This window comes from Enhydra lutris, unplaced genomic scaffold (genome assembly GCF_002288905.1).
Source record: "Enhydra lutris kenyoni isolate GAN:26980312 unplaced genomic scaffold, ASM228890v2 scaffoldscaffold61, whole genome shotgun sequence".
In the NCBI taxonomy this organism is placed as follows: Eukaryota; Metazoa; Chordata; class Mammalia; order Carnivora; family Mustelidae; genus Enhydra; species Enhydra lutris.
Window position 1 is genome coordinate 727,645 of NW_019154145.1, and position 144,179 is coordinate 871,823.

At 49.3% G+C, this 144,179-nt stretch overlaps 1 protein-coding gene across 1 annotated transcript; it reads right to left on the reverse strand.

Moving 5' to 3' along the window:
* Positions 1–53,235: 53,235 nt before the first annotated feature.
* On the reverse strand, positions 53,236–117,137 carry LOC111158602 (La ribonucleoprotein domain family member 4B). The gene is made up of 17 exons (XM_022520738.1): positions 117,005–117,137; positions 116,343–116,402; positions 99,570–99,720; positions 99,057–99,197; positions 86,208–86,286; positions 84,628–84,764; positions 78,560–78,663; positions 75,227–75,337; positions 73,774–73,827; positions 73,481–73,690; positions 70,951–71,057; positions 70,186–70,437; positions 69,163–69,208; positions 60,564–60,728; positions 58,112–58,236; positions 57,909–58,017; positions 53,236–56,758 (listed from the first exon to the last, which is right to left on the reverse strand). The coding sequence occupies exons 1-17, from the start codon at positions 117,083–117,085 to the stop codon at positions 56,486–56,488; spliced, it is 2,205 nt and encodes a 734-aa protein (XP_022376446.1). The 5' UTR covers positions 117,086–117,137; the 3' UTR covers positions 53,236–56,485.
* Between the last annotated feature and the right edge of the window lie 27,042 nt (positions 117,138–144,179).

The following is a 144,179-nucleotide window of genomic DNA, read 5'->3' on the forward strand; positions in this document are numbered from 1 at the left end:
CCACCCAAGACTCCTTTGCTGGCTTGTCATCAATATTTTGGGTTAGTGTGAGATGAAATTCACTTTGACTCATTTCTGGAGCCGACACTTCAAGCATGGTACCTGCCTGTTAAAAGACTTTAAAGGGTTTGCTTTTTCTTTTGTTTTAGTTTTCAAAGAAGAGGAAGGAGGAGGAAGAGGAGGGGAATGAGGGAGAGGAGGTGGAGGGTGGATGAAGGGAAGAAAAAGGAGGGAGAAGAGAAAGAAAAGAAGGAGAAAGGGAAGGGGTAGGCGGGGAAGAGGAAGGAGGATGAGAGGGAAGAGGGGGAGGAGGACCACTGATTCTTTATAAGAATTTCACCACCCTCCTATGGCGATGTAAGCCTCATATTGATTTATTCTCCATCATCTAGGTGACATGCTTTTGACCCTGGCATTGCCCCTTCCCCAATTCCTAGACCTTTGCCCTTCCCTTCTGCACCTGGCTATGCCTAGGGGAAAGGCATGAGGCTAAACATGTATTTCAAGATGGCGAGTCAGAAGAGTCACTGGATGGTGAGGTGGGAGGTGGGATGTGAGATTGGTAGCGCTCTGCATGACTTCTGGGAGGAGATGCCCTTGTGTTTAAGGAATGCTTTGACGCAAGTCCAAATTGCAAAACTGGAAAGCCACCATCGCCATACTGACCTTTGGATGGGACAGGAAAATGCACATATTTCCAAAACATTAAAAGGTGCTTTGTGCAAAATGCAAACTCTACCATCATCTCCTTCTTCTACAGACCGCGACAGTCACAGGTTTCAAGATGCTTTGAAGATTGGCACAAGATATGAAAGAGCTCATTGTTCTTTTAAGACGTATCGTCTTTATTCACTTGGGGAAATTTTCAAAAGTTTACCATGAATGAGAGTTTTCCCTGGGGCAATTTCTCCCCCAAATAATCATGTTTACTCCTTAAGGGAACAAGCCATTCTTTTGATATTCTAAAGAATAACAGCTACGTGACCCTTAGCGTTTATTAAGGCAAATTTCACACCAAAAAAACATAACATCGACCACTTGAAAGCATTCAGTTCACGGGGCTGTGCAACCCACACTTTTAATTCCAAAACCATTCCCCCCACGACGGATTGTCCTCAGGGGTCCCACATTCTCCTACAACTTTGTCACGTCGTGTAATTGCATTCCACAAAAACCGAACAACGGAAAGCGTGCCTTAAATCTCCTCCAGGAAGACGAGGAGGAGACGCGTTGACATTCCCTGCAGTTTTCTCCTCGCCTCCTGTCTCTGCGGCAGACTCTTTTGTGTCAACCAGAAGGCTTGTTGTACAAATGTCAGTCAGACCGCAGGGAGCAGGGAGCCCTTCCAGGCTGAAGTACACTCTATTATTTAAGACGGCTCTGAGATAATCTTTTCAACTGCCATTTTCTGGTGAGCATCCTCAAAGCCCAACCTGAAAAGAACAGACGCTAGTCTTTATTCACCAAGGAGCGTCCCTGGTTAGTGACTTTTACCTTCATCCAATGGGACCCCCATCGGAAGCCTCTGATATCACAATAACACAAATGTTGTTTCGCTGAGAATTTTCAAAGAATGCCTCTCCCCATCCAAATGGCGACTAAGAATCCAACCAGGAAAAGAAAACAACAGCAACAAAACGATCTTTGCATCAAAATCACTTATGAAATGATGCCTTCGTGTTGGGTTGCTAATACCGAAAAATGGTTTGGGGGGACCCAAAACGAGGATGGATGTGATCGTGTCTGTTCATGATTCCATTCCAAGTTGATCGAAAATTTTTTTTTAATTATTATTATTTTGAGCAAATGGCATATTCCAACAGCCCACACACAGGGCATCATTACCAAGAGGGTCCAAGTGTTTGGTAAAAATGTGTCCTTTCAGGATGGGTAGGAAATTAATCCAAAGGGAAGCCATCATGGAGGGAAAGAGGGTTACCTCTTTTGCTAAGGGGACAAGGGTACTTTAATAGGGACATCTCGTGGCAGTGTGAAGGATTAGAGGAACTTCGCCCAGAAGAAATGGTATCTGTACCCAAATCAAAAGGAATGTCCAGACAACAGCCAGATGAAAGCTCTGAGAGAACTTTCTAGAAGAAGGGATTTTTTTTTTTTCCAAGAAGAAAGAGCCCCCCAGAGGCAAGCATATTTGCAGAGTTTAGTGTGGTTGTAGCAAGTAAAAATAGCAAGACATGCAACCAGACAGACAGATACTCAAGATCCACCCCACAGAAATTATCAGGGGATCCTTGATAAAGATTTTGAGTTATTCTGATGGCCATATAGAGCTGTCAGACAAACACAGGCTTGCAGCAGAGAGCCCATAGTCAGACTGGAGCATTTTAGGAAGATCACCAGGCTCCAGTTTGCAGAATTAAGTAGATGATGTGGAGAAGGGGAACAGAACATTTAGGCTGCCTTTTCCTGCATATACTCTTTTTCTCCACATCATTCTCTCTTTCTCTTTTGATTGGAAAAAAGCCAAACCCAACTATTTAACGATAATGTTAAATAATAAATCAAGTAGGGCCCTGCCAAGGAAAATGCAAATTATGGTTTGTTTGTTTTTTTTTTTATAGCAGGCAATGCAGTAGTGGCATCTCAAAATACATGCTTTTCAAAGTCAACAACATATCTCTCTTTGCAAGATTTTGATATAGAAAAACCTGCACAGAGCCTCATGTCATGTGATGCTAGCAGCCGTCTGAAGTTCTAAAAACAGGTAGATTAGGCAAGGTGTAGAATCCAACAGAAGCAAACTCAGCATTCTGATTTTTTAAATGTCAGGTTTTAAAGAAATAGAGGGGGGAAAAAATTAACCAAATTTCTTCCATAGATTTCCAACCCCTGACTCCCTTTATAGGAATCATGGTAATGCGTGTGAGAAAAGGCATGTTGACATGTATCCTATTTCTTGAGAGTTTAAATCCTGCTCCAGAGAACACAACCCAGCAAACACGGAATTAGGGTTTCCACTCCACCCTGCCAAACACCAATGAGACCTGGTCCTCTGTCCAAATTACTGTGTGGTTTATGGAAACAACTCAACTGTCCATCAATGGGTGGATGGAGAAACACAATGTGGTACGTCCACACGAGGGAATATGATTCACCAAATAAAGAGGAGTGAAGCTGGAGAAGATGTGGAGAAAGGGGAACCCTCTTACACTGTTGGTGGGAATGCAAGTTGGGGCAGCCTCTTTGGAAAACAGTGTGGAGATTCCTCAAGAAATTAAAAATAGAGCTTCCCTATGACCCTGCAATTGCACTACTGGGTATTTACCCCAAAGATACAGATGTAGCGAAAAGAAGGGCCATCTGTACCCCAATGTTTATAGCAGCAATGGCCACGGTCGCCAAACTGTGGAAAGAGCCAAGATGCCCTTCAACGGACAAATGGATAAGGAAGATGTGGTCCATATACACGATGGAGTATGATGCCTCCATCAGAAAGGATGAATCCCCAACTTTTGTAGCAACATGGACGGGACTGGAAGAGATTATGCTGAGTGAACTAAGTCAAGCAGAGAGAGTCCATTATCATATGGTTTCATTTACTTGTGGAGCATAAGGAATGACACAGAGGACATGGGGAGATGGAGAGGAGAAGGGAGTTGGGGGAAATCGGAGGGGGAGACGAAGCATGAAAGACTGTGGACTCTGAGAAACAAACGGAGGGTTTTGGAGGGGAGAGGGGTGGGGGATGGGTGAGCCTCGTGGTGGGTATTAAGGAGAGCACGGATTGCATGGAGCACTGGGTGTGGTGCCTAAACAGTGAATCTTGGAACATGGAAAAAATAAAATTAAATTTAAAAAGACAATTTCTAGAACTGATAATGCCTAATGTCTGAAATAAAAACTTCAGTAGACAGACTTCATAGCCAAATGGAGGCGACAGAAGAAAGACTAAGTCACCCGGAAGATCAATAAACAGAAACGGCATAGAAAACGGAGCATAAGAACGGATTAAGAAAATAAAAGATTGAAGCCCAAAGGACCTAGTAGGTGGCGTCAAACAATCTTATTCATGCATAACTGCACAGTGGCCAAAACAAGTATCTGAAGAAATAACGGCTGCAATTTGCCACCTTAAAAAAGACAAAAGTTTAGATTCAAGGTGCTACGTAAACACCAAGACAGACACAGCCAGAGACTGTGCTGAGACGCAGTCAATGGCCGCAGCTAGAGAGGAAGACCAAATCTCGAAATAACGAGAGAAATGTAACATGTTAAATATGGGGAACCACAATTCAATTAGTGCTGACGTTTCATGGATATGAATGGGGCCAGGAAGATTGCCAAAAGGAAAAAGCTGTCAACCCAGAGTTCTCTCTACTGAAAATATCTTTCAAGGCAAAACTGGGTCTATTTTTGCAAAGAGGCAGCTGGGAAATTCCAGTTTCCAGTTCCACTTCCAATTCACCACTCTGTCCTAATAGCAAGTAAAAAGCTGAGCAGACTGAAAAATCAACAACTCTTCTTGGATCCATCAGGGGAGGGGAGAAGGACAAAGCACTGCCCCCGAGATCGGACAGACGCACGTACGACACAGAAAATAACCCCTTATCAGAGCAGAGACTCACACGCAGAAACTACCTCGGGAACCCACACCAGGCTAGGAAACCTGAACCTTGATTAAGCTCAGTGTGGACAACTCTGAGAGCTGAAAACTCCAGAGGGACCCAGTCATGGGTGGGGAGCAGCAGGGGGAGACACAATATTGTGTCTCAAGTCCAGGAGCTTGACCAGGTTCTTACAGTAAATATCCGAGAAAAATCCCCTCATGCTTCCAGCAGGAACCCGAGTACTCTCTTCTGAGAAAGGTTTTCCTCAGGAAACTAGCTGACAAGAGCCTAACCTGCCAGGGTTTTATCAGAGCCTAAATGGCCGGAGGAAGGGAACTAGCCAAGTGCAGCCACTCTAGCCATCCTGAGAAGAAATCTGAGAAGCACTTGTGTGGGCCACTGTCCAGGGACGTGAGATCACTGAAAGACTGAGCTCTGATCATAGGATGGGAACGCTTTTGACCCCACACTGCACCACAGCACCACGGGTTGATTTAGAGCACTTCCCTTTTACCCAGGACACATGTCCAGCTCTCAGTAAAAAATTACAAGGCATATCAAAAGACAAAAAAACAGGGCGCCTGGGTGGCTCAGCGGGTTAAGCAGCTGCCTTCGGCTCAGGTCATGATTCCAGGGTCCTGGGATCGAGTCCCGTATCGGGCTCTCTGCTCATCAGGGAGCCTGCTTCCCTCTCACTCTCTCTCCCTGCCTCTTTGCCTACTTGTGATCTCTGTCTGTCAAATAAATAAATAAATAAAATCTTAAAAAAAAAAGAAAAAAAAACACAGAGATAGGGCAAACATCAGAACCAGACATGGCAGGGATGTTGGAACTATCAGGAAGAGAATTTAAAACAACTCTGATTAATGTACTAAGCATTCTAATGGATAAAGGAGACAGCAGGCCTGAACAGATGGGCGATGTAAACAGAGAGATGGAAATCCTCAGAACCAAAAAAGAAATGTTAGAGATTTTTTAAAAAACTGTAATAGACATGAAAACTATATTTGATGGGCTTATTAATATATATTATGATACATATATCATGTAAACATTCTCAACAAAATGTCAGAAAATTGAATTTTAAAAATACACAAAAAGAAATATATATCATGACCATGTGGGGTTTTACCCCAGGTATGCGAGGCCAGCTTGACATCCAAAAATCAAATGATATAATCCATCACATAAACAGGCTAAAAAAGAAAACTCACATGAGCATATCACTAGGTGCAGAAAAAGAATTTGCAAAATCCAATACCTATTCATGATAAAAATTCTCAGTAAACTAAGAACAAAAGGGAACTTTCTCAACTTGATAAAGACTATCTATAAAAAAAAATCTGGAACAAACATCATACAGTATGGTGATAAAAATCAAAGCTTTGGGGTGCCTGGGTGGCTCAGTGGGTTAAAGCCTCTGCCTTCGGCTCAGGTCATGATCCCAGGGTCCTAGGATCGAGTCCCGCATCAGGCTCTCTGCTCAGCGGGGAGCCTGCTTCCCCCTCTCTCTCTGCCTTCCTCTCTGCCTACTTGTGATGTCTGTCTGTCAAATAAATAAATAAAATCTTAAAAAAAAAAAATCAAAGCTTTTCCACTAAGACCAGAAACAAGGCAAGGAGGTTCCCTCACCCTTCTTTTTCAACATCCTGCTGGATATCCTAGCTGATGCAATAATGCAGGAAAATGAAATAAAACATATACAGTTATAAAGTTGTCTTTGTTTACAGGTGACATGATCATCTATGTAGAAAATCTGAAAGAATCAACAACAACAACAAAAAAACCCTGAAACTAATAAGGGATGATAGCAAGGTTGCAGGATACATGATTAATAAACAAAAGTCAATTGCCTTCCTGTAAGAACAAGTGGAAATTGAAATTAAAACCCCAACACTGTTTACCTTAGCACTCCCCAAAATGAAATACTTAGATACAAGTCAAAATACATACAAGATCTATATGAGGAAAACTACACAAACTCTGATGAATGAAATTAAAGAAGAACTAATTAAATGGAGACATAGTCCATGTTCATGAACAGGAAACTGCAATATTGCCAAGTTGTCAGTTTTTCTCTACTTGATCTATAGATTCAATGCAGTACCAATGAAAACACCAGCAAGCTATCTGTGGGTATCTACACACTAATTCTAAAGTTTGTATGGAGAGACAAAAGATCCAGAATAGGGGCTGCCTGGGTGGCTCAGTGGGTTAAGCCTCTGCCTTCAGCTCAGGTCATGATCTCAGGGTCCTGGGATCGAGTCCCGCATCGGGCTCTCTGCTGGGCAGGGAGCCTGCTTCCTCCTCCCTCTCTCTCCCTCTCTGCCAACTTGTGATCTCTCTCTGTCAAATAAGTAAAATCTTAAAAAAAAAAAAGATCCAGAATAGACAACACAATATTGAATGAAAAGAACAAAAGTTCTTCTAATGCAATCTGGCTTTGAGACTTACTATAAAGCTACAGGAACCACGATAGTGGGTGTTGATGAAAGACTAGACAAATAGATCAGTGGAACAAAACAGAGAACCAGGAACAGACCACATAAATGTATGTAAACATAGTCTATTTATATAGACACTATGTAGAAGTATAGTCAACCGATCTTTGACAATGGAGCAAAGGCGGCCTTTTCAATGAGTGATACTGGAAAAACTGGACATACACAAGCCAAAAACAATGTATACAAAGATCTTACATTCTTCACCACAAATAACAACATGGATCCTAGACCTAAATGTGAAACACAAACTATAAAATTCCTAGAAGCTAACATAGAAGAAAACCTATATGACCCAGGTGTGGTCTTGCCATTTTAGACACGACATCAAAAACATGATCTAACCAAGGAATATAACTGATAAACTGAACTTCACTAAAATTTAAAACTTCTGCTCTGCAAAAGACAAGAGCAAGAGAATTAGAAGACAATCCTAACTGGGAGAAAATATCTGCAAAAGATACATTTGATAGAGTTTTATTATCAAAAATATACACCAAAAGAACTCTTAAAACCCAACAGCAAGAAAACAAATGACCAAATTAAAAATCAAAGACCTGAAGAAAAACCTCAGCACAGAAGATATACAGACGACAAATAAGGGTATGAAAATATGCTCCCCACCTTACATCATCAAGGAAATGGAAATTAAAACAGCAATGAGATATGATGACGCACCTGTTAGGGTAACCAAATTCTGTACTACTTGACAACACGAAATGCTGGCCAGGATGCGGAGTAATAGAAACTCTCCTTTACTGGTGATGGTAATACAGCGGGGCCCAGCCACATTGTCGTTCGGCAGTTTCTTCTAAAACTAAACCTATACCCTTACCATGCAACACCGCAGTCATGCTCCTTTATAGTTAGCCAAAGGACACAAAAATATAGTCCGCACAGACACCTGTACCCAGATGTTAACTGCAGCTCTATTCATGGTTGCCAAAACCTGGAACCAAGCAAGACGTCCTTTAATAGGGGAACGCGTAGATAAACTGTGCAGCATCCAGACACTGAATATTTTTCGGGACTAGAAAACATGAACTATTAAGCTACAAAAGACACGGGGGAATCTTAAATGCATATTACTGAGTGAAAGAAGCGCATCTGAGAAGGTTACATACCGTACGATTGAATTGTATGACCTTCTGAGGGGGCGCCTGGGGGCTCAGTGGGTTAAGCCTCTGCCTTCGGCTCAGGTCGTGATCTCAGGGTCCTGGGATCGAGCCCTGCGTGGGGCTCTCTGCTTAGGGGGGAACCTGCTTCCCCCTCTCTCTGCCTGCCTCTCTGCCTGCTTGTGAGCTCTCTCTGTCAAACAAATAAAACACTTTTTTTTAAAAACCTAATACTTTTTAAAAAAATTCTATGGCCTTCTGGAAAAGGCCAACCTATGAGGCCAAGGAAAAGATCACTGGGTGCCAGGAGTGGAAGCGGGGAGGGTGACTGTTGCAAGTGCGGAGGCTGTACAAGGCGGCGGCACCACTGCTCCTGGAAGCGGGGAGGGTGACTGTCGCAAGTGCGGAGGCTGCACAAGGCGCCACTGTGGGATACGATGACAACCTGTCACACGTCTGCCCGAACCCGCTGGATCGGCAGCACCGAGAACGGGCCCCTCAGCTAACTGTGGCATCTGGATGACTACGGGGAGTCCTGCTACCGGGTGCCCCGGGAACGAGCACACCACGCGGCAGCCGTGTTGGTCGTGATGGCGTTTGTGCATGTGGGGACACGGAGCGCACGGAAACCCCTCTACCTCCCTCTCGGTGTTACTGTAAACCTAAAACTACTCTACAAAAAATAAAGTCTAAAAAAAAGGCTCAAGGCAAAATGCCTTCTCGTATAACCGAACTGAATTTGCCGCCGGAAGACTAACACTGCAAGGATGGGGAAGCCGGTTCTGCGCAGTAGAAGGAGGCGCTATCGAAGTTGGACTGTCAGAAGCGGACAAAGAGCGTAAGAAAGGGTAACTGTCTGGCTGAATACAAGACCTTTTTTTTTCTGTATTTGCCTCTAATTTCTACATCCACAAGTGACTATTTCAAGCTGATACTGTAATAGCACCTTTGCAGTCCGTCACGCATGTGGCTAAAACAGACCCCAGAGCCATGACATTCAGGCTGGGCATGGAAGCGGTGCGGGCTCACGGCAAGGTTTCTACGTTTTATGTGATACATTAAAATAGTGCGAGGGGGGCCTGGGTGGCTCAGTGGGTTAAGCTGCCTCCTTCAGCTCAGGTCATGATCCCAGGGTCCTGGGATCGAGCCCCGCATCAGGCTCCTTCCTCGGCGGGGAGCCTGCTTCTCCCTCCGCCTCTGCCTGCCACTCTGCCCACTTGTGCTCGCTCACTCTCTCTCTCTGACAAATAAATAAATAAAGTCTTTAAAAAACAATAGTGCGGGTAGTTGGGACGTGAAAACATGGGTTCCGGCTCTGCTGGAACGCGCTGCACCTTGTCTGGCCCGCGGAAGGCAGCTGCTTCGCACGACAGCGGCGTCACGGGCGCAGCAGCGCACCGACAGCAGCAGCAGGTGGAGCAGAAGGGCGGGATTCGAACGACCCCAAACCAGCAGTGACTTCACCCCTGTTCACTTCCAGTGTCACCCAGCCCGGACTCTGTGAGGCCTACAGTCCAGAGGAGAGGGCAGACAGAGACGTCTCCAGAAACTGTCCAACTCTGGCTTGAGTAATGGAACAGGAGGGTCCAAGTGCTCAGAAATCTGTTTTCCATTTTCTCTACTTCCTCGCATCTCAGTCTTGGAACAGTTCTGAGTGGTAGCAGGGGAGACAGCAACAGTAAGGGCCGCACCCAGAAGCTTAACCGATCAAGCAGAAACTTCCTCTGCCTTCTCCGTCTGGAGATGGTGTGACAGACAGAAGCAAACGTTGCTTTTCCTTATCCCTCTCTGGGTGATCAGCCCCAGACACGTGGTTAGGTGCATGAATGTACAGCAGAGGAAGGCAATTAAAGCCCTTTTCTCTGGTTGGAAGATTGAAATGGGGAGTTCTGGGAAGTTTACAAAGTGCCAGGGAAATTGTGGAGAAGGAGGATCTCAGGAAAGCGGACCCACGCAGCTGTGCGAGGACATCCAGACTCACCTCCGAAGTGTGTGTGCGATGACCTTACACACATGCAATTTCCACAGGGTTAAACGAGCCCTAGAGCCCCACAACAGAATGTTCAAACTCCCCAGGATGCAATCAAAATCGCTTGACGTAAGAAGAACCAGCCAAACCTCAAATTGCATGGAAACGACAATCCACAGACCATAATGTCAAGAGGACACAGACGCTGGAACCCCCTGGGACCTTGGAGTCGGCTATTATAAAAATGCTCCAAGACGCGAAAGTGAAGAAATCTGAAAAACAGGCATTTGAATAAACACATGCACATGCGTGTTCATGGTAGAACTATGCACACAAGAGTCAGAAAAACCATCCAAATTTCTGTCAATGAGGAAACGAGTAAACCAAGATGACATCGTCACACAGGGGTGCGCTACTCAGCATCAAAAGGAATGCAGGCGTCTTCGTACCTGCCGCGACAAGGATGAACCTTGAGAACATTACGCCAGGTGAGAGCGGTCAGACGAGAGGCCACACGCTGTGTGATCTGCTTGTACGAAATGCCCAAAAGAAGCAAGTCCGCAGAGACAGGGCAGAAAGCAGATCAGCGGTTGGCAGGATGAAGTATGGGAAACGACTGCCAATGGTGTGGAAATACTTGGTGTCCAACTTCCTGAGGAACCTGCAAGGACTCTCCACGCCGGCCACCTCACCTTGTATGTTCAGCAGCAGCGCTGGAGGGCTCTAACCTCTCCGCAGCCTTGTTAACAACCGCCACTGTCTTTCCGACGCAGCTGCCTTCCTGGGCGTGAGGGCGTGTCTCATGGTTTTGGTTTTGGTCTGCATTTTCCTGAGGTGGAATGGTTCTGCATCTTTTCATGTGCTCTATGGTCCATTTGCATGTCTTCGGAAAGAAATGTCTATTCAAATCCTTTGGCCATATTAAAAAAAAAAAAGAGGCAGTGAAAGTGAATGCTCTTGAAATGAATGGAAAGATGGAGAGTCGCAGCAAAGAAATAGAAAATATAAATAAAAATGATCGGGGGCGCCTGGGTGGCTCAGTGGGTTAAAGCCTCTGTCTTCGGCTCAGGTCGTGATCCCGGGGTCCTAGAATCGAGCCCCGCATCGGGCTCTCTGCTTGGCAGGGAGCCTGCTTCCTCCTCTCTCTGCCTGCCTCTCTGCCTATTTGTGATCTCTGTCTGTCAAATAAATAAATAAATAAAATCTTTAAAAAAAATTAAAGGGAAAATTTATTAATGAAAAATACAACCATGGAAAAACTAAAAACTCAGTGGATGGGGTGCGTGGGTGGCTCAGTCGTTAATCATCTGCCATCAGCCTCAGGTCATGAGCCCAGGGTCCTGGGACCGAGCCCCTCATCAGGCTCCTTGCTCAGCAGGGAGCCTGCTTCTCCCTCTCCCCTGCCCCTCCCCCCATGTGTCTTCCCTCTCTCACTGTCTCTATGTCAAATAAATAAATAAAATCTCTAAAAAAAAAACCCAGTGGACATTCTCAATAGTAGAATGGAGATAGGAGAGGAAAGAGTGAACTTGAACAAGCATTAATAGAAATTTTCCAACTTGAACAATAGATTTAAAAAAAAGATTGGTTTCAGGGACTGTAGGATAACATCAGACTGTCTAACAGTCCTGCCACCGGAGTCCCAGAAGGACAGAAGGAAGAATATGGTGCCGAAAAAGCTATTTAAAGGATAATGGCTGGAAAATTCCCACCTATGACAAAAGACATTAACCTCAGTGTCTTCAGTTTCAAGAAACTCAGTAAAACACAAGTATGATAAACCTAAAGAAATGCACACACAAACACACCATAATTACATAGATGGAAACTAATGACGAAGAAAAAACTTAGAAAGCAATGATAGGCTCTTTGTGGGGCACGAGGAGCCGCATGACTGCAGATTTCACATCGGAAACCACAGGGGCCGGAAGGAAGTGACACACTTTTTAAGTGCTGGGAAGAAAGGGCTGATATATGGTTTGACTCAGAACCATGTATCCAGTGAAAGTAAAGACATTCTCAGATGAAGCAAAACAAAGAGAATCCCATGCCAGCAGGCCGGCTACAGAAGAAGCGCTGAAGGGGACTCTTCCGACACAGGGAAGGGTACCAGAAAGAGCCTTAAAACACCTGCGTAAGGATCGACCACTTTTCCAGTTCTTGAAAATGTTTGGCAGTGGAAAGCAAAAACCACAACACTGATTGGCTTTCCAGCGTCAGCAGACGCACTGTGTGTGACAAGGGCGACATGAAGAGGGGACGGTGAGGCCGCTGTGGCGAAGAGGCTTTGTGTCCGGCTTGAAGACGTAGAGTGGACTATGGAAACCCACGTACGCTCTGGTCCCTACAACACCCTGTTGGAAAAATCATACAGAGAGATAGAATAAAAACCAGAATAGATAAGTTAAATGTTTAAAATATTCAAATAGCCAAAAATGAAGCAGAAAAGGGGAAACAGAGGAATAAAAACCAGAGGGAATAAGAAAATAAGTAATAAAATCATGGATCTCAGGGCATCTGGGTGGCTCAGTGGGTTAAGCCTCTGCCTTCAGCTCAGGTCATGATCTCAGGGCCCTGGAATCGAGTCCCGCATCAGGGTCTCTGCTCAGCGGAGAGTCTGCTCCCCCTCTCTCTCCCTCTGCCTGCCTCTGCCTAAAGTAAATAAATAAAATCTTCAATAAATAAAATAAAATCCTGGATCTCAAAGCATATCAATAATTACATTCAGTATAAGTCATCTAAACTCACCAATTAAAAGACAGAGGGATTCAGAACATAGGGAGGAAAGGAATTAAATATATGCTGTCAACAAGAAATCAACTTCAACTATGGTGATACAGACGGTTCAAGGTCAAAGGACGGCAAAATGTGCCATGAGAATTCTAATCACAGTGAACCTTGACAGCAACGTCAGAGGACGGTGCAGCACGGAGCTCCGAGCTCTCAGCCCCCTAACGAGACCTGAGAAACCAGCAAAAGTTGTAAGAATCAATGTTCTGAGAATGCCGGAGAACAGCAGGAGTTTACACTGTATCAAGAAAGAGGGACTTGGGGGGCGCCTGGGTGGCTCAGTGGGTTAAGCCGCTGCCTTCGGCTCAGGTCATGATCTCAGGGTCCTGGGATCGAGTCCCGCATCGGGCTCTCTGCTCAGCAGGGAGACTGCTTCCCTCTCTCTCTCTCTCTCTGCCTGCCTCTCTGTCTACTTGTGATCTCTCTCTGTCAAATAAATAAATAAAATCTTTAAAAAAAAAAAAAAAAAAGAAAGAGGGACTTGGGATGGGAGGAAAGCTTTGTGGCGATTTCCCTGTCCTGGGGCCACCCAGCGCGGCCGCGTCTTACACACGCATCTCAGCAGGCAGCAGGTGCACAGCAGGCCACGCTCCCGCTGTGGAATCACTTCCCTGGTCCCGGAGGGCGCAGAGCGGACCTTACGAGCAAACTCGCGCGGAGGCACCCGTATGCGGTCGAGCTGAAGCGCCCACACAAGGCACTCAGGTCAGTTTCGCCCAGCTGGAAACAGGCTAGAAAGTGAGGAGAACTGCGTGAAAATACCACAAGCCAAACCAACAGCCCTCGGATTTCTGGAGCAAAACCTTGCTGTAGAAAATACATAATTACCGGCCTACGGCATAGGCTGGGAGGGTTTTGAGGGAAACTAGGACACGTGAAATAAACTGTATATACTGGGACATTCAGAAAGCCAGACACAGGCCCAAGCACAGTGCATGCCTGGAAAAAGCCCGAGAAGACCCTGAGCTTCCAGCGGGGGTCACTCAGCACGAGCCCGGCTAACAGCTGAAGGAGGGTCCCGCAGGGCACCAGTTTGCAAAGGCTGGGAGAGGCCGTGCTCGCTCTCGCTCTCGCTGCGCCTCTGCATCTCGGCTCCCTCTGCCTCCCTCCCAGTCGCTCTGCCTCGTAGTCTCTGTTACTCTTTTCTTTTTCTCCGTGTTTGTCTGTTTCTTGTCTTAATTCCCAGCATCCTAAAAGTCTCATCGAGACACTAGCTGAACAGGGCGCGGACGATCAAAGCCCTCAGGGAGCACGTCAGCCGGGAGCACAACGCTCCGGGTTCAGGGAAGGTTCACGTTAGCCACTAGGATCGTCAGCAGCGCAGCCACAGCCAGAGAGTCCGCTTTCCGGAGGAGCCACCTCGCGCTGCTCAGACGTCACCTGCGGCAGCAGCGAAAGGCATGCAAAGAAGCAGGACAGCATGGCCCGTCCGAAGGAACGAAACGACAGACAGAAATCGCCTTGGGCAAGTCCAGACTTCGGACTTAGGAGACAAAAACATTAAAATGACCGTTTTAAACATTCTCAGGGACCTGAAGGGAAACAGACAAAGTGCTAAAGCAAATCAGGAAAATGATGCACAAACAGGAAAGACTATCACCAAAGACGTAGAAACAATGAAAACGGAATCAAAAAGACATTCCAGAGCAGAATACAACAAACAAATAAAAACTCACTAGAGAGTTTCAATGGCAGGTTTGAGCAGGTAGAAGAATCAGCAAACCTAAAACAGGACAATGAAAAAGTTACTGAGTCTGAAGAAGCAGAAAGAAAAAAGACGGAAAAAAAAAAAAAAAAAGGAACAGTTCCCAAGGGACTTGGCGGAACAACGAACATACGGATATGTGTGCGTTCTGTGCGTATCAACCAACACGTACACGCAGAAGCCCCAGAAAGAGAGCTACAGAGCAGGGCAGGAAGAATATTGGAAGAAATAATGATTAAAAATATCCCAAATTCAGGGGCACCTGGGTGGCTCAATGAGTTAAGCGTCTGCCTTCAGTACAGGTCATGGTCCCAGGGTCCTGGGATCGAGCCCCACGTCAGGCTCCCTGGTCAGTGGGGAGCCTGCTTCTCCCTCTCCTGCTCCCCCTGCTTGTGTCCCTTTTCTTGCTGTGTCTCTCTGTCAAATAAATAAATAAAATCTCTTCTTAAAATGTCCCAAATTTGATTTAAACAAAAAACCTATAACCCTACAAATCCAGGACATTCAGTAAGCTCTGTATAGTTTGAACTCAGAGACCTACATGGGAGTCATTATAATTACACTGTGGAAAGACAAAGACAAAGAGAGAGCATTCATTGCCAGAGAGGAGTGACTCATCGTGTGTAAGGAATCCTCAAGAGATTAACGGCCAGTTTCTCACCAGAAACCTTGGCAGCCAAAAGACAGTGGGTTGACATATTTAAAGAGCTGAAAGAAACTGTCAACAGAGAATCCTATATCTGGCAAAAGTGTCTATTAAAAAAAGAAGAAATAAAACAGTCCCAGAAAAACAAAATCCGAGGGAGTCTACCACCACCGGAATTGCCCTAGAAATGGGAGGACAGAAGACAGCAACGCAGGGCTCTAAAAGGACGTGAAGACTTTCAGTGAAGGTAAACACATGTACAAATGCAAAAGTAAGCATATTGGATTCTGGTTTGTATTTCTACTTTTTACTTCCTATCGAAGTTTTTAAAAATGGGTGCATCTGTACGATTGGGCACATCTGTAGGAAGGTATTTCTTTTGACAACAGCATGGCCAGGAGAGGGCAGAACTGTACAGGGCAGTTTTGTGTGCTTTTGAATATGAACTGGTAACAACTCAAAAAATGTTTGAAGGTTAGGATGTTAGACACAGTCTCTACGGTGACCAAAAGAAAATATCTTTAAAAATACATACACAAAAGGAAACGAAATGACAATCAAATGGTTCACTATTTTTTTTTTAAAAGATCAACTAAACACAAAAGAAAGCAGTAATGGAGGAAATACGGAACAGAAAAGGATGTAAAATACAAAGAAAAGAGCAAAAGGGTAGAAGATGTTTCTTATCAGCACTTTATACTCTCTCAGCAAATGGCAGAGATTGGTAGAATGGATTAAAATTAAGAGGAAAAAAAAACATGATCCAACTATATGATGTTTACAGGAGACTCACCTGAGATCCAAAGACACAAATAGATTGAAAGTGAAAGGATTGAAAAGATATTCCGTAGAACCAGTAGCCAAAAGGGACCTGGGCGGGTATACTAACATCAGACAAAACAGACTTTACATAAAAACCACTGGGGCAGCTGGTGGGCTCAGTTGGTGGAGCACGTGACTCTTGGTCTTGGGGTCGTGAGTTTAAGCCCCGTGTTGGGTGTAGAGATGACTTGATGAAGAAAAGTTAAAAAAAAGAAAAATGTTTCCATGTCAAAAATTGTTTTAAATAAATTTTGAAATTGTTAAAAGAAATAAAGACATTATATATTAATATATGCACCCAACAGAGATCCAACACGTACAGAGCAAGCCCTGACAGAAGCGGAGAGAAACAGCGACACAGTGAAATGCAGTACTGGACAGACAGCGCAGACAGGCCACTAAGGAGAGAGGGTCCTTGAACGACACGCTAACTGCACGCGACAGATGCCCGCAGGGCACGCCGCCCAGCCCCGGCGGAGAACACAAGTTTCTCGAGTGTGCACAGAACGCGCTCCAGGATAAGCCATACATTAGGCCACAAAACAATTCTCCGTAAATAAAACAATCGAAACCATGCAAAGTATCTTTTCTGATGACAATAAAATGAAGCTAGAAAAGATAATGAAAGGAAAACTGGGAAATTCACAAATATGTGGTAAACAACAGTCTCCACCAATCAATGGGCCAAAGAAGTCAAAGAGAAAATGAAGGAGTACTTAGAGATAAAAACAACACAACATACAAAACTTGCAGGTGTAAGTTGTAAATGCCTAAATTCTAAAAGAAGACCTCAGAGAAATAACAAATCAAAACCACGGATAAAGGGTTAGTATCCAAAGTATATAAAGAACTTATACAACTCAACACCCCAAAAAACAAATAATCCAATTTTAAAAATGGGCCAAAGATATAAATAGACACTTTTCCAAAGAAGACCCATGGGTGCCCAACAGACACATGAGAAGATGTCCAGCATCACTCGTCATCGGGGAGATGCAAACCACAGCCACAGTGAGATGCCACCCCCACCTGTCAGGACGGCTAACATCAACAACACAGGAAAGAACAGGTGTTGGAGAGGATGTGGAGAAAGGGGAACCCTTTGCACCACTGGTGAGAATGCAAACTGGGGCAGCCACTCCGGAAAATAGTAGGGGGGGTTCCTCAAGAAGTTAAAAATAGAGCTGTCCTACGATCCAGCAATCACACTACTGGGCACTTACCCAAAGAATCTAAAAATACTAATTCAAAGGGATACATGCACCCTGATGTTTACAGCAGTGTTATAAACAATATGGAAACATCCCAAGTGTCCATTGGCTGATGAATGGATAAAAAAGATGTGGTGTAGGGGTGCCTGGGTGGCTCAGTGGGTTAAAGACTCTGCCTTCAGCTCAGGTCATGATCTCAGGGTCCTGGGATCGAGTCCCGCATTGGGCTCTCTGCTCAGTAGGGAGCCTGCTTCCCCCTCTCTCTCTGCCTGCTTCTCTGCCTACTTGTGATCTCTGTCCAATAAATAAATAAAATCTTAAAAAATTTTTTTTAAAAAGATGTGGTGTAAAAACACAATGGAATATTATTCAGCCATAAAAAAGAGAAAATCTCGCCATTTGTGCTAACATGGATGGATCTAGAGGGTATCAAGCTAAGTGAAATAAGTTGGACTGAGACAGACAAATACCGTATGATCTCACTTGTATGTGCGGTCTAAAAACTAAAACAAAACAGACTCATAAATACAGAGAACAAACTAGTGGCTTCCAGAGGGGAGAGCGGTGTTGGGAGGGACAACATTGGCGAAGGGGACTAAAAGTTACAATCTTCCAGTTGCAAAATAAATGAGGCATAGGGATGAACAGCACAGCATGGGAAGTAGTAACGTGATGATAAACTTGTATGGTCACAGATGGGAACTACACTTGTTACACTGAGCATTTTGTAATGTACATAAATATCAAATCACTGGGTACACCTGAAACTAATATATGTCCATTATCCTTCAACTTAAAAATTAACCAATTAATAAATTAAGAAGAAGAATGATCTCACATCAATAACCTAACTTCACACTGTGAGGAACCAGAAAAGGAAAAGTAAACCCAAAGCTAGCAGAAGAAAGGAAATAATACAAATTAGGGAGGAGATAAGTAAACTGGAGAATAGAAAAACGATGAAATCAACCTAACAAAACAAGAAAGCTTCTTTTGGAGATCAACAAAATCGACAAACTTCAATTGAAAAAGACTAAAGAGAGAAGGTGCAAAGCACTGACCTTAGAGAAGTGAAAAGGATCACAGGGAAATGATACACACACAGTCCTTTGCTAACAGACGCATTACCTAAGTGAAATGGACAGATTCCTAGAAACATATAAATCCCCTAAAGTGACTCAGTATGGGATGGAAAATCCTAACTGACCTGTAACAGGTAGAGACTGAATCAGTGATCATGTATCTTCCACCGAAGGGAAGTCCAGGACCAGACGGCTTCACTGGAAAATTCTATCCAACAGTTAATGAAAAATTGGCACCAATTCTTCTCAAACTCTTCCAGAAAAGAAAGAAGGAGGGAACATTGCTAACTTACTCAGTGACAGCAGAGCCGCATGAAGACAACAGAAGAGAGGAACTGGAGACCAATAACCCTTATGAATACTGATTCTAAAAATCCGCACTAAAATACTAGCAAACCAAATCCAAGGGCAAGTTAAAAGGATTACACATCTCCCCAAGCAGGATTTATTCTAAAATTGCAAGTGTGGTTCTCCGTAAGCAAATCAGTGCCTACAATCCACCGCGTCACTAGAGCAAAGGCAATAAGGCAAGTGATCATCTGAATTAAAGCAAAAGGCATTTGAAAAAACCGAGCACTCTTTTATGATAAAAAGTTTCAGAAAACTGGGGATAGAAGGAAAATTTCTCAGCGTGATAAACATCATTCATGAGAAACCTGTGCTAATATTATACCCAGCAGTGAAAGATCACAAACTTCACCCCTGAGATTAACAAGACAGAGACGCTCACTTCCAGTCCTGCTATCCAGCCTCATGCTGGAAGGTCTAGCAGAAGCAGCTGGAACGGGAGAGGAAACAAAGGCATCCCAACTCAAAAGGAAGAAATTAAACCCTGCCTATTTGCAGATGGCATAATGCTATAGACAGAAAATCCTAGAGAAGCCACAAGGGAGCTACTAAAATTAATAAAGGAAATCAGCAAAGCTGCAGGTTGTAAGACCAACATTCACGAACCAGCAGCAATTCCGCACACACGCAAGGAGCAAGCTGAAGGTGAAGTTAGGGAGGTCCCGGCACCGCAGTAGCGTCTGCAGAATGAAATGCCCAGCCATAAACCCTGCCGGGACCCAGCCTGGGCACTGGAAACTGCCACGCACCGCTGAAATGAAGTGACTCTAAACAGAGAAAGACGTTCCTTGTTCCTAAGAAGGAAGACACAATGTTGCTGTTACGCCAGCATTACTCGAAGCCGTCTACAGCGTCAGTGCACTCCCGGCTGAAATTCCAACAGTCTTTTTTGTAGAAACGAGGAAGGTGATCGTCACACTCATCTGGTTTTTCAACAGACCCTAAAAGGCCAAAACGACCTCGAAAAAGAACAAAGTTAGAGGACTCTTGATTTCAGAAGTCCTCACAAAGCATCAGCCATCGTACGAGTGCGGCATTGCATAAGACGAGCGGAGTGCAGGGCCGACGGGAGCAGGACTGAGTCCAGGTGGAGACCTACATACGCATCTACCGCTGACTGACCTCTGGCAAGGGACCCACGTCTGCCCAGTGCGGAAGGAGAAGTGTCCTCAACGGACGGTGCTGGGACAACCAGATTTCCACACTGAATGGGAGGAATTTGGTCCCTACCTCACACCAGATATAAATACTTACTCAAATGGATCCTGAATATAGGAGCTAAAACTAATAGAAACACAGTGCGGTAGATCATCATGGCCTTGAATTGACGATGGATCCTCAGATACGGCCACAAAAGAATGATTAGCAAGAGAGCACAGAGACACAAGGTACTGCATCAAAATTAAAACTTTTCATATATTAGAGGACACTGAGAAATAAAAAGACAACGTATAGAATGGGAGAAAATGTTTGCAAATCATGTATCTGAGGAAGGTGTAACATCTAAAATATATAAATAACTCCTACAACTCAACACCAAAAAGACCAAGAACTCAACTGAAATATGGGCCACGGACATGCATGAACTTGTCTCCAAAAAATAGGTACAAAAGGCTAACAAGCACGTGAGAAGCAGCTCAGCCTCCTGAGCCATCAGGTAAGTGCAGGCCGACAGCAGGGAGTCGCACAGCGTCCCACCGAGCAGGACAACCGGAACGCAGGAGGCGAACGAGTGCCGGTGAGCAAGCATGTGGGAAAAGCAGGACCCTCGCACGCTGCTGGGGCCAGGCCGGATGGCGCAGTCACCGCGGAAAACAGTCCTGAAGAAGGGAAATCATTTCAAAAGGGCTCTCTGACAGTAATGGAATTAAGTCTCAAAGGAAACTGGAAGTATTTTGATCTAAAGGGAAATGAAAATACAACATATCGGAATTTGTAGTATCCAGCAGAAGCGGTGCTTTCGGGGGAAAATGAAAGCACTCGATGGTTCTATTAGAGAGAAAAAAGGTTCTCAGATGAATAATCAAGGCTTACACCTTAAGAAATGAGACAAGAGAAGAGCAAAAGAAACCCAAGGGAAGTGGAGGGAAGAAAATATAGACATAAGAGCAGAAATCAAAGAAATTGAGAATAGAAAGTCAACATAAAATGTCAATAAAGCCAAGAGCTGGTTCTTTGAAAAGAGCCATAAAATTCACAAACCCGGAGCCTGCGGACAAAGACAGCAGAGAGGAAGCGCGCGCTGTGTCCTAACAACTTATCTGCCTTTTGGGAAAAAACACACATATACACATACACAGAAAGAAAAAGTAATTTCTCAACCACAACTGCTCCATATTGGGAAGCAGGTGCCCCCTGGATCCTGCTCAGCTTCTCAGACGTGGAATTCGATGGAGCCCGGACCCCCATGGCCCAAAACCAGCTCCACGAAGACACATCATCGACAGGAGCCTCGTGTGACCCGATGGGGAAACCAGCAACTACCCCGAGTCACAAGTGTGTGCAGTGTCCAACAGGTGTCACGTGACAAGAGCTTTCCCTGTAAAATGAAAAAATCTGCCCCCTGTGACTTCGGGCGGCACGCTGGGAAGCCTTGTGCTCAGCCCGAGAAGCACGGACTTAATCAGTCGGTGACTAGAACCACGGGTTAAGAAAGCCTTCCTACAAAGTAAGCATCAGAGCCAGGACGCGGCACAGTCAAGTTCTACTGAACCTGCAGGCGACAGGTAATTCCAACATTACAGAAACTCTTCCAGGAAACAGAAAGAAGGGGGCTAGGGAATATTCCCAAATGATTTTATGAACTGATTTAATTTTAATACAAAGACCAAACAAAAGCAGCATTTTGGCGGCGTATCGATGCGGAACAAACCCCCAAACCTGGTGGCTGCAGAGCAAACATTCATTCTCTCCACGGGCAGGACGCCTGCAGAGGCCCTCGTGCGCACAGAAGGCTTGGGGGGGGGGGCGCTGTCAGGCTCAGCTGCGGGGCCGTCCGAGGCGGCTTCACCATTCCTGTGCCGCCTGGCTGGGGACCCCTGGAACACTAGGCTCAGCCAGCACCCGGGGACGGCGGGCCGGCCCTCTCCCCGGGGACGCGGTCTCAGCACGTGAACTCGAGCACGCGGCCCCTCTGCGGATTCTCCTGCCCGTCAGCGAGGCCTGCTGCAAGGCACGTGGCAGTTCTCGACAGTGACATTGCCAGACCTACACAGCTCTTCTGACGCTTGTGCCCAGGAGGAGCTCGGCGTTAATTCCGCTGCACCCGAGTGTTTAAACTGGGCGGCACCCAGGCTCGAAGGGCCGGGACTGCCCACGCGCTGCACGAACTCCGGGAGACGCGGGGTCGTCTGAGAAGACGAACTACCTCATCACTTACCGACCCAGGGCCGAATCCTAAACAAAACTTTAGCAACAGAACCGAGCACCACGCGAGGAAAGTAATGTCTGACGAACAACTTGGACGTATCCCGACTGCATGATGTGGTTCCACACAGAAAATCAATGAATGCAACTTACCACCTTTGTAAGCTACGTGAGAGAAATCTCACAGGACTCTCTCGGTAAATATCGAAAACAGTGCTCGATAGAACTCAACACCCATTTATGATAAAGTCTTCCAGCAACCTTGGAAAGGGTGGGAGCTTCCTTTACGTGACAAGGAGTAGAAATAGAAATTTGTCACGTGTGCTTCTAAGAATTGAATCTGAGTTGCCGACGTGCGGCAGTCAAGCTTGAAGCGAGACATGCACACGAAGGTCTTGAAGCTTTCTCGTAACTGAAAGTCGACGAAGCTCCTTTCAGACAAGTGAGGAGACAGAAAATGCCGTTTCCCCAGACCAGCAAGCGTGTGCGTAGCTTCAGGACTGCTGTACTCCACAAGAGATTATTCGAAAGTGAGTGTCTGAATTCTAGAGGACACAGAAAGGAGCTCCTGAGGTATAACCTCTCCCAGGAACTAGCGCAAGATCTAGAGCAACTATAAATGTCAACATGAGGGCTTGGGTGCTCAGTCGGTGAGGAGTCTGCCTTCGGCTCAGGTCATGATCTCAGGGTCCTGGGATCCAACCCCGCATCGGGCTCCCTGCTCAGCGGGGAGCCTGCTTCTCCCTCTCTCTCTGTCCCTCCGCCCACTTATGCTCTCTCTCTCTTTCAAGTAAATAAATAAAATCTTTAAAAAAGAAAAGGACCTTGACCTGACTTGGATCAAGTTTTACATTCTCTTACAGGTTCAGTGCAATCTATCAAAACCCCAATGACAGTTTTTGCAGAAATAGAAAAACCCATCCTAAAATTTATATGGAACTTCAAGGGACCCCAAGCAGCCAAAACAATCCAGAAGAACAAAGCCGAAGGGCTCAAACGTGCTGATCTCAAAACGTACTACAAACTGAAGTTAGTAAAACAGTGTGCCACTGACCGACTGACAGGCAGAATAAAACAGCAGAATGGAGAGCCCGGAACAAATCCTCACACCCATAGTCAAGTGATTGTCAACAGGGGCACCAAGACCACTAAACCAGGAAAAACAGTCTTTTCAACAAATGGGGTTGGGGAAAGGGGCTGTCCACAAACAAAAGAAGTAACATAACCGTAACATATGCCACATGCAACACTTAACCCAAAATGGATCAAAGACCTAAATGCAAGAGTTAAAACTGTAAAACTCGGGGCGCCTGGGTGGCTCAGTGGGTTAAGCCGCTGCCTTCGGCTCAGGTCATGATCTCAGAGTCCTGGGATCGAGCCCCGCATCGGGCTCTCTGCTCTCTAGGGGAGCCTGCTTCCTCCTCTCTCTCTGCCTGCTTGTGATCTCTCTGTCAAATAAATAAATAAAATCTTTTTAAAAAAAAACTGTAAAACTCTTAGAAGAAAATACAGGGGAAATGTTCATGAATTTGGCTTTGGCAGTCATTTCTGGAATATGACACCAAAAGCACAAGCAGCAAAATTAAAAGTAGATGAACAGGGTTGCATCAACATTTAAGACTTCTGGGGCGCCTGGGTGGTTCAGTGGGTTAAGCCTCTGCCTTCAGCTCAGGTCATGATCTCAGAGTTCTGGGATCGAGTCCCACATCGGGCTCTCTGCTTGGCAGGGAGCCTGCTTCCTCCTCTCTCTCTCTCTCTGTGCCTACTCGTGATCTCTCTCTGTCAAATAAATAAAATCTTAAAAAAAAATTTAAGACTTCTGTGCATCAAAATACACAATCAGCAGAGTGAAAAGGCAACCTATGGAATGGAAGAAAATAATTGGAAATTATACATCTGATAAGGAGTTACCACCCAGAATATATAAAGAGCTACTACAACCAAAAAACAACCCACTAAAAGATAGGCAAAGACTTAAAGTGACGTTTCTCCAAAGAAAATACACGAATGACCACTAAACCCATGAAAATATTGTGTCCCTAGTTATTGGGTGGATGCAAATCAAAGCCACAATGAGATACCCCCTCACACTCACTAGGACGGCGACTGCCATAAAGCCAGAGAACAGCACGTATTGGCAAAACTCCCGGTATGTGGTTGATGGGAATGTAAAATAGTGCAGGTGCTTTGGAAAACAGTATGATGATTCCTCACAAAAATAAAAAATTTAGAATTAGCTCATGATCCAGTAATTCCATTTCTTGGTATGCATCCAGAGGAAATGAAAGTGGGGACTCGCCCCGATATCTGTGCCCCCCCTGTGTTGATAGCACGATTTACAGCTGCTGAACAGTGGAGCGACCCCGGTGTCCATGAGTGGATGAGTGGGTAAGGACAATGTGGGGTTGCATATAAAATGAAATCTCATCCAGCCTGAAGAAGCAAGGAAATTCGGACCCACGTTGCAACGTGGATGGACCCTGAGGACAGCACACTGAATGAAATCAGTCGCTCAGAAAAGGACAGATACCTCATGGTTTCACTCAGTGAGGTTGCTAGAGTCGTCAAATTCACAGAGACAGAACGCAGACGCCAGGCGCCAGGGCCCGAGGGCAGAGGAGAGTGGAAAGTCATTGCTCAACAGGGACAGTTCCAGCTTTGCAAAATGACCAGAGTTCTGGAGGCAGACGGTGGCGACAGACAACGTGAATGTATTTAATGTCAGTAAGTTGTAGTTAAAGATAGTTAAGGCAGTAAATTTCTACATGATGTGTATTTCACTGCAATTTTTTTAAAAGAAAGCAGAGAGGCACCTGGGTGGCTCAGTGGGTTAAGCATTTGACTCTTGGTCTCAGCTTGGGTCACGATCTCAAGGTTGTGGGATCGAGCCCCGCATCAGGCTCCCACTCAGGGGGTCTGCCTGAGATTCCCTCACCCCTCTCCCCTGCTTGTGTGCTCTCCTTCTCTCTCTGAAATGGATAAATCTTTAACACAAAATAGAAAACAGAGATTTACATTCTTGGTATCTCCAAATGTCTTAGGAACATCCACAGCCTTTGTCCTTGGTTTCTTCATGAGTCGATAGCCCTCACCTTCCCAAGGTTCTTGCTAACAAACGTTTATAACGAGTCCCCCGTCGCTGCCATATGTTTGAATCCTTTGAGCCATGCTTAATCTAAGTACGTGGGACTCACTGAATATGTGACTTGTTCAATCAAAGAATATGGCGTTTGCAATTTTGTTTCCATGGTATCCCTGAAAACTCGGCAAGCTTCAGAACTTCTTTATCCATTCTTCTGTTGATGGACATCTAGGTTCTTTCCACAGTCTGGCTATTGTGGACATTGCTGCTAAACATTCGGGTGCACGTGCCCCTTCAGATCACTACATTTGTATCTTTAGGGTAAATACCCAGTAGTGCGACTGCTGGGTCATAAGGTAGCTCTATTTTCAACTTTTTGAGGAACCTCCATGCTGTTTTCCAGAGTGGTTGCACCAGCTTGCATTCCCACCAACAGTGTAGGAGGGTTCCCCTTTCTCCGCATCCTCACCGACACCTGTCATTCCTGACTTGTTAATTTTGGCCATTCTGACTGGCGTGAGGTGGGATCTCATTGTGGTTTTGATTTGTATTTCCCTGATGTCAAGTGATGTTGAGCACTTTTTCATGTGTCTGTTGGCCATCGGATGTCTTCTTTGCAGAAATGTCTGTTCATGTCCTCTGCCCATTTCTTGATTGGATTATTTGTTCTGTGGGTGTTGAGTTTCATAAGTTCTTTATAGATTTTGGACACTAGCCCTTTATCTGGTATGTCATTTGTGAATATCTTCTCCCATTCTGTCAGTTGTTGTTTGGTTTTGTTAACTGTTTCCTTTGCTGTGCAAAAGCTTTTGATCTTGAGGAAGTCCCAATAGTTCATTTTTGCCCTTGCTTCCCTTGCTTTTGGCGATGTTCCTAGGAAGAAGTTGCTGCGGCTGAGGTCGAAGAGGTTGCTGCCTGTGTTCTCCTCAAGGATTTTGATGGACTCCTGTCTCACATTGAGGTATTTCATCCTTTTTGAGTCTATTTCTGTGGGGTAAGGAAATGGTCCAGTTTTATTCTTCTGCGTGTGGCTGTCCAATTTTCCCAGCACCATTTGTTGAAGAGACTGTCTTTTTTCCATTGGACATTCTTTCCCACTTTGTTGAAGATTAGTTGACCATAGAGTTGAGAGTCTATTTCTTGGCTCTCTATTCTGTTCCATTGATCTATGTGTCTGTTTTTGTTCCAGTGCCATGCTGTCTTGATGATCACAGCTTTGTAATAGAGCTTGAAGTCCAGATTGTGATTCCACCAGCTTTGGTTTTCTTTTTCAACATTTTTCTGGCTATTTTGGGTCTTTTCTGGTTCCATACACATTGTAGGATTATTTTTTCCATTTCTTTGAAAGCAAGTTGATGGTATTTTGATAGGGATTGCTCCAAATGTGTAGATTGTTCTAAGTAGCATAGACATTTTCACAATATTTGTTCTTCCAATCCATGAGCGTTGAATGTTTTTCCATTTCTTTGTGTCTCCCTCAATTTCTTTCTGGAGTATTCTACAGTTTTCTGAGTACAGATTCTTTTCCTCTTTGGTTAGATTCATTCCTAGGTATCTTACATTAAAATGGGATCAATTCCTTAATTTCTCTTTCTTCTATCTCAGTGTTAGTGTATAGAAATCCAACTGATTTCTGTGCATTGATTTTATATCCTACCACATTACTGAATTCCTATATGAGTTCTAGCCATTTGGGGATAGAATCTTTTGGGTTTTCCACATAAAATATCATATCGTATGTAAAGAGTGAGAGTTTGACTTCTTCCTTGCCAAATTTGAATGCCTTTTATTTCTTTTTGTTTTGCTATTTCTGAGGCCAGAACTTCTAGTACTATGTTGAATAACAGTGGTGATAGTGGACAACCCTGCCACGTTCCTGACCTTAGGGGAAAAGCTCTCAGTTTCTCCCCATTAAGAATTATATTTGCTGTGGGTTTTTCATAAACAGCTCTTGTGATACTGAGGTATGTACCTCTATCCCTACACTGTGATGAGTTTTGATCAAGAAAGGATGCTGTACTTTGTCAAATGCTTTTTCAGCATCTACTGAGAGTATCATATGGTTCTTGTTCTTTCTTTTATTAATGTATTGTAGCACATTGATTGATTTGTGGATGTTGAACCAACCTTGCAGCCCTGGGATAAATACCACTTGGTCGTGGTGAATAATCCTTTTAATGTACTGTTGGATCCTATTGGTTAGTGTTTTGGTGAGAATTTTCACCTCCATGTTCATCAGGGATATTAGTCTATAATTCTTCTTTTTGATGGGGTCTTTGTCTGGTTTTGCAATCAAGGTAATGCTGGCATCATAAAATGAGTTTGGAAGTTTTCCTTCCATTTCTATTTCTTGGAACAGTTTCAGAATAGGTATTAATTCTTCTTTAAATGTTTAGTAAATTCCCCTGGGAAGCCATCAGGCTCTGGACTCTTGTTTATTGGGAGATTTTTTATAACCGCTTCAATCTCCTTACTGGTTATGGGTCTGCTCAGGTATTCTATTTCTTCCTGGTTCAGTTTTGGTAGTTTATACCTCTCTAGGAATGCATCCCTTTCTTCCAGATTGTCTAATTTGCTGGTGTATAGTTGCTCATAATATGTTCTTTTAATTGTTTGTATTTCTTTGGTGTTGGTTGTGATCTCTTCTCTTTCATTCATGATTTTATTTGTTTGGGTCCTTTCTTTTATTTTTTATAAGTTTGGCTAGGGATTTATCAACCTTATTAATTCTTTCAAAGAACCAGCTCCTAGTTTCGTTGATTTGTTCTACTGTTTTGGGGGGTTTTTTTGTTTGTTTCTATTTCATTGATTTCTGGTTTGATATTATTACTCTTCTCCCGCAGGGTTTAGGCTTTCTTTGCTGTTCTTTCTCCAGCTTCTTTAGGTGTTGGGTTAGGTTGTGTACTTTCTTGTTTCTTGAGAAAGTCTTGTATCGCTATATACTTTCCTCTCAGGGCCATCTTTTTTTTTTTTTAATTTTTAAAATTTATTTTCAGAGTAACAGTATTCATTGTTTTTGCACCACACCCAGTGCTCCATGCAATCCGTGCCCTGCCCTCTCCAATACCCACCACCTGGTTCCCCCAACCTCCCACCCCCGCCCCTTCAAAACCCTCAGATTGTTTTTCAGAGTCCATAGTCTCTCATGGTTCACCTCCCCTTCCAATTTCCCTCAACTCCCTTCTCCTCTCTAACTCCCCTTGTCCTCCATGCTATTTGTTATGCTCCACAAATAAGTGAAACCATATCATAATTGACTCTCTCTGCTTGACTCATTTCATTCAGCATAATCTCTTCCAGTCCCGTCCATGTTGCTACGAAAGTTGGGGATTCATCCTTTCTGATGGAGGCATCATACTCCATATTGTGTATGGACCACATCTTCCTTATCCATTCGTCCGTTGAAGGGCATCTTGGTTCTTTCCACAGTTTCACAACCATGGCCATTGCTGCTATGAACATTGGGGTACAGATGGCCCTTCTTTTCACTCCATCTGTATCTTTGGGGTAAATACCCAGTAGTGCAATTGCAGGGTCATAGGGAAGCTCTATTTTTAATTTCTTGAGGAATCTCCACACTGTTCTCCAAAGTGGCTGCACCAACATGCATTCCCACCAACAGTGTAAGAGGGCTCCCCTTTCTCCACATCCCCTCCAACACACGTTGTTTCCTGTCTTGCTAATTTTGGCCATTCTAACTGGTGTCAGGTGGGATCTCGATGTGGTTTTGATTTGAATCTCCCTGATGGCTAGTGATGATGAACACTTTTTCATGTGTCTCAGGACCATCTTTGCTGTGTCCCAAAGATTTTGAACAGTTGTGTTTTCATTTTCCTTTGTTCCCATGAATTTTTAAAATTCTTCTTTAATTTCCTGGTTGATCCATTCATTCTAAGTAGGATGCTCTTTAGTCTCCATGTATTTGGGTTCTTTCCAAATTTCCTCTTGTGATTGAGTTCTAGCTTCAGAGCACTGTGGTCTGAAAATATGCAGGGAATGATCTTTTGGTACCAGTTGAGATCTGACTTGTGACCCAGGATGTGATTTATTCTGGAGAATGTTCCACGTGCACTAGAGAAGAATGTGTATTCTGTTGCTTTGGGATGGAATGTTCTGAATAGGTCTGTGATGTCCATCTGGTCCAGTGTGTCATTTAAGGCCTTTATTTCCTTGTTGATCTTTTGCTTGGATGATTGTCCATTTCAGTGAGGGGAGTGTGAAAGTCCCCTACTATTATTGTATTATTGTCAATATGTTTCTTTGATTTTGTTACTAATTGGCTTCTATTGTTGGCTGCTCCCATGTTAGGGGTATAGATATTTAAAGTTGTTAGCTCTTCTTGTCGGACAGACCTTTTAAGTATGATATAGTGTCCTCCCTTATCTATTATAGTCTTTGGTTTAAAATCTAATTTGTCTGATATAAGGATTGCCACCCTTGCTTTCTTTTGATGTCCATTAGCATGATAAATGGTTTTCCACCCTCTCACTTTAAGTCTGGAGGTGTATTTGGGTCTAAAATGAGTCTCTTGCAGACAGCATATCAATCAATCTTTTTTTTTTTAATCCATTCTGATACCCTGTATTTTTTTATTGGGGCATATAGCCCATTTACATTCAGGGTAACTATTGAAAGACAAGAATTTAGTGCCATTGTATTGCCTGTAAGGTGACTATTACTGTATATTGTCTCTCTTCCTTTCTGGTCTATGTTACTTTTAGACTCTCTCTTTACTTAGAAGACCCCTTTCAATATTTTCTGTAGAGCTGATCTGGTGTTTGCAAATTCTTTAAGCTTTTGTTTGTCCTGGAAGCTTTTTATCTCTCTTTCTATTTTCAGTGACAGCCTAGCTGGATATAGTATTCTTGGCTGCATATTTTTCTTGTTTAGTGCTCTGAATGTATCATGCTGGTCCTTTCTGGCCTATCAGATCTTTGTGGATAGGTCTGCGGCCAATCTAATATTTCTACCATAGTAGGTTACCAACCTCTTGTCCTGAGCTGCTTTCAGAACTTTCTCTTTGTCTCTGAGAATTTTAAGTTTCACCTTTAAATGACAAGCTGTGGACCTATTCTTACTCATTTTGAGGGGGGTTCTCTGTGTCTGCTGGATTTTGATGCCTGTTTCCTTCCCCCAGTTAGGGAACTTCTCCACTATAATTTGCTCCAATATACCTTCTGCCCCCTCTCTCTCCTTCTTCTGGGATCCCAATTATTCTAATATTGTTTCATCTTATGGTATCACTTATCTCTCAAATTCTCCCCTCGTGGTCCAGTAGTTGTTTGTCTCTTTTTTGCTCAGCTTCTTTATTCTCCATCATTTGGTCTTCTGTATCACTAATTCTCTCTTCTACCTCATTTATCCTAGCAGTAAGAGCCTCCATTTTTGACGGGACCTCATTAATAGCCTTTTTTATTTCAAGTTTGTTAGATTTTATTTCTCCAGAAAGGGATTCTCTAGTATCGTCTGTTTTTTTCAAGCCCAGCTAGTGTCTATATAATCGTCATTCTGATCTCTAGTTCTGACATCTTACTAACGTCTGTATTGATTAGGTTCCTGGCAGTAAGTACTGCCTCTCGTTTTTGTTTTTGGGGTGTTTTTTTTTGTTTTTTTTTGTTTTGTTTTTGAGGTGAGTTTTTCTGTTTTGTCATTTTGTCCACAGAAGAATAGATGAACAAGAGAACAAAATGCTAAAAGGGCAACAATAACACCAGAAAATTATATGCTAAAAAAATAAGAGGAGACCCAAAACCCAGGGAGAAAGAAAGGGAAAAAAAGAATATGATCAGGCTGGTGCACAGAACAGAGCCACACACTAGATTTTGGGTTATTTTGGTCTGTTAGAAGAAACTGCCTCCCGAAATTTTAAAGAAAGAAAAACTTATATAAATAAACTTATTTAAATACAAAAATAAGGGTAAATACAATGAAGGGATGGAATATGACTGTAAAGATTAAAAATTTTTTAAGATTATTTATTTATTTATTTGACAGACAGAGATCACAAGTAGGCAGAGAGGCAGGCAGAGAGAGAGGGGGAAGCAGACTCCCTGCTGAGCAGAGAGCCCGATGCGGGGCTCGATCCCAGGACCCTGAGATCATGACCTAAGCCAAAGGCAGAGGCTTCAACCCACTGAGCCACCCAGGCGCCCCTGTAAAGATTAAAATTTAAAAAGATTTTTAAAAAGGAATTGGTAAGGGCATCGCTGCTGGGGCTCCCCGCCAACCCCTCCCTCCGCCCCGGCCGTCCACCTGCGACTGCCTCGGGGCCGCTACTCCGTACATCCCGCCTGCCAGTGAGTGGTTGGTTCTGTCTAGACCCGCGGCTCGCCCGTCGCCCGCCCGCAGAGCTCAGGGGTGCTCGGAGCGGCTCAGTCGCTCTAGTGGACTCCCGAGGCCGGAGGAGACCCTCTCCCGCCCCTCCGCCGCCTTGCTCCGCCCGTCTCCAGGGCCCAGGTTATAACCCCTGAGCAAGTCCACTCTCCAACCCACTTGCACTTAAGGATCTCGGGAATAACGGCTGACAGGGCTGTCGGACAGATTATCCAGGTGGCTAGGAAGGGTGTGGTCAGGGCCTGCTGTTTCTAGATGTTTCTGCAATCCCAGGTCCCCTCTGCAGAGCTGGTCCCCACCATGCTCTGCCCATCGGACTGTGGGCATTCCTGATTTCTGGCTTGTCCTCCTCAAAACTCACTTCATTGGTATTGCAATGGCCCCAGGGGCCTGGGTGCCGCCCCAGACTCCGCCGGGGAGGCCTGCGGGTGGAGGTCCGTGCAGGAAACCAGAGTCGGGTCCCTGGGAGCCCTTCGAGCTGGGCAGAGCTCGTCTGTAGGACTGCCCCTGGCAGGAGACGCCTGTTTTCCTTGCTGCCCAAGAACAGTCGCCACACCTCAGCCTCATGTCCTCCTGCACTTACTCCTTCCCTCAGCCTGTGTCTCCAGCGCCTTCCACGTGGCAGACATGGCCTCTGTTCTCAGCTGGGCTTTCAGTCGTGTGGTGCCCAGTTTTCAGGGCCGCCCCCTGGAGACGCCATCAGCTGCATCAGCCCCTGAGGTCCACCGTGGGGAGAGCGGCGGCCGTGCCGGTGTCTGGGGCTCCGCCCCCGAGGGAGGACACCGCCGGCACCTTCCTGCCCTTGCAGAGGCCACATGCGCAAGGTGAAGGCACCTGGCCCACTGGAGGCTGGCCACGGAGCCCCCGCCACGCAGCCCAGACAGCTCTGCTGAACCCGAACTCTGGCCCCCAAATCAGTAAAACAGCTGTGAGTTGATGCTGCTGGGTTTTGGAGGAGGGTGTTACGTGCCCCACAGAGCCTCCCAGCCCACCTGGTGAGACAACCCCCCACCATGAGCAGGGCCTGAGGCACAGGGGGCCTCTTCCAGCTCTGACCAGGAGCCCTAACCTCCAAATGTGAAGCTCATTTTGATTTTTGCATTTCAGGGAGTCTCCAGGGCCTTCTAACCTAGCGCTGGCGAGGACCCTGGGCCTGGCATTAGCCTTTTGCCTTCACCTTCCTTCCAAGGCAGCAGCTGAGCCTCCAGGGCCAGGAGGCCCTCTGGGTGCCCTCTGAGCCAGAAAGATCTGCCCTCTTTTCAGAGAAGTCCAGGCCCACCGGCTGGGCTGGGCTCCGCAGGGTGAGGCCGGCTCCCTCCCCTGGATTATTTATAAGGTAGGTCCCTCTGCGCTGTCCGCAGCTGCTCTCAGCCCTGGCGGGCAGCCAAAGACGCACTCAGAGCCCGCTCCGTCCGCCCATCCACGGCTGCCGGGGAGCCTGGAAGTGGAAAACCCTTTCTCGCTGGGGAAGGAGGCCGTCAGGCCGCACATGCCGCGCCCTTCAGAACTGGGCCCGCGGGGCCTCTGCAGGCCGGCTGGGCGCGCAGCCTTCCCTCCCGCGCTCGTCCTCCCGCTCACGCACCTCCAGCATTCCCGGCTTCCCTGTACGCTCAGGCCGTGGCCGCTGGCGTCACCAAAGCCATGGCACCTCGTGGGCCGTGGACTCGCAGTCAGCACGCGGCTGCTTGCTCCCCGCGGGAAAGAAGGATTGTCTGACCTGAGGGCTGTGGGGGTCCCCCAAGGACAGAGGCTGGACGCCTTGTGGCCACTGAGGCCACCCGCCACCCGCCATGTCCCCTGACCACCCAGACCTGGGCTGGGCTTTCCTCCCGTGTGGGGCCGTGAGTGACACCCTGGATCTGCCTGGACTGTCGGCACTGGACAAGGCTCTGGCATCTGCTGTCCCCTCCCGGGCTCTCCGAACGGCTCTTGCAGGCCCTGTGCCCACAAATGCCAACTTCGGCACTACTTATGGGGAGGCCTCCCATGAGCTCCTGGTGGAGGCAAGGTATTTCTGCTCCCTCCTGGCTCCCCAGCACCCAGGGGCTGGCTGGCAAGTGGGGCCAGCAGCAGAGGACGTGCCGTTGACCAGCATGTGGGCTGAAGCCTGGGGGCACCAGACTTTCCCGGGGAGACGCAGGGACCTTGTCTGGAGAGCGAGGCAAAGTAAAGGAGAGTGGGACCAGCACCAGAGACGGACCAAGTGTGTTTTATGCCGCACCCTGGTCTTGGCCCTGAACCTCTGGTCAAAGGTGGTGCCCTCTCTGTGACACAGAGCAAGAGGCCTCCGTGCAGGGAGGGGCAGGAGCTGAGGGCAGGTGTGCTGGCTCCCGGAGGCCAGCTCCGAGCTCACGGGACAGTGCGATCCCACCTCGTAGCTGGGGCAGGTACAGAGAGTCCATCCCTCCTGGGAGGCGGGGAGGCTGGGCCAACACGTTCTCTCCCCGGGCTGCCCAGCTCAGCAGTAGCCTGGACCTGGACTCCGACTCCTGAGTTAGGTCAAGGACCTCTCCAGCTCCGCGTGGGCGGGTGACTCATTCCTTCCGCTGCTGCAGGGACGAGCCTTCCAGATGCCTCTGAACCACTGAGTCAGTGCTCACAAAAGCCATTTTTAGAGCCTCACTGAGGGCTCAGTGCCAGTGAATCAGAAATCCCACTATCAAAATAGAATTTGCGAGCACTACTTCCCAGCGGGCAGAACCGGAAGAGAAAGTGCCCCCCCCCCCAAGAGATGCGGCTGCTCACAGGGACCTTGCCAGCCTCGGGCCCCTCTGACTGAGGATCAGGTCCTGCTGCACACGTGGAGCCCAGCAGACAGAAGAGCATCTCACAGGGAGCTGACCTGGGTCTTCAGTGTGGGTTCTGCCAAGACCTGTGGAGGAGCATCTCTTGTGGACAGGACCCTGGTCGGTAACAGGGGATAAGCACAGGGCAGGACCTGGCTCTGTGGTGGCGGGGAGCTGCACGGGGACAGGACCCGGGTCTGTGATGGGGGTTCTGCACAGGGACAGGACCCGGGTCTCTGATCGGGGGGTCTGCACGGGGACAGGACCCAGATCTATAACAGGGGATCTGCCTGGGGATAGAAGTGAGGCCTACAATGGGGGATCAGGTCTAGACAGGACCCTGCTCTAAACTGGGAGCCCACAACTGGAAGCATGTTGTCCCCCAACAATGAAGCCAGTCAGACCTGGGGCCAGGTACCCCTGAGAACCAGGCCCCGCATCCCAGGCAGCCAGCCGGAGAGTGTTACTCACTCGGTGACGTCCTGCCTTAGAGGTGTGCCCTGCCTGGATTTCCCCCCAAAATGTAACTGAACAGTGGACAGGACAGGCGTGGGATGGGCCCTGCCGACTCCGGGACAGTCTTCGGAAAAAAGCTGGGGCTCCCTCAGTGGGTCCTAGAAGCATGTACAACTCCCTAAGGGACAGGCCCCATCACTGGGGGACTGCAGACGCCCCCCTCCATGTCTCCCCCTGCAGACGGTAGCCCAGATGGCGGTTTAGCCGGCGTGATTGCCGTGAACGCTGCAGGCACGTCTTGCGCTAGGTCTGTGCCCCACGAGTGTCTGACGCCCGGGGCTGCTCTGAGGACCAGAGGGGGGAGACCCCCTTGACCACCTTCAGACTCATCAGTCACCACCAGGACTAAGCACTGCCATGCCCCCATCATGTGCAGGCTGCCACAGCTGGGGGGTACCCCTGTCCTGGGGACCTTTCCTGAACATTCCACCTGTGATCATCTCATCCCGCTGCTTTGTGGGTCCCCCAAATAATGCCAAGGGCACAGTCCCATTGCAGGGGCTTCCACTATCCTTGGAGATCACACTGGACAAGGAAGAATGCCGTGGCTGCCAGCTGCTGGGTAGCAAACAGCCCGTCCGTCAGCAGCCCCAGCGCACAGCCCCGGCACACAGCCCCTGCTGTATGTCTGCCTGGGAATCCAGGCTTCGCAGCAGCTCTGAGGGCTCGGCTCCTGCCAGGATCCGGTGGTGGCCAGCCTCCCCTGCCCAGCGGAAGAGCCCCTTGTGACCCGACCCTGGAAATGAGAGCCCCGCTCATCTGCTGCACGGGTTTCTACGCAGAGCAGAAGAGTCGCCAGGTCCAGCCACACCGGCTGGAGGCCCCACGCACGCTCTGCAGGACACCAAGAGGCCTGCTTCCCCCAGTCGGCCGACGGGGAGGGCGGCTGGGCCAGCGTCCTGGTCGCCCAGTCATAGGGGAGCACCTGAATAGAGGCAGGCTTGCTGCGGCCTTCTGTTGCAGACAGACAAGTGTCCAGAGCCTGGGTGGGAGGACAGGCTGACCAGTCAGGGCCGCCGGGCTCTGGCTCCCCCCAGGCATGGCAGGTGGTCCCAGAGGGAGTCCCTGTGGGGCAGGCAAGGGCCCAGGATACTGGGTCAAGGCAGGAGGCCCAGCTCCATGTCCACCAGCAGCAAGACTGGGGGCCCCAGATGCACGGGATCTGGCCGCCCAGCACCACGGCCAGCACTGCACAGCAGCCCGGGAGGGCTGGGATCTCGAGAAGGCTCCCGTCCCTTCCGCGGTGGGACGGCTCCACGGGCTGCGGCCCCTCCTCCCCGTGCTCAGGCCGGCTCAGCTCACTCTGCGGGCGCCTAGAAACCGCTCGCCCTGGCCTAGCCTGTCAGGTAGCAGGAGCCTCACATCAAGGCGAGGGCAGGGGCACCATCCGGTCTCCCCAGGGGCTAGACCAAGGAAAACCAACCAGAACCCAGGCCAGACCCCTTGCCCAGTCTTTCCCAAGTCTCTTTGCCTCTCCTGTCTCTCCCTGACTCTCTGTCTCTCTCTATGCCTCAGGTGACACATAACCAGAGGTGGCCACTGGGGCACGGCCTAAGAGGTAGGAAGGACAGGCACTTCTCAGAGAAGAAGGGACAGTGGCCGGCTCTGGGGGCACAGCGGTGGACCTTCAGGATCGGTCCCTGCATGGGTCAGGGGGTTGACAGACTCTTGGGGACCACTGAGGCTGATGGGGCATGGGGCAGGGGGGCGGGGGGCTGGGCTTAAAGCTCGGTGGTCCTGGGAGAACAGGTCAGCCACTCATGGTACTGAGCTCCCCGAGCTGAGACAAAGGAGCCTCACTGTCACCCCACACGGGGTCCTCCTAGGTCCTGGTCTTAGCATTTTCACGCATGATTTCCTTCATTTCAAAGACCCAACAGGTGGGTTTTACTTCCCCCGTTTGTCATCTGCATTAATGTAGGCTCAGAGAGGTTAGGTGACATGCCCCAGGTCACACAGCTATTAAATGGCAAAGCAGAACTTGAACTTGCATCCCCTCAGCCCACAGGCCCCTTGGCCCTTGTGGGAGTTGGAACAAGACCGCTGTGCCCCCAGAGCCGGCCACTGTCCCAAGGCTTTTCCCTCGTGGGAGATGGGCTGGTGTTGCTCAGCTTGTGAGCTCTGCTGTCCCTGGTTGGTGGACGAGATGTAGCTCAGGAGGCCCACTCCGGTGCGGAAGGGGAGCCCCTCTGGCCAGAGCCGCCCCTCTCCAGAGCGCCTCGTTCTGGGTGTGCAGCACCACGGGGCTTTGATCATTTCTGGTATTATCTATTGAACCGGCAGTATTTTGGATGTGTTGAGTAAATTAAAAATACTTAAAATAATTTTGTATATATTTTTTTATCGTGGCTACTAGGAAATTTAAAATTACTTCCGTGCCTCGCGTTGTATCTCTACTTGCACCCGTGGTCCAGACCCTGGGGGGCCTCGAACTGCTCCCTCCGCCGAGTGCGGAGTCCCCGCGCGGGGTAGGCGGAGGACTGGCCTTCAGGCCAGCGTGGGGTCATCTGCGGGGAGCAGGAGGCGGGCAGGGGCGCCCCTGCAGAATCCCCCGGCGGCAGCTGGCATTCCCGCCCCTCACCGGGAGGCGAGCGGCTGGTCCGGTCCGGAACTCCCGGAACCCATCCTCGCTGCGGAAAGGCCCTTGGAGACGCCGGAGCCGGGCGGGACGCCCACCCGCGTTTGGGCAGCCGCAGAGACCGGGGAGGGGCCCCTGCCGGGAGGCAGACGCCCGCTCCCAGCCGCGCCCGCAGCCCGCAGAGCCCGCCTGCAGGGGTGCGGGTCCCCGAGGACGCCGCCCCCGGGCCCGCAGCAGGAGGAGGGCGCGGAGTCGCGGCCTGCAGCCCGCGCTGCGGGCAAAGAGCTCTCGGACCGCTGAGGATGCCGAGCCCCCCTCCCCGCCCAGCAGCCGGAGTCCCGGGGTTCGCTCCTGCGCCGCACGAACCCCAGCCTCCTCCCTGCGCGGCGCGCCTTCTCCAGACTGGAGCCTCGGCAACCAGGACCGGCTGCGCCCTGAGCTCGCAGACGCCGCACTCACCGCGGGGCGCGCGTCCCACCGCGGTGCCTGTGCTTGGAAATCGGTGCTGAACCGCCTCACGTCTGCGGCTGACGCCTGACTTGGGGAACTGGGCCGTCTGCGTCCCCAGAGCCGGCGTGCGCGCTCGCAGCACAGGGAAGGACAAGACCGTCGCCGCAGCTAAGCGGGTTCCTTCTTGTGTTCGCTGAGCACCCCTCCTCCCCTGGTTCTGTCGCCCTCGCTCGCAGTTAGCTTTCCTGAGCACCCAGACAGCAGGGGCCCAGCCGAGGGGGGTCTGCAGCCGGGAGCGGGGCCGAGGCTTCCCGGCGCTGGAAAGCCATGGCCGCGGGGGTTGGGGGCGGGGCCGAGGCTTCTGGAATTGCACCTGATGAGCCAGAGCACGCGGAGCCACCCCCGCGGCAGCCCTCGCCTGCACCGGAAACAGGTGCTCGTGCTCCCAGCCCCGCCCCTCCCCTTCCCTGCAGGAGCATCGACCGTGAGTAAGGAGGCAGGAGGGGGCCCGGCCTCAGAGACATGTCAGAGGGAAGAGCGTGTGTGTGCCACCAGGACGACCGGTTACCCCGTGCAACACAGCTGCCTTCCTGCCTGCTCACACGGGCTGCCTGCCAGCGGCCAGTGGCTCTCTGGCGCACCCACCTCCACCTGCCTCATTCCAGGCCTCCAGTGACAGAGAGGTCGCACATCCGGGTGGGAAGAAAGCACACAGAGAATCCAGAACCGGCTCTTAGATGCTCCCCGCGCATGACACCTGCCACTTCTGACAGGCCTGAGGGGCAGGGGTCCCGCGGGATGGGATACGGGGACAGGGAAGGCGGGGCATGGGGAACCCTTGGCGGGGGGAGCAGTGTCCACAATGCTGGGTCCCCGTTCCCCTGCTGTCTAAGGACCGAAGCACGGGTAAGGGAAGGGGCACTGAGATCAGCTCCGAGTGCTTAAGGAATTGTGGCAATGTTTCTGGCAAACATAACCCCACAGTGGGATCCTTAAGGAGGGAGAGAGCCCCTGGGCCTCAACCAGATTCAACCCAGCGGCTTCCCTCAGCCTGGAGACCCCAGCAGAGTCAGCGAAGGTGGGTGAGCAGGGAGGAGGGCTCGGGCTCGGGGGCCCGGTCACATCGGTGCACAAGGCTGGCTAGAGACAGGAGGATTGGGGTGAAGGCCTTCCGGGCACACAGGGCCAGGGAGGTGGTGAGGGCCAAAGGAAGAATTCAGTAACTCGTGCTATCTGAGAGCATCGCTCAGATCCTTCCTTTTTACAGTCCAAGCAGAATGCAAATAATTTTACTTTTTATAGGCAGAAAATGCACACAGCACCAAGGACCCTGAAGTGTGACAGTATTCTCAGTGAGATGCAGGTCAGGCCCCTCCCCCATGCTCCTGTCCTTCCCCAAACCCAACCCAGCATCAGTTTCTGCTGAGATCCCCTCCCTGTCCTGTGGTCGGTAAGAGGGTCCTGTGGGGACCTCTACCTGTGGAGAGCCAGGGAGGGACTTATCTTTTTTCCCACGGAGCTCAGTGACCCTTGTCCTTGCAGGATTTATCCACACCACACTTGTCTCTCCAGCTGCCAGCTGGGCTGGTCTTGGGTCAGCTTCAATCTCTGTGGAGACTGGTACAGGACCAGGAGGACAGGGGGTAGTTCCCCATGTCCCCCATTCTCCGCGAATAGACACAGGGCTCCCCTCCCTGGACACTAGCCCAGACCCGCTGGACACTGACCCCACGTGTGTCCCCTGAAGGCCCCCACCAGCCACCTGCCATCTGCAGCGGAGATGGGCACACGGACCCACACTGCTCTGTCCCGCTCTGTCAGAGCCCGTGTCCTCCGCTGGCCCCCGCACTCCCCACCCCCACCGCCAGCCCACGCCCCACTGCTCACAGCTCTGGTGGGCCCGGCTCCCTGGCCGGCCCCCCAGGCCCCTTCCTCTCCGTTCCCACCAAGATCCAACCTTCCCTTGCACTGTCTTCATGACTCACACCGCTTCTCCCAGCCTCTTCCCTGCCCAGTCCCCCCCATTTGTAACTTGCCGTGAAATTCCCAAGTGTGACCTGATACCATTCCTGGTGCCCGGGATAGGGTCCCGGCCCTCCTCCTTCATCCTGCGCTGCTCCAGCCCGGCTTTCCGAGGTGCTCGGTCCTGCCGGACCCCTGCCCCTCACGCCCACAGCCTCCGCCCCTCGCGGCTCCATCGGCGTGGAATGCTGACCCCAGCCCAGCGTGGCCGCATGGCAGACGGGGGCTCTGCAGAGGGACACTGGGGTAAGTGAGGCCACGGGGGGGGGGGGGGGCCCTGACCCACCAGGACCGGCGTCCGCCTGAGAAGAGAGGGGGAAGGCGCACGGGGACAGCGAGCAGGTGCCACCCCAGGCCAGAGCGAATCCCTCCCGCAGGAACCAGCCCCCGACCGTGAGAAAGCCCGGCTGCGGCTCTCCTGGCACGCGCGAGATCCAGGCGCAGAGGGGCGGGGTGCGGCGGCAGAGCCCGGTTCGGGTACGTGGGGGCTGGGTGATGGCGGGGCAGGCACTTAGAGAAGCTTTTGGAAAACCATACATCTGTCGGCCAGAACGTGGATGTTCAAGGGGTTCGTTCGGGTGAGGGCAGGAGAGAAACCCCCGCGTTACGGAGCGCCTGGTGGGAACCAGGCCTCCGTGGCGCGGACGGTGGGAACCCAGCACTGGGGAACGCCCGTGCATGCCCGCGCACACTCGGGAACACCCACGCACACTCGGGAACACCCGCGCACACTCAGGAACACCGCGCACAACCGCGAACGCCAGAGCTGCTGCGGCGGAGGCTGGATCTGCGCGCCCGGGAGGCTTCTGAGCTGGGTCTGCACTGCGCTGGCTTCTCCTGACAGCTCACAGTAAAACGAGGGAAGGGACACAAATTGCAGGAATTGTTCAGGGAAGAGGAACCAGAGCCTGGAGATGGGGGACATTTGGGAAGAATCTGGAAGAAGCAGGAAAACGTGTTCAGGAGAGAAGGCGGAGGCGGCGGCTGGGCTGTCGTGCCAACGACACCGTGGGGCTCGGCAGCCGCCCACGCAGGGCCTGGAGCCGGCAGGGCCCGGAGCCGGCAGGGCCCAGCCGGCAGACACGGGGTTAACTCCGGGGACTCACAGGGTGACACAGGGGAGACCGCCATGTCCTCAGATCCTCTAGCACCAGACAAGGGGCTGTCCAGCCTAAACATGCCTCCCCCTCCAAGAAAACACAGACCCTGGCCTCGGGGTCTTCCAGCTCTTCTGGCAAAGGGGGGCATCCCCACGCGCGGCTCCATCTACCTCCCGGGCTGCAGGCCCACAGCAGCACCCACGGCTCCTTGGGCCCCACTGTGCCTGAAGGTCGGGAACCCCGGCCACGGAGCCTTGGGGCCTGGCTGGGAAGCCCCCAAGCAGCCTTGGACAGGGATGAATGACAGGGAGGCCCGCGGGGCTGTGGCTGATATGACCCTCATGGTTACGGGGACAGAGGACTGGAGACGTTTAGACAGCGCCCACCACCACATTCTGCGCAGGCCCTGGGTGTGAAAGCACCTCCTGGGCGTCCCAGGCCAGGCCTGCACTGCCCACAGCGGCTGCCCCGGGGGCCTCCCCAGACCCGGCCAGAACTCGCAGCCCTGAAATCGGCTTTGAAACAGGCGCAGAGCTGCCTGAGAGGACTGTGGCCACAGGCACTAACGCACCAAGGGCCCACGAGGCCCGGGGCCCACGGGCGTCAGGTGGAGCCTTGATCTTGCCCCCAGGAGGAGGAGGCACCGCGGCAAAGCCTACAGCCTTCACGGCCTTCCACCGCCCTCTGGTGACCGAGCACGGGAGCCCAAACCTGCGCTCGTGTGTCCTGCAGACCGCCAGGCAGTTGCTGACCCGGTGGCGGGGGCGGGGCGTGCAGGATGGACATCCAGGGCTCCAGGAGCCGTGGGGGGGCACAGGGGCAAATCCTGATGAGGGCCTGCGCTCCGGGATCTGAGCCTGGCTGGCCCTCCTTGATGCTCCCCTTCCCTTTGCTGATGCTCAGATGGGCCTGCCCGCCTGCCCGCCATCCCCAGCAGCGGGCTCCGTCCCTGGAGGAGACTCCAACCGCCTCCAAGCCTCCTTCCAACAGCAGCAGACCTAACAGCTGCAGGGACCTGGCCCAGAGGCCCATGGGGCAGTTCCAGCCCCAGGCTTCACAGACTCCAGGTAACTTTAGAAGCCTGTCCGAGTGCGTGCACCTAGAAGGTCACTTAGAAGACCGAGCCATGAAGCAATAGACAACCTGAATACCGATTACTGCTAAGAAGGTTGACTCAGTGATAGAAAACCTACAACAGACAAAAGTCCAGAACCAGACAGCTTCACTGGTGAATTCCACGGAACATTCAGAGAAAAAATTAACAGCTGTCTTTCTCAAACTCTTCCAAAACAAAGAAGAGGAGGAACAATTAAAAATTCATTTTATGAGGGCAGCATTACCCTGATACCAAAGCCACAAGGACACAAGAAAAGAGAGCTACAGGCCAGTATCTCTAACGAACATGGATCAAAAAAAATCCTCAGTGAATTATTAGCAAACCAAATCCAACAACACTGTGAAAGGATCCTACACCGTGATCCACTAGGATTACCCCTGGGATGCACAGAGCGTTCGACATCTGCAGACCGATGTGGCATGCAGCACAGTGACGTGATGAGGGATAGAAGTGCCATCAGCATCTCAGCACATGGTGCAGAAACATGGGTGCGGAAAAAGCACTGGATGAAAGAAACTCAACATCCGTTCACAATAAAAACTCCAACAAAGTGAGAAGAGAGGAAACACTCCTCCACAGGATAAAGGGCACGTATGACAAGCCCACAGCTGACATCACCCCAACAGTGGAAAGCTGAAGGCTCTTCCCCTAAGACCAGGGACAGGACCAGGAGGTCCACTCTTACAGTCCTGGTCGAGGCACTCCTGGACATCCTACCCATAGTGACCAGGCCAGACAAAAAATACAGGGCATCCAAATTGGAAAAGAAGAAGTAAAACTGTCATTTTTTGCAGATGGCATCATATTTACACAGTGAACCCTGAAGACTAAAACTACTAGATGTAATCGATGAATTCAGCACTGATTATTGATTGTGAGATATAAAATCAATGCCCAGAAATCTGTTGTGTTTCCATACATTAATAACAAATGATCAGAAGAGAAATTAATAATGCCATTTACAATTGGATCAAAAACAATAAAATACTTAGGGATAAAATTAGCCACAGAGGTGAGCTATCTATATGCACAAATCTATAATGCATTGATAAAGAAATTGAAGAAGACACAAATGGAAAGATCTACCACGTTCGTGGACTGGAAGAATTAACATGGTTAAAATGTCCACATTATCCAAAGCAATCTACAGATTTAATTCAGTCCGTACCAAAATTCCAATGGCATTTTTCCCAGAAATAAAACAAACTATCCTGAAATTTATACAGAACCACTAAAGGGCCCAAATAGCCAAAGTAACCTTGAGAAAGAAGAGGAAAGCTGAAGGCATCGCATTTGCCAGTCTCAGTCTATATCACAAGCCACAGCAATGAAAGCCGTTTGGTATTGGCCTAAAAACAGACCTATAGGTCGATGGAAGAGAGACCCCAGAAATAAACCCACACATGTATGGGCAATTAATTCACGACAAAGGAGGCAAGAATACGCAATGGGACAAGGACAGTCTCTTCAGTAACTGGTGCTGGGAAACTTGACAGCCAAGGGCAGAAGAATGAAACGGGACCACTCCTGTACTCCATACACAAAAATTCACCCAAAATGGATCAAAGACTTGAAAGTAAGACCTGAAACCATAAAACTCCTAAAAGAAAACTTAGGAGTAAACGCCCTGATGTTGTTTTCCTGGATTTTCTAGATTTGACACCAACAGCAAAGGCAACAAAACCACCAATAAATAAGTGGGGTTACATCAGACTAAAACATTCCGCACGGCAAAGGAATCCATCACCACAGCGAAATGGAGAAAGTACTTGCAGATCATGTGTCCAATAAGGGGCTGACATCCAAAATATGCAAAGAACTTATAAAACCTAAGAGTAGGAAAACAAAAAAATTCAATTAAAAAATGGGCAGAGGTACTAAATGGACATTTTCCAAAGAAAGCCGTCGACGGACTCATGAGAAGATGGTCACCAGCACGTGTCACCAGGGAAGTACGAATGATACAACGTGTCACCAGGGAAGTACAAATGATACAACGTGTCACCAGGGAAGTACGAATGATACAACGTGTCACCAGGGAAGTACGAATGATACAACGTGTCACCAGGGAAGTACAAATGATACAACGTGTCACCAGGGAAGTACGAATGATACAACGTGTCTCAGGGACGTACCATGACACACATCCAAACTACAGTGCGCTACGCTACAGCTCACTGGCGGGAACCGCAGAAGTCAAGGGCAGAACAAACAGCCCGTGTTGAGAGGCTGTGGAGAAGCCGGAAACTCCCGCAGCTGCAGGCAGGAACGCGAACTGGTGCGTTCGCTCTGGAGGACAGCATGGCAGTTCCTCGAGATGTTAAACACAGAGCGACCCTAGGACCCAGCAATTGCACTGCCAGGTATTTATCTGAAGAAAACAAAAACTGGAACTCAAACAGGCATTTCACCCCACGTTCCCCGCGGCATCATTTCCAGCAGGCAGATGCGGAAGCAGCGCGTGTGCGTCCACGGAAGGAGGGACAGGGAGGACCGTGTATAAATATTCCTCAGCCATAAAAAAGGGTAAGATCGGGCTATCTGCAAGCACGGGGAGGGATCCTGACGGCACTGTGTGGCGTGAATTAAGTCAGAGCAATGACGGAGGACCTCGCTTATCTGTGGAACCTAGAAAAATAGAATGAAATAAACTCCCAGAGCAAGAACAGACTGGTGGTTCCCAGCGGAGGGGGTGGGGCGCAGGCGACACGGGGAAGCGGGTCAACAGGGACCAGACTCGCAGCATAACAGAAGCAGGCCTGGGGGCGTCCTGACACGCTCCTACCCAGAGAGCTGGGCCGGCGCCCACCCGAAGTGCTCTTACCGCGGTGAGGGAGCGCGAGCTGTGCGCGGTGACGCATGCGCCCTGGACTCGGCACGGCACTGTCTCAGGGCGTGCGCGCTGCCGGTCCCTACCCGCACCCCTCAGCCTGTGCGTGGCTGCGGTCACTTGCATCTCCGTTTAAGAGCAGAGTCGTTGAGCTCCACCGCGTGCAATGCAAAGGCTCTGGGCTCAGCCCCGCATCAGCGACACGGGTCAGCAAAGCGCTCCGGGGCCGGAGTCCGGGCGCCTGTCCTTACCGTGGGCGCACCGGCTCTCTCTGACACGAAGCTCCTCCGCGACGTCCACGCGCCGTCCACGCGTGGTCTCCCATGCGGCGCCGGCTCCCTCCCTTGTCCTTGTGACCTTGCTCTTTTGCTGGCTGACTCCCTGGGGCGTCCCTGCTGGGGACATGTGACGCCGGGGCCCCGGCTGGCCTTCCTGCGGCTGCCCCGACGTGTGCGGGCTCCGGCGTGCGTGCACGTGTCTGCGTGCTCATTGTGCGGGCTCGGGCGTGCCTGCTCGGGCGCGCGTGCTCCGTGTGCGTGCGGGCTTGGCGGCTGCAGCTGTGCAGGATACGGCGCTGGACAGCAGCGCGCCTGGATCCCGCAGACCCAGAGCTGAGCGGCTCTGCGCTCCGGAGCCCCCAGCGAGCGGACGTTGCAGGGTCCGGGTTGGGAGCCCCCAGTTCCCATGCCCCGTGAGGCCACGCGTGGTCTTCGGACGGGGCCAGGGCTGCAAGGCCAGACGCCCGGGGGCACCGGTGGGGCACACGGGCTTCCATCCCACGCTCCGGGTGCCCCCGCGCTCCGTGCGCCCCCGAAAGGCACTGAGTCCTGGCAGAGCCGTGCCATCTGCGGCTTCCAGGCTGTTTTTGAGCATTTTTAATTTTCAAAGGAGAGGGCAGGCAGGCCGGGGCAGGGAGGCCAGCGGCGTCCGGGCGTCTGTAGGCCTTTTGATCCCTTGGTCTCCAGACAGCACTCTAATCTTTCACAGGGCTTATTTGACCCTATGAAATGTTTGATTTAAAGACACATTCCCAGGGCGCCTGGGTGGCTCAGTGGGTTAAAGCCTCTGCCTTCGGCTCAGGTCATGATCTCAGGGTCCTGGGATCGAGCCCCACATCCGGCTCTCTGCTCAGCAGGGAGCCTGCTTCCTCCTCTCTCTGCCTGCCTCTCTGCCTACTTGTGATCTCTGTCAAATAAATAAATAAAATCTTTAAAAATAAATAAATAAATAAATAAATAAAGACGCATTCCCAGGCCCCTGGGGCGCTCCATGCCTGAAGCCTCTGCCTTCCGATCGGGTGATGATCCTGGGGTCCTGGGATCAAGTCCCGCATGGGGCTCCCTGCTCACGGGGGTGTCTGTTCTCTCTCAGACCCTCCCCCCCATGCTCTCTCTCTCAAATAATAAAATCTTTAAAAATAAAATAATAGGGCGCCTGGGTGGCTCAGTGGGTTAAGCCGCTGCCTTCGGCTCAGGTCATGATCTCAGGGTCCTGGGATCGAGTCCCGCATCGGGTACTCTGCTCGGCAGAGATCCTGCTTCCCCCTCTCTCTCTCTGCCTGCCTCTCCATCTACTTGTGATCTCTCTCTGTCAAATAAATAAATAAAATCTTTAATAAATAAATAAATAAGTAAATAAATAAATAAAATAATAAATAAAGACACATTCTTGAGGGCTCAGCAGGACCAGACCCGTCCCACGGTCGCTGCCGGTGGCACAGCTGAGGTCTGAACCGGCAGGGACGAGCAGAAGGATGCAGAAGCCTATTCGCCATGTTCCCACGTGCCTGCAATGATGGCAAGAAAGTGGGGAGCACCAGTCACGACCGCGCCAGAACACGAACCGCGCAGAGATGAATTTAATGGAAGACACACAGAGCGGCATGGGAAGGTCCAAAACCCATCGGAGGGCTGCCAGGAGGGCCTCGGAAAGGGCGGGGGGCTCTGTACCCCACGACGGGTCTGCGGATCCGGGCCAATTCCCATCCGAATCCCAGAAGGACGTTCTGGTGAGAACCGACCAGCTGCAGAGGCCCCACGACCTCGCAGATGAAGGACTAAGTGGAGGGCGGGCGTCTCCTGGTCCTCAGCCATCGAGAAGCCACGGTCAGCAGAGGCCGACATGTTAGCGGGCGGACAGACGGGCAGGCTCAGCGCACAGCGGGGTCGGGAATCAGACCCCCACACACCGGATCAGCTGACGTTCGACAAAGGTGCAAAGTAAACCACCGGGGAAAAGTCACTCAACCCGCGGGCGGCAGCGGCACCGTGCTCGCCCCTCACCTCCCACGCGGAAGTTAGCACAATGGATCTCAGAGCTAAACGCAAGGACTGAAACCATGGAACCGCCAGAAAACACGGGCAGGTAATCGAGACCGCGGTTTGCAGAGTTTTCTGCCTCGGAGTGAAGAACTTCTGCTCCTGAAAGGATTGGGGAGGAAAGGCGACGGACAGACCTGTGTCGTGCAATGCCACGCGCACTGGAAGGCGGCGGCAGGAGCCAGGACTGCCGTTGGGGTGGCAAGACCTGCTTTGACCCTTGGATCCGGACACGTGGACGTCAGGTCCCCAGCAGGCGCACAGGCAGGCGGCAGAGAAGCCAGAACTGTCCGTCCACGCTGAGCCGTCCCGCGATCCCCTGCTGGGTATAGGTCCCCTGTGAGCACATCGCGGCTGCCCGGGTGACGGGCCAGCATCCCACTGCGCAGGGACCCAGCACGGGCCAGAGTGTGGACCTTAGGACGTCGACGGTCCAAGCAGGAGGGGCGGCGGAGTGTCAGACGGAGACCCTCAAGGTTGCACAACAGCCTCTCCAGACTCCTGGCTTAATTCCACAAAGCAAGCAAGGTCAGACACTCCCAGAAACACAAGTGGGACCAGTGGTGCTGGGACCCCCAAAGGCCGTGCACCCCCAAAGGCGTCTGGAGCTCCGAGGAAGCCTAGCGTCTTGCAGCGAAGCAGGCGTACACGGATGGAGGACATGAACTTAGCTCCAGTTAGTGGCCCCTGTTTCTTTTTATGCTCTTACTGACTAGGGTGCTCACGGTTCTGTGTGGACTCACGCTGCGTTTTGGCAGGACGGTGCTGGCCAAGAGCACTGGCCATGAGTGGGTTTACTGGGAAAGGGCCAAGGTGGGCAGGACCGAGGGCAGGGTGGGAAGCTCTGTTCCCGTCTTCGGACACGTGGGAGGCCTCCTCTGAGCCACTCCCACTACAGCAGACTGTGTGTCCCATCAGAACAGCAGGACAGACAGCCCTGTGACCACCAGGCTCCGCTCAGCCGGCCTCCAGCCCAGTCTGTCGGGCTTGTGGTCAGGGCGACTGGCCCTGAAGGTGTCCCTTCTGCAAACTGGGACAGAAAGCCAGGGAAACCAAGACTGCTGCCCACAGGTGGTCAAGGAGGGGCCCACGAGGGCAGAAGAGGGGATCCCTGCAGCTCCCCTGTCTGCGTGGGAAGCATGGCCCACCTCAGCCCACTAGCCCTTCTGCCCTCGAGATGCTTGGCACGCCCGTCAGCCTGGTGACCTCCTGGAGGAGGCGGGCACCCCTGCCCCAGCGTCCCCAGCCCACACTGCAGCTGGGCCCCTCCTGGAGCAGCGGTGGTCATGCAGGGAGCTCCGGGGGGCTTGCTTGCCCGCAGGGCGCTTGTCCCCATGTGCTGGCCCGTGTCGCCTCCTTCCTCTGTGCTCCAGCTCCGCTGGTGCCCGGACTCCCCGACCGCTGTGGCCTCATAAAATTCAAGTGTGCAAACGCAACTCCAGAGCTGCCCCATGCTCCACCCCTGCACCCCCAGGGCTCAGGCCGTGGTCCTCCAGCCTCTCCCGGCCACACTCCGTCTCAACCCCCACCCACCACTTCTTTCCCCCGAGGCAGCCTGGACGCCCTTCACACACGGCTCCACTCGGACCGCCCTACCCAACACTTCGAACACTTCCAGGCACCAGGCCAACGGCATTACACGAAACAGACCCCCCAAATCAGTGCATGCCCCAGTAGGGGCGTGCACTCCACTGGGGGCCAGCCACACATGGCCACGTCCTGTCAGATGGCCGCTGGGCCTCAAGGTCATTAGGCCCGGAGGTCACATGCACTCCCATGGGTGGCGGCAGGCGTGCGCGCTGGGGTGGATGGCCGGTCAGAGCAGCCGTTAGAGGCTTGCGAGGCCGTGGGCCGCCCGGGGCGCTACGTGGAGGTCAGCTGCCCGGCACAGGTGCACGGTGGCAGTGAGCCGGCAGGTTCAGGGAGGGCTCAGGGACCGTGGGGCCTGAGGGGTCGGGATGCACGGTGTCAGCAGCGGCGTTTCCCGAGGAGTGTCCCCGTGTGTCCGGGCCACCCCTCGCAGGCGCCCTCCCACCACCCCAGGGTGGACCCGCAGGTCTGACCAGTGCTGCTCAAGGATGGAGTTGGCTCCCGAGTCCACCCAGTGAGGTGAGAAATTCCTGGCGGCTCTGACAGGCAGCTGACTCGTGTGTTTCACCCCCAGGAGACCTGGGGTGTGAGGACTTGGCAGATGGCGCCCAGCACCATCCGGGAAGGGAGGACAGGACGAGACAGAGCAGCTCGTGGAAGACACACCGCGCGGTGCAGGGACGGTTCCTCGGTGCACACACACAAGGCCATGAGTGGAGACAGAGGGCCGGAGAGGGCTCAGGTGGGAAGGGGAGCAATGACGCCCAGTAAGGGGACACCTCAGAGCGAGGGGATGGGGAGGGAGACGGTACGGGCACAGGTTCCCACAGCCGAGCTCCCCAACACCCCGCAAATGCTCACTGGCCGGCGGAGTGCGCGCGCCACAGCGGGGACCGGGGGCCGCCCCACAGAGTGCAGGTCCAGAGCGCCACACAGCGCGCCACCAAGCCCAGCCTGACGCATCGGAGGGGACAGCGGTCATACGGCGACCTGCCTGAGCACGGCGGCACCAAACTAGGCACCGGTAACACGAAGACAAGAGGAAAACCTCCCAACAGCGTGAAGTGAAACACCACCTTCTACAAAATCCATGGGTCAAAGAAGAAACCTCAAAAAAATAAATAAATAAAAATAAAACAAAGAACTGGGATTCAAGGGAAATGTATAGCATGGAACACTGACCTCAGAAAGGATCATAAATCTGTCATCTTAAGCTCCTGAGAAACTAGGGAGAGAAGAGCAAAAGAAACCCAGAGCCAGCGGAAGGAAGGAGACTCTCAAGGACGACAGCCCCGGCTTGCCCCCAGGCTTGCCCCCAGGCCTGCACTAGCCCAGGGCTCCTGTGGGGCTGCCGCTTCTTCCCCAGGGCACTCGACCTGCCCACCACACGTACCTCTGACTGTCCTCCACAGTGGCTGGCGTGCAGGGCGACCCTCCCGTGTCCCTACCCCACCCCCCGCCCTGAATCCCAAGCTCACGGCAGGAGAGGCAGCAGGAAGAAACCTGTTTGCCTTTGCTCATTGGGCTCAGGTTAGTTCGGAAGCTGGTCCCAACAGGCAGAGTCTGCCGGTGTGGTTTTCAGGGGCATCGGGCCAGGCCCCAGCCACAAGCGAGCCCTGTCCCCAGGTCGGACAGCGACCCGCTGGCACACGGCCTCTGCGGGGAGGCTGCCCGGGGTCCGTGGGAGCCGGACGTGGCTGGGAGCCGAGCTGGCCCCCTGCAGCAAGGCCCGGGGCCGGCTCTCACCTCTGGCACTCCCGGCCCTGCTGTGGCAGCAGGGACCGCTCCCGGGTCACGACAACAAAAGGGCTGATTCTGAGGGCTGGGTGCAGACTGGGTGGGGTTTCGGCCCTGACAGGCGGCCACCTGCCTGTTCCCACCTCTCCCACCTATTCCCACATTCAGACACCGCCGGCCAACCTTTCTGTGCCGAACGCCTCGCAGGCCATGGGGGCCAGGCCAGGCACGGCCAGCTCTTCCTTCCTTCCATAGATCCCAGACTCGTGCGACCACAGTCGTCGGGGCCTCGCCACCGCAGCCGTTCAGAAGGGCCCTCTGGTACGGGCCCTGTGAGTGTCCTGAGCACGCGTCCCGTCTGCGGGACCACCGGCCGCCCCCGGAGCGCACCTGCTTTGCTTCTCCGTGTTCCAGAGGGCCCTTGCACACACGTGTGTTCTGACAGAGCCCATGGGTCCACAACCATTCCTGAACAGGTCATGAGTTTCAGCAACACAAGGGGCAACCTCGGCTCAAAGGACAGCCTGGGCTGGAGCGAACCCAGGCACTGGCTGTCCCACCGGGGTCACGCGTTGATGGCTGCAGCGCCACCTTGTGGCTTGCACACGCCATCACCAGTGCCTGCCACGGAGAGCCGTTCCTCCCCCAGTGGGCTCCTCCGGTAATGCCACCCTGGGCCCTGCCAGTGCAGCGGAGCCCCTTGCCTGGTGGCCCACTTGCCCGCTGCAGCTCAGAGCAGGCCACGCCGCCCATCCAGCCTCCCGGCACGGGAGCACAAGCCCGGGCTTCTGGTGGGCACCCGATGTGTTAGCAGCGCTCTGTGGTGTTTCTGGTTCCACGGACACGCAGACCCGAGTGGGGAGGTGCTGCTGCAAGTCCCGTCGTTCTGACTTCCCACCTTACCTCCCACCCGCCTCCGCAGGGTGGCCAGAACAGAGCGTCAAAGGGAATCCCAGACACGCCAGTCTGCGCCCTGAGCTCCAACGGGGCTCCCTGCCCGTCGCACCCTGCAGCGCGAGGCCGTCTGCCGGTGGTGCTTCAACCACCGCTTCGGTTCCAAGGTTCAGAAAAACCCAGGATTTCAATGTCGGTGACAGCTGTGGGTGGACCACGGAGCGGAATGCCACAGTTCCACCTTCTTGGGGGAGGGACGCCGACACGCCCGGTACGGCTCCTGCACCCTCCCGTGGCCATCAGAACACGGGCTTCGGCTGGCCTGCGGGCCCAGAGGAGGAGCGCACAGTAGTGAGGCGTGTGTCTCCCCACACGTCTGTCTCCCCACACGTCTGTGACAAGTGGGGCCGGGGTCAGCAGAGCCACCACACCGAGCCTTCATCAGCCAATCCTGACGTGTGACTGTCACGTCAAGCCACTGAGTTTTGGACGGTCGCCTGGAAACAGCAAAGCATCAGCCCAGTTTTCGGATTTTCTAGGCCCGTGCTGTGCTAAAAAGAACACGTACTCAGTATCTCGTCAGCTTGACAGACATTTACTGAGCCCAACCACGCGGCAGACAGTGTACTCCGAACAGGGGATACAGAGGCGACTGGGATGGGCTCAGTCCCTGCCTTCGTGGCGCACACTGAATGACAGCTGCGGGGAGCTCCGTGAAAGAAACTCCTAGTAACGCGGGACGAGAGCTGAGCGGAAGCCTACGGTGTCGGCAGAGACCGAGCTATGGACAGTAAAGAACGGGGCACCCAGACAACACGCACACGTCTGTGGGGACTCTGCAGGCACCAAGGGTGGCAACACACATCACGGAGAAGAACCGAGTGACACAGAGAAAAGCGAGTCTCCGTATGGCCCAAGCAGAATTCGGCCGTGACCCAGACCACACGCGCACGCACAGGCCGGCGGTCCCAGGTGGACTGAACGGACGCACACGCACGTGCACACGTTATCTTACGCCCACAGAGTAGGAAAATACTTCAGAAACAAGACCAAGACGCTAGGACCACAGGAGAAGAATGACACATTTTACTCCGTGATAATCAGAAACTGTAAGTGCGACAAGACAGCCGGCGGGGGCCGAGGGCAGTGTCCGTAACACACTAACCGTCAGCCGCGGAACAGAGCAGAACAGCGCGTCAGTGCGAGACACAACCCCGCCGGAGGAAACAGGGAAAGGAAGCCGCTCGGACGAGGGCGAGCAGTCCAGCGCCATGTAAGCAGCCACCCGTGCGCGCCCCAACTCCGCCACGTCCGGGCCGAGCACCCGCCCGCGGCCCTGGGCACGGGCGTCGCGAGTGTTCGGGGGAGAGTCGGCTACCTTGTATCCGAGGCTCCGTGTGACCCGAACACCACGAGAGCCCCTCTCCAAGGGCCTCTGTGGGAACACCGCACAAGAGATGGGCCGTTTCACGCAAGCGATGTAAGACCCCAACACGGGGTCTTTGTTTGACCACTCCGTGGCCAAACCCGGACCCCGCGCAGGGCTCCCCGGAACGCCTCAGCCCGCCACGCCGCCCGGGGCCCCTCACGCCGCGGCCGCTCCCGCTCGGGGTGTGCGAGAAGCGGCGGCAGTCCAACACCAGCTGGGAGGCAACCACATTCCATTCTCACATACACTGACGGGAAGAGACGAGAATTATTTGTTAAAAAGATGTATTCTTGAAGGAATTTTTAATTAAAAAAAAATCAAAAGAAAAACTGAACAGTGCCTAAATCTTTATTTTTCATAACCTACATTTTTTTCCAAATTAGACAGTTTTACACTGAATGACACAAAAGGAAACTTAAATTATCGATAGTTTACACGTAAGCTTGATTCCAGTCTTAATGAAAAGTAGAACAAAAACAAAGGCCCTCCAGAAAGCTTCCGGATTACGTCCCGCTCCATGGCCTGGCGGCTGCTGGCCCCACTTCCGGCTTGGATTGTCTGCCGCGCTGCAGGGGACAGGCCACCAAGCGCACGGGCCCAGGACTGCGGCCCGCTGGCGGCAGGCGCAGACACGCACCCTCCTCACCCGCGGCTCGTCACAAGCGGAACCGGCCTGTGAACGTCAACTGCGTGACCCTGGCGAACTCAGCCACCGGAAGCGTCTACTGCCGCCCGCTGGTGACAATCAGTGATGCGGGGACAGGCGGGCCAGACCAGAACATGGGGACACCAACTCTTAAAAAGCAACTACTCTACGGAAATTCATGTCTGGTGAAATGGGGCGAGATTCTCATCCCTCTACTTCCACATCGCAGGTGTCCTCACACGATTTCACAGGCCGCGCGTCATTTGTGACTGCTGCGTCTGACTCCCCGCCCTGAGGCGCTGCGGGAAAGACTTCCGCGTCTACAAACGGACAAAAGACTCCGCCTGCTGGCCGCTGCGCCAGAGCCACCGCCTACCAGCCGCGGCCCCAGCCTCCTGGCGCGGGCTCCCCTTCCGTGAGTGGAAGGTCTCACGGTGCTCTCCGAGAGCTGCTGTCCGCACAGGAGACGGAGCTACTTGGCGGGTCATCTTGGCTTCACTCGAAAGGGCGCTATAAAACCCCCGCAGGGCGAGCCGCAAGCCTGGATGCCACCGGCGGGCCGCGGGGCAGCAGCGCGGGGCCGGACCGCCAGGCCACGCCGCTCCCGCGCACCAGCTGCCCCCGGGCCTGCCCGGGCCCCGTTGCTGTCACTACTGGCCACCTTCACCCTGCCTACGGGGGACGGCTACAGCTGGCGCTAGCAGTCTCAGCTCCACTGGGTCTGCGGACGGGGGTGACGGAGGCAGACCGCGTCCGCTCCCTCTGCCGGCAAAGACCACCGCAGGCAGGACGTCCTGGGCCTCGCCTTTCCAGCTCTCCTTACAGCACCCGTAGGAGTTGGGGCGTCAGAGGTCAATTAATTCCTGATTTCTTAAGTCAGCAATCCCTCGCCTACAAAAAAAGAAACCCCCACGTTCCTCTTACGCTAGCATGGTGTGCTCCGGACACTTGAGTCCTGGCGGCTTCTCTGAGGAGACGGTCCTGCGCACCGGGGCGTGCGCCCCTCCGGCAGGGCGAACCGTGCTAGTTCTGATTTTAAGCAGATTATCTTTTATGGTCTCCTGAAGCTCCTGCCAGTTTCTGCTTCCTACATTCTGCTTTCACATTAGCTATGATTAGTACATATTTACAGACTTGTGAGAAGAGCATGAAAACGTCGGAAGGCTTTGCTAGGACTTTCCATTTCCCTTCTGCAGCAGCAAAGAGGCAGAATCAGACCAACACACCAGCATCAGGGAAAAAGAAAAACACCTCAACAAATTAAAATAATATTCAAACCACAACATTTAGTTTATCTACATCCAGCTCAATAGCAACATTTATAATATATCAATAATTTTTATCAGATTTTTCTCTGTAGGGTACCTTTTTAATATGTTCTGATTATTTACAACTGTACAAGCAAAGCACACACTCCCAGGTGCACATATGTAATACAGCATTGACCATCCGCATTTACAGGATTTCCCAACCATCTGAAAAAGGTCAACTGTTGAAGATCTTCGGGTCGACTACGGACGCCACTGCCAGGCCCTGTGCTACAGAGCGTGCGCTCAGCGACACCCGCGGCGGCAGCCCCACCAAACCGAGCGGCTCGTGACCCACTCGCGCCAACCCAGGGGCCAGTCTCCACCAACTCTAAGCTGTCTTATACAAAAGTTAAGGCAAAGTCATTTTCAAGTTTAAATAAAATTCAAGTCTTTAAATATTGGATGGAAATAATGTTTTAAAAAGAACCCTCAGTCTTGTTAAATAACTTTTTGTGGAATAAACTGTATGGTTACATTTAGCAGGAAATGTTTTAATGTCTGCTGCTTAGAATACTTCAAGAAAAAATTTAGGCATTTTAAAACAAAATAATTTATATTTAACTTTATTATGAACTGCTAGCGTGAGTGCATGCGTGGTGTTCAGAGCAGCCCTTCCAGAGGGGTCGCTGAGACCCTCGTCTCGGAGGAACGGCGAGCCTCGCCACCAAGGGCACTGCAGACACCACTCTCTCACGACTTAAGGAACATTCCACTGTGTGCCGCCGCGGAGGTCCGGGAAGGCGCCCACGGAGCCGGCTAACGTGGGGCAGACGCGGGAGCCACGGTGGCACCCACGCCCTCCCCGCAGCTCCCAGGAGCAAGACAACGTCAGGGTACATTTTCGCGGGGACACGTCAGTGGCAACCAGGTTTATGTTTTCATTTCAGTCCTATTCACAATGTGCTCTGACTCTGTCTGCCACAACAGCCGTGCGAGCCAGGAGTGAGCGGCTGGTTACTGGCTTGCAGCACATCAAAACTCAAGGTTTCAGGGCTCTCTTGGGTGCGTCCCGCCCAGTAGATCCAAAACGGGCTATACTTCTTTTAAAAAACAAAAACAAAAACAAAAACACTAGCGTCACTTGCTAAGGTTCTGAATGAAGCACAACTCCTGTGCCAGCGAGGGCGCGACCTGACCCCATCTCTTCTCCAGGCCACACGGACCATGTCACCTCCAACCTCCATCCCAGCTGTCCTCAGCCCGCGCACTGGTCTGGACATCGCAGAGGAATGCACTTGCTAACCAGTTATTTTAAAAAAAGAAGTAGCATAGTTCCGCTTAATTTAGAAAAACTCACTATATATAGCATGCATTCACAGCCACATGGAGGCTTAATAAAAATATCAATTTGTTGGGATAAATGCATTTTCTATCCTGAAAAAAATCAGACTTATGCATCACCTCCAGTTAAGCACCAACCTAAAATAAGGTTTATATTAATTAAATCCTGAAAAATAGATTTTTTTCAAGAGGGGGTCTGACTCATGGAAGAAAAACCACTCGCAGGCACCTCACCGGCCTCGTCTACGCTGCAAGCCCCTAACCAGCGGCTCATTCTCGGCCCCGAGGGGGGCAGTGCTTAGTTGTGGCGACCCTGGCTCCTCAAAGCCCTCCCAGACCTCGGCGCTCACTGAGGGGACTTGGGAGGGGTGCTCTGTTCTCTGTGTGGACGCTTCCCGGCGGCTGGGGGCGAGGGCCGGCGGCCTGGCGGCCTCCTCTGGTCTTTGGGTGGTCCCGGGTTGGACTTGGGAGTGGGGGGCTCTCTCTCGGCGAGCTTCTTTTCTTCCTTCCCGCAGCTGACGGCGTTGGGCTTCTGTTCTTTCGGCGGCTGCAACGGGGAAGACGGAGGCTCTCTACTCGTCCTCTGACAAATCTCCGCGTAGCTGGGTTTTCGCAGTTCCTGGGAACAGACACAACACTGGGGTTACGTACACGGAAGGACACCTCCACATGTGCGAGAGTAAGTTCACTTCTGCTTAGTGAACCAAGCTTTCAGCAGGTGCTCAATTCCACACCCGGAAGTGCTATCACTTGTAAAAGTTCATGAATTTCAACAGGTTTGGTTTCCCCTGCAGCACATGGTTCTCTCCGAGACACTCTAGGAACATCTTATAAAAATGGGTAAAACCAGAAACAGTCCTGAGATACACAGTGCCGACCTCTGTGCCCTCCCGAGTCACACGGAAGCCTAAAAGGTGTGAGAAAAGGTGCCCCTGGAAAGAGCCAGAAGCAGCATCTACTTTCCCTGCCCACAAGTCCTTGCAAACACCGTCACTCTGCACAGCATGGGCCTCCTGGAGGCCCCGAAAACCATGCTGCCCATCGCGGACCAAGGAGATTCAAATAATGTTTGTGCCCAATTCAAACCAGAGGCTGGTGGTGTGGATTCAGGAAAGGTGAAGACAGAGTTAAACACTTTTTAAAAAGTTAATTTTTCAGGTAAGTGGAAGCTTGAAAGCCAAGTAACAGAGAAGAAACTGAAGACGGTCTCACCTGCATAAGCCACGCACTCACTTAAAAGCAACTGTAATCTATAAACGTCTCCTTCCGAGATGCGACCTTATAGCTGGGGTTTCCCTCCCAAATCTAATGGCAAAAGTACCCCAAACCAGAACAGAAAGGCCGGGCGCACCAAGGGGGAGGAGGCAGTCAGAGGAGCTGGAGGGGAGGCCTGTGGCCAGCATGGAGCCGCCCGACGGGGAGAACAGGTGGGCGGGGGGGGGGGGGGGCGCGGCTCCTTCTCGACATCCCTTGGGAGGAGACTTGCCCGAGTGATGAGAATCGACGGAAAACATGGGGCTGTAGTCGTGACACTTCGAAAGACGACCTCACTCAACCAACAGTGAAAGCAGCAGCCCCCAGGGTGGCAGCAACGAGCAACAACCGCGCCCTCGGTGGGGGTCGGCAGCCGTACCCGTACCCAAGGTATTCCGTGCAGAAAGCACGGCACCGACACAGGTGAAAACCCAGCAGGCCGCAGGTCACTGAGAAGCAGCGGACACAGAAAAGGAACACCGAGCCCCTCCCCGCTGGGGCGGCTGGACACGTACCGTAGCAGCGCCGTTCACCTGCACCGATTTACTGGCCGTCGTAGTTAGGGCGGAAGGAAGTCTGTCCACACTCGAGGCTTCTCTCTGCTTCTCCGCCATCTTGGGATCCCTGTAAAACGCCACCACAGGCGTGACTCTCACGCTCACCCGCGACAGGTGAGAGCAGTCCGACGGCGCCGAGGGCAGCAGAAGGCAGTACTTACTCCGGCAGCCGGACGGGGGAGGGGGAGCGCCCATAGGCTGCAGATGCGGCGCAGGGAGCGGGCACCAAGGGCTCTCTGGGGGTCACCGCGGGAAGCGTGCTCGTGCCTGCATCCGCATTTAGGCTCTGAAAACCAGGAGGAGGACGGTTTACTTTGGGTAGAGACGCAGCCCTGAGACTTCTGTCCCCGTGAATCAGACACACGAACAAAGGACCCAGTCTGAATGACAAACCTTCCCACCTGCCGCCGGTGGAGGGCACCGGGGTCAAAGCATGGCCTAGAACAAGCGGGGCAGCTGGAAAACACTGTCAACTAGCAGCGTGAGGAAAGAGAGCCCTGCCTGTCCAGAGCGCCCCCCCACGGCCCACGGACCCCTCACCACTTCCGCAACTTGGGCTCCCCTCTGGGCTCCCCTCGCATCGCCCGTAAGCTGGTTTTCTGCACGGAGTAAGTATCAAAGGCATCTTATTCCTGACACCCCAGTGCCCAGCACGGCCTGGCACATGAGGAGTCTTCAAGTCTCTGTTACACGTGGAGCTCCCGACCGAATTCCGCACAGCTCCTTGTAACCAAAGCCCGAAAGATGGACCCTTCAATACAGACAAATCAATTTGGGTGCCTCAAGGTGGGCAGGCACGGACAGTTCCCACCCCGGAAGCAGGTGTATGAACCCCCAGTTCCACAGCTGTGGAAACAGAGGCTGGGAACATGGACATGAACCTGTCCTTGGCCGTGAGACACAGCCGTGAGCAGCACCCGCGGCACTTGCTCCAGGCAGTGCACCAGGGCGGTGCTCCTCGTGCCTCGTGCCGGTGTCACTGCAACTCCGCACAAGCACAGAGAACGCTGTCTTCCAATTCTACTTTCCAAGGAGACCAAAGGTTCAGAGGCGGACTGAGCGGAGAACACCTGGAGGGAGCAAGGCGGGCGGGATGGCACCGTCTGTGCCCTCTGCCCCCGGCACCGGGCCCTACCAAAGCACCAGACTCTTCACAAGTCCAGCTGCGGGAGCAGAAAACGCCTCCTTTCTGTAAAGGCTCATCGACTCCAGGGGCTTCGCTACGCTGCAGGGCAGACGGCAGCTGGTGCACAACCCGCTCCCCCTGGGGGCGAGCTGCCAAGCCCCTTCCAGCCGCCTCCCACACCAAGAGCCGAGGCAACGGAAAAAGCTGCTGGAGGGGCTTCGGGGAGAAGCTGGGACTCCCTGGCCGTGGGATCCAGCTCAGACCTGTTTAAAGTGGCCCTTCTTTCTTTTTAAAAAAAAAAAAAAAAAAAAAAAATTACACGGAGACTCGAAGTATAAACCACTGCAGTTCCTGCTTTTGAAGCAGGTGGAGGCCAGCCTGTTGTCTCCCCGTTCCCGCCACCAAGGGGAGTTAAGGCCAGGGGGAACGCTGCAAGTCAAGGTCCCTGCAGCGCTCGCACTCGGACATCGATGGAGAAGGCAGCTGTAACCTAGAGACTACGGTCTGAAGGTGCAAGACTTAAAATAACGCACAAGACATGCCAAGGGCAGCATGTGCTGGGTACTGTCAGCACAGACTCCTGGAGTCCACGCCCCCTCCAAGGTTAAGGACCAGAGCAGTAAGCACATGGCAGCATGACGGGGACTGGACACGGGGCTTGATGAACCCCTCCCCGAGCCCCTGGTACCCCGAGCCTCTGGTTACCAGAGCTGGTAGCGCAGGGTTTCTGTGTGGCCCCCTACGTCTACACGGGCCGGTGCAGCTGCGAGGCGGCGCCTGCCCCAATCCAGAGGCCTTCCATCAGGGCGCAGGAGGGGACTGTGACTGAGCCAGGCAGAGATCTCACACAAGGATGCATGTTACTGTGGCAACCTGCTAGGTGCCCCACACCTCTGCCCCGGCGAGAGCTCACCCAGGCGCCGCGCATCACTCCCAGCAGCTGCACAGACCCTCCGTCCCTTGGGACTGCTGAAGCCAGAAGGAGCACCGCAGACTCTCAGTCTCTGGCTCACATAGCTCACCAGGTGCTTACAGAAGAGGGAGAGCAACTAGTGTGGTCGCAGAACTGACCAAAGCCGCCAAGCAGAATTACAGAAGGACGTCTCCAGGCCCCTTGCTGTGGCGTGCGTCACTAAAAAGTCTACCACTTCTGTTGCAACTCAGATTTCTGTTTTATTTTGTGGACTTGTAAAATAAAGGCAGGTCCTGAATAACAACAGAAGCGCAATCTGAGCCTCGTGGGGACAGGGAGCATCTGTATGGCACGTGACACCGGTTTACACCTGACCCTGGTGGGCAGTAAGGGGATGAACAGAGGAGGTCTAGTCACAGGTTCCAGTCTGACCCGGCCACTGCACACCCACGTAGCCTCTGGCTCACCCCCTTCCCTGGAGCTCCCGCACACGCCAGCACTGCCTGTAGGAAGCGTGTGGCAGAGCACCCGGCGCCGACTCAGCACCAGGCAGACACCGCGGTCCGGAGCTTACCCTTTCTTTCGAGGACCCTAGTAACAAGCTAGACAGCCGGTTTTCAAACAGGTCCTCTGTCTTCAGGTGGCCTGCTGCCCCAGGCAACGGAGGGAAGTTGGACAGTCCTAATTCGAAGCTCGGGGACGGGGGCTTTGGTGGCGTTGGAGACTGAGTTTGACTCCTCTGAAAGAGAAAACACGGTCATGCTGCAGGAGTGCAGACTGTCCGGCACTGCGCCCCGGGGCCCAAGAGCGCGGCGAGCGATGCGTTCCGGCTTCCGCCCGTCTGGGAACAACAGAGGTCTCCCACCACGGCACTTAGTCATTTGAGGCTGCCGCCGGCTGTGCAGAGCTACCTCTCCGGGATGCCGAGACCATCCAGTTCCCGGCCCACAGCCGGCCACAGACACACGAGCATGCGGCAGAGCAGAGCACAGCACACGGACAGTGGAGGGACTAGTGAGGGAGGCAAATTCAACCCCACCGGCTGAACACCACAGCAGCCCGAGTATGGCCACTGACCGTGTGCATCTCCAGACAAGGACTGCTATTACCGGAGAGCCTGTCACCTGACTTACAGAGGAGACAGTGAAAGAAAGAAACAAAAAATGCCACTCTGCTCTGAAACTTATGTAAGAAACTTTACAAAGATTTCCATTAAAAAACAGTTTTAAAAGGGGGCCTGGGTGGCTCACTCACTCAAGCATCTGCCTTCACCTCAGGTCACGATCCCACGGTCCTGGGATCAATTCCCCCATCTGGCCCTCTGCTCAGTGGGGAGTCTGCTTCTCCCTCTCCCTCTGCCCCTCCTCCCCTCTCCTGCTGGCTTGCTCTCTCACTCTCTCAAATAAATAAATAAAATCTTTTAAAAAATAGTTTAAGGGGTGCCTGGGTGGCTCAGTGGGTTAAAGCCTCTGCCTTCGGCTCAGGTCATGATCCCAGGGTCCTGGGATGGAGGCCCGCATCAGGCTCTCTGCTAGGTGGGGATCCAGCTTCCCTCCACCCTCTCTGCCTGCCTCTCTGTGTACCTGTGATCTCTGTCAAATAAATAAATTCTTTTAAAAAAAATAGTTTAAGAATGGGGGAAGGGACTTCAGTCACCTGAAACCTTATTTATTTAAACACTTTATACTTTAAAATCACTATGTAAAAACATGGTATTTGATGACAGATTTTTATCAGATTTCTTGAGTTTTCTTCACAAACATATCCAAGAGTAATTTATAAACCCAAGATCCCGAAGCAAGGGATGTATTTTTATTGAAAAACTATCAGAGCAAGTTGCTTTAACAAGTTAAAGTCATACTGTGAGCATCTAGTTCCTTGGAGAAGATAAGGGACAGCGGGGAACAGTTATCTGGGTGAGGTGCAGGCTACTCTGACTGGAAACAAGGCTTTCATGGGGCTCAGGTAGCTTCAAAGGACCAACACTGCCCGGCAACTTACACCAACAGGAAGATGATTCCCTACAAGGGCAGAATCTGGAGAAAGTCTGTTAGAACTCAAGAGACCGCAGGTTAAAGAATGAAAAGGGATCCACGCTGACAAAAAATCCCACTGTGTCTTAGGGGAATTCATCCCAAACCACAGAATAAGGTAAGACCACAGCCAGAGATCTAAGCAAAAAAGATGTAAGTAATATGCTTGACAGAGAACTTAAAGTAATGATCGTAAGGATGCCCACTGAGCTTAGAGAAAAGAAGACATCAGGGAGACCCTTACCCCAGAGATAAAAGAGCAAAAACACACAAAAAAACAATAGATCAGAGGTGATGAGCACAATAAATAAGATAGGAACAGGCTTGATGCAATGAACCGCAGGCTGGAGGAAACAGGAACAAATTAGTGACCTAGAGGATGAAGTAATGGAAAGTAATGAAGTTGAACAGAAGAAAGCAAGCATTATGGAACATAAGGAACACAAGAACAGACTCAGGGAACTCAGTGACCCTATCAAACATAGTAACATTCTTATGAACAGGAGTCCCAGAAGAAGAAAGAGGGGCAGAAAGTTTATTTGAGGAAGTAACAACTGAAAACTTCCCTATGCTGGGATCCAGAAGAAAAAAAAAGAACTCCCATCAAAATCAATAAAAGCAGGCCAACACCAAGACATACTGTAAATTAAACTTGCAAAAAATAGTGATAAAGAAAACATCTTAAAAGCACCAACACAAATCATTAACTTAAAAAGGAAGACCCATAAAGTTAGCTGGAGATTCTGCAACAGAAACCTGGCAAAGCACAAGGGAGTGGCATCATATAGTCAATGTGCTGCTGAATGGGAAAAATCTGCATCCAAGAACAGTGGATCCAGCAAGGCTGTCATTCAGAATAGGAGAGACAAAGGGTTTCCCAGACCAACAAAACCTAAAGAAGTTCATGACCACTAAACCAGCCCTGCAAGAAATCTTTGAGGGGAAAAGAAAGACCAAAGACCTTTGATGATCAGAGAAAATGATCAGAGAAAATCTCCAGAAACAATGAAATCAGTAATAAAATGGCACTAAATATAGATCTATCAACAATCACTCTGTACGTAAATGGACTAAATGCTCCAATCAAAAGACACAAAGCCTCAAAACAGATTAAAAAAAAAAAAAAAAAGATCCATCTATGTGCTGCCTATGACTCATTTTCGACCCAAAGACACCTCCAGATTGAAAGTGAGGGGGTGGAGAACCATTTATCCAAGTACAAGGCTGTCAAAGAAAACCAGAGTAGCAAGACTTACAACAGACAGTCTAGATTATAAACCAAAGACTGTAACAAGAGGACAGGAAGGGCACTAGATCATAGAAAAGGGGACAATCCAACAAAAAAGACCTAAAAATTGTATTTATGCACCCAACACGGGAGCACCCAAATACATAAACCTATTCATAACAAACATAAACATATTGGTGATAACCCAAATAAGAGTAGGGGACTTCCACACCCCACTCACAGCAATGGACAGATCATATAAGCAGCAAAGCCACAAGGACACAATGGCTTGGAATGACACAATGGAGCAGATGGACTTAACAGATATATTTAGAACATTTCATTCTAACACAGCAGAATACACATTATTTTCAAGTGCACACGGGACATTCTCTAGAACAGACCACATATTAGGTCACAAAGCAGGCCTCAACAACTACAAAAAAGACTGAGATCATACCATGCATCTTTTCAGACTATAAGGCTATGAAACTTGAAGTCAACCACAAGAAAAAATCTGGAAAGACCACAAATATTTGAAGGTTAAACAACAGGCTACTAAACAATGAATGAACGGGTCAATCAGGAAATCAAATAAGAAATTAAAAAAAAAAAAAGGGAAACAAATGACAATGAAAACACAAAGCTCCAAAACCTTTGGAACGCAGCACAAGCTGTTCTAGGAGCAACGTATATAGCACAGGCCTATGTCAAGAAGCAAGAAAAATCTCAAATAAACAATCTTACAAATAAAAGAGGTAGAAAAAGAACAACAAAGCCTAAACCAACAGAAGGAAGGAAATAATAAAGATTAGAGCAGAAAAAAGTGATACAGAAACTAAAGAAAACAACAGAACAGATCAATGAAACCAGAAGCTGGTTCTTTGAAAAAACGAATAAAACTGATAAACCCCTGGCCAGACTTACCAAAAAGAAAAGAGAAAGGGCCCTAAATAAATAAAATCACAAATGAGAGAGGAGAAATAACAGCCAACACCACAGAAATACAAGCAATAATAAGAGGATATTATAAAAAAATTACATGCCAAAAAAATGGGCAACTTGGAAGACATAGATAAGTTCCTAGAAACATACAATCTACCAAAACTGAAACAAGAAAAAGCAGAAAATTTAAACAGACAAATAACCAGCAAAGAAATTGAATAAGTAATCCAAAAACTCCCAAAAAAACAAAAGTCCAGGGCCAAATGGCTTCCCGGGGGAATTCTACCAGCATTATCCTAATTCTAAAATCAGATAAAGACTCCACTAAAAAAAAGAGAAGTTCAGGCATATTTATCCCTGATGAACATCGATGCAAAAATTCTCAATAAAAAACTAGCAAACAAAATCCAACAACACATTAAAAAATCATTCACTACAATCAAGTGGAATTTATTCCTGTCTTCAAGCATGGTTCAATATTCACAAATCAATCAACATGATTTACCACATTAATGAAAGAAAGGATAAAAACCCTATGAGCGGGCGCCTGGGTGGCTCAGTGGTTAGGCCTCTGCTTTCGGCTCAGGTCATGATCCCAGGGTCCTGGGATCAAGCCCCGCATCAGGCTCCCTGCTCCACAGGAAGCCTGCTTCTCCCTTTCCCACTGACCCTGCTTGTGTTCCCTCTATCGCTGTCTCTTTGTCAAATAAATAAAATGCTTACAAATAAAAAACCACATGATCATTTCCGTAGAGGCAGACAAAGCACAACATCCAATCACGATAAAAACCCCCCAATAAAGTAGGTACGAGGGAAAATACCTCGGTAGATAATAAAGGCCATCTACGAAAAACCCACAGCGTCTTCAATGGGGAAGAAGCGAGAGCCTTTCCTGTACGGTCAGCAACACAAGAAGGATGTCTGCTCTCACCACTGTTACATATGACAGCACTGGAAGTCCTGGCCTCAGCAGTCAGACAACAGAGAGAACTGGATTGGGGACACCAATCCAGGGGTGCCTGAGTGGCTCAGTCGGTTAAGTGTCTGCCTTCGGCTCCGGTCATGATCCCAGGGTCCTGGGGTCGAGCCCCCCGTCAGGCTCCCTCTTTCTCCACGCCACCTGCACTCTCTCACTGTCTCTGTCTCTCTCATAATTAAATCAAATCTTAAGGAAGGATGGAATGAAGGTCATCCAAATCGGCAAGGAAGAAGTCAAAACGTCCATTATTTTCAGACAATGGCCCACACCTTAAACTGCAAAGAATCCACCAAAAAACTGTTAGAACTGATAAACAAATTCAGTAAAGTCACAGGTTACAAAATCCATGTATAGATGTTTACCTATACACCAAACCTGAAGCAGCACAAAGAGAAATGCAAGAATCAATCCCATTCAATACTGCACCAAAAACAGGTACTGGGAAGAAGCCTGACCAAACAGGAGAAAGACGTGCACACTCTGCAAACTGTGAAACACTGATGAGAGAAACCGAAGACGACATGAGGAAACGGAAAGGCGTTCCATGTTCATGGACTGAAAGAACAGATGTTGTGAAAATGTCTGTAAGACCTAAAGCAGTCTGCACGTTGAATACCAAAATACCAACAGCATTTTTCACAGAGCTAGAACAAATGATCCCAAAATTTGAACGGAATCACACAAGACCTCAAATAGGCAAAGCAATCTTGAAAAAGAAAAAAAAAAAAGGCTGGAAGCTTCACAATTCCGGACTTCAAGCTGTATTACCAAGCTGCGGTCATAAAGACAGTGTGGTTCTGGCGCAGAAACAGACGCATAGATCAGCAGAACAGAATAGAGAGCCCAGAAATGGACCCTCAACTCTACGGTCAACTAATCGTCGACAAAACAGGAAAGAATGTCCAATGGAAACAAGACAGTCTCTTCAACAGATGGTGCTGGGGAAATTGGACAGCCACATGCAGAAGACTGAAACTGGACCATTTTCTTACCACACACAGAAATAAATTCAAAGACCTCAATGTGACACCTGAAACCATAAAAATCCTAAGGAGAATACAGGCAGTAATTTCTCTGACCGTGGCAGTAGCAACTTCTTTCTTGGTTAAGTCTCCAGAGGCAAGGGAAACAAAGGCAAAAATGAACTCGTGGGACTTCATCAAGATACAAACTTTCTGCACAGCGCAGGAAACACAGTCAACCCAACAGCAGGGCAACTTTCAGAATGGGAGAAGTGACATGCAAGTGAGGTACTAATAAAGGGTTAGTGTCCAAAATTATAAGAACTTCTACAACTCAACACCCCCAAATTAATACTCCTATTAAAAGACAGGCAGAAGACAGGAACAGACATTTCTCCAGAGATATCCAGATGGTGAACAGACACGTGAAAAGATGCTCCACATCACCCATCATCAAGGAAATGCAAATCAAAACCACAATGAGATAAAACGTCACAGTGGTCAGAATGGCTAAAATTAACAAGTCAGAAAATGAAGGTGTGGACAAGGGTGCGGAGAAAGGGGAACCTCGTGTACTGCTGGTGGGAACGCAAATTGGTGCAGCCACTCTGGGAAACAGTATGGAGATTCCTCAAAAAAATAAAAATAGAGCTACCCTCTGACCCAGCAATTACACTAGGTATTTACCCAAAGAAAACAGAAACACTAATTCAAAGGGATGCATGCACCCCAATGTTTACAGCAGCGCTATTTACAACAGCCAAACTCGTGTGTGTGTGTGTGTGTGTGTGTGTAACAATGGAATATTAGTCAGCCATCAAGAAGAACAAAATCTTGTCATTTGCAATGACATGAATGGAACTAGAGGGTATTATGCTAAGTGAAGTAAGTCAAAGATAGCAAGTACTACATGGTCTCACACACATGCAGAACTGAAGAAAGAGGAGATGAGCAAGGGGAAGAGAGAAACCAAGGCACAGACTCTTCACTGTAGAGCACACACTCACTGCTGGTCGCCAGAGGGGAGAGGGGCGGGGATGGGGGACACAGGTGACGGGGAGGAAGGTGCGCACCTGCTGTGACGAGCCCTGGTGACGCGTGGCAGTCCTGAATCACCATGCCGCACGCTGAAGCGACACTGGGTCGACTAAGTGCAACTGAACATTTTTAACAATAAACCAATACAACGCGGTAAGAAATTAAAAATATCAACCGCACCGTGTCTTTCCGGCGTCCCTGTTTCTCACCTTTGTCACGGTGCAGGTAGCTGAAGTTCAGCTCGTTCCGGGGGGCGACGTGCCCTCAGAAGCAGGCCCGCACTTACGATCACTCGGCCCCTCCACGCTTCAGGAACCTCGGTGACTCGGCAAGGCTCTGAGTGAGACCCAGACCTGTGGTCTCAAAGTACTTCTCAGGGGCTTGCAACATTTGCATTTTCTGAGGGGAACCCAGGTTTTCAGAAGACCGCATTTCCAAGCATTCAAACTTCAGAAAAGTTGACTAGACCCCGAGGCCTGGGCAACAAGAGGGGCAGGCGACAACGGCCGAGGCGCAGAACTGCCACGCAGCAGCGCCCACCGGTGAGGGCTTGTCTTGAGTGCAGTGTTCAAGAGTTCTTAGGATTTGCACGGCTTGAGGTGAGGTACGAACGGTGGCCCTCGTCCCACAGCCTGGCTGGGCCAAGCGAGCACACACTATTACCCGTTTCTAAGTTCCAGAAACTGTCCCGACGCAACCACAAATGCACTCCCCTTAAGAAACGCGCCTGCATCACATGCCTGGCCTTCCACGTGGCCCGACCACTGGGAGTCAGGAACACAAAATGTAGCAGAGATGGCAATGGGAAGAAATGTCACCTCTAAATGTAATTTAGTAACCAAGGAGAATAATTTATTTAAGGTAACTATTAACTGACGACCTACTCTGATGCTAGCCTTGCCAGTCCAAACGTTACAGGAATTAATTCCAACTATAATCAGCCAATAAAAATGACCATACCAAAGGGTTCACCAAAACCAGACTAAACTAACCAACAAGGTAGAATTCTGGGTGTTTTACTAACTACTGATTCGTACTTTCTGAGTTCAAGGCAGAGAAAACAGATCTTTTACTATGGGAGTGCACATACCCGCTGGCTCAGGGGGCCGGACCAAGAATTCACTCAGTCTCTGCAGTCCTCCAAGTGTTGATGTCTGTATCCTTCCTCCCACGTGTGGACACACAGCGGCTCCCCCCACACACCAGAGCTGGGCAGAAGCCACAGCCACGGGAGCAAGTCGTACAGAACCCCAGCGAATGCGGCCGTGCCCCAGGTACTCAGCACCCACACGAGCCACCCTTTATTTCTGCGTTTATTCCGAACGTAAGTTACAACAGAAGGCAGTAATGCTTTCTTGCTTTCTTGCTCTTTTTTTAAGAGACAGAAAGAGGCAAAAGCAGGAGGAGAGGGAGAAGCAGACTCCCCACCGAGCAGGGAGCCCGATACAGGACTCGATCCCAGGACCTGGAAATCATGACCTGAGCTGGAGGCAGACACTTAACCCACTGAGTCCCCCAGGAGCCCCGGCAGTAATGCTTTCTGTGTAGGGATACACGTTAAATGTTCCGAACGAAACATACCAATGAACTAATTCCCACACAGAAGTTCACTCTGCTTGTCAAGAACCGTTAAGTTCAGTTACTTTCACTCGCACCACACGGTTACCCAGACAGAGAATGCATCTCCACGTGTGCACAGACTGCCCTGCGTGCCTACTGGGTGGTCAGCCGTGCCTGCCGCACAGCGCGTGCACATGGAGACACCAGGGAGCGACACTCTGCAGCCGCGGGGGCCAGCAGCATGTCTAGAGACACACTGCCAGCTTGTCCCCTTCAGGCCACCGAGTCGGTCACCACCTGACGCTCATCACGGTAAAAGAAAAGCTCCACACGTCCTAACCTTCAACCACGCAGTTAAACCGCACGTCTGTTTAGTACAAATTAGGTTTAAAAGTTTTATAATAGTGTCAAGGGCTGGATGCACTCACTGTCAGCTTCTCCTCCCGTTTCTTCCGGTAGCCAAAGGAATTCTTCCTAGAGAAGAGGAAAGCAAAACACTGTGAGCTTTTTCCCACTTGAAAGGTTTTTCACTGAGCACATGTATGTGCACACATAGTCCTTCTTACTTTGTAATCTGTTACAGTTGACTTTTTATTGTAAAACCCCAACCTTAGGAAGTATAACCAAAACAAAAATTTTGTAGTAAAAGACTAAAAGTGATGTCAAGATTTTAAAAAAGCAGAAGAGTAAGAAAAACATTTACTGAGAGAATTTTCCTAGTGGACATTTAGAATTTTTGTTACAGAGATACCTGAATGTCCATTCAGCTGCCATGACAAGACACATAAAACCAGACAATGAGCTCTACAGGTGAACTGTTAACCACTGCTAATGAAAACGGACTGGGTTAATCGTCACAGTGGAAAGACGCCAAAGCAGCCTGGCGTGCTCTCCCTCCCTCCCAGCCCTGACATGACCACATCAGCCCCCGTCCGCTGCCACCGGCCGGCACTAAGGTTTCCAAGCCCCAGGCCCCTGTGACAGCCAGCTCCCAGCTGTGTGCACAGGGCTCTAGAGGTCTGGGACCGGCACCGTGTCCCACACTGAAGCAACAAACACCGATGGAGTGGCCAAGTCCTGGCAGGCCCTGAGGCCACACGCCACTCTCATGCCCTGGACAGGCTTCTGTGGCCTGACAGCCCACAGGCTAATTCTATTCCATAATTTTGTTTTTATTTACTTATCCCTTTGTTATTCCTACTGAATACACTGGTGCTGTCTGTGTGAGCTGGAAAGGAGTTCAAAGAAGTAATTTTGACTAATTCCTTTCCTTTCCAGAAAACCTACAAGCAGTCTTGCCCAAGATGGCCTAACGAGCTGAGAGCCCTTGCCTGTGATGTATTTGAAAATAACATTTATAAAACATGCCTAAATTGATGGAACTTGTAAATATTAAGAACTTATTAGGAAAGGCAGGTCATAGCTGTCTGACAGCAGCTCGAAGGACTCACCTCCCTCTCCCTAAGCCAGGAGGCGACTCCGCGCTGCTCTGCTCCACTCGGCCAGACCCAACCTCCCTCTTGGTGTAGGTCGGAGGGTTCTGTATCCGTGTTCTAGGCTGACCTGTCTGCCGTGTCTGTGGGCTTCGAACACCATTAATTAGCCGATCAGCAGTGAAGTTAAATATCGAAGGGCTTTCTAATAGCCCAGCTCCTCTCTCTGTGGTGGGAATGGTGTGGCGAAGATGAGATTTACTAGGATTCCTGTAAACAAAAGGTTTGCATGCTCATTCAGTTATAATGACATCATGGCATCCTAAAATGGGATTACTGATATAGGAATGTCTCGGCTAAAATGCGCTCTCTACTTAGAAAAATCTTAAAAATGTTACTGAAGAAAGAGCTCACGCATACCATGTCTGCTAGCATGAATCGACAAGGTATCGACGTCCTGCTCAGTGGCGTCCAAGCCCACGTTAAAAGCAGACACCCACAGAGACGCGGTGCAGACAACCTGCAGGCTCTCAGCACACGTTTCAGGGCTTCATCCCACGGAATGTAAGTCCGTGCCTCAAGCAGTGTGATTCACACGGTCAAACACATCCCGACAGATCACCAAGGCTGTTTCTTCACTAAGTCAAAGGGACTCGTGCACGTGGGAAGGACCACCTGGTTTAAGGCCATCTGTCTTGCTCTGCCCTCGAGCACACCACACAGCAGTGACCCGCCACCACCAACCCCGGACACCACAGCCCTTCGACCACTCATGCAACTTGCCTGCTTCGTGGAGGGTACTGTCTGAGGGAAGTCAGAGGAGATGCTGCAGGTTTGAAGGTTGGAGACGTAAACCCATTTATAAATCCAGTATTTGGAAACGGGGTCACCTAGATTCATTAAAAACAAACAAGTCAACAAGCCATAAACAGACCTGGAATTGGCGAACACCACAGAGACCTTCCGCTTATCTGGGCTGTTTCTCGACATTTTATTCAATTTTATACCGAAAATATTCCCAGGCTGAAAAGAACATGGTGTTAGATCACTGCCAACGTCCAGTATTTCCTGAGCCAGGCCGGGGCAAGACCTTTCTCCGGGCCGATCGGGTGAGCTCCCAGCAGCCTGCTGAGGAGGCCACTGGCACCTACTCGGAAGCCAGAGCCAAGAGCAGGCGGGACAGAAACCGGATGTTCAGGACAGCGGAAGACCCAAAGTTGATTTTAAAAAGAAAAGGAAAAAGGAAAAGCAGCGGGGGAAACTCTGGGTCAGAAAGGTACACCTGGAACTTTGTAAGCCACCTCAACAGCGTGCTTGAGAACAGCCGCCAGAGTGAGACGATTTAAAAACGGATCAATCACACCAGAACCCGATTCTGAGATTATAAACTACGCTAAGGTCACTCGTAACAAATCACTTCCTGGATGTACTTTCACATACACAACTCTGCTATCTGCGTGACTGAGCTCAAGAGTTTAAAAAATAAATTAGCTCCTGACCCAGTAATTTAATAGGACTCGCAGAGAATTCACAGGCACCGTATGTTCACATCTGCTCAAAATAACACAGCACGCTTTCGAGCAAGCACAAGGCCGCAGGCGCCCACCCCCAAGCCAGGATCACAGGAACCCTCCTAAGTGGGCAGACAACTGACCCCAGGTGCCCAGAGCCCCTACTCCAGCCCGATATGGGTGCAATTAGAGAAATCAGAGGAGAGACTTAAGAGGAACTAAACTGCACAACCACGGCGGCTAGCCTCCTTGGGAGAAATTCTCCCACAAAGGAATTTGAGGACTTCATCTCCCTGGAAGGTTCCCTCATCATGTATCAGCTACAAGGCTCTCGGCACACTTTTACAGAAAGCAACAAAGATTTCAGAAAAGGGGCGCATTATGAGGAGTCCCTCTGAAGAGAGAGAAGCGGCTCTTCCCGCCAGCACCTGTCTGCTAACCGCCTCCGCCACTGCGGGGTTCTAGACCTCCGGGTCTGCCAGCGCCAGACAGGACCCCTCCTGACCCTTCCCCGTCTGCCCTCCTCGCATCCCGTAAGCCACGGGCCAAAAGCACATGCCTCGGGGCACAGTACAAAGCCGAAGAGCTTTGTCTCCCAGTTCCCCACCTGCACCTCTGGGTCAGTTCAGAGACCCCCCAGGGTGCCACGGCTGCCAGCGCCTCGGCACGCGCCGCACCCTCTCCTGTAGCCTCGCCTCCCTCGCACCCTGCTGTAAGCTCCGCGGAAGAGGACGGGACACCTGGCAACCTCCAAATTTGAGGTTTCACCGTATTCAGTCCCGCTTTGCCAATGACCGCGTGTCTGACGGGCACCGCTGTCCTCCCCAGGCCGCATCCCTTCACGAACACGTCTTCACGAGTCAGCAGGGAACAGGCACCATGCCCGCTAGGCGACTCGCTCCTCTCCAGCTCTCCCTTCAGCCAACGCCCTCCACCCACTGCGAGTGGTAAGGGGAGCCGCGGCCAGGCCTGGCTCGCAGGCGCCTCCCATGCCCCACACCTGACCTGAGCGCCGCACGACGGGCCCTGACTCAGGCCACAGCCGCATCCTCAGTCATCAACTGGCCTCCTACTTTCCGACCACGACCTTCCGCACACTCCACTGCCCCGCTCTGGTGCCCAATAAAGCCGCCCTGCAGCCCCAGGCACACCTGTCCATCTGTCCGTCCATCCACACTGTCTCGGACGGGAGGCCAACGGCCGGGACTGAGCAGACAAGTCCTGCTTCTCACACCCCACACTCCACCAAGCGCGCAGCAGCGCCGAGGCAGGGTCCACCTGACCTCTCTGACCTCTCCACTCTCGCCAGCAGCACCCCTGGAGGAAAGCGACTGGCCCCACTTCACAGGCCGGTCAACTCCAGGGCTGGTGTGAGGGAAAAAGCTCGCAGGTCTTCCACTTGTCCTTGGCTGCTAGAATTACCGGAATGCCTACCTCTGTCTCCTCAAAAGCACTTCTCCCTGCAACCCGCCCTGCGCTCAGGAGCAACCCAGGCCTCCCAGAACCCGGACCACGCTGTGTGTTTTCCTGGGGATTACACAGCGTAGGAAGGTGCCGCCACACAGGAGGGCAGGGGGACTGGGCCGAGATCAGTATTAGAGCCTCCGAACGCTTTTTTACGGGTACGAAGCTGCATACTGACCTCCCGATTAAGTTCAAATCCGCCGAAGAACTCAGGTCTGTTTCATGCTGGCCAACCATCTACGTCCCTGGTTCGCTACCAGAACGACATCCCTCCCGAGCACCCAGTGCAGCGTCCACAGCCTCCTGCCGCGCGAGCTCCAAGTAACGACAGGACTCACCAGGGGGGGGTCGAGATAGCTGTGTGTCGCCGACCACGTCTGGGGGGCGATCAGGCTGTACAGGGGGAACTGCTGCTGGGGGCTGTAGACCGGAGGCAAGTAAAAGGAGGCTGTGTAGCGCTGCTGCGCGTAAAGGCTCATGTCCAGAGGTCTAAATCCATTCTTTGGCAAAAATGTGTTTATAGCTATTGCCTTTGCTTTTATCCGTGCCTATGTGGGAACAGAGAGATTTCTGTCAGCGTGCCCGAGAACTGGTCTGCAAGCAAACAAAGTATAACCAAGGTCCCGCTTACCTTAATTGGTTTTCCTTGAAAAGTTTTGACTTCTTCTCGCAGATACTTGTAAGCCTGAGGGCAAAAATCACCCAAAACGCCACCATGTTAATCTCGTAAGTCAGATGAACTGACAGCCCAACGCCTCGAACCGGGAACGGTACAGTGAAGGTATGACAGACAAGACCCAAAACACTGATTCTTAATCCACTTCGGGTTACAGACTCCTTCGAAGAACCTCTAAGACCTAGGGAGCCTCTCACAAAAACTCTCCTGAATGACGTACGATTCTAGCAGTGCTAACACACACCACCAAAGCCTCCCACGACCACAGGCTCAGGATGCTGAGCCCCTAGCAGTTACCCTGATGTGAAAGCAGATTCACAGTCGGAGAAAGGGAGACACTCTGATGGCGGTACCGATGCAGCTCCTACGCCTCCCCTAAGCGCCCTCCTTAGCTGGGAAGGCTCTGCGCCGCCTGTGCTGCCCCGGGCCGCCCCCCGCCCCGCGCTGCTGAGGGGCCTTGCGCCTGCTCCGCCAACGGGACTCCCCTCATCTCCCACCGCCCGGCCCCTCTTATGCCCCTTCCCTCCAACCCAGTCAAGCCCGTCCTTCAGAGGCCTGTTTCTTCTGACCATCGCAGCACCCACATCGCTTCCCACCGCACAGCTCCCCCCGAACAACCGGAGTCGGAACTGCGAGGGTCCGCTTAAAGGCAGGCTTCGGCGGACACACACAGGACAGGACTATGAACGGACTTTCTCCTCCCCGTGATTTTCTTCACAGTCTCCTCTCTCCTCTAGCTTACTTTATTGCGAGAACACAGTACACAACACAAATAACACACAAAACACGTGCCAAATGTCACTGCTATCAGTAAGGCCGCGGGGGGGGGCTGGCAGTGGAGTACGAGCGGTTCAGACGTGAGGCGTCCAGAGTTCAATGTGCGTCCCCCCTGCATGGAGTCAGCATCCCTAACTCCCCTGTCGCTCAGGGATCAACTGTACTGGCACTCCTTGAAGCATGCTAATGTTTCCCCCAATTAAGATTCCTCTTTCAGGCCAGGGAGAGCGTCTTCCCTCCTTCCCTCTCCTCACAGAGCATCCCCAGGGCCTCTGCAACTCTCTGACACGCACAATGATGCCTCATGAAACTTAAAATGACGTTCAAATTTCCCAGAACATTTATCGAATATTAAAACTTTCTCTCACCCAGATGAAAGAACAGAAGTCATGTTCACGGGCTACTTGTCGTACATGTCCTTGGGAAATAATGTCACATGCTCTACTGCCACACGAATGGTCTTCACAAACATGCCTACTCAGTCTCTATAACTTGATTCCCCTGTGCTTTATAGTCAAACTTAGGGCCACCACACAGCAGTAATCTCCAGGCCCCAACTGAGTGCCCCCCACGTCTGGCTTGTGAGGTCAGGGTAACACTGAGCTCCACGGGGGCGGGGGGGATGGCTTACCTGCTGTGCATCAGCTTCAGTCTCAAACGTAATAAACCAATTATCGTTATAGGCAAATTCACAGTTTATAAATTTCGGTAAATTGTCTCCTTTAAATAGTGCTTCTACTTCCTACAGGAAAGAGAGAGGGAGAAATTAATTCTCATCTATGCCACATGTGTCCTTACCAAGTAGAAACGACGCCCAGGGACGGGGGGTGAGTCTCCCCCACCAGGCAGTGCAGAGAACACCCCCAGCACACAGGTGCTCGGGCGCAGCGCGCAGAAGGGCACCGCTCTGGAGTCACGGGCCCTACTTCCGCTTCACAGCACTCCTGGAGGGTCGAAGGGAACCTCACACGAAGCTCCACACCAGTTCCAGGAAACAATACACGAACACTTAGTACCCAATAAAGTAAAATCCAAAATGCCTGGAATCCATTCAAAATCTACTGGGCACACAAAGAAACAGAAAAATGGGACCTGAAGGAGAAAAAAAAACCCATCACATTAGACCCAGAAATGATACAGACGACAGAATAAAAGGGCAAGAATACGAAAGCAGTTCTGGGATATATATTCTATATTCAAAAAGGTGAAGACTGAGCATGTTAAAAAGAGACACCGAAGAAGAAAGAAAGATCCAAAAAGAACTTCTGGAATGAAAAATGCCGTCTGTAGGATTAGCAGTTAGTTAGGAACTTTGACAAAAAAAGACAGGAGAAGAGAAAAAGTGAAGAAATGACCCCTCAGGAAACTTCCGTTCAAGAGACGTGCGAGCGGCACCAAGGGACATCACCACCAAACAGCTTAACACCTCACGGCACTGGGAGAAAGGGAGCAGCGCTAACACGCAGAGGAGCCAAGGAGGAATGCCGCGCACCAGAGCGCAGGACAGCAGCTGCGGACACCGGAAAGGAACACACACCTAGAATCCCGAGTTCTACGCCCAGAGAAAAGGGCTTCCGTAAATGAAGGCAAAATACAGATTTTCTTAAAAAGAATGAATAAAAAAGAAAAGAAAAGAATTTCTCAAACACACAAAAGCTGAAAACCCTCCCTGCCAGGAGAGCCACAGCCCAAGAACCGAAGGATGACAGGGGCAGAAAGGAGGCCAGAGCAAGTGCGGACCTGGACGTGCGCATAAAAAGCACCATAAATGGCAAATGCTGGATAAACACATCTTTCTTACTTTCAATCTCTCAGAAAGAAAACGAGCTTGTTTGACGCAAACGTAACAAAATACAGTGTGGTTCGGGCGGCAGCGCGTACCAGCTGGGCATGGGAGCGGAGACGCCCGGGAAGGGGCAGCCGCCGGTCCACGGAGGACAGCCCCACCGATCCCGGACGCACCCACCGACGTGCCGGCTGGGAAAACGAAAGAGTTAGAGCAAGAAGCCAAGAAAGGGAGACAGAGAGAACGAATGTGACCCAAGCCGAACGGGAGGCGCAGGAAGAAAAGAAATGAGGACCAGCACGGAGAGACGGAGCAGCAGGTGTGAATCCAAACCCGGTCCCGTCACTGAGGGCTCACACAGAACGGTCCCAAGTCCCCGCCGAGAAGGCCGCGAACCTCCGAGCGGCCCAGGAGAGCAGGACGCCCGTCCAGGCAGCCCACGGGCCGCCCGCTCTGGCCGCCGACAGCCAAAGCGCTAAAGGCGCAGACACCGGGGCCGCACCCACAGGGACAGGACAGCACAGGGGCGGCACCGTGGACACCACGGTTGGTTCCAGAGCAAAGTATTCCCGGGGAATCAGGGCCACTTTGTGAAAGTCTATTACTCAACCAAATGAACTACCATTTAAAGACTTTTCCAACCACGGACCGGCACGGGGCTGCGCGGCACCGGGAAGCGCACTCCGCAGCCGGGGCTGAGGGCTCCGCACTCTGCGCCCCGTACGCTCGCGACCGCCCCTGCAGCCAGCCCCACTCTCCCCCTTCCCTTCTGTTTCAACCTCAGTTTACCAAAAATCTAAAACACTTCCATGGCTCAATTTTACAACAGATCTAGGGTGTGCTGTTTGGAGTAACACAAATACACCAAGATCAACGTGTGCGGCTCAAAAGAGAAAATTCTTCTCCGCTTTAGCCCTTACAAGTGTCTCAGAGGACCTCCGTGTGCGGGATCACTGGGCGCTAACAAAGACTCTGGACTGGTAGAAAGAAGTAAGGGGACACTCCATATTTACAACCTTAAAAAGAAGAGGATAAAAAATTCATTCCCAATTTCTTTTTCTTCACAGAGAACACAGAACTAGAAAACGGGGTTAGCTGAACAAAAAGTAAAACTCGCTGGAACAGGGCCGCACTCGAGACGGGCGAGACTTCTTAGGCCAGGGTTGTCAAAGCGCACCTCCATCACAGCGCGCCGAGACGTGTCCCTCAGACACACACACGCAGACCGGCTCCACAGAGACGGCGCTGAGCACGCGGGCGGCACGAGTCCCTCAGGCCTGACCCAGGAACACCTGTGACGGACGGAACGGACCTCCCGGGGTCGCGGACAGTCCCCGCAGCAGACAGCGGCCGTGCTGTCAACAGGCCAGAGCTGGCACTGTCGGAGCCTCACATGAAGGCTCCTCATCATTTCTGGGGCAGAAATAGACAGAAATGCTCGTCGCTGCAAGAGGCACTGCAGTCTACGCTTTCAGACAAGTGAGGAGTTTTATAGCAACGCAGTAACCGTGGAAGACTTTTCATGACTCTGACACTATCAAATACTGCGGTTCCCTCAAATTATTGCCCAAGTTGGCACTTTTTTTTTTTTTTAATTTATTTGTCAGAGAGAGAGAGGGAGAGAGCGAGCACAGGCAGACAGAATGGCAGGCAGAGGCAGAGGGAGAAGCAGGTTCCCTGTCGAGCAAGGAGCCCGATGTGGGACTCGATCCCAGGTCGCCGGGATCATGACCCGAGCCGAAGGCAGCTGCTTAACCAACTGAGCCACCCAGGCGTCCCTTTTTTTTTTTTTTTAATTTGAGATAGAGTGATAGAGTGAGAGGAGAGAGCACAAAGGTGGGTAGCAGGGAGAAGCAGGCTCCCCGCTGAGTAGGGAGCCCCACACAGGGCTCAATCCCAGGACCCTGGGGATCGCTTAACCAACCAAGCCATCCAGGCATCCCACCCTCTTCAGTATTTTTTAACGTGAAGAATATAATGGAGCTCCAAGACCAAAAAGTTTGAGCACCACTCTTAAAAATGAGTCACACTGTAACCAACAATGTATAAATCCTGGGAAGAAAGTGTTACTGTGCGTATTCTTTACAATATGCCCTCTAAAAAAAAAACCACAGAAGTAAACAGAAATAAAACAAAAACCCACAAAGAAAGTCCGAGCACCCTTCAGAGGAGACTTACTTCTACAGGCGTGGACTCCGGTATTTCCCGCAGGATCACAATGCAACGACTCTGATTTGGCCTTACTTTTTCTCCCTTCTCATCCACTTGGACTAACGGTAAAGCTACAAAGAGAAGAAAAATGAATGGTAAAACACAAATATTCAAACAAATTGTCTGTATTCTACTTATGACATAACAGACACTCCAGTGTGATGTGCTGTATCTTACTCACTAAACACAATGAAGACACCTGTATGCAGTGGGACACCTTAACACAACCCATCAGAAGGTTTTACACCCATCTCACAGGTTAAATTTCTCAAAACTAAGGAGCACAGGAATTTAAAAAGTCCTTTAAGATCTAGAATAAATTTAACACCATGAAACAAGGATTCAACAGTGCAAACGACATGTAGATCACAACTCAGAGTTATTGGCTTCCTCTTTTTTATGAGCCCCCAGCGTAAAATAATTTTCTGACCATCACGACTCTTTATTTTGAATCACAAGGTGCCACGGGGTCCTACACAGCTTTTCCCAGCAGTGACGTCCTCCATAACCGCAGCCCACGGTCAACACAAGGAGGGTGTGGTGCTGGGGCAACAGTGCCAGCACAGGGACAAGCCGGATTCAGACCTCACAAGTTTTTACATACACTCCTTTTCGTGATGTTCTGTTTTGGTGTCACGTCTACGAAACTGTACCACGTGCAGATTCCAGTCACAACGCAGCACGACACAGTCAGGGCTCAGAGCTGTCCACCCCCCAACGAAGACATGCTGCCAACATGAGGAACGAAGACTAACTTCACTACAAGTTCTACTGATATTGAAAGTACCCTAAGGGAACATTATGAAAAAGTTCCTGCCAATAAACGTAAGTTAGATAACTTACACGAAACAGAAACATCCTTAAAGATACACACCATCAACGTTTGCTCTAAGAAGACAGTCACCAACACAGACCCAGATCTATGAGAGAGAGAAACTCAAGGCCCCCGTGGTATCCCCGGAGAATCCTATCAGACACTTGAGAAAAAAATAAACCCGTTCTACAGCACAACCTCTTCCTAAATACCTGAAAGAGGAAACACGCCAGCTCCACCTGCGAAGCCAGCCGCTCTCCGATACCCAGACGGAACAAAGACAACACAAAGCAAGAAAACTAGAGACCAATATCCCCTGCGAACACAGATGAAAAATTCTCACCAAATTCTGCCAAATCAAACCCCACAATATATAAAAATAATAAACCATGACAAGTGGGGTTTAGCTCAGTAATGAAAGGTTGGTTTACCAATCAAAAATTAAGCAACAGGGGTGCCTGGGTGGCTCAGTGGGTTAAAGCCTCTGCCTTCGGCTCGGGTCATGATCCCAGGGTCCTGGGATCAAGCCCCGCATTGGGCTCTCTGCTCCGTGGGGAACCTGCTTCCTCCTCTCTCTGTCTCTGCCTGCATGTGATCTCTGTCTGTCAAATAAACAAATAAAATCTTTAAAAAAAAATTAAGCAACAGAATTCACATTAATGGACTAAAAAATCAAAAAAAAAAAAAAAAAACCATTTAATCACCTCACAGATGCAAAGTATGTGGCAAAACCCAACATTCTGAAAAGAAATTTTCAGCAAATTAGGAATGAGAGAAACCTCCTCACGTAGGGAAAGCCAGCGTCTAGCAGCACACTTACTGAAGACAGGACAAAGCAACAACAGCCACTCTCTCCGCTCCTGGTCGGCGCTGTCCCAGAGGCTCAACCAGGGCAATAACGCGAGCGACAGAAACTGGACGCACCCAGACTGGGTACGAAGAGCGGAAACTTTCCATTCACAGGCAACAAGCTTATCTCTACGAAGAAAATCTGAAAAAATTTCCCAAAAAACTAGAATTGAGGAGTTTTAACAAAGTTTTCATCAAACTTTGTTACAAAAAATACAAAAATGAATTCTATTTCTACATCCTAGCACTGATGGAAAACTGAAATAAACACATTTAAAACTGTGTCAAAAACAGGAAAATAATTATAAAATCTGTTAAGATACGGACTACTTGTACATTGAAAACTGCAGAACATTACCAAGAACAAATTATAAAAGATGTAAATAAATGGAGAGTTACTGTGTTCATGGAATGTAAACCTATCATTATGTGTCAATTCTCCCCAAATTGATTTGTACATTTGATGCAATCCCAATAAAAATGTTTTTAAGGGTGGCTCAGTCAGATAAGCAGCTGCCTTCAGCTCAGGTCATGTTCCCAGGGTCCTGGGATCAAGTCCCGCATCGGGCTCCTTGCTCAGCAGGAAGCCTGCTTCTCTCTCCACCTCTGCCTGCTTGTGCGTGCGCTCTCTCTCTCCCTCTCTCTCTCTCTCTCTCTCTCTCTCTCTGACAAATAAATAAATAAAAAATTAACAACAAGAAACCTTAAAAAAAAAAAAAAAAAAACACTGCAGGGCAGGTGTCAAAACAGAGAAGCAGATCAAGGACACAGGCCCAGAGATAAATCTGCAGTGGGGGGCGGATGGTCCTGACAACGACGCCACCCAACTTAGGGGAGAAGGAGATCCCGTCCAGCTAACGGGGCTGGAACAGCTGCATATCCACATGTGAGGGGGGCAGAGAACTTAGATCCATACCTCAAACCACATACTAGTATTAGCTTAAAATGGACCACAGACCTAAACATGTAAACCCTAAAACTATAAAACTTCTGGGAGAAAACCTCCATGGCTTTGGTAACCACAGATTTCTTAATAGCTATGCCACCAAAAGCTAGATCATGAAAGAAAAAAATTAATAAATTGGACTATACCAAAAATTCAAAAGAGTGTTGTTCAAAAGACACTATTATTGGCAGAATAAAAAAGAGAAGCTAGAGACTAGGAGAATGTATTTGCAAATCACATACCTGGTAACAGCTTATATCCCGACACAGATAATGATGATACACATCTCACAGGACACACCCTCCCACAAACCTCAATTGTAAGAAAACTAATAAAAAGGTGGGGGTGGGGGCACAAGAACAGACACTTCAACAAAGATAAAAGGAGAGCAAAGAGGCACGTGAAAAGACCCCTCCGTGTCACCAGCCATTAGGGAAACAGAAACTGAAAGAGCAATGAGATAAAGTCAGAGAATCTGCAAGTAAGACGCCCGCCCGCACGCACACAGTGGGGACAGCAAGGGTGTGGGGCAACGGGCCACATCACCACAGGCAGTTTCACAAGTCAGAATACGCCCTCTGTCCTGTCCCAGCTACTGGGAGAGAGAAGCAGAAGCCCCGCGCACCACCGGACTTGCACACCAGTGCTCCAGGCACCTGATCTGCACTGGTCCAAACCTGGCGAGAGCGAGTCTACCAACAGGGGTGAATAACCGAGTGCGGCCCATCTACCACGTGGAGCAGGACTCGGCAATGAAAGGCCAAAAGCTATGGGTGCGCTCTCCAGCAATCGTGCTGAGCCAGGAGGCCGGACCCCCACCCCAAAGGCTACTACATGACCGACTGCATTTGCATGAAGCTTCAGAAAGCACAAACTAAGGCACAGTGACAAAAAGCAGACGGGGGGCGGCCTGAAGCAGGAGGAAACTCCCGGGTGGACAGTATGGTCGTCGTCGCCATTACGGTAGCTCTGCAGGTGCATAAAGATGTCGTGACCTGACAGATGTACAGGCAGTAATTTAAGGTGTGTAAACTCTGCCTCAGGAAAGCTGTAAAAACAAAAGAAGCAGGGACTGGCGAAGTTCCCTGTGCTTCTCATGTCCCCGTTTTGTCCCCGGTTCGTGTGCCCCCCACCCCCCGCCTTAAGGTTCACCTTGAACCAGGAAGGTCAGTCCCACTCGGGTCTTCACACTCTCACCCCTGGACCTCTGAACCCATGAGAGGCCGACTCGGATCTGCGGGACTCGTACCTGCGCACTGCCGACATTACCGTCCCGCGGGTGTGTGAAACGGGCTTTGTGGTCAGCACTACGATGGATTCCTGCTGAAAACGCAGCCTAGTTCATTGTAATTGTTGCAGCGCTCACGGTGCGGCTGCGTCACAACGCATCTACTCATGCTCTGCCGACAAACACCTGAGTCTATTTTTAAATTAGCAATTTCAACTGTATTAAGTATAAAAGCAAAGCATTTGAATCAGGCATTCTGTGCCATGCACTGCGTAGCACGTGTATTATGACACAAAAACATAATTTCTGCAGTTCAACCAACACCAGAGTTTTGGTGTTGTACTGGGGAATATTCAAATTAAAATGTTATCAAGTGTCTACTGTGTGTCTAATGCTACATGTGAGGCATTCTGGGGACGGGGTAAGATTTAAACAGGAGATCTCTGCTCACAGAGGCTCATTTCTCTCACCGTCCGCAGAACTACAACCGCTACGCTAACTCCACGATCCATCATGCCGTCGTGCTGGCACATGTCTCTGTCTGAAGCCAAGTGAACGGAGGCAATGAGACACTTCAGAGCTGAGGAGGAGGCGAGGAGGTACCCCTGCAACTCCAGACCCTCCCCCCCAGCAGGGAAGGCAGAAGAAGGGCGGAGAGGGCGGCGGGGCTATGGGTCCACAGAGAGAAACAGCCTCCCTGCAGCAACCGCACAGGGCAACCCAACGGCCTCACGCTCTGCAGGAACGACTCCTGCCAGCGCCAACCAGGAATCACCATGGGGCAGCCAAGTTCCCAAGGAAGGCCTAGAAGACATAACTACACCTGGGACTCCTGATAATGACCAAAGGCCGTGAACTGACTAAAGTGTTTTTAGGTTAGGAAAGCCACTGGCCTTCATTTAAGTGCGCCAGAGAGGACCAAACTCAACCCGACCCACCAAACAGACTTCAGTTCTGAATGGAACGTCAAAAACAAAGCCACACTGGAAAGCATAAACAATCTTGGGAAACAGCGGTTATAATCTTCAGAATTCAAACTTCATAGATGATGCTTGCTCGTTTCTTCACTATCTGCTCAAATAATTGAGTGACCTTACAAAATCTGTCTGGGAACAGGAAGCAGAGAACTTTCATTTGCGAATAGAAATCCAACCAAGTTTTAAGATGAGATGTTCACGTTCACCTATTCCTCTATGAGGTTGAATGCACACAAGAAAAAGTCATCACTACCTGCCAGTCATGCTGCTGGGGAGTGTGGGATCACTGCTTCCTCAGTGATGGAGAGTCACAGCGGTGACACAGGGAAATGGGGTTTCAGTTCTGGCTTGACGGATGTCCCCTCATTTAGAAATATTTGGGGCAAGGGAACATACTGTACACTGTGTTCTTTGTGAAGGAGTCAGAGCAGCCCTGAGAAGGGAGACTACAGAAATAAATCATCTGGTACTTGCAGTCCTATTATAGAAAGTGACTTTCTATAATTAAAAACAATCCCATTTGAAAAGATATCCAATATACTGTACACTGAATTTAAAACTCATCCCCAGAGAAGCTATCCCAGGCGGCAGGGAGGGGTGGAGGCAGTACAGAGGCCCTCCAAAAACTCCAGGCGGTGGTGGTCTCACAGTCGTACGCCAAGGCCCACGCTGACCCAGCCAAGCGGCACACGCACGCACGCCACAGCGCCCTGGACGTCGGCTGTGACCTCAGGCAGATGGTGTCTTTGGAAACACACTACCAAGTGGCTGGGCTGTAGACGCCTGCACCAGCAAACCACAGCTTAGAAGCCCACAGTCCCGGAACCCCTGCCGGTCTCTGAGGTATTAAACCTTGCTCTGATGTTGTCAGAGGTCCAAGAAACAACTTCACTCACAATAACCTTTTAAAGAAAACAGTCCCACTTCACCCAAACTTGAGCCGGAATTTGAAATTTAAAGCCCTTCTTGTTGCTAGTATGCTAATGGAACTGGCCTCCAGCGCCGTCCTTCCCCACATCTGTCACCAGCCCCAACGGCCCTCCGCCTCTGCAGCAGCCTTTCTCGGGCGCACTCCCAGTGAGATGCGTTTCTGAGCCCATCAACGGCCCCCGCCAGACAGGGCACTGGTCGGAGCGGCCAGGAAGCCAAAGGAAGACCCCACTCGCCATCGAGTACCGGGCGAGAGCACACTCTCACCCCCGCCGACCGCCGTTTACTTACACCTCAGCACCTCCACAATCAAGTTCATGTCCGTGCTCAGCTTCTTGACATGGTCCAGGTTGGCGACCGTGGTGATCGGCACATACTGATCACTGTCCATCTGCGATATGAGGTACATGTCGCTAGCCAGGTTCTCCCTGCGGAAAGAAGACAAGAGCTTTTAATGCCTCCTTCTCTAAAGGGACGCTTCCAAAGGGGGGTGAGCGTGGCACGGCTTCAGAGCCAGAGGAGAGCTCCAACCCCAACTGTGCCTCATCCTCTCTCGGACCTTAGGGAAAATTTTTAAAGATATCTGGGGAGGCAGAGAGAGCAGAAGTATAGTGCGCCTTTTACAATCACAACGAATGAGTGGATAATCCATTAAAAATGTATTTATAACTTATCTTTGTTCTAAAAAGTGTCTGAGTAACTTATTAAAAATACACACAGTTTTTTAGGTAAGAAAATCCAGCTGAAAGAACAGGCCAGGAAAGGCCGGTGCCCAAGTGCCTGCTGCGCCCGCCGAGCCCTCTGGAACGCTAGCAGCCGGGAGCAGGGAAGGACCAGGACCAATCCCACAGCCCTCGGGGTCACAGCAGGCAGGCTGCAGGCGCTGGCAGCTCAAGGGTTTGCGCCTCCATTAACAAGACAACGTGCTCAGAACACCTCAACGCAGACACACTGGTCCTAGGGAAGGCAGAGGACAGTCTCCAAGGTCCGCAGACGGCAACGCTGCTCCATCCCCACCGGTCAGGTAGCGCAGGAGGGACAGAGGGAGCTGTGTGAGATGCAGACGCCGCCCTTCCACCTCGCGGCCTCGGAGCAGCGGCCCTCCCCTGCAGAGCGTACCCGGAGGCCGTGTGCCAGGGCCATAACCGGGGAGGGGTGGGCCAGGAAGGCAAGCTGGGGCACCCACCCCGCCTCTCCCCTCCACACAGGCCCACAGTCTCTACAGCGGCCCTTCCCAGAGGCTCTGTGAAGTCCGAAGACAGCCCCAGAGAAACACTTGAAATATCACCATCGCGGACAGAAAACCTTACACACGGCCCATCAGTTATCCTCACAAAGAAAACTACATTGAACCCAGTCCCATCTTCCTGTATGTATGTTTCTGCCACATGGAACTTTAAAGGTTCCACTCCGCGTGTCAACAGAAAAGGCGGTACTCAGGACAAAGGCACAAGTGGAAGTACAAGCGGCACACACAGAATGATTTGCCACTGCAGAGCCTGGCATACTGGGGGAACTAGAACAGGAAATCTGTTCTGACTTCACTGCTCAAGAGTGTCTCTGGGAGGTCCCACCCTCAGAGTCTGATTCCGTGGGACTGGGGGCGGGGGGTCGTGTCCAGGACTCTGAATTTCAAAAAGCAACCCAGGTCAAGATCATCACAATGAATTTGGGGAGAACCGTGGGAAACACTGACCTAGCTGATTCAGTTCAGTTCTCCCCGTCAAAGGCTTTCACTCCTCCATGTTCCCCACGTCCTGTGCAGAGATCAACAGCTCCCTGCCCCTTCTGCACTGAGTCACATCTGTACATTACAGCCAGTGCACAACACCCGAGTGAGCAGGCACTAGAACAGCCATTGGCATCCTTACCTAGATAAGCAGAATTCCAACGTCTTTTTAAGTACTTCTCGGGGGTCCTCCTGGCTTTCCGGCTGAGACTCATTTCCTCCTACATAAAAGAAATGATCAACTCAGGAAAAAATGGTTTAAAATTTACCAAGCAGATGATTCAGCACAGTGATTCTCCTGTTTCCAATATACATATTAATTCATCTACACATCTGTGCACAGACAGTAAGAAAACTGCTACTTCACCTACTAAGAAAAGGAAATCAGAGGCAAAAAAACTTAAAATCCCCTCTCCCCTAAACCAAAATAAGAGTTAATCTGAGGAGTAAGACTTATTAGTAAAGTGCGGAGGTCCTTCTTCCCAGCTCCTGCGGAGGTCCTTCTTCCCCGCTCCTCCGCCCCGTAAAAAAGTGTTAAGTTTCTTTAATACCTTGTCTCAATTCAAAAAGGACTTCCAGGTAGCCTACAAGAACACAGATACTTAAACAATAACAAAATATAAAGGAAAGAATAAAAGCAAGGAAAAAGATAAACACAGGCCAGAATGATAAAGGCTGGAGATCCTAAGCCCACGGGCCATCAGGACGACGCAGTCTCTACACCGGAGTCCGACGAACTTGCTCTAACGTCCACACGATCAAAGCTCCAGGTGCTAAGTGCCGGGGGGGGGTGTCAGAGGTCCGACGGAAGGGGGCCACGTACGCAGCCCTCACGAGCAGGCAGGGGCCAGAACCGGCTTCTAGTGGAGACTTCTCCCAAGATGCCAGATGGTACAGTGGGGGACACTGAAGTGTGTTTCCCATGAGGCACTGGTCACGGAGCAGAGGGCTGGAGCTCAGGGTAAGGCCCTGGCACCGCCAGCAGCCACACACTGTGACAGCAGGTTTTCATACTGGAGTTTGGGGTGAGTCCCTGCTCCCCTCCCCCGGACGCTGCATAGCAGGCGAGGACCCTATTTTTAGGTTGCCAGGATAGCAGAGGCAAGGAAATACAAAGAACTAACAAGTTTTTCATACACTTCTGTGTAGATCTGCATAATCCTATACGTGGAATTTTCTGAGAACAAACACTTAAATTTTAAAAGTCAAAGACCAACAAAAAGTACGGAGAAAGCAGGGCATTTATTAACAGTAAGAACAGAGAGCTCGTGCCTGTTTCACACAGAGCTTTACCAAAATCCACCCACAAACAGCAAAAGCAAAAAATAAAACAAAGCAAAAAAACCCACAACCAACAAAATAAAACCAATGGACTTGATGAGGCTGGAAATTACAAAAGGCCCTTGAAACACAATCTAATGTCATTCCTTTGTCCAGAAAGGCCTCTCCTGGGCACTCACTTAAACTCATATCCCACCACAGATTTCAGACATCTACTGTCTCCCGCACGCCAGGCACTGCTGCAACGCTGTTTCCTCAGCCTAAAGCCGTCAAACTCTGCTCCTGGAGGGAGAGGCAATGCCCAACTGAATAAATAAACATTGGACATCAAGTCAGGGGCAACCGGACACCGAGGAGAATACCACAGGTGCGGGGAGAGCAGGGCGGAGCTGCTCCAGTCACGCCAGCCAGAGGGGTCCCGCCCCAGAGCCCAGCGGAGGGGACGGCAGGCCTGGCAGGGATCCGAGGGAGCGCACCCCCTAGCAGGCAGTTCCCCCATGTGCACAGGGGAACACATGAGGAATGAGGCCACAGAGGCAGGGAGGGAGGCTGAGGACATGAGAATTCTAACCTAAATGTGATAGGAAGCCAACGGACGTCGTCTTGGAGCAATTTCTCTGCGCTGAAGACGGGACAGTGAAGGCACAAGAGGGAAGCAAAGAGCCTAGTTGGGACGCCAGCACAACAATCAAGGACAAACTAGTGTCTGGGACTATTCTAGGTGAAGGATGGGACTTGAGCCACGAACACAGCAGGACAAGGCCAGGGGGACGGGACATGGAGTCAGCAGGAAACAGGACACAGCAGGGCCAGATGAGGGAGGACATGGGTTCCCCTCTCAGCCTGGCAGCACCCCGTCACTGAAGGCCTGGAGAAAGGCGGTGCTGGTGATGAGGCCGGGGCAACAGTCCACCTGGACGGGGCTTGAGGGCGCATGGGAGGCAGGCACACAGAGGCAGCGGATCCAGACGATGCTGCTGGAGAGTTCTGGTGGGGGAAGACAGGACACCGAAGGCGGTCTCATGTAACGGAAGCGAGGACAGAGCTATGTGGAAGACTCCTCACGCAGCGGAGGCAGGGCCCCTTGTGAACGTACGAGCAAAGGGGTCACAGAGGATGTGACACAGACAGGTGTCAGGGTGTAAGGTACTCTTCTGACAGCTCCAGTCCTCACAATTAAGACACAGACATGAGGTCATCCGCTTCTAGGCAAGAGAGAGAACAACCAGCAAACAGGTGGAAATGGAGGGGCAGTGCCAGCTGCAAGATGGCAGAAGAGGAGGTCCCCACTCGTGCTCCCCTCAGCAACAATCCAGCATCCATCCTCAGACAAAAATGCCCTATGGCAGCTGTGGCATCCAGGGAGGAGACTGAAACCCAGATGTAGTCCAAGGCTAAGCAAAGCCGTTGGAGAAAGCGGGCCCTGCACTCAGGCAGCTGACTTGCCAGAGGCCCCAGCTATAGCCTTCTTTGACTTGGTCCTGTCCCCAGCATCCTCTGCCAAGAAGGAGCCTTGCCCACCCAAGCCCCGGGTCATAGGCGCACAGACCTCAGTCCTGGCTTTGGACCCCACAATGGCCGACGACCCAGCTCCAGTCCCGCGGGGCTGCAGTCCAGTTAGCATACTCAGTCACACTCAAGTACTACGTGGGTCCTGGAAGTGGGCTCCAGCCACCTTCCGGCTGGTCGCTGAGCAGGTCTGTTGGCCAAGGGTCCCAAAGGAAAATGCCTGCAGTCAGTGCCCCTAGAGACAGGCCAGCCAACCTCAGGGTCCTGAAGCGCACCTGGGACTTGGCTTCAGCTCCTCCCAGCTGCACCACAGTCCACAAGCAGTTCTGCCCACCCGGAGATGCGCCCAGGGACCAGGCAAGACCCACAGCCTGCTAACAAGCCCACCAACTCCACTGCAGACCCAGCAGCAGCCTCGTGACCCAGCTCTGACCCATCATGACTGTGAAAGCAGAGGGAATGCCATCAGCCCAAACCCACAGGAGAATGTCCTTGCCAGACAAAACCAGTCTGTAAAGACAGGAAGAGCCGTTTGCGCCTTCAAATGCACAGCATCAAAATGCAGCTGCAAGACTCGGCACATAGGACGCGACCAATGGAAACTAACAAGGCTCTAGGAACTGATGCCAATGAAACACAGACGGATTCAAAAAAATCACCTTAAAGAAACTCGGTGAAATCCAAGAGCACACACACACAGACAACTAAATGCAATCAGGAAAATGATGCAGAAACAAAGTAAGAAGTATAGTAACGAAACAGAAGCCACAGAAAAGAACCAAACAGAAACCTTGGAGTTGAAGAACACAAGGATAAACCCGAGAACTCAACACAGCACTTCCACAGCAGGAGCAGCCATGCGGACGGAAGACTCAGCAAACGCAAAGACGGGTCACATGACTACAGCCCCTTAGAGCACTGACAAGAACCAAGAATGAAGACAAGTGGGGAAGTCTACGTGAGTGACAGGTACCACGCGCCCATCTGCATGTGAACACCAACAACCTGAGAGAGAGATCAAGAAAACAAACCCATTCACGACTGCATCAGAAAGAACAAAATACCCACGAATGAACTCAACCAAGGAAGTGAAAGACCTGTACCCTGAGAGCTACAGACGTTGATGAAAGAAACGGAGTAAGACACAAGTAAGTGGAAAGACAGTCTGCACTTATGGACTGCAACATTATCATTAGAATGTCCACACTCCCAAAGCAATCCACTGACTCAATGCAATCCAACCCAAAATTCCATTGGCATTTTTCAAAGAAACAGACCAAACAATCCTAAAATTCGTATGAAACCACAAAGACCCTGAATAGCCAAAGCAATCTCAAGAAGGACAAAGGGGACTTCAAATTACACTACAAAGTTAAGTAATCAAAACAGGTTGGTATGAGAATTAAAAAAGACACACAATCAGTGAACAGACTCCAGAAATAAACCCACACATACACAGTCCACTGATTTTCAACAAGGCTAACAAGAATATTTAATGGGGACGAGGTGTCTTCAGTGAGTGGTGTTGGGAAAACGTGACAGCCATATGCAAAAGAATGAAACTGAACCTTTATCTTACATCACATAAGATGTCACGTTGTTGTGAAGTAGACAAAAATCAACTCAAAATGGGTTAAAGATGCACATAACACCTAAAACTGTAGAACTCCTAGAAGAAAATGTGGGAGAAAAGCTCCTCAACACTGGTCTTGGCAACAACTTTGTGGACCTGTACCAAAAGCACAGGCAACAGAAACAAAAACAAACAAGTGGGATCACATCAAACTAAAAGCTTTTACACAGCAAAGGAAGCCACTGACAAAATGAAAAGGTGCCCTATGGAATAGGAGAAAATATTTATGGTATCTATATTTATCTGGTAAGGGGTTATATCCAAAACATATAAGAAATTTATTCACACTTAAAAGCAAAACAAAAATGTGATTTAAAAATGGGCAAAGGGGGCACCTGGGGGGCTCAATCGGGTAAGCGTCTGCCTTAGGCTCAGGTCATGATCTCAGAGTCTTGGGATCAACTCCCACATCAGGCTCTATCCTCAGCAGGGAGCCTGCTTCTCCCTCTCTCTTTGCCCCTCCGCCTGCTCATACTTGCTCTCTCATAAATGAATAAAATGTTCAAAAAAACTGAGCAAAGGACCTAAAGAGACATTTTTCCAAAGAAGATTTACAAATGGTAACGGGTACATGAAAAGGTGCCCAACATCATTAACCACTAGGGAAATGCGCATCAGAACCACGGTGAGGTATCACTCATCAGACCTGTTAGGATAGTTACCATCAAAAACCAAGACAACAAGTGTTGGCGAGGGTATGAAGAAAAAGGAACTGCTGGGAATGCAAGCTGGGGCCGCCCCTCTGGAAACCAGTACGGAGGGTCCACAGAAAGTTAAAACCAGAACCGCCCTACGGCCCAGCAATCGCACGACGGGGCGCACATCCCACAGAAGGGACGTCACAGAAGGGACGTCAGCACCTAGAAGGCTCTCTGCACGCCCGTGCTCACTGCGGCTCTGCTCACAGGAGCCCGGACCAAGGACCACCCCGGCGGCCGCCTGCGGATGCGCGGATGAAGACGATGTGATGTACACACACACTGGGAAGAATCCCAGCATTTGAGACAACGTGAGCACTGAGGCACTACGCTAAGTGACGTAAGTCAGAGAAAGGGAAAAACTACATGATCTCATCTGCATGTGCAATCTACAAAGTCCAAACCATACACACAAGGGACGGACCCGCAGCTGGAGAGTGGGAACAACGGGGAGGTGCTGGTCACAGGATACGATTCAGTCACCAGCTCAGTGAGGTTCTGGGGATCTTAGGTACAGCACGCTGACTACAATCAACAATACTGTATCACATGCCGCAAACTTGCTAGGAGAGTAGATCATACGTGTTCCCAGCACACCGAAACCAGAAAAACAAAAATACTCTGTGAGGTAATAGATGTGTTAATTAGCTTGATTACGGTAATCATTTCACAGTGACTATATAATATCAAATGATCAGTGTTGGATACCGTAAACATATTCAAATTTTACTTGTCAATTATACCTCAATAAAGCTAGAAAAAATTGTCACCTTACCCCATTTTTCTTACACTGTTTCCTTACGCTTTTGTCTTTTCTATTGTCATTCCCATCCCCTTACCCTACCTACCACAAGCTTAGTATGTGTAGTAGGAATTGTCTGTCTCTGCCAAGCAGAGGACGCTCAGTACAGCAGGGGCTCTTGTCAGTTACACTCACTGATGCGTCCCAAGGACACAGGGCACATGGTGGGCTCTGAATAAATATTTCTGAATGGAAAAACAGAGTAAATGAAACAAGTTTTCCAGATGTAGGAACAGTGGTCCCAAAGAGATATGAGACCTACAACTTTCCCAAGCCCGGGCTCTGCAAGTGGGATGGGAAGCCAAGAAGCCAGTGGGCATGCTGAGCTAAGAGGCACTGGAGAGGGTGCCAGGACAGGCCGCACCAGGAAGGCCTCACAAGCAGGCAGCTCTGTCACAGGATGGGTGTGATGCGATCCCGGGAAGTGGGTAAGAACCACCCAAAAGGACGAGAAGCAGCCTGCCTCCGTCCCTCACACAGGGCTCGAAGCAGTGCCTGCTCCCACCACAGCTACACAGAGCATGGGGTCTTGCCTCAGGGGCTGGAAGTAACTGGCTCCTAAGCAGCACTCCACTCCTGCCTAACAAACTTTAAAACAAGATTTAAAAAGGATCAAATTATTTCCACGTCAGTTAGATGCATCCTGGAACAATAACCAAACTATCTAAAGAAAGAAATACAAAAATACCAAGCACCCAACCAAAAATTACCATGAATGTCAAGCAGGAAAAGTCACCCATTAACTAAGAGCGACCTAGCAAGAACAGTCGACACAGGTGTTAACACTGACCAAGATAATTATCATGGCAACTGTCCACATGCTTCAAAAGTTAGGTAGAAACATGAAAAATATTTAAAAGACCCAAATCAGACTTCTACAGATGAAAACTACAAGGTCTGATATGAAAAACATACTTGATGGAATTAACAACAGATTAGACATTATAGAAGATTAATGAGCCTGAAGACAGATATACCAGAAACTTTCCAAAATGAAACCAAGAAATAAGAATTTTTAAAAAGGACAGAGGATGGGATGCCTGGGTGGTTCAGTGGGTTCAGCCTCTGCCTTTGGCTCAGGCCATGATCTCAGGGTCCTGGGACAGAGTGCCCTATCAGGCTCCCTACTCAGCGGGGAGTCTGCTTCTCCCTCTCCCTTTGCCCCTCCCCTGGCTGGTGCTATCACACTCTGTCAAATAAATAAGTAAAATCTTTAAAAATATGTATTAAAAAAAAAAAAAAAGGAGAGGGGCACCTGGGTGGCTCAGTGGGTTAAAGCCTCTGCCTTCAGCTCAGGTCATGATCCCAGGGTCCTGGGATCAAGCCCCACATCGGGCTCTCTGCTCAGCAGGGAGCCTGCTTCCCTTCTTCTCTGCCTGCCTCTCTGCCTACTTGTGATCTCTGTCAAATAAATAATAAATAAAATCTTTAAAAAAAAAAAAAAAAGGAGAGAGGATCAGTGAACTCTGGGACAACTTCAAGGGTCTTAACAGAGAAATAGCCAGAGATCAAGAAAGAAAAGAAACGGCCAGGGAGGCATTGGGGGAGGAGCAACATTTGAAGATATTATAGCCAACATTTCTCCAAGTCTGGTGAAAACATTTATAAATCACAGACTGAAGAAACTCAATGAACACCTACCATAAGAAACATAAAGACTGTCTTTAAGTTACATCATAATCAAAACGCCCAAGACCACTGATAAAGAAAAAGGGCTTGACAAAAAAAAATCTGACAACAGAGAATTCTATACAAAGCAAAAATGAATGTAAAATAAAAATGGTTTGGCTGAAACAATCCACCACAGCAGATACGCACTACAAGAAACATCCAAGTCTTTGAGGTGGAAGCAAAAGGATACCAGAAGGAGGTCCAAATTTACACAAACGAATGAAGACCACCAGAAGTGATAACTACAGAGCACCCCCCTAACAAAAGCAAAATACATATTCTTCTCAAGGGCAAAGGGAACATGTACTAAGATGGCCCAGATTCTGGGCCACAGTACAAATCTTAATACATTTAAAGGGATTCAAGTCATATGAATTACGTCCCATGACTATAAGGAGATTCAATTAGAAACCAAGAAAAGAAAGGTTCCCGGAAAATCCCTAAATATTTGGAAACTAAATACCAGACTTGTAAATTACCCATGGATCAAAGAAAAAAAATTCAAAAAGAAATCAGAAATAATTCTGAACTGCATTTTTTTCAAAAACCCACTATGTATCAGAATTTGTGAGGCTAACGGACTACTTCGGAGACTTATGGAAGTGAACAGCTACCTCAGAAAAGAAGAAATGCCTCTCATCAATGAGCTCCGTTTCCACTGTAAGACACTAGGGAGAAAAGTAAACCCCAAGTAACCAAGAGAAAGTAGATCATACACATCAGAAGAAAACCAAGGAAAGATGAAGGAGAAAAACAATGGAGGAAAACAACTAAACCAACTACTGGTTCTTTCAGATGACCACCAAAAGTGACGAACCTCTACACGGATTTATTACAGGGAGAAAAGAGACACGAATTACCAATAACAGTAAGGAGTTATGTGACACAGCTGCAGATCCTACAGACGGTGAATCAACACGCATTAGGAGCAAGTCTAAGAAACAGAGCTGACATTTCAGATGACGGGGACTGAATCTTTACAAGACCCAAGTAACTAAAACTCCCTCAGGAAGATACAGAAAACCTGAGTAGCCCTACATGAAAAAGCAAACTGTAGGGCCACCTGGGTGGCTAAGACCGCTGAATGTCTGACTTAGGGTTTTGGCTCAGGTCTTGGTCTCACGGTTGTGGGTTTTCAGCCCCGTGCTGGGCTCCGTGCTAGGTGTGGAGCCTACTTAAAAACAAACAAAAGCTACAGCTGAAAACTTACCCTAACACAAAACCCTAGGCCCAAATGCCTCCACTTCTTCATTTAAAAAAGAAATAACCTCTTCCCAAAAACAAACTGCATAGGAGGGAATACACTGAAAAGAAACTACAGACCAACATCCCTCATGAACACAGGTATAAAAATTCTATGCAAAATTCTGGCCAATCTAATCTAACAACAAATCAAGTGTGTTACATCATGACCCAGTGACATTTATTGCAGGAATATGAGGTGGACTGAATACATGAAAAATCATCCTAAGACTAAACGAAAAAATTATGATCATTGCCACGACAGAGGAAAAAGCATGACAAATTCCAACAACCCCTCCCTATATAAACTCTCGGCAAGCGTAACAGAAGGGCACCTCATGAACCTGATAAAGGTCATGTACATAAAACCAAAACTAACATTACACTTACTGTAAAATGCAATGTCTCTCCCCTACGATTAGTCAGATGTTTGCTCTCATGATCTGCTCACCTGTTTTTAAAAGTCACCCCACACTCACCGTGGAGCTGGAACTCACAACCCCGTATCAAGAGCCACACACTCCACTGACTCAGCCATCCAGGTACCCCTCCATTCCCCTCTGTATTGAAGGCTCTATCTAGGGAGATCAGGCAAGACGAAGAAGTTAGAGGCAAAGACAGACAGAAAGACAAAAAGAAAAAAAGAATGACAGAAAGACAAAAAGAAAGAATGAAAGAAAAAGGAATCAGATTGGATAAGAAATAAAGCTGAATGTACTCACGAATAACATGACTGTCTATGTAAAAGATATGGAATCCACAAAAAAGTTCCTACAACTAGTAAGTGACCTTAACATGTTTCCAGAGAACGTCAATTTACAAAAATTAACTGTATTTCTGTATACTATAATAATTTCAAATTAAATTTTTTAAAAATCACTTACAACAGCCCCCCAAAAATATGAAATACTTAAGGATAATTATTTAAATACAGAAGACATGGAAGACCAGGACACTGGAAAGTAAAAAATACAGCCAAGAGGTATTAAGGAAGACCTAACCAGGTGTAGACATACAACAGCTCACGTGCACCACACTAAAATGCCATTTTTTCGGGGCACCTGGGTGGCTCAGGGGGTTGAGCCTCTGCCTTCGGCTCAGGTCGTGATCTCGGGGTCCTGGGATCGGGCCCCGCATCGGGCTCTCTGCTCAGCGGGGAGCCTGCTTCCCCCTCTCTCTCTGCCTGCCTCTCTGCCTACTTGTGATCTCTGTCAAATAAATAAATAAAATATTTTTAAAAAAATTTTTTTAAATGCCATTTTTCTCCAAGAGATCTATGGATTCAATGCAATCCCAATAAAATCTCACCACTTTGGAGACAGACACTGACCAGGTCATTGTAACCTGTATGGAAATGAAAAGGAGGAACTAGAATAGCCAAAATAATTCTGAAAAAGAACAGAATTGGAAAGCTAACACCGCTTGTTTTTAAGAATTACAGTAATCACAACAGTGTGGCACTGTTGTGAAAACAGATTTAACAGATGCGTGGAAAGACACAGTCCAGAGATAAACAGACACATGTAGGGACAAATGATCCTGATGACAACACAAAGACAGCTCAAACGAAAAGGGGGAGTCTTTCTAGCAAATGGTGATTAAAAAAAGACTTTGCTGCTGTACCTCACACTATATCCAACAATTAACTTAAAATGAGCCACAGACCTTAAAAATGTAAAATTTAAACTTATACCTCTGGGAGAACACCTTTGTGACTCTGGATTAAGCACAGATTTCTTGGATACAAAACCAGAAGCAAGATCCATAGAAGAAAAAAAACCTGATTTAAAAAAAAAAAAAAACTAGACTGGGGCGCCTGGGTGGCTCAGTGGGTTGTGCCTCTGCCTTTGGCTCAGGTCATGATTCCCGGGTCCTGGGATCGAGCCCCACATCGGGCTCTCTGCTCAGCGGGGAGCCTGCTTCCCCCTCTCTCTCTGCCTGCCTCTCTGCCTACTTGTGATCTCTGTCAAATAAATAAATAAATCTTTAAAAAAAAAAAAAACTAGACTACTAAATTTTATAGGTAGTCTAGTCTAATTTTCAAAAGATAATGTCAGATAAACAAAAGACAAGCCACAGACTGAGAGAATGTATTTGCAATTATAAATCTGATAAGAACTTGTGTACAAACATATAAAGAACTCTCAAAACTCAGTGATTAAACAACCCAGCAGGAAAATGGGCAGAATACCCAAACAGATCCTTCACCAAAATGGTAAATGCGTATGTTAAAGATGGTTGACACTATTAGTCATTAGGAAAAAGAACTTAAAACTACAGTACGATCCAACCACCTTCTGAAGGGCTGAAATTAAAGGACTGATCACATCAGGTGGCACGGCCGGGGCTTCACTCCACAGCGGACGGGCTCACAGTGGCACCACTACAGACCACAGCCCCACTGTTTCTTAAGAAGATAACCTATCAGGTGATCATCGATTCCATTCTTATGTATTTCCCCAAGAGAAGCAAAAACATACATGTATACAAAGTCCTGCCTTATAAGTGTTCATAGCAGCTTTATTGGTAAGAGCCCCACCCCACACTGGAAAACACCCAAATATTCACCAGCACGTGAATGAAAAACCAACTGGGGCATAGGATGGAACGGAACGCTGCGCTCGGAAAAAGCGAAAAATGACCTACAAAAGTCACAACATGAGTGAATCTCGAAATTAGTAAGCCAAGTAAAAGAAGCCTCACAAAAAGCACATATGCCATAAAAATCCATTTATATAAAATTCTAGAAAATGCAAACCAACCCAGAGTGACAGAGAGCCTGTATCAGTGGTTGCCCGGGGCAGGGAGGGGCCCAGGAAGCTTTCAGCAGTGACAGGTGTGCCACGATCTGGCGTCGCAGGGACATACACATCTTACCAGACACGGCAGAGAACAGAGTGGGAGTAGAAGTCAGCAAATCAACCCTATCATGCCCCCAACTGTGTGCGCCAAACCAGGGCAAATAAAACCTACAGAAAAGCTGGGCTCCACTTCCAGCACGTGATGCTTGTTGTACGTCCGTGTACAGCTCTACAGTCCCAAGAAAGAGGAGGAGGAGAGCACCAGGGTCTAGGAGAAAACAGAGGGCTCGCTACAGCCGTCCAGGAGCTCGGCCACACCGGGCTCCATGGCAGCACAGCTGGGAGTTTGTGATCCCGAATTCAAAACGACAGCATTGCACACTACATGTTTTGTTCGGCCACTGTCAATCCGGTCAGGACCAGACACACCGGAGGCAGAGAGCTGATGGAAGGAAGGAAGGGAGAACAGGCTGTGGGTGACAGAGGCAGAGGTGGGAGGAAGAGAGGGCGGGAAGACAAGCGCCAGCGGCCACGGTGAAGGCAAGGTGTTCACGGGGCTCGCCCTGTCAGGGGACACACCAACATGGACGCACTGCTGTCCCCCGGAAGCGCGTGAGCACTACATGCAGGAACGTGTTAACACACCGCCTCCTGGGAAGCCTCGCGAGGCGACATGCCGGGAAGGTGGGCCTTCTCGAGCTCGCGCGTGGCTCCGGCCCGTCCCCTGGGGCACCAGACACACTCCCCGTGCCTCTGGTCTGCGTGATTCCCGTCAGCCACCTTCAGCGAGTTACCTGTCCTGCTCCCACGGCCCCATCAGCCGCTCTGGGGCAGCCACGGCCCGCCCCACCGGCTGCGGGGCCTTCTCGCTGCGCTCACCTTCCAGACACAGAACCAACTCGCAGGGGAGCCGGCCGCGGCCGCGTCCATCTCCCTGACGTGGTTCTACGGCTGCCCACATCCCGGCCCCACGACAACTGCTCTCTTCCCCCCGCCCCCGCTCCTTCTCTTCTGCAAACAGCCTTCCACTCACCGTCCCTTTTTATGAAGAAGTAAGCTCCGCAGGCTCCAAGTCTCGCCTCCAGCACTCCCTGCCCCTCGCTGTAGTGTCCCGGACGCCTCGCCCTGCAGTCCCCCTCCCGCTTCGCCCCATCAACCCAGATCCGCCTTCCAGGAACCGCTCCCTGTGGGGCCTTCCTGACAGAGCTCATACCCACTTAAGAGGCAATTTCAAGGAGAATCAAAGAAACCAATGAAAGGCACGGTGTTTGGAGAAAGACTGAAGCTAAATTTTAAAAAGCAAAATGAAAAAGCTCACACTCTATATAAAAATGAGCTCATGACACAGCCTTACCGGTCTCGCTATCTTCCGGCGGAGACTCATGTTCCGAGCGACCCAGAGCCAAAGTGCTCACAGCGGTTTGGTCTGACGCCTGCCAATCCGACAGCGCCACATTCTCACGACTTTTGTCACCATCACCGTTGGCATCCAACCCTGTAATGAGGAATTTGATCCCAAAACGCAAAATCAGAATAACTTTCTTTTCAAACAAAACAAAATAAAAGCTTACAGATGCAGCTGCTTCAGTTTCTGTAACTTGGACTCCTTGGCTCTTCAGTACTATAACCACAACACAAATCTTAATTAACAAATTTTCTCAATTTTTTTTATGTTAACTAGGCTCCCCGCCCAATGTGGGGCTTGAGCTCACAGTCCTGAGATCCAGAGCTGCACGCTCTGCAGACCGAACCAGGCAGGGCCCCAGTCAGCAATTCCTTCAGATGGGTAACCGGGAACAAAGACCACACCAAAGACCACACCGTGAGAGCAAAGGCTCTCCACATCCCGGTCACGCCCACAGCTCACCCTCCTGGCCGCAGTCCGTGCACGGGCCCGACGGCTCCTCCCAGTCGGCACTCACACCGCCGTCCGCTGCGGGGCCCGCTTCCAAGTGCAGCACCGGCGTCCCCCACACTTTAGCATTAGGGTTTAACTCCGAAACCTTGGCTGTCGGTACCTAGGGGAGAATGTGACAAACATCCGTATCCCAAATCCAATCAAACACAGTTTTACTCACTAATTCATACTTGAAACACGTCTGTGTGAGAGAGTTAGGCCAGAAAGGCGGAGTCTATTTACACGTCCACTGCGGAGGAAACGTCGTGCAAAGGAACAGAAGCTGACAGGCCGAGCTCAGCTTCGTCCACCAGCAGGCTCCTCAGTTCCCAATACGCAGAAGGCTCTCCAGAAACTGCACACGGAAGACGAGGTACCTGCCTTCGTGGACATTCAGGAAATAACTGGGGACCCAACTGTCATTTCTGTCCCAGACACAACTCACAGACTGACCACCTGAACGGACTGTAGATGGATAAAATTCTTCAATCTCCACCATTCACATAAGCAAAGGAGACAGACAACACAAGTCCCTCAGAAGAGCAAAGGTCCCACAATGGTTCTGTCCAGCAAGGGCTCCGGGCCACTCACGTGCAGGACCTTGGTCTCCTTCCTGCTCCGACATGCTATTTGTCCCAAATGCTCCCCCACTGTCCACATGCTCACACCTTCATTTCCTTTGGGGATGGGTGAGCTCTTCTCTGGTGTACCTAACTAGCCCGATTTTTCTTCTCTTGCTCACACACCTCAAGTGGATATCTGAGTCTAAAGAAAAATCAATGTCCCTGGGGCAGCTGCTCCAACTCACTCCAACTCGTCGTCACAATGCTCTCAGCAAACCTAAAGCAACTTCCTTTGCCCACGTAACACAGCCTTGATACCACCACACAGAATTCGGAGTTTCCTCAGAGAGCGACAAGGGTGCTAGTCCCAGGAGCTCTCAGGGAAGGTCAGGCAGGAGCCCTGAACTGGGAGCAGCCTCCCTGCATGAGCCCGAGGGCAGATGTGGCGCTGTACTGTCCCCAGACGTGCAAAGGGTCAGGAAATATCATGATCCGCCATGGAGGACAAGTGTGGATTAATACCCTTCAGAAGACAGAGTAAGTCCCCCTGGCTGGGGTGATTAAGGCTTGCAGTGAGAACCAAACCTCTGACACGGACACGAGAGGCCATGTGGTTAGGTGACAGTATGCACTTTGCTCACACCTACAAGGTGAGGGAACCCACCACCACCCCGCCCTGGAACCAGAGGCCTAATGAGGCCTGTCTGGGATTCTCCTTATGAAGCACGCGTGACAGGGCAGAAAGCGAGGCTCCCCTTCTCCGGGAGTATCACACCCCGGAAGCACCGGTTCTTCTCCCTCCCTAAGGGACACCGAAACTTCCAGCTCATTTTCAGCGCACCGCTTCTCTCTCTTCCTCCCGTCTCTCCAGGAAGCGCTCCCTACACGCTCACGGAGCGCCTCCCCGGCGCTCAGCAGGCCGCATAAAACAGTGAGCAAGCAGACACGACCCCTGCCCTCCTGAGCAAAGAGGACGACTCAGGAGACACTCCGTGTTTCACAGACATCACTACCCTCCCCCAGCATTTCCATGTTTTCCATCTGCTTTTTTTTATTTTGTTTTGTTTTGAACTCCTCCCCTCTCTCTTTCCCAGTCCAATGCTGGTATCAAGGCCTTTTCCTCACTGGACTCTCCATCATGTACCAACACACACCAAGCCTTCCCACGTTACTGTATTCAACTCCCTGAAGTGGCCCCGACCTCAGGCACACACTCCAGTTCCTGCTGCCCACTGACACGGGTCCTTCCCAGCGTGAGCACCTTCCGGAGCTACCTGCTCTGCGGCGTCCCCCGCGCGGACTGCCCGTCACACTAGGACGCAACGCCGGAAGCAACAGCCTCAGAGCCAGCGCAGGGCTCGCCCTGCCGCAACACACTTGACCTTCCCACTGGTCCGTCCCTTCTGCTCACCACGGTACGGCTAGTGCCTCGTAGTCCTGACCTCAGTACAGTTGTGCCTGCGAAAGGTGCTCAAGGAATGAATGTTTAATAAAGAACAACAAGAATTTTGTGCCAGAACTGAGAAGAAACCGATCCTTATGAAAGGTACTACTTCTTCGGTGGTGAACACTCCAATCCAAGTCAAGAATTTGGGACTCGGCACAGTTGTGAGCAGTTAACCGTATCCAAGTGATCCTCCTGAGTGACAAGGGATCAAAGAACGGGGACATATACTTAGGAGCTGATGACATGACAACTACCCCGAGTCTGCTATGTGCCGGGCACATTCACGTACCTTCCTGCGCAGGATCCCAACAACCCTATGAGGGTGTCATGAAGAAGAAAACGATGGCAGAGAGAGCTTAGGTAACATGTCCACAAAGGCAGTAATTAGAAAACTGTTCTAACATCAGCAAAAACAAAACATTACCAAAAACTCATTACCTTCTTGTAATTCACATGAAAAATAACTTGTCTGTTGTATTTCTTTAAGGTGTGGGTCTTCTCCTGAAGTCATGTGGAACTCCAAGCATCCATCAACAACTCAAGTTTCACCTGCTTGGCGACCTTATTTTTCCACCGAAAATTCATGGCTAAGCAGTGGTTATTATAAAGTGAGCTGACCTGGGGTGCCTGGGGGCCTCAGTGTGTTAAACCTCTGCCTTCGGCTCAGGACATGATCTCGGGGTCCTGGGATCGAGTCCCACATCAGGCTCTCTGCTCAGCGGGGAGCCTGCTTCCTCCTCTCTCTCTGCCTGCCTCGCTGCCTATTTGTGATCTCTCTCTCTCTGCCAAATAAAAAAAAAATCTTTAAAAAAAGAAAAAGAAAAAAAGTGAGCTAACCTTAGTAGCCATGCCCTGAAGTAATTTTTTTTTTGAGTATTTTATTTATTTATTTGACAGAGATCACAAGTAGGCAGAGAGGCAGGCAGAGAGAGAGAGGAGGAAGCAGGCTCCCCATGGTGCAGAGAGCCCGATGCAGGGCTCGATCCCAGGACCCCGGGATCATGACCTGGGCTGAAGGCAGAGGCTTAACCCACTGAGCCACCCAGGGACCCCATCCCTGAAGTAATTTTATATAAATTTTATATAAATAAATATATAAATATATTTATATTTTATATAAATGGCCAACACCACTCTTTCAAAGTAGAGCATCCAGAAATTCTTAAAAAATAATAAATCAAGGGCACCTGGGTGGCTCAGTGGGTTGGGCCTCTGTCTTCAGCTCAGTCATGATCTCAGGGTCCTGGGATCGAGCCCCGCATCGGGCTCTCTGCTAGGCAGGGAGCCTGCTCCCCCCTCTCTCTCTGCCTGCCTCTCTGCCTACTTGTGATCTCTGTCTGTCAAATAAATAAATAAAATCTTTATTTTAAATAAATAAATAAACATTTTTAAAAGGTAAATAAACTATCATCAAAAAGGTAAGAAATAACAAGTGCTGGTGAGGATGCTGACAGGGGAGGCCGTGCACTGCTGGGGGGAACGCAGACTGGGGCAGCCACTCTGGAAAACAGTATGCATGTTCCTCAAAAAACTGAAAGTAAGGGGCGCCTGGATGGCTGAGTGGGTTGAGTCTCTGCCTTCGGATCGGGTCATGACCCCAGGGTCCTGAGATCGAGCCCCCCATCGGGCTCCCTGCTGGGCGGGGAGCCTGCTTCCTCCTCTCTCTCTGCCTGCCTCTCTGCCTACTTGTGATCTCTGTCAGATAAATAAATAAAATCTTTTAAAAAAAAAAAAAAAACCTGAAAGTAGAAACCCGTAAGATCCAGCACTCCCACTTCCAGATGTTTACCTGAAGAAAACAAAAATACCGATTTGAAAAAAAGTATCCGTACCGGACGTCCCCTGCAACATTATTTACAGAAGCCAAGACACGGAAGCCACCGCAGCGTGTGCTGCTGTATAATGCGCGACGCAGCCTCACTCGGTCGTAAGTAGACCAGGAAGGCCTGCTGCCCGCGACGACACAGGCAGAGCTGCCGGGCTCTCGGCAGAAGGAGACCCGTAGGACAGACACCCGACGATCTCACTTCTGCACGGAATTTAAAAACGAACAAATGAGCCAAGCTCGTAGAACAAATCTGGTGGCTGTGGCAGGGGGCTGGGAAACTGGGTGAACTGTTTTTTAGTTTTAAGATTTTTTACATGTGTGTGAGAGAGAGAAAGAGCGAGCACAGAAGCAGGGGGAGCCGCAGACAGAGGGGAAGCAGGCTCCCCACTGAGAAGGAAGGCCAGCGCGGGGCTCGATCCTGGGACCCGGGGATCATGACCTGAGCCGAAGGCAGAGGCTTAACCGACTGAGCCACCAGGCGCCCCGGTTTATAGCATAAATAAACCGAATTTATAGACAAAACAAACTGCCGGTTGAGCCAACGAGACTCTGGTGTTAAACGTCTGCCCTTCAGTCGCGCGTGTCCAGAAGGACCGTGAAGCGCAGGACGGGCCGTGCGTCTGGCGGTGTTCGGGCTCGTCGCGGGCTGCGGAGAAGCCGCTCCACCGACCGTGGGCTGCGGCGGCGCCTGCGGCCTCTCCGAGGAGCAGCACCCAGCACCCTGTGGCCAAGGCCTGCAGGGGCTTCTCCGGACACGAGACGGACATCCACACCAGTGAAAAGCAGCAAACGTGGAGCAGGAAGCACAGACTTGGAGTCTTCTCCGCCGTCCGAGTGTGGCCTCTGTGAGAGGACTTTAAAACGCCATGGGACAAACGTCTGCTCCGCTCCGACAAGGGGGTCGTGAGGAAGGAGCGGGCGGGGCAGGGCAGCCCTGAGGAGCAGCCGCCGCACCCTCACCGCAGAGGCCTGCACCGAGCTGCGTCTGACGGCCAGATACGTGCCCGCGACAGCTGGCCCACAAACGCTGGCCCAAATATATCACGCGGTCCACTGAGTCACGGTCCCCCGGTGGGAAATGGTTAAGCAGAGGCTACAAGAACTCACGGCCTGACGTAAACATCCAAACGACTGTCCATTATTTAGAACAGAACTTCGTGGAAGTTAAAAGCAATCAAAGTGAAGCCCCAGCACTCCCCAATAATGAACACCGATAAACATACTTACTAACTGTCCACCTCTACTCTGCCATCCGCAGAGAACAGCCTCTTCTGCCGCTGGCAGCCGGTACAGGGGCTTCTCCAGCCAGAACAGAGCGGCCTCCACGGCCGGCGGCCTCCCGGGCGGACACGCGCGGGGCCCCTGCTCCTCTTCCAAGGCCTCGTTCCCGACGGCGCGAGCCCACGCGCAGCCCTCTGGGTGCTCCTGGCAGCCATCGGCCGGTCCCTCAGAAAACGTCGCACTTGCAAACGCTCCCACTGAGTAACAGGTGGGCTCATTCAGAGACGGGGAGCACCACGGCCCTGGGAAGCTGGGCAGGTCCCCTCCTGCAGGACTCGCAGGTATATGTACAGCGTCTCCTGTGAGGGAGACGACACGGGCCCTGCCATGTGGCGCTATTCCTGCACTGTCCCCTGCGGTGACGGGAACCACCTGCAGCACCTCGTGAGGGGGGTCGGTGCATCCGTGCACTCGGGCCACACGGGAACACGCCTCGAGAGTCTCCCCCAGTTCCATGCCTCGGACAGTCACCTGTGGACTTCCCACAAAGTCCACTCCGCCGTTCCACGCAGGGCCACTGGGCACGGGTCCGGCACGACGTTGCCCGACGTGGCGTGCGTGTGTGCTCACGCGGCACACGTGGATGCTGTCCCTCTCCCCCCGACCTGCTGCTGCCCGCGTGCTCGTCCCCGTCGCGCCACCCCCTAAGGCATCCGCGCGCTCCTCAGCCAAGTCTGAGCAAACCTGCTGCAGTCCTGCCTCTTCATGGCTGTGAACAGAGTCCGCCTCTCCTGCCTGTGACCTCTGCTCACCCGGACTCGAACCCGGGCTCAGAGGCGGTGTGCGACCCAGACCCTCCCGTCTGCAGGCACTCAGGGCTCCGGCCGCGCCGCCCTCCCGTGTGCAGTGGCTGCTGCCACCAGGCGGCGCCGTGGAGGCCGCCGGCCTGAGAGCGGCCCCGCGGGGTGCGGAGCCCGTCTCCCAGTGGGAGGTGGTTTCCGAGTCTGACTTCACATCTCCTCTGTCATCCTCACGGGTCTCTCTCGGACTGGCCTTCAGTGACTCTTTTCGGGCACTTCCTGACCCTGGCCGGTCACTCACTGCGCTCTTCACACACACCTCATCTTCCGTTTTGACACACGGGCCCGTTCCACGTTCTTCTGGGCCGGCGAAAGCAAACGCAGAGGAGATAAAGCTACCCTGAAAACAGCCGGAGCCATCAAGAGACTTGCCATCCGGGGGCACTTCCTGGGAGCTTCCGAGTTCCGGGCTGCCCGTTGTGGGGAACACCCCCTCCGCGCCCGTCTTGCACGGCGCAGCAGTTACATCGCAGATCTGTGCTTGGGCCGGGCTGGCCCCAGGGTCTGCACACATGTCTGCCACCTGATGTGAAGGTCTCCATTCGAAAGCCCTCTGTCCATGACCCTCTTCTTCCAAAATGCTCATTTTATCCTTATCTGGGTAAGATGAACTACTTTCAGATCGCAAAGACAAGCGTGCTTTGTTCACAGGCTGGACGCTTCCAGGCTTCAGGCTGCAGACACCGGGCTGCCGTCCCCCGGCCATGGCTGGCGTCAGCAGGCGGGCTGGTCCAGCATCACCGGGTCCGTTAGGGGCTACTTCTCGGAAACTGGCATGAACGGGAAGACGCTGGTTTCTAAGGCTCAGGCAAGGGACACAGCTTTCCCAACTCGGATGAATCCTATCTAGACTCCGGGGAAGGAGACTACCTTCTGGCCTGCTAACATCAAAGCGGAAATAATCACTGTCTTTCAGTGGTCTCAAAGAATTATCTTCTCTTTCCTTTTCAGAGTTTAAGCTCTGGCCTACGCTCGCTGCTACAGCTCCAGAGTCACCATTTCTCTCCGTTTCTGAAGGGTGGGTTAGTGAATCAGCGTGCGAGTCACCCGTGGGACTTACCTGTTCTAGACTACAGTTCTCACTTCCTTCAGGGAGGGCACACACACGTCCCGGCGAGCTAGTGCCCACATTACGGTGAAGCGCAGGGAGTGTGCCCGCATTACATACTGTGCTGCTTCCTGAGCAGTCTCGAGGGAACCCAGTGCAAGCGTGAGCCCTTAAAGACACAGTCATTAGTTCCAAACCAGGTTGGATATTTTCCTTAAAAACTTCCTTCCTTTCATTTGGGCTGGGCATGCCCCATAGGGACTGCTCTTCCTGCGGGGCAGCTAACTGTCCTGGGCCTTGTGCAGCCTTTCCTGGAGGCCGGGCCCCTCTGCGAAGTCCCTCAGAGGTGACAGCTGAGCGACTGTCTTCCCCAGCAGCTGCACCATACATGGGGGCACACAGCTCCTCGGCGAGGCCCAGGCCGTCAGGATCTACAACACAAATACTGTACAACTCGCTCTCTCCCCAAGCCCCATGTGCCTGGTGACCACCGCAAACAGGGTGTCTGGCCGTCACCCCCCTGCTAGACCTGTCTGAAGAGCTACTGTCACTTCGGATCTGAACGATCTGAACGTTTACCGCCCTGTCGTGCTCGGTGAGGGCGTTTATGCGAGCGGCTGGGGGATGGCCGAGACGGCTCCCCACGTGGGCACCTCCCTGCACGCCCTGGCCGGAAGACAGAGCCTCGTCACCTTTGGGACAAACGTCTTCAGAGAAACCCCGTTCCCCGACAGAGCTCACACGGCGAGTGACCGAGACACGGCCACAACAGTGCTCAAGAGCAACGGCTTCTGAATTCGTCTCTCTCTCCTCGAAGCTTTCAGACCGAGGCAGGAACTGGGGCACGGGAGGGGACACAGAGTCCGACGACAGCCTCAGCCCCAGCCCCCGCGGGGGCCCCGGGCTCACAGAAGCCCTCACCCACAGAGCGGCTCCAGCAGCCGCCCGGCCGCCGCCTCCATGTCGGACACTGGTCAGCCCCTCACCTTCAAGGGTATCAAATAATGAAGACAAAGCTTTACTTATCCGGCGCCCCGACTCCGCCTCCTCCACAGACTCCGGCAACAGGCCAGCTTTTTCGCTGTCCCTGTCACTGCTTCCTTCTTTGCTGAAGCAACAACCCATGTTCGAAAGTTGAAAAGCTCACACAACCACGCCTGCTCGGAGCCTCCCCAAGTGCATCTCGCGCTAACTTGCTGTGACTTCGGACGAGAGGCCGACACCCAGGCACCAAAAATAACCCCTTGCACAGCAGTCACATGTCCCTGCCACTCAAATCCAAAACCCAAACTACCACAGGCCCCGCTGAGCAGCCGTCCTCTGCCACGCACTAGAGACCAAACGCCACGTGGAATCCAAAGCCTCAGAAGAAGAATACATAATTTTTGTAGTATTTTTCCTATTCTCATAAATTCAATTAAAAAAAAATCCCTACAATTGTTATCCCAGCCAGAACAAGACATTCCAGACGCCTGCGTTCTCCACGCTGTTTCCGCATTCTCTGAATTGCATGCCATGGGATGACGGCAACCCAAGGGTTAGCGTGTTTGTTCCCCAGGGAGAAACGACAACAAAGACGTGTTCTTTCGAGTGTACAGGCAGCGGGAGCTGCAGCTCACTCCCGGATCTGAGAACCAAGACCGCAGGTACAGAGGGGTACCTGCGAGGCGCGACGCCACAACGGCGTCCACAAGGGACACACATGGCAGTGTTCATGGTGCACAGTCGGGATTTGCTCTCAAACACCCCAGCCAGTCAAGAAGGAAATACAGGGGCGCCTGGGTGGCTCAGTGGGTTAGGCCGCTGCCTTCGGCTCAGGTCATGATCTCAGAGTCCTGGGATCGAGCCCCGCGTCAGGCTCTCTCCTCAGCGGGGAGCCTGCTTCCTCCTCTCTCTCTGCCTGCCTCTCTGCCTGCTTGTGATCTCTCTGTCAAATAAATAAATAAAATCTTTAAAAAAAAAAAAAAAGAAGGAAATACATACGCATCATTTTTTTTTAAAAGTGTGTGTGTATAGGGAAGGAAGAGATGAAATACCAGTAGCAAAATGGGGGGGGGGGGGCTCTTCAAGGTCACGATGGGCACATCAGGTTTACTTTATTATTTTCACTTGCACAGATGTCTATAAATTCTAAGACAAAGGAAAGAGCAAATGAGAGAAAAAAAGAAAATCAACACCCACCAGGCCAATAGCACCAAGTCCCTTGAAAGTTCCCAAAACCCTTCCTAGTCCAGGTTATCGTCCAGGTATGAGTCTCGGTTTATGCTGACTACATGCATAAGCTTTGGAATATCATCTAATCTGTGTTAGGAGCTTTCTGATTTGTAAAGCGGGGCCAACAACAGCTGTTTTAAAGGCTTGGCATGAGGACAGTAAGTAAAATACTCAGATCAGAACCTGAATACCCCTCTGAAGTCCTCACACTCTGGTGCCAGGCCAGCTCTAGAGCCGCCTCCTACTCTGTCATGCCTCCCTCCTCACCTTCTCTAGTCCATCCACGGAACCCAACCAAACAACCCCAGCACGGCCTGCGTTTGCCCATCTGTCATGACTTCTAGCCATGCTTTCCCAATCGCACCATCCTTTGTCAGATCATCCCCCCAACTAGGCAGGACGACCATCTCCCACCCCCACATGCTGGTCCCTCTTTATGCCTCTAGGAATGCATGCGAACAGCAAGTCTCAGCACTGGTCCCATCAACTACCTCAAACCGAGGTCTGTACTGGCCTCGGAATCTGCAGGTGCTCTGAAAGGATTAAAAGATGCAAACAAAGGAACACCTGGGTGGCTCAGTCCCTTAAACACCCACCTTCTGATTTCAGCTCAGGTCATAATTTCAGGGTCATGAGATCAAGCGCCGTGTCAGGCTCCGTGCTCAGCGTGGACTCTGCTTGTCCCTCTCCCTCTGCTTCTCCCCACACTCGTGCACACTCTCTCACTCTCAAGTAAATAATTTAATTTAAAAAGATGTAAACACAAAATCTTAAAGACATGCCCACGTTTGTACATAACTTGAGGAGCACAGGGGCACTACGCTACAATACTTTAACTGACCTGCTCTGTTGAGAAAAGAGTTGGATTTAAAATGTCCCAGCATCAGGGGTGGCTGGGTGGCTCAGTTTGGCTCAGGTCATGATCCTGGGGTCATAGGATCGAGCCCCACATCAGGCTCCCTGTTCAGCAGGGAGCCTGCTTCTCCGTCTCCCTCTGCCTGTCTCTCTACCTACTTGCGCCCTCTATCTCTCTGTAAAATAAATAAATAAAATATTAAAAAAAAAAAAAGTGTCCCAAACTCACTCATGCCTGGTGAGGGCCAAGCGACACCAGGTATGCCATAGAAACACACCAGCAAAGTCATGGGCAAGTTGTGCATGTGGCGTTCAGCAGCTCAGGCTGAAGAAACCCTGGGGAACTACTAACACAAGCATCTGGCGATGCAGCTTTAGTTCCAGTAAAACATCACCTGACAGACTAAATGTCATTAATTTGCATTTTATTGGTTTGGGCAATCAAGTTTTGTATTTCTGTAAAAGTTACATGCAGTAAGAGTTTATCAGTAGTTCCCTATTATTAGAAAAACAATTTAATAACAGCTTAGAAAACGTCCTCATTTAAAATGTTTTAAAAAGTCAAGGAAAATGGGGAACTAAGTATCTCCAAGCTTTCATTCCTCTCAGAAATATCAAGAAAACAACGAAAAGGGGCGCCTGGTGGCTCAGTCAGTTAAGCAACTGCCTCCAGTTCAGGTCATGATCCCAGAGTCCTGAAATCGAGTCCTGAGTCAGGCTCCCTGTTCAGCGAGAAATCTGTTTCTCCCTCCACCCCTCCCCCTTGCTCGTGCTCTCTCACTCTCTCCTATTTTATAAAAATATAAAATCTTTAAAAATTGAAAAAAATTTCAGTTTAAAGTGTGAAAAAAAAAAAAAAGAGGGGCGCCTGGGTGGCTCAGTGGGTTAAAGCCTCTGCCTTCAGCTCAGGTCATGATCCCAGAGTCCTGGGATCGAGCCCCGCATCGGGCTCTCTGCTCAGCAGGGAGCCTGCTTCTCCCTCTCTCTCTGCCTGCTTGTGATCTCTGTCAAATAATAATTAAAATCTTTAAAAAGAAAAAAAAGATAAAGTAAATAAGGGACTGTCTGAAGCCCACAAAAGCTAGGGCGAAACTCTGGGAAATCAGGGAAATCAACAGCAGTCATGTATACGGGAAATTCCAAAAGCCACACCCAGGCAAGAGAAACGCTCAGAACAGTCCTGAGAAGACCTGAGGCTTTCACCGTGGACTGATCCGCAAGTCTCGAGCACATGAGCTAGTTAGTGAGGTGCTGTTTCAGAACAGCCAGTCTATGAACACTAGAAAGGGTAGTTGTAGCCTCTCTCCTGTTTCCTTCGGGGAGGAAGGTGTCTGGACTGTCTGTTTCAGTGCCTGGCATTAACAGAAATCTCTGTCAAAACATTTGCTAACACCAGCTAAAAGCACAGAGACTTCAATGAACACACATATGACAAGGGACAGTCTTTACAAAAATAATCTGGGAAAGCCTCAAAACAGTAAGACATTACACACACAAAATCAAATGCCCAGTTCTCGTGCAACAACAAAAATCACAAGGCAAACAAAGACACAGGAAAACACAACTCACTCAAAGGAACAAAATTCACTATCCCCGAGAAAGCTCAGAGATGGGACTTACTCCACAAAGACTTTAAAACAACATTTTTAAATGTGCTCAAAGAATAAGGGAAAAACATGGACAAGGAACTAATGTTAACCAGTAAAATGAAACATGAACAAAATGAAAATGACAATACCAACAAAGAGACAGGTATTTATAAAAAGAACCAAAAGGAAATATTCTGGAGCTGAACAGCAGTACAGTTACTGAAGAAAAATTCACTAGAAGGTTTTCAACAGCAGCCTTGGGTAGTCAGAAGAATCAGCAAATTTAAACAGGGGACAAATGAAATTATCTAGAGGAGTAAAACAAAAAACAAAAAACAAACCAGAGAAAAGTGAACAGAGCCTGAAGGACTTACAGGACATCATCTATGTCCCCTATGGACCAACACACTCATCGTGGGAGTCCCCACAGAGGAAGGGCAAGAGAGACTATTTGAAGAAATAGTAGCCCAAAACTTCCCAATTTTGATGAATACATAAATTTACAAGTCCACAATCTCAACAAACTTTAAGTAGGATAAACACAGAGACCCACACCAAGACACATTACAATCAAACTGTTGAAAAACAAAGCAATCTTGAAAGCAGCAAGAAAAAAGCTACCTGTAAGGTACAAGAGCTCTTCAGGAGGCCTATCAGCCAGTTTATCATCAGAAACCTTACAGGCTAGGAAGGCAGGAGCAGATATCGTTAAAGCACTGAAAGAAAAAACTGCCCGCTGAGAATTCCTTATCCAGCAAAACAGTCCTTCAAAACTGAAGAAGAAACTAAAACATTCTCAGATAAACAAAAGTTGAAGTAATTTGTTCACACCAGGTCTGCCCAGGAAGAAAGGCTGAAGGAGTCCTCCAGGCTGAAAGGAAACACGGGACACGGTAACACAGAGCTGCGTGAAGACACAAAGCTCTCTGACAAAGGCGAATGCATGAACAGTTACAAAAGTCAGTATAGTATTATTATTTTGATCTACTGCTCCATTTTTTATTTTCTACAGATTTAAAAGGCAAATGCATAAAAAAAATTATAAGTCTATGTTATTGGGCATGAAGCGATAAAGATGTAATCTGTGACATGAGTAACATGAGGAGGAGAATTTTACAAGAGAACAGTTTTTGTGTGTTATTAAAGTTAAGGAGGATGAAAAATTAGGCAGTTATACCTTCTGGATATTATACGTAATTCCTATGGTAACCAGATATATGTATAATTAGATAAAGATAAGTTTTAGAATAAACAACTAAGGGACGCCTGGGTGGCTCAGTTGGTTAAGCAGCTGCCTTCGGCTCAGGTCATGATCCCAGTGTCCTGGGATCGAGTCCCACATCGGGCTCCTTGCTTGGCGGGGAGCCTGCTTCTCCCTCTGCCTCTGCCTGCCATTCTGTCTGCCTGTGCTCACTCTCTCTCCTTCTCTCTCTCTGATAAATAAATTAAAAAAATCTTAAAAAAAAAAAAAAAAAAAAAAAAGAATAAACAACTAAACTATCAATTACAACATGCTGATACTAATGAGATTTTTCAATTTAGGTGAAGTATGCCTTGCAAAGACATATCAATGAAGTCCATTACACAGTTCCTGCCCTTTTGGGTCTTAAAACTGCTGAGAGAAAACTAAGACATTTGAAACATTTTTTTTAATGATTTTATTACTTGATAGATAGAGAGAGCCGGAGAGCACAAGCAGAGCGAATGGCAGAGGGAGAAGCAGGCTCCCGCCCAGCAGGGAGCCCGATGCGGGGCTCCATCCTAGGACCCTGGGGTCACGAGCTGAGCCGAAAGCCGAAGCTTAACCAGCTGAGCCACCCAGGCACCCCACTTGAAACATTTTTTAAAAATAATATAGAACATAACTTCTTAAATAAATTTTAATCAAATTATAAAAGCAGTACAGGTGATTAGAAAAGGATGCATCAATGAAGAGAAAAGTTAAAGCCAAGAATGCCACTGCGGGACATAAACGTCTGTCAAGAGAAGCAAAAAATTACAGAGGGAAAAAAAGGGATTAGAGTTGATTTCATTCCAAGTAGTAACTCAGTTACTTTTCAATTATATATCCCAATCCATATTTACATTGTTTTTTTTTTTTTTTATTTGACAGACAGAGATCACAAGTAGGCAGAGAGGCAGGCAGAGAGAGGTGGGAGGCAGGCTCCCTGCTGAGCAGAGAGCCCGATGTGGGGCTCGATCCCAGGACCCTGGAATCACGACCTGAGCCGAAGGCAGAGGCTTTAACCCACTGAGCCACCCAGGCACCCCACATATTTACATAGTTTTAATGGTCTTTTCTATATAATAAATTTATAAAGTAGTAAGTAATAAAACCTCTCTCTATTTATTTCAAACTTAAACCCATCAGACTCCAACCTCTCCACTGGGGTCCAACTGGGCCCACTGCCCCCCACTGCTTGCTTGAGTTTCCAACAGCTGGATTTCCCCTCCACAAACCTTTCCTTCTCCAATTTCTTCCATCTCGTAATAAATGAAACCACTATCCATCAAGTTGTTCCACTACCCCTGATTTATCTCTCCCTCACTCCAATCCAATCCACCACTTGGTGTGGTTAAACCCACCTCCAGAATAATCTGAAATCCGTTCATTCCTAGTCCGATCCACCATCATCACTTCTAACCTCCATTCCTTAACAGTTTCCTATTTACCTTCTTTGCTCACTACAATCTATTACATATAAAAACATACTGAAGCCAAAGTCATCTTCCTAAAATACAAGTCATGCTATTCCCCACCTAAAATCCTCACAACTTTATCCCAAGTTAACTCCATCCACTCAGAGATCAGTCTAATAGGTTTTTGTTTGGGGTATTATTTTCTACTTGGTTCTTTTTTTAAATGAAATAACAGATACCAGAGAGGAGGTACATCTCACCTTGAGTTTGGACTCTGAAGCCGGGTTGCCTGGGTTCAAATCATGGTTCTACCACTCTACAGATAAGTAATCGTGGGGAAATTACTTAAGCCTCTCTGGGTCTCAACTTCATGAGCTAAAGATCAATTTTTTTGATGCTCACTGATTGGCTGGGGTTGTAAAGAATTACTATTCAGTAAGGTTTCAGTGGCGGGGGGGGGTTGTACAATAGATAGGATTAATATTACCACTGGATAAATGCAAAGTTGCTCCTGAATTATTCGGACATTTATTTGGGCACCACTACGGCAATTCTACTCTCACCATGTCCAGCTGGAGGAAGGCTGAACCTACAAGAGACCGCTTCCCGAATCAGCCTGCCGGACACTCTCACTCAGCCACCAAAACACCGACGGCCACGCCCACACACTCGGGCGCACCGTGATGATGCCAGCTAGAAACTATTCAAAGCCATGCCGTTTATAACAGCAGGAAAGAAAGAAAAACAATATAAATGCCCCCAAACCAATGGCTAAAGAACCAGAGCACTACAACATAAAGAAAATACCATAATGGCAAGGACAAGGAGATACATAGATGAAATCATGCCATGTGGGAAAAAATGAGGGGAAATACACATATGCTGATTACTACTCCATAAAAATGTGGTATCCTTTCATTTTCTGTAAAGATGCTTAAGTTTGTTGTAAATAAAGCTTTGTTCTAAGCCCAGATATCTCCCAGGGCACCTTGAGCTCTACTATTTAATGATCCTATGAAAACCTAAGTGTGCAACACCCTGTTAACACTGGCAAATAGTACATCCACATTTTACAAAACTTTGCATCAGAGATGGGATGTGCCCAAGGGCCACCAGAGGTGCAAAAGATCAAGGCCGAAGCAAGAACTTGTCATCAAGGTCTCTTACAGGGCATTAGCTCTTAAAAGTGACAGCACATACAGGCGGTACTAGTTGCCAATTTTTTCTGTACAGAAGTGAAATTCTACATTCTGGCTCAAGTGTTTCAATTCTTTTCTAGACAGGTCTTGTCTCAATATTTATGCATAAATTAATAAAACAGGCAAAAAAAAAAAAAAAAAAAACCAAAAAAACCAAAATTTAGTTTTATCCTTACAATAAGTTTTAAAGAGATTATCTGAATATTATGTTGGACCGTAAATCAACCATGGGGAGGAAGAAGATTGGTCTTAAAAAGATTTTTTTTAATGATTTCTGTATAATTTCCTTTTTAGATTACTAAAGGTCTTGTACTGGGATCTTAAACTACTTAAAATATTATAAAATTCATTTTAAAAAATCAATGTAAAATACAATATACCAAAAAAAGTACATATACAATAACAACAATGAAATAATAATAGTTTGGAGGGAATCTTTCATTTTTAAAAATTCTACCTTAACGGGGGCACCTGGTTGGCTCAGTGTGTTAAGCTGCTGCCTTCGATTCAGGTCATGATCTCAGGGTCCTAGGATCGAGCCCTGCATCGGGCTCTCTGCTCGGCAGGGAGCCTGCTTCCTCCATTCTCTCTCTCAGCCTGCCTCTCTGCCTACTTGTGATCTCTGTCCAATAAATAAATAAAATCTTTTAAAAAAAAAATTCTACCTTATTAAAAGGATCAGCAATCCAATCCCTCCTTCAGATGTTACATGAACTGCTTGCAATGTGGACAAAATTTACTCTAAGTTTTCTAAGATTACTTTAGAAGTTTTTATTTTCTAAACTGTGCCAGGTTTGTAAGATCACTTAGAAGATGCCAAGCTAAGTCTGGAGCGGCCCCAAATGCACCTGACATATGCGTATGCACATAAGGTAAAGACAGAGTTGAACAGCGGTGCATCTCCATTTGCTTATTCTTTCATTAACCACAGCCAAAACGTGAAGCTGATTTTCTTAGTAAAAGCCTACTATGACTTGTGTACTTTAAAGAACAGACTTTCAAAATGTAGCTCTAATCATACGTAGCCCACAGATCACCAGTGGATCACTAAGAACACCGAGAAGAGTATTTGAGACTAAATGAACATGCCGCACACCCGTCTGTAGACCTAGACATGCAGCACACACAGAAGCCAAAGGAGGACACAAAGTACTGGCCACTTACAACAACCCACATGGGGCTCCCCCACCATCAGACCCCCTTTGTTGGGAAACATCAGCATGTTCTAATTTTGTTACAATACACAGTCGTTCATTCATGAGCCTCGGCTGTGAATTACCTGACTCAAAGCTGGGATGGAGCTTGTCTGAGGAGTGGTCTGGGATATGGGACCATTCATCTGTAAAATTGAAAACATCAAACACACCATCAGTACAATGGAAAGCAGTATTTTCAAACCACAGTAGTTTAGCAAAAACAAAACCCCCTAAGAAAAATACATTTTTACATGACAAATCAATAATATTCAGAAAGATGTAGGAGCCTAGAAACTTAAAATATTTTAAAATTCTAACTGACCACTGTAAGCCAAATTCTTTGTAGTTTCAATGGGGAAAATTAATTAAAAATCTGCTTTGCTTGATATGGTAAAATCTTAAAAGCAGTCAAAATTTATTTTACAGTCCTAGTTAATTCTTTAAATACCTACCCGTAGAACAGGTGTAATGTTATTACAGTATTTATAAACCACTGCATTTTTCTTGGTGATTTCAGCTCCAAAAGCTTTTAAGTGTCTGGAGATACGTGTTTTCTCTCTCACCCACTACTGCTTCCTCTACTACTAAGCTTCGCATAAACTTATTCAGAATATAACACCTATACTTCGGTTGTAAGATCTGCCAGAGTTACTACTCTGATTTACTTATTAAATCCAACACAGCCTCTGTGAGGAGGAGAGGAGAGCGAGGCACCAGGCCAATTCTGGCCTCGACCCACACTCACCAGATGAGCGCTGTCCTTCCCTTCCTGGACTCGCTGGCCCTGCGGTTCAGCCACGACCTTAGTGTCCTGATCAGAAGTCATGAGCTGTTTACTTTGTGGCTGCACTGGGAGAAGCTGAATGGCGACCGTAGAATGCTGTGAACCAACAGGAGACAACACATCAGTAACCTGAAGTACAGAATACAACGGATGCTCAAAATTAAGTTACTAGGAAGTCTTAAAATTCTCGGGTTTTCCAGGGCATGTGTTTATCCCTCTGGAGTCTAAGCGGCTTATTTACCTATTTACTTTAAATTTGGGCTCACGCCCAGCATGGAGCCCAAGTCAGGGCTTGAACTCATGACCCTGAGATCAAGAGCCCAGGAGAGATCAAGAGCCAGCCACCCAACGGACTGAGCCACCCAGGCGCCTCTGCAGTCTGGGTAGTTTAAAAAAATCTACCCACTGGGCGCCTGGGTGGCTCCAGAGGTTACACGTCTGCCTTCAACTCAGGTCATGATCTCAGGGTCCTGGGATTGAGCCGTATGAGGCTTCCTGCTCAGCAGGGGCGCCTGCTTCTCCCTCTCCCACTGCTTGTGCACACATTCTCTCTCTCTTTCTCTGTCTTAAACAAATAAAATCTAAAAAAAAAAAAAAAAAAAAAAGGAATCTGCCCATAATTCAACCCAAGAATATACTAAGACTAGAAATCACGTGTTAACATACAAACCCACTCATATTCAGAAATCCATTTTCTTAAAAACAGAAAATAATAAAATAGGACTACAATTCGTGATTTGATGAATCCCAAATTTACATGTATCATTTTGACTGGCCCCATGAATTTATTTTGTTCCAGAACAAGAGTTTTAAAGAGAAATAAACAATAATTAGTTAAAAAGAAATCCCTTCAAAATCCTGACCCACACAAACCGAAAACCACCTCAAGACAGCAGGACTGGGGAATGTGGGCAGCTCCATGGTTAAGCCTCTGCCTTTAGCTCCAGTCATAATCCCAGCGTCCTGGGATCGAGCCCCGCTGCTGCAAAGCAGACTTTCCAAGGCACTGATTTGCCTCAACAGTTAGAGACTGAACTTCCAACGAGCGATCTCATCTGATTTTCCCAAACAGCATAAATAATGACTCTTTTAGACAACAACACTCATTATGTCGTACGACCAGCTTACGAGCCGGGTTCTCAGACACCCGGGGCTGCCCTCTGGTGTCTCCCTCTTTCTGCAGCGCTGCGCCGCCTCAGAGCGCCACTAGGGCTGGCTTCAATCCAGGTTCCTCTCAGGCTGTCCTGAAACACAGCAGCCACGGCCAGATACAGAGATTTAAAAGCGAGCTACTTCTGTCTCGCAAGGTAACCAGGCAGGTTCTTCGTTTCTACGCCGGTGCTCCCGACTCTCACTAATCCGCTTAGGATAAATTCCCAAAGCTCCCGTGGATGAAACCCTCTGAAGGCCGGCGGTAATCTCTTCCAACGGACAACGCCACCATCAGGCACGGAAGCACAAAATCCCTTCTGTGCTCACAGGTTTGGCGATATAAACTGCAGAAAGCGAAGAAACGCCTGAAACAGATCAGTTTCATGGAGGTCAACGTCCTCCAAAGTCAGGGTATGAGACGTTACACTCTAAGAGTTTGCAACACGTGAAACTATCACAGAAAGGAACGTCAAGGGGCGCCTGGGTGACTCGATGAAGCGTCTGCCTTTGGCTCCTGCCATGATCCTGGGCTCCCTGCTCTGCTGGATAACTACTTCTCTCTCTCCCTCCACTCCTCCCCCTACTGGTACTCTTTCTCTCCCTCTCTCTCTCAAATAAATAAAACCGAAAGAAAGAAAAAGAGAAAGAAAGGGAGGGACGGACGGACGGACATCGACTCTCCCCAAACACCAGAAAATGAAGTCATGGGATGCTAACTAGATGTCACAGAAGGTGTTGTAAACACTTTGCCACTATGAACTCCTCGATTTGTAAGATTCTCAACGAAAAAAGATGTTTGGTTAAAAACAAGGTAAGACAGGGGCACCTGGGTGGCTCAGTGGGTTAAAGCCTCTGCCTTCGGCTCAGGTCATGATCCCAGAGTCCTGGGATCGAGCCCCGCATGGGGCTCTCTGCTTAGCAGGGAGCCTGCTTCCTCCTCTCTCTCTCTGCCTGCCTCTCTGCCTACTTGTGATCTCTCTGTCAAATAAATAAATAAATCTTAAAAAAAAAAAAAAAAAAAAAAAAAAAAAAAACAAGGTAAGACAGCCAAAAGGGGAAATCCAACTGTAAGAATCCTTTATTACAACTACTACCTATATTTTTTCAGTCAGAGACTCTGTGCCTCCTGACAGAACCCGCAGCAAGGCCAGGAAGTGGTCTTGCAAAACAAACAAACGAACAGTGCGCACACGCCCAGGATGGTCTCATTACTGACTCGCTGCTCCTTACTTGCGAACTCACTACGAACAGTGCCCCTGCGGATCCCAGCAGTGCGGAATACTCGGACAAGTAGCCTGGCTTCCTCAACACCAACGACACACGATGCACGTACTGGCCAAACCATGGCTTTACTTGGTTTGTGTGGCTTTATTCAATTCAAACAAATGACAATCAGGGAAGCAGTACCGATGGGATATTTGATGGTATCAAAAAATTACTATATTTTCTAAGATGTGAGAATGATGCTATGGATATCTTTAATTTAAAAAAAAAAAACAGGCCTTACAGAGTTGCATACTGAAATATTTACAGGGTCAGTAATATGATGTCTGGAATTTTCTTCAAAACAACATGTGGACAGAGAGGTGGGAGTTTGTATTCGTTCCCCTTGGAAGAGGGATATGGGGGTTCACGATTCGATCCAGTCTGCTTGTACATGCTTGAAAATGTTCCATGACAAAAGGCTTAAAAGGTAGCACGGCAGTGTCCTAGCGCAACAGACACAGCCAACCTGGTCTGTCCCAGGCCTCCTGTCCACAAACAAATACTCCTGACGTCACACCACAAGATCTCTTAATTACTGACCTAACATGCACTGTTTTTCTAAGTCCTACACCTGAAAAGACCTTACTGATCTCCACCTTGTTTAAGCAGCACAAAAGGTACAAAGCATTAAAATCAGACTTTATCAAATGTCTGAATCTAAAATAAAGACAGAGTACGATGATGCAACACTGACAATAGTTCAATAAATAACAAAACCATCTATTCATCACTCATTCAAGAGCCCCAAACCACCCTGAGACTTAAACCATTTAAACTACTGCTTCCAGGAATGGCCGAAGAGCAGGTCTCCAGGTTTTAAAGAGAAAGGGGTGGGGGTGGGGGGTACATTTATCACCAAAACAAAGCATTTGCCAGCATAAGACCTAGGAATTTGAAAACCTGATAGTGTTCAGAGGCAGCCTTCACAAAGCCTTCCTGAGCTGAACAAAAGGGCTTACTTCCCTGGTTTGATTTCATCTCTGAAAGTAAAAAGGCAGAGATGAAATCAAAGGGCCTCCTTCCTGTCCTGTGGTCTCTATGCTAGTTGGACATTTTTAATTTCACCTGTCAAAGCTATACCTAAAAGTTTAATCAGTCTTATTAAACACTTGGGAGAGGATGGTTGTCTCGGATCTGTTCCTAAAGAATCCTTTTCCCATGTACCAGAGATGTCTGTTTCATAATGAAACATTCATTAAGTCTCGGGGGGGTCCCATCTAGGACCTCCCAGGGCATTCAGTTGTCTCTGCCGCCTGTGACAACTCCTCAGGCTTTCCTCATCTTGTCCACACTTTCCAAGAGCGCCGGTGACTGCTTCTGTCACACCAACCTGGGCCACACTCACTATGACAGCAAGGAAGCCAGGGAGCGTGCCTGTGGTCTCGGCACAGAAGCAACAGGAAAGGAAAGGGAAGGGAAGGGAAGGAAAAAGGGAAGGGAAGGGAAGGGTTCTCACAGCCACAGAAGGACAGAGCCTGGAAAGAACGAATGGGTAACAAACGTGTCCAAATCCACACGCCACGCCGGTCACCTCTGGAGGTTCTCAGGATACCAAGTCATCTCTCTGAAGCTTTCTATAGGCCAGCAGTCATCAGCCTGCTGTTCCCGCGTGACGCCTGCAGCGCGGCCACACAGCTGGTCAGGGTGAACGGCTCTCCGTACAGGAGCCACAACTAATAAACAATGAGAGACCAAATTGGAAAATCAAACTGTTTTTAAGAGCTAATGAAATAAAAAAGCAATAACCCCTGATGTCTGCTCAAGCCCGGGGCAGAGCTGATGGAGAACTTCACAACGGCTGGATGAGAGGGGACACTAGAGCAACTTTTCCATCCTGTCAGGAAAGTGAACGACCAGGTGTTACATTCTTCCTGATGTGAAGAGCGAGCACCATTTATCAGTCATTCTTCCCAAAAAAAGAACCTGTAGTTAATCATACCTCTAGACTGGACTCCCAGTGTAAAGGAAATTCTGGGACAATACATGTTTAATCACATCCACACAAAGCCATTAGCTAAATCCAAAATGTGGGGCATTCTAGAAGACAGATGACCTCATTTCTGCAGCACACTTAAGACATGGAAAAATGGGAGGAATTTTTTATTGCCACAAAATACAAAAGCTTTAACCAAAATAACCTTATGTAATGTGAGAACTGTATCTGGATTGAAATAAATTAACTTTGGAATGACACCTTTGACAGGAAAAGCCGACTGCTGCCTAGGTAACAAAGTGTATTATCGAATGATTATTGATTCCACTGGGCACAATCCAGGTGCTGTGTCTGTTTAAAGGTCTTATCTGGGAGACATATAAACTGAAAGACTACAGATGACATTACATACGCAGAATTTGCTTTAAAATACGCTAATAATTTTTTTGGTAAATTTAAGAAACAAAAAAACAGAAGAGTAAATGAAACAAGACGGGATTGGGAGGGAGACAAACCATAAGTGACTCTCAATCTCACAAAACAAACTGAGGGTTGATGGGGGAGGGGGTTGGGAGAGGGGGGGTGGGATTATGGACATTGGGGAGGGTGTGTGCTATGGTGAGTGCTGTGAAGTGTGTAAACCTGGCGATTCACAGACCTGTACCCCTGGGGATAAAAATATATTATATGTTTATAAAAATAAAATTAAAAAAAAAAGAAACAAAAATACAAGACTGCAGCAAGTGGCTGGCAGCTGAAGACAGGCGGCACACAGAGGGCTGCTCTGCTACCCACCCTCTCTACTTCTGCGGTTAAAAATTCCCACAATAGGGGCGCCTGGGTGCCTCAGTGGGTTAAAGCCTCTGCCTCTGGCTCAGGTCATGATCTCAGGGTCCTGGGATCGAGCCCCGCATCGGGCTCTCTGCTCAGAGGGGAGCCTGCTTCCTCCTCTCTCCCTGTGCCTGCCTCTCTGCCTACTTGTGATCTCTCGCTCTCTCTCTCTCTGTCAAATAAATAAATATCTTTTTTTAAAAATCCCACAATAAAAAGTAAAAAGAAAAATTTGACTAGAATACAGTATCAACATCCATCTAAAACTTCACATGCTTGCTGTTATTTGAAATCTGTGCTGGGGCGCCTGGGTGGCTCAGTGAGTTAAGCTTCTGACTTTGGCTCAGGTCATGATCCCAGGGTCCTGGGATCGAGCCCTGCATTGGGCTCTCTCCTCGGCGGGAAGCCTGCTTCCTCCGCTCTCTCTCTCTCTCTCTCTGCCTACCTCTCTGTCTACTTGTGATCTCTGTGAAATAAATAAATAAAATCTTTAAAAAAAAATCTGTGCTAATGAAATACTATAAAAATAACTAAACTATTTCACAAACCATGTTCACAGCAGCTTTAGCAAGAAACAAAAAAATAATTATAGAAAAGCAGGAACTATTTAAAATATTCAGAGGTTGCATTAAGTTAAAAAAGCAGGGTATCAGACTGCGGACAGGATAATTACAGCTATGTTCTAAAATTCACATAACTGGGACGCCTGGGTGGCTCAGTTGGTTAAGCAGCTGCCTTCGGCTCAGGTCATGATCCCAGTGTCCTGGGATTGAGTCCCACATCGGGCTCCTTGCTCAGCAGGGAGCCTGCTTCTCCCTCTGCCTCTGCCTGCCATTCTTGCTCTGTCTGCCTGTGCTTGCTCTCTCTCCCTCTCTCTCTCTCTCTGACAAATAAATAAAATCTTTAAAATAAAATAAAATAAAATAAAATAAAATAAAATTCACATAACTAACCGTGAATATTTACAAGTATATACACTAGGATGGGGCTCAGGTGGTTAACCATTTGCCTTGGGCTCAGGTCATGATCCCAGGGTCCTGGGACAGAGTCCCACATCAGGCTCCCCGCACAGCGGGCACTCTGCTTCTCCCTCTGCCACTCCCCCCACTCATCAATCTAATCTAATCTCCCCCCCAAATCTAAGAACAAGCAAAATCTTTAAAAAAAAAAAAAAAAAAAGGAAAATGCAAAACAAGTATGAACTAGGTCTTTAAAAAAAGGGGTAGTTTTTTATTTTGTTTCATTTCTGTAGTCTCAATTTTTTGAATACCTTGTTTCATAACCACACACACTTCAGAAAACTCATCGGGCTTGCCAAGCAAGCATACAACCCAGAGTCCCATGCACTTTTCCTATAGAAAGGAGGAAGCCCTGATCCAGCAGGAAAGCATCCAACTCCCTTCCCAGTGGGCTGTCAATACAGATTAATAAAACTGCCAAATGGGTGTCACAGCATTTTTCTTGTGAAAATGCATAACTCAGTCCTGTTCTCTAAGACAGAGGGTCAAAAAGGGTGGCCTGGGCCTGTCAGGGGACCCAGAGACCTTCCCAGGGCCTGCAGGTCATACGAATTGGCACAGCAATGCCAAGATGCCACACATGCTCTCCTCGTAAACTGCCATGGGGTTCTGGTGCAGTTACAGAGAACGGCCAAGGTTATACGAAAAGACTATTAAAAGATTCCTTACTTTTCAAACTATGTATTTGTGTAAGGTCAGATTTCCTTCTTATCCTTCAACCAAAATAACATATCGCTAACATATCAAATGCAGAAACAGAGAAGAAGCGACCTGAGAGTCTTTTAGACATTGAAGAGATTTATAAAAATATAGAACAATGTCTTTCTCATCAAATTATTTTTTATTTTTGAAAAGACTGTTACCTTTTATCATAACCACTGTTATTTATATTACATGTAATGGCTTTGTTATTACTCTCAAAGAAAAATCTTTTTATATTTGAGTCTTAATTTTTAATACAAAGATAAGCCCTACAGACTAAATTCTTAAAGATCTGCAATAATGTTTCAAAGTGCAAAGAAGTCCCAAGACCACAAAGTTTGAGAACCACCAACAGAAGACAAAACTAGTCCTGATGTACAGATGCCTGGTGTTCACGGAGAGGAGACACCATATGTTCACAGACGGGAAGATGTGGTATTCTGATGGCAACAGTCCCCACATCTAAAGAGTCAACCCAATCCCTATCAAAATCCCCCCTGCCTTTTCTGCAGAAATTAATGAGCTGATCCTAAAATTCCTATGGAAATTCAAGGGACCCAGAATAGCCAAATAATCTTGCAAAGGACAAAGCTGAAAGACTCACACTTCCTAATTTCAAAACTTACTACAAAACTATAGCAATTAAGACAGTGTGGTACTGGCATAAGGAGAGACACCCAGATCAACAGACAGAACCGAGAGTCCAGAAATAGACCCCGTTAATTCTCAAATGGGTGCCAAGACCTTTCAATGGGGGAAGAAAGCTCTTCTCAACAAACGGTGCTGGGACAACTGGTATCCATGTGCAGCAGAACGAAGGCGGACTCTGTCCAACTCTGTGCATAAAAATTAATTAAAAATGGATCCAACACCTAAATATGGGCACCTGGGAGGTTCAGTGGGTAGAGCACGTAATTCTTGATAGCAGGGTTGTGAGTTCAAGTGCCACGTTGGGTACAGAGATTACTAAAAAGTAAAATAAACTTAAAAAAAAAAAAAAAACACCTAAATGTAAGAGCTAGAACTGCAACACTCAGAAGAAAACGTAGGAGTAAATCTTCATGGCCTGGATCAGGCCATGTCTTCTTAGACAGGACACCAAAAGCACAGGTACCAGAAGAAAAAAATCCACTGGTCTTCATCAAAATTAAAAACTTTTGGGCTTCAAAGCACAGCACCAGCAAAGTGAAAAGATAACCCAGAGAATGGAAAAGAGTATTTGCAAATTACATACTTCATAAAGGTATGTGTATATATACAGAGCAAGAGAGGGAAGAGCGTGTTCCTAGAACTCAATTCTAAGAGACAAGTAAGTAAAAGGCAGAGTCTGAACTGACATTTTCCCAAAGACATACAAATGGCCAATAAGCACATGAAAAGATGCTCAACTTGTTAGTCATTTGCGAAATGCAAACCAAAACACGAAATGCCACTTCAAACTCACTGGAACGGATATAATCAAAAGACAAACAAGTGTCAGCAAGGACGTGAAGAACTGGAATCGCGGCGCACTGCCGGTGGGAACGGGAGGCCGCACGGCCTCTCTGGGAAACGGCTGCAGACGCTGAACACAAGCTCGTCGTATGACCGAGCAATCCCACACCCAGATACACACCCAAGAGGACAGAAAGCACCTATCATCACCAAAAATTGCACATGAGTACTCATCGCAACATAACAGCCAGAAAGTGGAAATAACTAAAATAACTATTAGAGGTCGAGATCCTTATTTTCGTCCATGTGCCTGGCATGCCTCAAACAATGAGAACCACAGCTGAAGAACGTGATAATTTCTAAAACAATCAAAATAAAGATCTCATTCTCTTAAACATGATTTTTCCCCCTGCTTACAAGACGGTGGTGTGTAAACATAGATGATTTGTCTGCATATTAGAAATCCAAAAAGGAAAGAATTAGCATTTGGATCTCTGTTATGCAGTAATTCCTCAAAGTGCTTTACAGGTCACTGAATCGACTTCAATTCTCTTAGTAAGGTCTCCTGCCCACTTAGCGGACTGGGAAAATGAGTTCAGGGATGACTCGGTAGAGGTCACACAGCGAGCTCATCCGCAGACACACATCTAGTTTCTGCTCTGCCACTCTCTGTGCCCACACAGGAGTTCAGCAGGGCAGGCCGCTCACCCCGCCCACCCACGCCAGTGGGCATCCCCACCGTGACACGACCTCCAGCACCCACAGCTTCTGCAGCCGGTCTCCATGCCTTCCTCCCTTCTCTGGGAACAGACCATAGCGCACCAGTGCACAGATGATTGAAGAAAGCATTTAAAAACAAGCACTCTTTAAAAAAACCAACATGGTGCCTAAATATAAGCCAAATATTTCATCTCTTTATACGACAACGACCTGATTCAATGCCAAAAGAAAAACTCACTGCGTTGAGAGACAGTTTGTTGCACCTTCCTGGGAAGTTTTCAAGTATACAGAAAATTTTTTGTCAGTTGACCTTGAAATGCAAACCTTTCATATGAGATGAGATTCTACTATATGGGGACCAGATATAAGACCTCTTTTCTCGATCCAAAAACATTCTTCTGAAGCCAAGAGTCTCTACTTCCCCAGGTCACCCTCCAGTCTCTCCACTCACCTGCGCAGTCAACACTTCACACACTCTATTCTGGCCTGGGCCGCTCCTCCCTCTCTGAGGGCTTCCTTCCCATTCCTCTCTCCCTCCTCCACTCACACAAAGCCTTCCCGGTTCTTCAGGGCACTGACCAGATCAGTGCTTCTCCCCTACTATCCCGACTCTCTTTAAGGAACCCAGGTGTTTCATGTCCTTACACACAGGGTACAGGAGGAGTATGTATCCCAGCAACGGTGGCTACAGTTTACCCCCGAGAGAGTCCTTCTGTCAGTAACACCCATATACAGGTGGCTCAGCTGCAGTGCTGTCCCCGTGCTCTGCTTCCGCGCCGCAACCACAAAATGAGGGAGGGGTCAAGTCAGCTAAGGCAGCTTCCACCTCCAGACCTCTAGAACTAAAACTCCTTGGGAAAAACAGAAATGGTCAAAGAAGCTAAATCAAATCATTCCAGTGCAATCAGAGCATCTGCAGATCTGGAAGGACATGTGTTAAGAAGAGCACCTTTCTTCTAGGAACTCCATTTGCACACCTCTAAATAGAGGCGTAAGAAAATGAAATACCGCCACAGGAGTCAGGGTCCCTCATGCTCTCGCCTAATGCTGCAGGCCACACTAGCCGGTTTATCCCGCGGCTCAGCGGCCGTCTGCATCGCGTGTTCCTGTCTTAGGACGGGTTAGTCTGTGTACCTTCCCCAGCACCTTATAAAGATCAGATATTCAACGGACTCTGTAGGCTTGAAGAGTGGGAACATCCACAGAGCAACAGACAGCGGTCTCCAGGAGAGCGATTTCTCAGACGTACTATCTCCACAACAGCCCGTTCTCCCCACAGAGCTTCTTCCCTGTAACTGTGGCTGGCACACAAAGACACAAACAAATGAAAGAAAGGAATCCAACCTTAGTAAAGTGGTTGTTCAATTACACATTTAAACTGGCTCCCTGGAGGGAAACAGTCCTGAACAGATGCTGCCAGTAAGCTTCCAGATTAATTTTTTAAATTTCCTTTTACACATGTACACCTGTGCTTCTACGGAAAGAGCCGGCAGTGGGAAAAGGTAACTTTTTTTTTTTTAAGATTTTATTTATTTACTTGACAGAGAGAGAGAGATCACAAGTAGGCAGAGAGGCAGGCAGAGAGAGAGGAGGAAGCAGGCTTCGCGCTGAGCAGAGAGCCCGATGCAGGGCTCGATCCCAGGACCCTGGGATCATGACCTGAGCCGAAGGCAGAGGCTTAACCCACTGAGCCACCCAGGCGCCCCTAAAGGTAACTTATTTTTTACAGTTCGATCTGATTCTGCTCCTAGAGAGGGCATAGAATCAGACACAAGACACACTTATTTCTCCAGCAAATAGGACTGGAAAAGTACCCACATGAGAAGTAAACCCCCAAAGTTACATTTAAAAATTTTCCCACTAACAGCTTTTTAGAATTTCTTTAGAAACTACACACACACACTCAGAAAGGTCCCTTCTAGCTTTATGAATAAGCTGGTTGGTGGCAGGACGCCTGGGTGGGTCAGTCGGTGAAGTGTCGACACTCGGTTTCCGCTCAGATCATGATCTCAGGGCTTCGAGATGAAGCCCTGCGTTGGGCTCCCTGCTGGGCATGGAATCTCCTTAAGATTCTTTCTCTCCCGAGCTGCCTGGGCGGCTCAGTGGGTTAAGCCTCTGCCTTCGGCTCAGGTCATGATCTCAGGGTCCTGGGATCGCCCCGCATGGGGCTCTCTGCTCAGCGGGGAGCCTGCTTCCCCCCTCTCCGCCTGCCTCTCTGCCGACTTGTGATCTCTGCCTGCCAAATGAATAAATAAAATCTTTAAAAAAAGATTCTTTCGGGTGCCTGGGTGGCTCAGTGGGTTGAGCCGCTGCCTTCGGCTCAGGTCGTGATCTCGGGGTCCTGGGATCGGGCCCCGCATCGGGCTCTCTGCTCGGCGGGGAGCCTGCTTCCTCCTCTCTCTCGGCCTGCCTCTCTGCCTGCTTGTGATCTCTCTCTGTCAAATAAATAAATAAAATCTTAAAAAAAAAAAAAAAGATTCTTTCTCTTCCTCTCTGCCTCTCCACGCACTACCTCAAAAGAAAAAAAAAATTGATGCATGACGTTATCTCACTCTGGAGAGGTCAATTATTTCAAAAGATTGTCTTAGATGGAATTCTTATGAAAATACAGCACAAAACAAAGGGAGAGTTTAGGTCATCTCATTAACCCTCTGGTTACAAGCATATTTGACAAACTTCAAACTACCAGTCCAATACTTGGGTCTTAAGGAAGCCTAAATAAAATATTATTTGAAACAAGTGAAACAAATATGAAGACTAAAAAGTCCTATCTCTTACTCTGCGTGTGACTGTGATGGTTATTTTGTAAAAGAGGGCACAAAGCTGGGGTAGGCGATCATATCCCTAGATACAGCGCCTTTCTGCCCTCAAACTCTATCTTTTCCTCTGACCATGAGTCACTTCTCTTCCAGGAGAAGACCATCTCCTGAAACAGATACACATCTTTTCACCCAAGAGAAGCAGATGGAAGGAGCATCGACCACATCAGGCCTAGCTACAGAGGGCACGAGCTCGGCTGATGCACACGCCTGCCTGAACATGCCAGCAAGTGCAAGGCCAGACCAAACCGGCGGCCTCCATGGACATGACGCAGCCTGTCTACTCCGCGCCGCCTAAAATGAAAGGAGTAAAATACAGGAAGAACTGTTTCCCACAAAGTTCAATCCCATAATTGAAAAGGTAACTGCCCCGAATCCAGCCTGTTTAGAATGTACTCTGACCTCCATTTGTCTATCATCATTTCCCCATTAAGAACCACTTCCCATATTGTAAACCATAAGCCCGGGCCAGCCAGAGCTGCCACAGTGGCAGGCCAGACGGACAGCCCGCGAACCGCTCGGGCCTTACTCAGGCCCCCTCAGTCCCAGGATCACAGCCACCCAGGCACTTTCGGGCCAAGGGGCACCTCCACCTCTGCCATCTCTTTCCTCTGCCGCACACAACCTCCGGATTGCAAGCCAAGTGTGTCTAGTGTCCAGGGGAGGAAAAACGGCCTACTGCTGTCATTCCATCTGTATTATCACCTTATGCACAAAGAGCAGAACCGCCTCATTCAATCTCTTTCAGAATTTATTTTTACCCCAGGGAACTGCATTATGTGTGGCTCTCCCTTGTTTGATGACGCAGTTTTGTTAACTTCATTTTGAACATGGCATCATTTTCTTGAGATAATCCACACTCTCCCTAAAAATCTTCACTTTCTCTCATTTACATTTGAACACAAGAAATGCTGACGGCTTAATGTAGTATCAGTGTACAGCTGCACCAAGGAAAGGTCAGAAACAACACCACAAAAAAAGTCTTTCAAGAGACCCTGAAGTCCTCTTCAAAAAAAAAAACCAAGGCTCCGGATAGGACCTTGCTTCAACCCTTTTCAAAGGAAAAGTCTCCATGCACCTCGGTCTTCTTGTCCATCTTTCATTCCCCTGAGGAATGCCGATCACATTTTATTACCCTTTGCATCTACTGTCACCGAACTACAAGTTGAGAGCGCCGCTGACCCAGGAGGGCGCCAAAGATAGAACCAGAGGTGGAAAACTGGTCTGAAGTCCGGAACTATATATAGCGTAGTTTACTTTAAAAAAAGTTAAATTTAAGAAAAGCCAACACAACAAAAACCTGTACACCTAACACTGACAGACTATTTCCACTTCTTCACCCTATAACAGGCATGCAGTTGCAAAGATGTTAAATTTAAAAAAAAAAAAAAAGCTTTACTTTCAGAAAAGGTACTTTTGAGCTGTGTTAATCAACAGCCAATTAATCAAAACAAAGGAAGAACATCTTGAATGCACCGTGTTTCTCCAAATGAAGGACAATGGAACTCAGCTAGTCGTGAAAACATCCCCAAGAGCACGCAGGCCTCTAAGTCAAGAGCTGTTCATCCAACAGATGGACGTGATAAAGACGACTACTGCGCCTGCGGCCTCACTGGGTCACGCGTCTGCCCTCAGTGCAGGTCAGGATCTCTGGGTCCTGGGATGGAGCCGCGTCAGGCTCTGATCTCAACGGGAAGTCTGTCTGAAGCTTCTCTCTCCCTCTCCCCGCCCCTGCTCATGCTGTCCTGCCGGGGCTCGCTCCGGTAAGTCTTCAAAAAAAATTAAAAGCCATTTAATAGCTTTCTAAGTGGTGATAAAATATGCCTAATTTCGAAACCTACATTAAAGTGCGTCCCTCCTTTCTTGAATTTAATGTTCCTAACAGATGTGTATTTCTTAGCACTGTGGTGAGAGGGAAATATCCTGTAACAACTACACTCCTGCACAGCTCGTGGAAATCAGACCTCGTAAGTCAACGCCAGGGACCCAGCTACAGCCTATACGTAAGACAACCTGAAAAAACTTCATGAAAATGACCAAGTTTTCCCTCAGTAGTTCCCACATCAAGGAAGGTCTGGAGGGGGCGCCGGGTGGCTCAGTCGATGAATTGCCTTTGGCTCAGGTCATCATGGCAGGGTCCTGGGATCGAGTCCCATGTCAGGAGTCTGCTTCTCCCTCTCCCTCCGCCCCTCCATCAGGCTCAGGCTCTCCCCACCCCAAACTTTCACTCACACTCTTGCTCTCTCTCTCTCTCAAATAAATCAATCCTACCAAAACAATGGTTTGGAGAAAAAACAACGTATTCACTGAAGGTGCACCGGTCCTCTATCCGCGGTCTGGACCCCACTTCTCCTCTCTGCCCGGAGATCCCCTTCTCCCTCCCTTCGCCGCTCAAACATGCTCGCCGGGGCTCCCTCCAAACATGAAGCACCGGGGAGCTGAGCAGGAAGAGGCCGGCGGAGCAGAGACGGAGCAGAGACCGGGCAGGACGGGAGGGAGAGGCTGGGGGCCTCCCCGGCAGGTGCAGCCTCTCCGGAGACGCCGCTCCCCGGGACGGCCGACTCCCCGCTTGCAGCGGAGATGCTCCCTGAGGTCTCCGCACGCCCTTCCTCGCCCGGGACACAGGTCATCCCAGCGGCCGGCCGGCCTCCCGCTCCCTTCGCCGCCGCAGATGCTGCCCCTCCACAGAGTGCAGTGAAGCGCTTCCTTGCCCTGCAAGGCCGGAAGCAACTGGAAATGAAAGCAGGTCACCCTAAAGCCCGTGCACGGGTCCGTACCCACTTCGACTTGGACAGGCTCCTTCACGCCGATCTTGTCCTAGAGCGAGCCGGCCGGTCGAGGCCGTCTTTTCTTCTCACATAAACCGTAATGCATCACCTAAGACTTGCACTTTGTCTCTTTAACGGACAGCTTAGTTTCGAAGTGTGGATGGTACAGTCCTGCTGGAATACTTATTCTCCAAGTTTTTACACCTGTCTTATCCATAGACCCAGTGAATAGTTTTCTTAGTGGTTTGTTTTTACTGAGACACTCCCAAGTTTTCAAATTAGTTTTCCTATGAATGTTTGTCTACTATTTTTATCAGTTTCTATTAGTTAAATCATACAACTGCACTAAGGAGTCTAACTGCACTGAACAAGTTTGGGAGCGCGCTGCACGGGCTTTTCGGAGCCGACAGCGTCACTGGCAGGCAGAGAAAGAGGACGGCGGGGCGCAGGCGGCCTGGCCCACGGGCCACTAGGCGCCACACCTGGGCTCACCAGCGTGAGCTGTGCTTCCCTGGGCTCTGCGTTCATGGCTTCAGTGAATACCACAGATCGAACATCAGTGTAACTAAGCAAACATCTGCAGACCATTTTTTTTTAAGATTTTATTTATTTATTTATTTGACAGAGAGCACAAGTCGGCAGAGGGGCAGGCGGAGAGAGAGGGAGAAGCAGGCTCCCCGCTGAGCAGAGAGCCCGATGTGGGGCTCTATCCCAGGACCCTGGGATCATGACCTGAGCCCAAGGCAGAGGCTTTAACCCACTGAGCCACCCAGGTGCCCCTGTGCAGACCATTTTTCGACCTACAGGCAGCTCAAAATCAGTTGTTTAAAAAATATCCATTCCCAGGGTGCCTGGGTGGCTCAATGGGTTGGGCCTCTGCCTTCGGCTTGGGTCATGATCTCAGGGTTATGGGGTCGAGCCCGGCATCGGGCTCTCTGCTCAGCAGGGAGACTGCTTCCCCTCCTCCCCCTGCTTCTCTTTGCCTGCCTCTCTGCCAACCTGTGATCTCTGTCTGTCAAATGAATAAGAAGTATCTGTAAAAAAAAAAAAAAAAATCCATTCCCACCACCCTTCTCATTTAAGACAAACAAAAACTGACAATCCCTCCATCTCAAGGAAAGAGAACAGATCATCTACCCAGCTGCCCAATCCAGAAACCTACAAAACGCTTTGCACTTCCTCTCAAATAAGCCTGTATCTGTCTCCCGATCTCTATTACTGATAAAAACTGCTCAGATAACCATCATCTCTGAACCAAATTACCACCCCAACTTCTTATGCATCTCCAACCCCACACCAATTCTTTGTAAATGACTTTTCTGATACAGGAGACGGTCATCCCCAAAGGCCTGCACCTGGACTCCGCATCTTCTCCACTGCCTGGGCTGCAAGCCCTTCACACCCAGGGACAGTGTATGCCAAACGCACACTGTCTCTTCAGTGCTGGGAAGGCAGGGAAGTCTACCTTCTCGGTCACTGTATTTCTGACACAGAACCTAACAGAACAAAACCTCAGCAGATACATGTTTGCTTAGTCACTGCGTTTTTCATGCAATAAACACATGAGAAGAAATTCTTGGTATTTAGAATGATGATGGCCAGTAAAAGCCTCCGTTGCTACATACTACAAAAATGTGTTAATGTAGGAAAAGGCAGTGTTTTTAGGTTGGGGCAAAATTACTGTGGGTTCATTTTCATTTCATTTCATTTCAATTACTCTCTAGATGCTGTATGTGTGTGTGCATATGTGTGTACTTGGAATCTGAGCATGCAGAAGAGTTAACTACAGAGTGATGTTGACAATAAAAAATCACATTTAACTAAAAAATAACATCGAATCCTTGAACTTCCGGGTGGCAAACACACTAAAACTATGACTTTACTGAAGGTGGAGGTCAAATATCTTTTTGAAAATCTGCTGAAAGCTGAGTCCTTCCCCAGGGAAAACAGACATATACCTGAAATGTTAAACACAGACTAGGAAGTTCAAGGACCCCCTAGCCCACCTTCCGGACAGCAAGCTGGCCATCTGAGGAGGAGGTCAAGAGCAGGGACTCGAGGCGCACCCAGCACCCTGACTCCCACTAACCAGGCAGTGACACTGGGCATGCTCATCGGACCTGCTGTGAGCGGGTTTAGGGCAGGTACGGCACAGAGCACGATTAAACACCAATGCGGTCATAACTAATTACTAGGCAGAGGCCAGACCCGGGGAGCCACGAAGCACCACCCTGACTCACAAAGCAGCAGCCGGAGCCTGAGATCAGGGCTCCACTGCCAGGTGTGACAACCGAGCATGCCTTCACATCTCCCAACATGACCACGCTAAAAGGGAATACTGAAATGCAACGAATACCACCCAGCATGAAGTGTTCCTTACAAAACTGACACCACTCTTAAAAAAGAATTTAAGTTCCACAGTTAATGAGTTCAAAAATACATACCACTTTAGATAATCTTTCATTCTGATATACCAAAGGATATGTATCCTAGGCCTAATACCATCTCCATTTTAGAAATAACTGGATCACGACTCACTTAGGATTGGAGTTCAACAGATGAACTTAACAACACCATAGAAGTTCCAAGCAAACTATCAGAGTCCGCATCGGCTCCAATAATTGAGAGGCTGTTCAGCAAGGTAAATGAACTTCTCTCAGTCCTGGGATTTGGGGAGCCCCTGGCCCCAGTGACACTCACTATAAAAAGTACTATTAAAACGTTCTGGTTAAAACCAGCATTTCTGGGGCGCCTGGGTGGTTCAGTGGGTTAAAGCATCTATCTGCCTTCAGCTCAGGTCATGATCCCAGGATTCTGGGACAGAGCCCCGCATCAGGCTCTCTGCTCAGCGGGGAGTCTGCTTTTCTTCCTCTCTCTCTGCCTGCTTGAGATCTCTGTCAAATAAATAAGTAAAATCTTTAAAAAACTAATTAATTAATTAATTAAAATAAAACCAGCATTTCTGAAGCTCGGCTAGGCTGTGCGGCATAGGCCACAAATGTATCAGGTTACTGTACCTAACGCATATCCGAGAGCTGGGTCCTATTTGCAATGGACTTAGAAGAAAGAAATGAGATAGACCCCATTTTCTGGTCTTCATCATGTCATGTAAAGCAAACTGTCTCCAGGCCTGTTTTCCAGACACCAAAACAGGTGTTCTGAAAAACGACAACAAAAACAAGCAAGCATTATGGGTCCTCTGAATTCCAAGCCAAACACGTTGCTGAGGGTGAGAACTGTGGCGATCTGCATTCATTTCTCACATTTTGTAGGCAAACTCCAGGCTGCTAAAATCTGAAGTCATTGCGCACGGCAGGGAGCGGGCGAGAACAGCGGCTGAGGACCGTAAACCAGTAAACCGGTAAACCTGGCCGGGACAGGCGGTACAGCGCTCACCGAAGTGACCCTCTCTCAGGTTCGAGCTCCTCTTTACCAAAAGGGGAGGAGCACGAACACAGGTGCGGACACTACCAGAGCCTGAACACGGAACCCTGCACCAGCAGCAGAGATACCAAGATGCGGCTTAGGAAGGAAACCACCAAATTCTTAGGAATTTCTCAAACTAATTCTCAAAGACAGTATGTAAACCGCAGTCTTAATATAGGACACAAACTGGAAGACCTATTAGCGCCTTCCAAAGCTGATTAAAGCCAGTAAGTTAAATTATCTAAAATGATAAACAATATCCTTACTTTTCTTAAAATAAATGTTTTTAAAAACACAGTTTAATAGCAGCTTTAAGATTCTGCTTTAAAAAAAATAATAAAATGCCAACTTGAAATTCTGTAGCATACATAACGTGAAGGCTTTTAACAGTTTCACTTTTTCTTTGGAAATCCCACTATTGAGAAGCATCTTACGTGAGGTCTGGAATTAGAGTCCAGCGCAGGGCTGAGCTCAGGGAGGACAGCACAGGCGCGGGCTCTGCCGCCTGCTAACTGGCCGTCCTCTGCACTAACTTTACACTTCTGGGCCTTCAGTTTGAGTCCTTAAAGCTCCAAAATCCTCGAACAGGAACTGCAGAGTTACACTATTTTTCTGACAGTTATTTCAGAAATAAGTTATCAAATCTCAGTTAATAAAATAAAGCAGACCAACACTCAGCCTCGGACAGTGACTGTCCCACGTGTCACCGCACTCACACAGAGCACTGTAGGAACAGGCGGAAGAACAAAAGCCTTCTCTCTTCGTCTGGTAACTCCACAGTGACCGATGGTGCTGAAGAAAACAAAATTCTCCACGCAACTGGATTAAGGCTGATCAAATGTACTATGTCATTACTAAACACTCGGTCAGTACATTGCTCACAAGTTTCTGACAAACGTACCACAGCAACGCGCTACAACGTAAACCGGAAGTTAATGATCTAGCTTTTATTTCCCTGCTCATAAAACCGCCCGGTACTATCATTCGTGGCCACATAATGACCCTCGGAAAACTTCTGACCTTCGGCTCGTTACCCTGAGCTGTAATCTTGCATTTTCAAGAAAAACAGTGAGTTAACAGAGCAAAAACCTGCACAGTGACAAGCACACTTTCCATATTCTGAACTTCAAAGGAAAAGCGCCAAGATTGTCTGTGGGCCTGACCTAAACTTCTAAAACGCAGGGTCAGGAGGACCTCAAGGAACTCCTGTGCGGGAAGAGGCTGCACCCAAGGGAAGCCTCACCAGGTCAGAGACTCCTGCAGATGTGCATGGCACATGCATCTTCTGTTCTTTCTTTTAAAAAAAAAAATGTTTATTCATTTACTTGACACAACGGAAAGAGGGCAGGGGGAGCAGCAGGTAGGGGAGAGGGAGAAGCAGGCTCCCCGCTTAGCAGGGAGCCTGATGCAGGACTCAATCCTAGGATGATGACCCGAGCCGAGGACAGGAGCTCAATTGACTGAACCCCCAAACGGCCTGCAAACGTATCTTCTTCTTCCCCCAGTCCATTCACCCTTAGGGGTTAACTCTCTGGCACAGAGGCCTGAAAGGTAATGATTTCAGCAGAAGAAATGGAAACGCAACAACACACAGGAAGAAGTGTGCGGAGCCGTGGTCATTCGGACCTTCAGTCTGCACTGCTGGCCACCCCCGTGTTTAAGAGGTGCAGAAGAAAATACTGCTGATTCACCAGTTACTCATTTGTACAATGGTCTGTACACAAGTGACCTGTTGAAGGGAAACCGGAAACAGCATTAGAGTCTGAAAACAAGCAGCACTGGAGTTATGGATATTAATCAGAAAGGAACACGTAACTTCCAATAATCCCAAGGAAAGTTTCATCCAAAAAGGTTTTCACACTAAACTTCTGCACTAAATGACAACCAGCGTACCACCAATTGTTTGAATGATTTTACCTCCTAAGGAGAAAATGGTTTTGCATTCTAAACGCCTAGAATGCTAAAAGGTAACTTTCCACAGGGACTTCAAGTCTACTTTCAAAAGTACCTGCTATTCTAGGGCGCCTGGGTGGCTCAGTGGGTTAAAGCTTCTGCCTTCGGCTCAGGTCATGATCCCAGAGTCCTGGGATCGAGCCCCGCATCGGGCTCTCTGCTCAGTGCAGAGCCTGCTTCTCTCTCTCTCTCTCTCTGCCTGCCTCTCTGCCTACTTGTGTTCTCTGTCTGTCAAATAAATAAATGAAATCTTTAAAAAAAAAAAAAAAAAAAAGTACCTGCTATCCTATGACTCTGCAGAGCTGGGAAGAGCCAGGCAGCAAAGGATTACGGTACTGCACCTCTGTGTGCATATACATATATACATGGTAGGGCAGAAATTACACAAATGGAAGATTTAAGAATGAAATAGACATAAAGTAATCAACAAAGAGAAATATTCAGAAAGCAGTCTTTAAAGAACAGGTTTTAAAAGACACGGTATCTTCAAAAAAATACTTAAAAGGGCATGTTTAATATGTTCAGAGAGCTATAATCAACTTGTAAATTAAGGTGACTTGTAAATGTGTATCAAATTGATCACTGTTTTTGTTCTTATATTTTGAGCTTTGACAGTAAAACAAAGCTTTTTGAAATCTGAAAACAGGATGTTCTCATTTTTCAGCGATGTTTCTAAAAAAGGAATCTGTCAATTAGACCACCTTAAAAGCTGATGTAACATACAACTGTTAAATACTAGTAAATTTAAGGCATATTTTTAAACCATCACTTTGAACATTCTGCATAATAAAACTGAATGACAGGGGCGCCTGGGTGGCTCAGTGGGTTGGGCCGCTGCCTTCGGCTCAGGTCGTGGTCTCGGGGTCCTGGGATTGAGTCCCGCATCGGGCTCTCTGCTCAGCGGGGAGCCTGCTTCCTTCTCTCTCTCTCTCTCTCTCTCTCTCTCTCTGCCTACCTCTCTGTCTACTTGTGATCTCTCTCTGTCGGATGAATAAATAAAATCTTTAAAAAAAAAAAAAAAAAACTGAATGACTTTCTAAGCAAGCTATTCTTCATTTAGGCCAGGGCTTGGCCTTTGCCCCCGTGATGCATGTAAGCAAAAACACCAGGGCCCTCCACCTCAGGGACCAGGGTGGAACGCCCGTCCGTATGTGTGCCCTTTCCTTCCTCTCCATGTCACTCTCCATAAAGCCGGCTAGTCACTTAAAATGGCAATTCTGGTCATGTAATTCTCCTGCTGAAAACCCTCCAAGCGCTTTCCACTATTCGTGGGATACAGAGCAAACTTCTCACCTACACAAAGACGTCTCACATCCTACATGATCCAGCTGCTGTCTTGACTCGCCCTTCTTTACCGAGCCTCATTCAGATTATTCGTCCAAATCCCTGTGCACGAAATCGTTGACACTCATCCTGTTTGCCTAGCAGGCTGACTCTGCCCCACCACACTCTTCCTTCGAGAGCCTCCTGGCCCCGTGAGGCCCACAAGGCCAGCACAACGTATGGCTCTCATGTGTGGTTATTTGGTCATCCACTTGCCTCCGTGGCCCATGAGCTCCAAAAAGCAGGGCAATCCATCCCTTCTGTTCACCACTCTAGCCCCCAGATTGACTCATGAATCATTTGGTGAATACTCTGTACCACGGAGAGGCCTGGGTTCCTGTCAACAAACAAAAGAGAAACCCTCAAGCTTACAGAGCTAATTCAAGCCCCAGAAGACAGACCATACATGAACTGTGGGAATGACAGGGTCCGTTATAATGTAGTAAGAGCTGCAGAGAAAAATAAGGCAGGGAAGGGAGAGGAGAGTGTCCGCCACAGGATGTGTACAGTAAGAGCGAGACCACTCGAGGGAGTGTGGTGCTGAGTGACAGCAGTAAGATTTGTGAATGGAAGCTTCAAGACTCCAAATGCCTGTCTGCTTTACTTTCAATAAAACACCCCACTTTTCTAATCCCTCGTAGGCCATGAGCCTTAGAGAAAAGTTCCGGCATCATCTGTCTTCGTATTGCTAGTGTCTTACCGATCAAAAACACCTGCTCAAGGAAGGCACAAACCCTTGTCTTTCCTCCAGTGCCTTTCGTTCCTACCAAACCCGGAAGCAAAGACTCTCTATAGGAAATGAAAAGTGGAAAAATCCCCTGAAGTTTAAAAATACATTCCCAGGGTGCCTGGGTGGCTCAGTCATTAAGTATCTGCCTTTGGCTCAGGTCATGATCCCAGGGTCCTGGGATCGAGGCCCGCATTAGGCTCCCTGCTCAGCGGGAAGCCTGCTTCTCCCTCTCCAGCTTCCCCTCTTTGTGTTCCCTCTCTTGCTGTGTCTCTCTCTTGTCAAATAAATTTTTAAAATCTTGTAATAAGTAAATAAATAAATATAATTTTTGTGTATTGTAATTGATTTGTTTTAGGTTAATACAATCTGTTTTAACTTTAAAGCCAAGAAACATATTTTATTAAAAGGGGGCAAGTTTTATCTCAGGGTCCTGGGATCAAGCCCCGCATCAGGCTCTCTGCTCCACGGAAAGCCTGCTTCCTCCTCTCTTTCTGCCTGCCTCCTTGTGATCTCTGTCTGTCAAATAAATACATAAAAATAAAAAAATAATAAAAAAAAGGGGGCAAGTTTTTAAAGACTGAGAAAGAGTACAATCTAGGTCACATGATTAAATGACTCCATCCAATTCACAGCACGCACTAGATACCACTATCAAATCACTAATATTTTGTCTATTTTGTATAACCATGCACTCTCTATTGCACTCATTTCAAGTGAAGATTTTTTTTTTAAGATTTTATTTATTTATTTGACACAGAGAGAGAGAGAGAGATCACAAGGAGGCAGAGAGGCAGGCAGAATGAGGGGGAAGCAGGCTCCCCGCTGAGCAGAGAGCCCGATGCAGGGCTCGATCCCAGGACCCTGAGATCATGACCTAAGCCGAAGGCAGAGGCCTAACCCCCTGAGCCACCCAGGCGCCCCTCAAGTGAAGATTTTTATGTTTGTTTACAAAGGCGTGCAACTGTACAATCTGCAAATCATTTCCCTACAACCAAAATGAGAGGTGTCTTTAGACACGCCTTTTTCCACCTGGTTGAACAAAGTTTACTAAACATCTACAGATGGGTCTCCAACCTACGATGGCTGGACTTACAATTTTTCAACTTCACGATGGTGCACAAGCAATACACATTCAGTGGAAACCGTACCTCAAATTCTGAATTTCAATCTTGCCCCAGGTTAGGAAGCTCCCTCCCAGTCAGCCCCTAGGTCACAGGAGTAACAACTGAGATACACTGACTACCGTCCTGCACCCATGCAACCATTCTGTCACTTTCGGTACAGTATTCAGTGAATTACAGGAGACAGATACTCAACACTTCATAAACAAATAGGCTTTGTGTTAGATGATCCTGTCCTAACTGCAGGCTAATGTAAGTGCTCTGAGCCTGTTCACAGCAAACAAGGCTAAGCTGTGATACTCTAGGTCAGGTATATGAAACCCACTTTCAACTTCGTATTTTCAACCTTCAGTAGGTATACCGGGACATAACCTATCATAAGTCGAGAAGATCTGTATAGGGCACCTGGACCTGAGCTCGCCAAAGAGGTTACAAACAAAAAAGATCTCACCCACAGGAGCTTAAGTTAATTCGTTAGGGGCTGTGCCTGAGCTGCTACAGAAACAGCAAAGCACTAAGCACAACCTTAGAAATTACGGCAAGGATTCCTGAAGGACTCCTGAAATACCTTTAAAAAGATGGATTAAAGAGCGAAGAAGTTTAAAAAAAAAAAAAAGATTCCATCTCAACTAGAGAAATGGGGAGCAAAGGCAACACCACTTGCAACTCCATGCTTCGGAGGGAGAGGCAGTGGTCAGTTTAGGCCAAGGCAAGGCAGCCCAGCCAGCAAGGAGGAGGCAGTAATGCCAAGGTCCCTGGAGCAGGGCCCCTGGGTGTTTCTCATTTAGACAGAGGACAGTCACGGAGGAGTTTTTACAAGGGCTTAGCAATCAGGATATGCCTGTAAGGCAACCTCTGGCCGCAGTGTGAGTAAAATGGTATGTTGCAAATAAAAAAGGCACTTTATTTTTATCACACAAATAAATACTATCCTAATTTTAAGTTTTCAAGCGCATACATATGCATACCAAATTTCATTAAGAACACTTTCAGTGAAGACTAAGTCTCATCTCAATGATTATTAAACTCCCTCTAAAAATTAAGTAGCACGCTTTCAAATTTGACTTAAATACGAAATGTCCTTAGTGTTCTACAATGCACTCTGTGACCTAGGTCTCACTATCAGGGAAGCAGGGAGGACACTGAAGAAAAAACCGAACCGTGAGAGAGGACACAAAAGTGTTGGCATCACTCAGTAGCAGCTCTTATTAACTAAGCTCTGAGGGATTCACAGAAAAATGGTGAAAAGATAGTTTATGAAAGTATCAAAGGAGGGGCGCCTGGGTGGTTCAGTGGGTTAAGCCTCTGCCTTCGGCTCAGGTCATGATCTCAGGGTCCTGGGATCGAGTCCCGCATCGGGCTCTCTGCTCAGCAGGGAGCCTGCTTCCCTTCCTCTCTGTCTGCCTGCCTCTATGACTACTTGTGATCTCTGTCAAATAAATAACATCTTTAAAAAAAAAAGTATCAAAGAAAAAAAAAGTATCAAAGGGACAGAAGGGGCTTTGGAGTGAGGGAAGATAGGAACGGAAGGAAGTATGAGCTGACTTAATACTTCTCTTAGCGGTTCCTGAGGTTAAAGACACGTGCAGGAAAAATAAAGTGTTGGAACATTTCCACATTGGAGTTCTCTTCCTTCTAATAAGAGAACCCAAACCTTCCACTTTACAATTCAATATTCCTATAAAGAAATTCAATTTCTCACCCAGAGAACTGCAAGAGCAGCGGCGTCGCTCCAGGAGGACACCAACGAGTGCAACAACGAGCGGCTCAGTCTGAACTGAACTAAACTCAAATCTGATCTGGTGAGTGTGCGCTCAAAAGGCAGGGCCTCATTTACTGCAGACTCTAAAATGAGCTCTCACAGAAAAGAGAACTCTTCATGGGAATAAAATCTTACAAAACAGCATAAGCAATAATGCCTAGCAACAGTTTCTGTTTCTAACCATGTATTTTCCATAAAAACAAACCTCAGTGTTTGTTTTCTTCTGTCGATTAGAAAACTGTTGAGTCAATGGCCTTGTAGGAGGAATTACAAGAATACACTGAGATTTTCTTGCCTTTACCTATTTGAAAAAAATCCTTAAGTATGAGAGAACTCTGCAAGAGTACAACCAGGGGTTATGAAAGCATATTTAATACTCGCGCCTTTAACATGAAGACACTACGAATGGCATTTAAAGTATCATTTATCTATACAGCTTTTAATAATCTTGAGGGACCATCATAAAGATAGCACACGTTAGGGGCGCCTGGGTGGCTCAGTGGGTTAAGCCTCTGCCTTCGGCTCAGGTCATGATCTCAGGGTTCTGGGATTGAGCCCCACATCTGGCTCTGCGCTCAGCGGGGAGCCTGCTACCTCCTCTCTCTCTGCCTGCTGCTCTGCCTACTTATGATCTCTGTCAAGTAAATAAATAAAATCTAAAAAAAAAAAAAAAGCATGTTACTAAAATTAGAAGGTCTAAGCGATAATCCTACTTATCACTATGGAAAGTATGAACTGCAGCATAACGTGGAAGTAACGTGGAAGGAGTCTGTGGCACCACTTCCCACTTGGTCACAGGCCTCAGGTCTCCCACTACAAAAACTTGTAAACCTGTTGCAGATCCACTCACAGTCTTGGGGCTCTTTGAAGGCGCTGCTTACGGTACGGCTGTTAAGAACCTGGGGCTCTCAACTTGCCCTTTGCGGCCCAGAACCATGTTTTACGGTATGTGAAGCTTCGTAAAGACAAGCGACTAGAATGTTTCGCAGAGTTTAAATATGTATTTGTCAAAATTTGTTCTTATTAGTGGAAATCATATTAAGTTCCATAAATTCTCCAACTCCCAACTGCTTTCTAAAGCACAATCCGTGGGACGCCTTGGGGGGCTCCGCTGCTCCATCTGCCTCGGGCGGGTCATGACCCGGGGTGCTGGGATAGAGCCCGCTGAGCCAGAAGCCCGCCTTCCCTCCGCCACCCCCTCTGCTTGGTTCTGCTCTTGCTGTCTCTCTGCCAAATACGTAAAATCTTTAAAAACATACATCAATGAAAGAAAGCACAACCCCGGTGCCCTGCATAAAATCCGGCGCGACCCTCCGTGGGCCGCCGCAATGTCAGCCGCTCTCCGCCGAAGCCCGATAACCGACTGCCAACTCGTCACCCCCACTTTCTCCCGGCTCCCACTCCCACACACGCAGCTCCTTTCTCCAACACACCCCTGATCCTCAGATGCTGCTTCCCTGCGCAAAGGCAGGCGACCGAGCAGAAAGCGAGCCCGGCAGGCGCCGTCGACCCGCCGGCCCCGACGGCGCGGACGGAACGCGAACAGCGAGGCGGCCCGCGGCGCTCGCCGGTGTCGGGGAGAAGTCGTCGTCCAGACTCGGCAGAGACAGCACCCCCGACGCGGGCACGGCAGCCCCGCGAGCCCGACACCGGACGATGAGGCGAGGAAAGCGAGGCACCGAGAGGACCGGTCACCGCCGAGCAGGAAGACGACTTGCTGTCGGTCAGTGAGCTCAGCCACTGCTCCGGAACGAGCGAACCGCGCTTCTGGCCGCGGGCGAGCGTCGGAGGGAGGTCAGCGGTCCCCGCCACGGCCGGCCTGAGGCCTCGGGCCACCGCAGCGCACCGCAGCGGACGGTCGCTCGCAGCCTGAGTCCCGCGACGACGGCTCCTGCGCTGCCCGCGGGGAAGGCCGGGCTGCCGCAGCGGGTCAACTCCTGTCAGCGGCGGGGCTGCGGCCCGGACGGACCGGCCGCTGGCAAGTACGGAGACCGCGCCCCGCGCTCCGCGAGGGCCGAGCCCCGGACACGGGGACCTCGTCCTTCCCTCCCCCTCCCGCAAACGACCCCGGAGCCCCGACTCAGGCGCGTCGTGCGTCCCTCACGCGGCTCGCGAGCGCGGCTGAGCGCGGCGGAGAACCCGCACTCCCGACGGGACCCCAGCACGCTAACGACGCT

Bases quoted from the DNA above. Each gene is read 5' to 3' on its own strand.
- LOC111158602 (XM_022520738.1), bottom strand. From the start codon at position 117,085: ATGACTTCTGATCAGGACACTAAGGTCGTGGCTGAACCGCAGGGCCAG. The intron at 73,828-75,226 runs GTAAGCCATCCC...TTTTGCCCTCAG, and splicing joins CTGAAGCTGATGCACAGCAG to GCTTACAAGTATCTGCGAGA. The intron at 69,209-70,185 runs GTGAGTCCTTCG...CCTCTTCTCTAG, and splicing joins CCTGGCTTAGGGAGAGGGAG to GAAGAATTCCTTTGGCTACC.